The sequence below is a fragment of the Zootoca vivipara genome, chromosome 13 (genome assembly GCF_963506605.1).
Source record: "Zootoca vivipara chromosome 13, rZooViv1.1, whole genome shotgun sequence".
In the NCBI taxonomy this organism is placed as follows: domain Eukaryota; kingdom Metazoa; phylum Chordata; class Lepidosauria; order Squamata; family Lacertidae; genus Zootoca; species Zootoca vivipara.
Window position 1 is genome coordinate 10,488,966 of NC_083288.1, and position 121,699 is coordinate 10,610,664.

Here is a 121,699-nt window from a genome sequence, read left to right on the forward strand (position 1 = left end):
CTCACCTGCAAAATTAACAGTACACTATATGGGCAGGGCCAGGGGCGTCTTGCCCATAGAGGCAAGTGGCACAGGGCGCCAGGTTCTGGAGGGCGCCAGGGAAGAGGCGGAGGCTGGACGATGCGGCGCCTCCTGGCATCAGCTCGCTGCCCTAGCCCGCCTCCGCCATGCCGTGCTGAAGCAGTGCCGCGTCGGGAGCCTCTGCCTGCTGTGGCCACTGCAGCATGGGAGCCAGGGAATAGGTGGAGGCTGGGCGCGGCGCGACGCCTTCCAGCATCAGCTGATGCCGGGTGGCGCCATGCCCAGCCTCCGCCCTTGCCCGCCTCACTGAAGCAGTGCCGCACCCAGAGCCTCTGCCTCTTCCCTGTTGGAGGAGCCGCCCACCAGCCGCTGCCCGCCTCCTCCAGCCCTGCAAAGCTGCCGGCAGCGCCGCAAAAAAGGTCGACAACTCTGGGAAATGGGGGGGGAGGGTGCCGGAGGGATCTTTGCACCACTTCGCCGGATATACTTAAGACGGCCCTGGGCAGGGCTGCTGTAGACCAGGCATCCCCAAACTGCGGCCCTCCAAATGTTTTGGCCTACAACTCCCATAGGTAAAGGTAAAGGGACCCCTGACCATTAGGTCCAGTTGTGACCGACTCTGGGGTTGTGGCGCTCATCTCGCTTTATTGGCCGAGGGAGCCGGTGTACAGCTTCCGGGTCATGTGGCCAGCATGACTAAGCCGCTTCTGGCGAAACCAGAGCAGCACACGGAAACGTCGTTTACCTTCCTGCCAGAGTAGTACCTATTTATCTACTTGCACTTTAACGTGCTTTCAAACTGCTACACAGGGACCAAGCAACGGGAGCTCACCCTGTCGCATGGATTCAAACTGCCAAACTTCTGATTTAACCCACAGCGCCACCTGCGTCCCGACTCCCATGATCCCTAGCTAACAGGACCAGTGGTTGGGGAAGATGGGAATTGTAGTCCAAAACATCTGGAGGGCCAAAGTTTGGGGATGCCTGCTGTAGACTATTCTCAGTGAAGCCCTCCAACCTGCAATACATGTATAGCAATGAGCTATGCTGCAGAATTGCTGCGTACAGCTCAGCCTACAATATGGGAATAAAAAGAAGAGTTTTCTCCCCTCCCCCTGCCCCCAAACAGGCAGCATCCTGTGTCCACCTAGCACCCCAAAGATACTGCAGACTTGGCGTTCCCCCTCAGCCTGCCAATACCTCCCTCTTGTGCTCTTTTGATATCCTTCCCTGAAGACAGGATCTGTAAAGATTTTGAGAGATACCAAAAGCTCTGATCCCTGCAAAGCAGATACGCATCAAACTGGGGATGGTGGTGGAATCCCGGGGAATAATTCTTTCAGAAATCCTTTCAGAGTCAGCTGCCTTGGTTAAACTGACCAGGCAAGAGATGCCATTCCAAGAATCTATTTGGCAGCAGCTTGGGCAGGAGCAATGCCATCAGGGGAGGACCGGTGGGGGGGGGGGACAGAAGTCCAAGCCGAATAAGCAGCAAGGCCCACAAATGCAGCAGGGTTATCTTACCACATTTTGAAGTCCTTACTTACTGTCTAAATAGTGTGTGTGGGGGGGGGGGTTCCTTAGGACCATACAACTACGGTAAAACAACCAATTGCACCTTAGCTGTTGGGGGCAACTTAACACAGTTTAGCTACCTATTAATATCATTTCACCCTTCCCCTCATGCATAGTTGCAAAAATTCTGAAATATGATGCAGGAGATCCATGACAGGGTTTCTTTATATATGCGTTTCCCAATTAAAAGCAGCTATGGAGGCTTCAGATTTTGACTCCAGCAGTGGCACTGGGGCAGGATAGGTTTCACTCCCCCCCCTTTTTTAAAAAAAGCCCATCTGAGCCCCCTAGGCTGGGCAGGGGCATAGAAGGGGTACCAGATGCCCATCTCATGCCAGTCTTTTATCTGAAAAGTGGCACAGGGGGGAGATATAAAAACCCGGGTCCCTGCCGCTGTTTGAAAGCAAAACCGCAATTTGAAATCTTCCTAGATATTTTCGATCAGTCTGCAGCAGGCATAGGCAAACTCCGGCCCTCCAGATGTTTGGGACTACAATTCCCATCATCCCTAGCTAACAGGACCAGTGGTCAGGGATGATGGGAATTGTAGTCCCAAACATCTGGAGGGCCGGAGTTTGCCTATGCCTGGTCTGCAACAAGCTGCTAGAAAAATGTGCAACCAGTGTCAAAATTCCACGCTCTTCCACTTTCTTTTCCACACGAGTAACACGTGGTATAAGCAGAGCAAGAGGCACACTCAGAAGCACATTTTTAACATCGAATGTGAAAATGGTTGTTTTGAATATGGCAAAATAACAAAGACTTTGCACAGTGTTGTGTTGAAATTTGTCCTCGTTACTTGAGTTTTCATCCTCTGCAAAAAAGAAAAAAATGTTACATTATTTTTTGCATCATTCTCAGGGTTCTTTAGAAATTCAGTGGCTGCGAGGTTTTGAGCTTTCCTTACTGTTGAGAGGTGGGTAAGGGTGGTGTATGTTTTTCTTTCTGGTAAACATTTCTCAGGCACATGTACAGCCTCCTTGGTTGCCCACACTTCCTTACCACTCTCACAAGACATAGATTGCCTCATAAAGGTTTCCCCTCAGCTCCAGCTGAAACTTGGGCACCTGGGGAGGCTGCAAAGTGCAGACTGCTGGTGAGATGATTTGTAGACTGAAGGAACTGTCATACACGAATATCCTTGGCCACCTCAAAAGTAAGGTAAGTGCAACAAAAACAACGGAATTAACTTAAAAAAAAAACCTCAAGTGCAACTTGTTTTCTCATTAATTGATGGGGAAAGCTGATGGGTGAAGGAAGAGGCCAGTTGTAGACCTGCAGTGCCACCTCCTTTGAAATGCAAATGTAGTAATGAGACAAGCTTGAGAGGTGACAGCTCCCTTGACATTTGGAAGATTTAAGGAGAAAGAAAAGTTATGAACCTAAGAGCCTTGTGGGATCAGGCCAAGGAAACCATCTAATCCACATCCTGTTTCCCACAGCGGCTAACTAAACGCCTCCAGGGAAATTCAAGAGCAGGACATGAAGTCAACAGCCACCCTACCCTACAGTTGGCTAGCCTAGTATTTAACCACATAGCACCACCCAACACGGAGGCTAATTAATAGTTGGGTGATTGATAGCTGTTGATAGACTTGTCTTCAGTCGAATGTTTTGCAGCTTCTCTGGAGCTACTGAGAAGAACCTGATGTGCTTAAGAGCTCTTAATTTCTGTAATGCAGAAGGATTTTTAAAAATGAAAATGGCCAGGCCTTTGGGTGGCCCACACTCCCTGCCCTGGGAATAGAGAAAAGGCAAGTCTGCCCATTCTCAGAAAAAAACTCCTCTTTTATTATGTCCCACATCTTTCAGGGCTGGCCCAGACCCTCCAAGTGTCCCTATTTTCCAGGGACAGTTCCAGATGTATAGATGCCGTCCTGGTTTCTGATTTGATCCTGGAATGTCCCGCTTTTCCTTAGGATGTCCCTATTTTCATGGGAGAAATGTAGGAGGGTATGGAGTTAGGAGACCCCCAAGCCAAGGAGGTAAGTAACAATACAACCTTTAGGTGATATCTCAAGGCAGCCCTACATAAGGAAGTTTTTATGTTTAACGTTTCATTATGTTTCTATATTCGGCCTCCGAAGCCTGCCTTCCGAGTTCGCCAGGAAATCAGACATTTCCCTCCATTACAACTCCAGGTGTGTACTTAAGAAGGCGGACGGGCGGGGAGCCGGTTAACGCCACTGCGGCCGAGGAACGAAAACCACTGCATATGCTCAGGAGAACTGCGTCTCTTGCTTCTCGCGCAGAAGCCTCCCTGCCGCCATACCAGAGGCTCCGGCTCCCTCGGATCGACACCCAACTCACTCCTGCGCTTTTCCTTCTCCGGCCGAAGTCGGGAAAAGGCGCAGCCCTTTCCCGGCGCTCCACCCGGCTCCGATCCTTGAGTTTTGGCACCGGACCGGAGCCCGCCCACCTTGCCTTCGGGGCAGCGGGAAGCCGAGCACGCCCCGGGCCTGTCTCCCTCGCCCAGCCGGCCCGCGTGACGCATCCGGCTGCCGGCCCCCCGGAAAGGGCGGCTCCTCCCGGGGCAACCGGCGGGGCTGGGCCGGGACGCGCTCCTCCTCCTCCTCGCCCGCTCGGGCGCGGGGGCGGGGAGAGCCGGGGCGGGGCGAGAGCCGGGCTGAGCTAGCGCGCCAGACAGCCGGGGAGCTGCGTGCCGGGAGGGTCCCCCTCTGGCATCTCCAAACGCGCCCTGGGCGCACCGTCCTTTCCTTGGCTCGCCTTGCGTGCGCGGATCGAGGCTCCCGCGGCGAGCTCAGGCGCCGGATGCCGTTCCCCGGCGGCTTGTGGTGGTTGCTGTGCTGCAGGCAAGGCTTCACTTTGCTCCGGCGCGACTATGGCGAGGCAGGCAAAGGGGGGGCGGACGACGACGAAGCCGAGGAGTCCTTCGAATTGCGCAGCAAAGGCGACGAGGTGAGTTTGGCAGCTCCTGGAGTTACTTGCTGCGCCCTATTCCCAGCGGGGGGGGGGGGGCTGCAGCTTCTGCAGAGCTTGCCGGCAGATCTCACTTTAAAAACAAAACAAAAAAAATCTTGCGCTTTTGCGACCCTAGAGGAGTCCGCGTGCCTTAACTCGTCCCCGCGCCTCCGATACCGGGGGGACGGAAAGACCAGGAGGACAAAGTCTTCTGAACGCGCGTGGGACGAAAGTTCGCGCAGGTTAACTGCGGGTTCGCCTTTGGAAGCTCTGTCCTGTGCGTCGGGATTGCTCGCTTTACTCAGTGTAAAGGAATTCGCTTGAAACGTGTTCGGAGGCTTTACAGAGCCTTGGCTCATACAGCCCTGGACCTGCGTTCTTTATTTGCAAAGGAGCAAATGAAGGTGGATCCAAGGAGGGCTGGCGCGGGAGAAATCAGTGCATAAACTTCTCCAGGCGCTTTTGCACCTAGGATACCGTATATGCTCTTTGGGGACGATCTAACCTGCAGGATAGCACTCCCGGCCCCATCAGCATGATTGTCTCCATCCTGTGTAAGCAGTTTGGGAGCCACCCCCAAGGCAGCACACCTCACCCTCCCAATTTCGGGGGAGGGTGAGCTTTCTCCGGATAGGTAGCATCAACTAAGTCGCAGGAGTGATTTGCTGGCAACGTGCGTTGGGGAGCGGGTGTCGTCTCCTCATATTCATAATCCTTATGTAATTCTACGGCCATGAATTATGCAGAATGAGCTGTTGTCTTGGCTGCCCGGGCACCTCTTGCTCGCAGCCCATTTCCTTTTCACTGTGGGCAAAAAAGGATGTCATGGAGAGCTGAAGCCTGGCCAGCTTCAAGACTGACAGAGAGCAGGGCTGCCTTTTGGCTGGCTGGGACACAGGGCCCTTCACAACATGACCAGAGTTCAGAAAGAAGCCATTCATCTTCTGTTTCCCTGGGAAGCAAAAGGGAGACAGCTAATTCCTCCCTCTATTGCCCTATTGCCCACCCAATCACCTCTTCCAGAATAGGACCCAGGCCAGCTGCGAAGGATGAATTTCTTGACATCAGCTGTAGATTTGTGCCAGTTGGTTTTTACAGGAATGGTGATGTTTGCTCTAGGGTAGAACGAGCCTGTTCCCTCTAATAAAAGATTTACCTTTCTCTGACCTAGTACTTTGGATACCTGTCCTAGGCATACCTTTGCCCTTGTGTGCTTTCTCTGCAAGAGGATCTGGAGAGCAGCAACATGAGAGCGGGGTCTTTTCTGTGATGGCTTCCCACTTGTGGAATGCTCTCCCCAGGGAGGCTCGTCTGGTGCCTTCGTTACCTATCATTAGGCACCGGGCCAAAATCCTTCCTCTTCTCCCAGGCCTTTGGCAAATTAAGCAACCTATGGCCTATTAAACAGTGTGTGGGGGTTATTGTTTGTTACGATGGTATGCATTTATGTATTTTTACATCGTAAACCACCCTTTGATCCTTGGACGAAGTGTGGTACAGGGCAGGCAAAAGGTTGTAGAGAAGCGGATTGTGGTCTGGCTGGCCAAGGGACTTGAAAAGGTTTAGCTTAACCCGAAGCTGGGTCTGCTGGGAAAATTGGGAGTCTCTTTCTCTCTCACACACACTCGCACGCCTTTCTGCTCTGAAACTTCTCCAGTCAGAAAGGCAGGTCCTATCAAGAGGAACGGGATGTGGCACGTTGGAGGCGATGCCTCACTGCAGCCTGGAAGGAAACAGGTTTTGGGGGTTCTCCAGATCTCCGCAGCGGTGTTATTAGACGTCCGCGGAAGAGGAAGCGCTAGCCCTGGGTTTGGAGGAGGGGGAAGGGATCTCCAAGCTGGACTGCGCAGCGAGTTGTAGCCTTGGTTTGCCAACACATTGCTGCCTCTGGCTGCATTTGTAGGCCCTTTTGCCCTCCCAAGAGGAAACAAAATTTGGGGCGGCAGAGGATTTGGCTGAAGGCATGAAAAGGTTGCTTCACAAATCCCAGAGACAAGTTATTGAGCGCTAAGTATACGCATGCTGCTTTGAGCAGATTCCCTCCCCTTCCTTTGCTCTGCCATGGCTGCGGAGCACCTCCTTTTTAATCCTGCTTAGCAGTAAAATTGGAAGCATTTATGTCCAGCTAAAGCAGAATGTAGACACTGTGGCCCTCTAGATGCTGTTGGACTACAGTTCCCATCTTCCATCACCAGGAGCTGATGGGAGACAGAGTCCATCAACAGCTCCACGGCGCTCCCCCCCCCCCAGGCTCAATGAATTAGATCAGGCATCCCCAAACTGCGGCCCTCCTGATGTTTTGGCCTACAACTCCCATGATCCCTGGCTAACAGGACCAATGGTCAGGGATGATGGGAATTGTAGTCCAAAACATCTGGAGGGCCGAAGTTTGGGGATGCCTGAATTAGATGGTTCTGAGAAGCCCACAGCCCTCTCCTTGCACCCTGCCCATGTTGAGAAGAAAAGTACCTCCATACCTGGAGCTTCTGTTTAATTACCATGGCTAATACCTATCAATAGGCCCATTTATAGAGGATAGGTCCCAATCCCATTTTAGAGCCATTTAAGCCCATGGCCATTGTCTCTTGTGTTCAATACATTGTGTCATGGCTGTGGAACTCCAGCTCCCATCAGCACTAGCCAACGTGGCCAATGTTTAGGGATGATGGGAATTGTGGTCTAGCAATGCATTGTGTAACTTTCTTTGGTCTGTCCCCAGTCTGCTGGCCAACCAATTTAATAGGGTGACCCTCAGTTTTAGCATTGAAGCGAGTAGGGAAATCCCCCCCCCCCCAATACCATGCCTGATTTTGCGCACCTCTGTCTTAACCATCCTTCTCTGTCAGCCTGGATAGCTCAATTGGTTAGAGCGTGGTGCTGATAACGCCAAGGCTACAGGTTTGATCCCCGTATAGGTTAGCTGCATATTCTTGCATTGCAGGGACTTGGACTAAATAATAATAATGATAATAATTTATTTGTACCCCGCCCATCTGGCTGGGTTTCCCCAACCACTCTGGGCGGCTTCCAACAGAGATTCAAAATACATTAAAATACATTTAATAAAGAGATTAAAATTACATTAAACCATGGCAAAGCTAACCTGGTTCCATTTGTTTATCCTCAGGGTCCCTTCCAACCCTACAATTCTATGATTATCTGATTCATTTATTCCAGCCCCCCCCCCCCAAAGTAATTTCCAAGTGCTCTAGCTTCTTCTTTTTTTTGGACAGGGGAAATGCTAAAGCTATTCCATCATGTCTTTTAACTATAGCCTTTGTGAGATGCTGCTGCCGGAACCTGTTTTCCCCAACAGGTCTGCCAAAGCAGAGATGGGGTGGGCGTGAGCTCACCTCACCACTACAAAAGCAGCTTGACTAGCTGGAGAGACCAGATCCTGAACCCGGTCATTTGATAGGTGTTAACTGGGCGTGCCGTAGTGTCACACACGCCTGGCACTGCTTGCCCTCACCCCTCAGGGAAATTAAGGATTTGGAGCAGGCATCCCCAAACTCGGCCCTCCAGATGTTTTGGGACTACATTTCCCATCATCCCTGACCACTGGTCCTGCTAGCTGCTAGGGATGATGAGAGTTGTAGTCCCCAACTGCATCTGGATGGCCGAGTTTGGGGATGCCTGATTTGGAGGATGCTATCCAGCTTAGGCTGGCTGGGGTTAGGATGGTCCCTGGGAATGTCGCCAAGGGTCAGGGAAGAAGGGAGTTGAAGTTTGCCAATATCTGGAAGGCCACAGCTTCCTCTCTCTCACACACACACACACCTAGCATTTGAAATTAGCCAGGTGGCCAGGCACGTTTTGTGACTGGCGTGAGTCCGATTGCGATCACTATTATTTTCCCCCTTGCCCATCTGGCCGGGTTCCCCCAGCCACTCTGGGCGGCTTCCAACAAAACATTAAAATACAGAATCCATCAAACATTAAAAGCTTCCCTAAACAGGGCTGCCTTAAGATGCCTTCTAAAGGTCTGGTAATTGTTGTTTTCTTTGACCTCTGGTGGGAGGGCATTCCACAGGGTGGGTGCCACTACCGAGAAGGCCCTCTGCCTGGTTCCCTGTAACCTAGCTTCTCGTAGCGAGGGAACCGCCAGAAGGCCCTCAGCGCTGGACCTCACTGTCCGGGCAGAACGATGGGGGAGGAGACGCTCCTTCAGGTATACTGGACCGAGGCCGTTTAGGGCTTTAAAGGTCAGCACCAACCCCCAACTTTTCCAGTTAAAATACATACAGAGTTTGGGATATACTGTTGAGAAGATTTTCCTGGGTTAAAAAGTAGTCATATACGCAGGAATATACAGTATATCCTGGCTGTTTCTCCAAGGAGTACATGGTTCGCCCCCTCCTCAGTTAATCCCTACAACGATCCTGTGAGGTAGGCTGTGACTGGCCCAAGGTCACCCAGTCAGCTTCATGACCGAGTGCAGATTTGAACCGTGATCTGCCAGGTCCTAGTCTTACACTCCAACCCAGGGGTCAGCAAACTTTTGCAGCAGGGGGCCGGTCTACTGTCCCTCAGACCTTGTGGGGGGCTGGACTATATTTTGAAAAAAAATATGAACAAATTCCTATGCCCCACAAATAACCCAGAGATGCATTTTAAATAAAAGGACACATTCTACTCATGTAAAAACACCAGGCAGGCCCCACAAATAACCCAGAGATGCATTTTAAATTTAAAAAAAATTCTACTCATGAAAAACATGTTGATTCCCGGACCGTCCGAGGGCCAGATTTAGAAGGCGATTGGGCCGCATCCGGCCCCCGGGCCTTAGTTTGGGAATCCCTGCTCTAACCACTACATCTCCCTGGCTTCCTAGAGCACTTCTGCTGTGCTATGAGCTGAATTAAGTAGGCAAACAAATATGGGGGAAAGCAAAATGTCACTTGGAGAAGGATCTGAAATATTTTCGTTGAAGCGTGAATTTGTTTTATTCTGGATTTCTTAATTTGATGTTTTAATGTGTTGTAAAGCGCTTTGAGATTTCTTCTTCTTCTTTGAGATATAAAGCAGTCTAGAAATGAACTGAAGAAAAAGAAAAAGTAATCTCATTAGGGGGGGGGCGGAATGGCGCCTAGACGTTCTGTTGTGGCGACCGTAACCTACATTTTAAGGTGTCATTTGCCAATGAGCTTATATGTCTGATTTCATGAACAGCAAGGCTCAGAAATGGACACCACATTTCCTCTTTCAGTAACTTGTCTCCAAGTCCAGTGCTTTTGCCATGCGGTTTTGATCCAAGGCTTTCTGAAAGGGGAATGCAGAATTTATTTTTCAGCCATGCAAGTTCCTTCATTTTGGGCCCTCAGAATGGTGAGGGAAAGTGTTCAGTTCTCTTCTCCATCAGATTGTAGTGAGAAGTGATCAGACACAACCACGTTTGCACCCACAGACCCCACTTTGCCCAAGTGAGAAAAATCCATGATTTGTCAACTTGCTCATTTATGTGGATTGTCGTCCGAAGAGTTCCATAAACTGAAACAGTTTTATTTTTAAGGGAGTAGAGTTCTCTCTTTCGAAGGAGGTGGGAGAGCTGCTGTAGTCAATGGGTAAACTCTTACATAGAGTTTACTACAGGCATCCCCAAACATCGGCCCTCCAGATGTTTTAGACTACAATTCCCATCTTCCCCGACCACTGGTCCCGTTAGCTAGGGATCATGGGAGTTGTAGGCCAAAACATCTGGAGGGCCGCAGTTTAGGGATGCCTGGTTTACTATTTCAAAACACTTTATTTTTAAAGTATTACACTGTTCACCTGAACTAGAACTAGAACAGTATCTGGCTTCTTTTTGCTCCCCCCCACCCCCACCAGTCTCTCACAGTTCAGACTGCTAATCTGAAATATTTCAGGTAAAGGTGCTTTTTCGGTGAGGACAAGGGCTTGCAGACTCAAAGAGGGCCCTTCCTTTCCTTACCATGCAAATTTGAGATAATTGCTACAAACAACCATTAAACTTTTAAAAGCCCTTCTGAGCCTAGTCATTATAGTATGGCCTCATTCACTTCTCCTGGAGAAGAGGGAGGGGGACACCTGTCAGAGCGGGGAAGGGTGTTTAATTTTCATTTTTCATTTCACATTTAATTTGTATACCGTCTTTCTATCTTACAATACCCAAGGCGGTTTACAAGTTGAAGAAACAAAGAATGTACACCATATAACAATCCAATCCAATACAAAAATGTGATAATGAAACATAACCTTAAAATAAGCAACTTATATCAAATAAAGTAAGATTCAACGTTCTGTTAGAATAGTAAGGTAAAGGTAAAGGGACCCCTGACCATTAGGTCCAGTCGTGACCAACTCTGGGGTTGCGGCGCTCATCTCGCTTTATTGGCCGAGGGAGCCGGCGTACAGCTTCCAGGTCATGTGGCCAGCATGACTAAGCAAGCCACTTCTGGCGAACCAGAGCAGCACACGGAAATGCCATTTACCTTCCTGCTGTAGCGGTACCTATTTATCTACATGCACTTTGACGTGCTTTTGAACTGCTAGGTTGGCAGGAGCTGGGACCGAGCAACGGGAGCTCACCCTGTTGCAGGGATTCGAACCGCTGACCTTCTGATCAGCAAGACCTAGGCTCTGTGGTTTAGCCCACAGCGCCACCTGCATAGAATAGTATAGAATATTAAATATCAGCATATAAAAATTAAAACAGAAACCCACTTTTAACAATTACCATAAATAATTTCTAAACTATAATCAATAAAAACAGCGGCAGGTCACAGTGCATAAAATAATACAACACAAATTGAGAAGCAGAGATTGGAGGGTGGGGCAAGGCACGCGGAAAGGTCTTGCCTGATGGACGGCTGGAAGTCTCGCCCCTTGAGGAGACCTTGAGGAGTCCTGCCTAGGGTTCTCCTTGCCGGAAGCAAATTAGTGTCACGGTCCGGTTGGCGGGCGTCAGGACCAGAGGCAAGATGGTGGTGTAGAAGCAGGAACAGGTGCAGGGCTGAGGGTCCAGCAGCAGGCAGTCGCAGGGTCAAGGAGCAAGGCAGAGGCGAAGGTCTGGGAGTCAAGGAGCAAGGCGTCGGCAAGGCGAAGGTCCAAGGGTCAAGGAGCAAGGCGAAGGCTCAAGGAACAAGAAGCAAGGCGAAGGTCCAAGGGTCAAGGAGCAAGGCGAAGGCTCAAGGAACAAGAAGCAAGGCAAGGGTCCACGGAGCAAGGATCAAGACGTCGGCAAGGCAAGGGTCCACGGAGCAAGGATCAAGACGTCGGCAAGGCAAGGGTCCACGGAGCAAGGATCAAGACGTCGGCAAGGCAAGGGTCCACGGAGCAAGGATCAAGACGTCGGCAAGGCAAGGGTCCACGGAGCAAGGATCAAGACGTCGGCAAGGCAAGGGTCCACGGAGCAAGGATCAAGACGTCGGCAAGGCAAGGGTCCACGGAGCAAGGATCAAGACGTCGGCAAGGCAAGGGTCCACGGAGCAAGGATCAAGACGTAGGTAAGGTAAGGGTCCACGGAGCAAGGATCAAGACGTCGGCAAGGCAAGGGTCCACGGAGCAAGGATCAAGACGTCGGCAAGGCAAGGGTCCACGGAGCAAGGATCAAGACGTCGGCAAGGCAAGGGTCCACGGAGCAAGGATCAAGACGTCGGCAAGGCAAGGGTCCACGGAGCAAGGATCAAGACGTCGGCAAGGCAAGGGTCCACGGAGCAAGGATCAAGAGGCCAGATACAACCAGGCAGGGATAGCGTTGCTGTGGCCAAGAGCTGAAGGGAAATGCTGAGCTTTTATCCCTCCCAGCTCTTGCCACCAGGTGCAGTGAGTCATCAAGTGGCGACACCTGAGTGACCACTCCTTGCCTCTCCAGCACAAGCTGAGTTCTTCACCTGTGTGGCCACTCCTTGCTTCTCCAGCACAAGCTGAGGCAGGCCCCAGTCCTGCAAAGCACTACAGGCCCCAGAGCCTGACTCCTGCCCATACTCCTGACAATTAGGGCCTTCTCCCACAAAGATTCTGAACCTGCAGTTTCCAGCTCTGGTAGCTTAATCCTGCTCTGAAGTCATCAGAGAAGGGTTCTAGGAGAGCAGCCTCAACTCCTGGTGGGCTCATCATGCAATGGAGGAGTGTTGGACTAAGACCCTGGAGACCAGGGTCCATGTTTCCACTCAGCCATGAAGCTCACCACCACTTACCCCAACCTACCTCACAGGCTTGTTTTGGGGATAATATGGAAAGCAGAAGAGCCACGGATATCATCTTCCATGTTCGAAATTAGCTAAGTCATTGGCCAAGTCAAGATGCATGGGCTCTAGGATGGTGCCTGACATCTTCACCATCTGGGGAATCATTGGATCTGGACTGTTTTCACACAATAGTACCATGTCCTGTAGAATTCTACCGTGTATGTTTTATCTGCACAATCAGAATGAATTTCCGGAACCAAATTGGTTTCCTCCTCCTCCTCCTCTTCTTCTTCTTCTTCTTCTTCTTCTTCTTCTTCTTCTTCTTCTTCTTCTTCTTCTTCTTCTTCTTCTTCTTCTTCTTCTTCTTCTTCTTTGCAGTCTGAGTAGGAGCAGTCACCACTAAGAAAAAAAAGAGGTGCAAATAGGTCCCTGGATAAGTTCTCAAAGTTCTTAAGCTAGCTCACGGTTGTCATCTGAACTAGCCAGATGTTTAACTGAGAACCACAGTCAAGTCTATCAGTTGGAAAATAAGATTTTAGTGCTTGCTTCGGAAGCACACATACTAATATTGGAGCAAATCAAATCAAACTTTATTTGCGTAGCCGACAGGCCATAGCATCAAAAGGACAAACACTAACAAAAATACATTACATATATGGTTACCAATAAAACCTATTAAACCTATTAAAACCCAAAGTAAAAGCTGGGTTATCATTCATCGATATCCCTCTGTCCCATGGGCGGCGACCTTCTCTCTGGTAGACTGTTCCGGGCCGGTTAAGTGTAGAGCCCAGCCAAATTGAAAGATTGTGAATATAATATTGGAGCATGAAAAATAAGACTTTAGAGCCGTCTTGCCTCAAAATGGCAACTAGACATTCCGTTTTGGTGACTAACCTTGGTTTAAGGAGCAATTTGGGCCCTAGCTTACATATCTGAGTTTCTAACATTGGGTCGAGCTCTTTGGAGGGAAGTTGGGACATGACAGCTAATTAGTACCATATAATATAATAATATAATAAGCATTGTTCTGGAAGCACTCTGTGTGTGCCGTTTCTGGTGATCAGCCATGATAAAACTGCAGGCTCTGGGTTGCCCTCAACTTGGACACTCCGCAAAGGAGCTCAGTTTCTGGAACGGGACTGCGCCATTTATTTACCAGCCTTTCTTTGCATGGGCATCCACTGGAAAGATGCAAAAACAAGGGCTTTGAATAAACACTTTGAATAGTTGTGCAGAAGAAGGCATTTCAGCAATTGCATGGGGCAAAGATGCCCCCATTGGTGCTACAAAACTTGAGGTTTGGTGCTTTGGGGGAATCGTGGCTTCCAGAAGCTGGCATTCCCCCCCACCCCACCCAGGTAACATGAGGATAGTTGAGAGCAAAGGGAACCACAGCAGTCTTATAAGTGTTGGGGGATGTGGTGGGATGGCTGCCAGGCAGTGCCGCTTCTGCTGGTCCTCTCTTGTTGCAAGCCCCCTTCTTCCTCTCTGTGTGCCCAGCTCTTGCCCTCTGGGCAGATAAATATAGTACAGTTAAATATGTGCTGAGCAACAGTGCCAGAGTGCAGGCATACTGTGATTTTTTTAAATATACAATGCAGCCTGACATCTTGCAATGGCGCCCATAAAACCAAGACAGCTTTTGCTTTTTTGTCTTGGCCTACACATACTCGCTGTTTCTTTGCCGTCTTTCAGCCACGCTCCTCTTCCTCTGCAGGTTGGGACGACGTTGAAGCTAGGGGTAGTTTGGTGCATGGATTTTAATATGCTTGTAAATGGTAACATCTGAATTATGAAAGCTGCTCTCTTGCTGATTTTAAGATGAAGAGAGCAAGATGGTGCATGTTGCCGAACCAAAAGTAAACCCAGCAAAGTTTTGCATTTTCGAGCATCATCAGAACATCACGCTTGTTCTGCTTTGCTGATAATTTTCTGAATGATTAATCCATTTTAAACACAGCCTATGTGTTGGAAAGGCTGATTTTATGCATGCTGAGTGAGTCATAAATCAGGATTTGCTTCTTCTTTTCTATTGCTAGTTCCACCTTATGATGATAAAGGCATTTGCCCCTCTCCTAGTCTTTACCCTTCTCCATAGCCTTGGGTCAACATTTTGATCTCCCAGTTCTCCTATATTACCCACAATTATTAGCGTCTGCCACTTTCTCTACTTCAGATGAAATCACTAGCAATGGCAGCACATGATGTATGTAGTCATTGCATGGCATGGATGTAAAGCAAGGCACCACTAGCACCAATAGGAGCCTTTTGTAAGCATTATTTGGGCTCCACAACTTTCAGGGTGCCCTGGTTTTTACTTTCTGAAATATGGCAAACCCTAGGCTTTTGGCGCATACCTGAATTTGTACATTCCTCAGCTCGTCACTTTAAATCAGCGTTTTTGATCCTAAAACCCTGCAGCATTTATGATACGGGTGGTGGTAATTCACTGAGCTAGGAGGAAAAGGGTTCTATTTATTTTTATTTATTTATTTGGGTTGGTAAGCAGTTGAAGGTGTACGAGGGTCTCCCCGCCACTTCCAGCGTTGCTACTTCTCCAGAATAATCCTTGCACATTCTCTTGGCGCCTGCTGCCAGCCTGCCTGCCCCTGCAGGATTGTGGCAGCCCATGCCAACTTGATCTGATTTATAACAGGTGTTCTAATGCCAGAGGACAGTTGGTGCCCTGTCTATAACAGGCTACCTGTTGCAGCAGCTCCCTGGCTTTATATTTAGTCTTTCCGTTTTTTCCACCTGGCCTTTGCTCTGGCAGGGAGAGGGGGCCAGGAGGAGTGCAGGGCCTATGTCGAAACTGGACCTGGTTGTGTGTCCTACACTGCCCCCCTCTCCCCGGTCCCCCTTAACTGTGCCAAGGATCTCCTTGCAGATTTTGGTGCGTGCTAAGACCACCGAGCCCCTTTGAAGAAGGTGCACGAGGCCAGATTTTTCTCTTGCCCTCTCTGCTGGGGACTTTTCTGCTATCCTGGCTTTCCCGTCCCCCTTTGCAGAGGAAGGAAGCCTTGGCTACAATAGGACTTTGTTTGCCTGGATCTTACTCAGCAATGTGCTTGTGCAACTCTGCACAGCCCCGGAGCCCAACGCCAAGGTCGGCTGAGGATACAGGAACCCGTTCAGCTGCTGCAGCTTGCGGTGTGTGGGGGGTGGGGGTGGGGTGGCGGTGTGTGTGGGGGTGAGGTGGCTAGGCAGACAGACTGTGGCCTGGGAGGGGCAGCAGCCCAGACGAGGCAGCCTGGGAAAATTGCAGATTAATAATTCACTTCCATGTGCGGTTGGGGAAATGGGAGGGCCATCATTACTGGGCATTTTTTCCCCCAATCTCTCTTCGGACTGGCCTCTTGCTTTTGTGTGAGAACACACACACACAATATAATAATGTGCGGCAGAGGGTGGTGTTCCGGCTCGTGGGAACCCCCCCCCCGGTCTTAAAAGCCTTCTAACATGTCTCCGTATCCAAATCACCTGCAAAGCGTAGCTTTGTTTTCTGTGTCCTGATCAGTGTCTCCCTCCCCACCTTGCTTTTCAGGGAGCTCCCTTGCAGGTGAACACCACTCAGCCCAGTCGGATCAGCAGCGGTTCCGAAAGGTGAGCAGCGAAGGGTCGTGGGGTAGCTCAGCCGGTAGAGCACAAGGCTCTGAATCTCAGGGTCGCGGGTTTGATCTCCACGTGGGTCAAAAGATTCCTGCTTTGCACGGGGTTGTACCGGGTGACCCTCGTGGTCCCTACAGTTCTGATTCAGTTTGGCACTCGAATAGGCAAGTGTGTTATTGGGGGTGGTGTAGCTGTTCATGTCAGAATTCTGGGTCCTGTCAGCAGAAACCTGTAGGATCCTGCAACTCATGTGATTGGTTTAGGCCCTGACACTTATTCTTTTAGAAAAAGAAAGACCTATTTGGGCAACTAGATCTTTTCCCCACTCCCATGCCTCCAATCTTAAGCCAGAACCCCTGCCCATCAAAGGCCAATGACTGCCTGCCCCTTCTGTTTGTTGCCAACTTATTCCCTTATCCGTTGCTGTCATCAGGCTCCACCTTTGGCCAAAAGCAAAATACTGGAAAGGTATTAGTGAATACAGGTTTTTTAAAATCTCTACGGCTGAAGCCTGCCTACGTGACAAGCCACCTTGCTTCGAAGTCCTACCTTCTGATTTGGGATGTGCAGTGGTTGGCAGCAGTAGCTACGTGCTAAGGGCGGATCACGTACTGGATGTGCTTTTCTTGTTGCATGTTTTTAAAAAAACCAGTCCTGGGACTTGGTCCTGTCTCAAATTAGCATATGACTGGGGGTTCCTACTGACTTAGATTGCAGGCAATGGGAGTGGGGGAAAGATCATTCTAGTTGCCCAGATAGGTCTTTAATTTTTAAAAAAGAATACAGTAAGTCCCAGGGCTTAAGATTGCCTAGAAAACCTGTCCCCCTCTCCCCTGAAAGTATTCCCTCTGATCTCAGATATTTGGGGGCGGCTGTGTGGGGAGAATACTTTGTACATGTTCAGATGCACTCTGTTACCATTTTACATGAGAACTGGCCAGCTCAGTTGGGGGGTTGGACTAGATGATCCTCAGGGTGCCTTCCAACTCTGCAATTCTGTGATTCTCTGTTTTAGAGCAGAGAGGAGCCATAGCTCAGTAGCAGGGCACCTTCTTTGCAAATAAAAAATCCCAGATTCATATCTTCAAGTAGGACTAGGGAGAGAAACTCCATCTGAAACTCTGGAGACCCGCTGCAAGTCATTGTATATTATTATTATTATTATTATTATTATTATTCATTTATTTCATTTTTATACCGCTTTATATTTTTAAGAAAAATCTCAAAGCGGTTTGCAGCATATTAAACATCAATAAAACAATCCAGAACCAATCATTTCTGAAGAAAGTACACAGTCAAAGCAACACAATTACCAGGAAACCAAAATAAAATCTCAAAGATTTCAAAATAAAACATTACAAAGGAGGTCGACTACAGAATACATAATTAACACAAAGTTTACCAAAAAGCCAAAAATCTTAAACATTTCAGAAGAAAGCAGTGCTGAGTGAAGTCACATATACAATGCAGATTTAAAACAGCATAATTAACAAGAGAATAAAATATTATCATGACACGGCTGCTTGGCAGGCTCAAAAAGATAGGGCAAAAGAACCCAATAATTAGGATTTATTGTCAGGCATTGCTGCATAGATGACGCTGAGCTACAGAGACCAATTTCCTGACAGATAAAACCTAAGAGTTCACCCCCGATTTGGGGGGCATTCCTCCTGGGCCTCAGATTAATGCGTCCCAAGAGCGCCTTGTTTTGTTCTTTCTTGGAAGGTTTCTCACTTCTTTCTCAACTAGAGAGCAACTGAGAGAGAGAGAGGAGAAGCGATTGTGGGAAGAATTCCGTCTGGTGACCCGCACTCCTCCCGCCCCGCTTGCAAGCTAATGGTTCCCAGCTGGGGTCAGGCTTAGCGACGGCGCCTGGAGGAAAGGGACTCCAGCATCTTCCTCTGTTGCAAGACAGGGCCTGGGAAAAGGCCGAGGGGGACAGAGGGCCGTGTGCGAAGCTGAGAGCTCTGGGGTTCGTCCTCCGCAGAGCGAGCGTCTGAACATAGGTGTGGCTGAGCGCCTGGGGAAAGCAGAAAGGAAAAGGGGCGAGTGATGTCTTGGGGTGGGGGTGGGGCTTTAAAACATCTAGGTGGCAGTGGACTTATACACACACACACACACACAATTGTAGAGTCGGGACCCCCTGCAGTGCAGGAATCTTTTTGCCTGATGTGGGGCTCGAACCCACAACCCTGAAATTCCCGAGTCTCAAGCTAGGCGTTTGGACGAAGGACAGCAGGAGGTGCTGCACTCGAGCCCCAGGACCTATTCTCATTACCAGGGTGAGCAAAGTGGTCAACAAAGGAGTTGATTTCTCTTATCATGGTATCACATACTTCCGTGTCAGAGTCTGTGGGCTTGGCTGGCAGCACCTCTTGTCTTTTTCTTTTTCTTTCAATAATCTTTATTTAGTTTACATATCCAATAACCCAATATCAAAATTACATTTCACACACACACCACATTTTCTTCAGCTTTGTCCTGCTAGGGGAGCTTTTCTTTCTACCTGAGCTCACCTGGCAGGCTATCAGGGTGCCACGTTCTGATCTTGGATGGGGCCAAAGCCAACGGTGGATATGGCTAAGACCAAAACATAGATGGGACCACCCTTGGCTCCCTCCCTCCCTGCCCCACCTCCACCCCCCTCTCTCTTTCCCACTCTGCAATCTGCTATGGGAGGGGCGGGTCGCTCTTGCCAGAAGCCTAAAACTGGCCTTCAAAGTTAGTCCAACGCCTGCTATTTGCCTGCCCTTGTCTTGGCGTAACTGGGAGTCTTGGTTTGCCTGTTTCCATCTCCCTTGTGGGGTGTGGGGGGGGGACCCCAGTCTAACTCCCTCTGGTTATGGAGGGCCCTCCCCCTAAGCCCCAAGTGGATTATAAGTGCTCATTCCGTAGTAACTAAGGATAGTACCCCTCTGAGCAGCTGAAATGGAGTTTAGCGTCATCACCCCCAAGAAGGGGAATATTGTATATCTCGGACCCATGGTACAAATGGGAAGTAGCACTTGCAATTGGGGTGGGCGGAGCCAAAATTCAGAGATGGCGGTGGCTGGATGAAGCTGGAAATCGCTTACTATTTCACACATTTTGGAGCAGTCCTAACGTCACTGTGGAGGGGGGAGTCCAATGCAAAAATGAAAGTCAGAAGCAAAAATAAAATAAATAAATAAAACGTGGGGCTGGACTCCCTTCACAGAGAGGGTTGCAGAATTTAGGGGTAGGGGGGAGGCAAGCCCTTCCCTTCCTCTTTTGCTGCCGCACACACACACACACACACACACACACACACACACACACACACACCCATGCCCAAATGCACACGCTGTTCCCTCGGACAACCCAGCCGGCATCCTCTCCTCTCCTGAGCTCCTTCGTTTCCCAAATTCTTGGCAGCCTTTCTATATAAACAGCTTATTTTTAGCCAGAGGTTAACAGTGCAAGAGCTCGCAGCCCACTTTCCCACAGCCGTGGAGGGAAGTGGGTGTGGGGCTGCGTCCGAGGAGGAGAAAAAGCAGTGGGGACGGGTGCTAGAATATGCGTAGGCCGCAGTTTGGGGTTCTGTGGGGAGGGAGGCGAGGAAACTTGGGAGCACGCAGTTTTCAAACCCCGAGCCCCACCTTTAGCTGGACAGTAGCAATTTTGGGGCTGTGTCTTAATTTTTGACCATATAGGTTGCGAACCCATTTTGGTTCCAGCTAAAATGCATTTTTGACTCCCAACCCATCAGTTGGAGACCAGGCCTCCGGGATTGGGTCACACTCAGGGTGGATTCGATTTAAATCAAATTGATTTAAATCATGATTTAAATCACTAGTCATTAAGACGATTCAAATCATATTTTTTAACAGAAAGACTCATTCTTGCTGGTATAATCTTAATATTTACAACCAGGTGAAGGTTTCATTTTTGGAAGAATAGATTTTCAGAGTAGTTTTTGCAGTTACATCAAAAATTACTGATTTGGTTATGCTAATTAGAAATACATAGACAGATGATTATGAAATTATTGTGAGGTTTAATAAGTTAACTGTTTATATTCGGACAACTTTTCTGCTGTACTTTATTGGAAGGAGATAAATAATCATTTCCTGAATAACAAGTTAAACAATTTATTTAACTAAAACAATGACATCATAGCGTATGTATCCATGTTTGTTAACTGATGTGGTTAAACAATTAAAAAAACCAGACTGAGTTTTAGCACACATGAAAAACTTAAAACAAATCCTTATTTCCTGATGGGAAATAATAGAGCCTTTGGACTATAATGTAACTTAAATAGAAAACTAGAAAGATTTTTCCTCCAAAAGCATTTTATTTAAAAAATCAAATTGAAATTTAAAAAAATCCAGTTCAAATTTTAAAAATCATTCATATACAGTGTGTGTGTGTGTGTGTGTGTGTGTGTGTGTGTATTTTTATCCACCCTGGTCACACTAGGGCCTCAGCTTGATGCTTCTATCTCTTTACCTCAGAGCATAGCTGTCAAGTTCTCCCTTTTTAAAAGGGAAATTCCCTTATGCTGAATAGGCTTCCTCGCGAGAAAAGGGAAAGCTTGACAGCTATGCCTCAGAGGTGCATAAAGCCCTGAGGTAAAGCAAATGTGGCCCTTCAAGGCTCTCTGTTTGGCCCTCAGCGCCTTCCCCCTTGCAGCCACACCCTGTCTCTCCAGACCGCAGACCTCACCAGCCCCAGAATATTGCCTGACTAGAATATTTCCTTGCACTCAGAGGGGCATAGAAACTAGCCTACGTGGGAAGGTTTGAGCATTTGCATTTGTTGCTCCACCCACTTCTGCCTGTGGCCCCCAGAAGCTTGCTGAGAGGGGAATGCGGCCCTCGGGCTGCTCAGCGAGGTTCCCCGGCCCTGCTTGACCCGCTCTGTCGTCCCGCAGGTCTTTGCCAGTGTCCGAAGAAACGCACAGCCTTATCACGGAGAAGAAGGGCGGGAGACTGCAAGGAGAACCCGATGCTATCGTGAAAGGTGGGGTCTTAATTTGGAAGAGTGGCAACGTGCGTGTTGAAGGGATGAAAAGCGTGGCACTTGGATTGCAAGTTGCGCTCAATTAAAGAGCAGCCACAAAGTGTTTAACTTCAATGGTTGTGCAAGATACTGGGTGAGCTGGCCAGCTCTTTTTGCCTTCTCCATTCTGGTGCTCTCCAGATCCCATAGTTCCTGACCGTTGGGCCATGCTGGCTTGGGCTGGTCGAAGTTGCCCTTGACACCATGTTAAGCATATCGGGCGCCCTGGCGGCGTGGTGCGACGATCGCTCTGGTGCCCCCCCCCCGCCCCGTTTCCCACCGCACCCCCCTGGCGGCCCTGCGCCACCCAGCCTTGCCTTAGAGCCAGCCCTGGAGCCAGACCTCAGCCTCTTTGCACATTCTGAAATGGTAGTTTTCAGAGTTTTCTTAACATTCACGTTTCTAGTCTCTCGTTGTTGGCATCCACCTGTCTTGAGAGATAATGGAGTGCACCTCCAGGGGTGAAGTCAAAATTGCTGCGTTGGCCACCCCGGGGTGCAAGCCTGGGGTGTATAGAGGTCCTCGGCTGCCTGGACAACAAGGCCTCACTGATGTGGTCCAAAGGAAAGCAGAGCAATACGTTGCGCGCCAGCTTGGCTGCAGGAGTTGCCGGAAGGAGGTATACAAGGTGCCATCTTAACCACCTTACGGACTCCGCTCCGGATTTTTGTAGGGTTTACTTCTGAGCCTTCTCTTCTTCTGCAGATATCCCTCAAGGCAGCAGAGGTTTTGGATCAGAGTATTCCTTCTCCCAGATGGGCTACCTTCCCAGGTTGAACACCCCTATCTGCCCCACCTGTAGACACAGAAAGAGAGCCAAAGTGTCCTTGGGGTGGGGTGGGGTGGGGGTCAACCTGAGCACAGGCTCCACCTCACCGTCTTTCTATTGCCTCTTCCAGGCTGGCTGCAGCGGGAGGTCCGGGGAGGTATAAAGACCCCTTGGCTGCGTCCTCGCAAGTACTGGTTTGTGCTGACGGAAGATTCCCTCGACTACTATAGCGGGTGTGAGGTGACGGCCCGGTGCCTTGGTTCGCTCGTCCTCACCAGTCTCTGTTCTGTGCTGTGGCCTGACAAGCAGACCTACAAGGAGACAGGTAAAGAATGTGGGCCTGTGCCTGGCTGTGGAGTGGGAGCCCGGGAGCCAGAGCTCCCTTGGTTGGGTGGGTATCAAATCTTTTAGCACAGGGGTGGAGAACCTCAGATCCAAATGCGGCCCTCTGAACCCTTTCCTCTGGCCCTTGGGATTCTCCTCAGACCATGGCCTCTTCTAGTTCAACAACTTGGGGGGGGATGGGACGACAACCACAACTTTTGTCCGGATTTTCACTTTTTAAAATATGGCACCCCGACTGAAATGTGATCCTGATCTGTGGCAATGCCTCCAACTTGCCTGGGTGGAGGTGTGCGTGTTGTGTGTAGAAACTGGCTTTTCGTGTGCATTTTGTGTGGCTGGAGTGCAGCCTTCTATACAAAGGGAATAATCGTGCCTATTGCTCTGCCTGGGTTTCTGTCTGCCCTGCTCATTGCTGGCACCCCCAGTCCATGAGGAAATGTGGCCTTTGGGCTGAAGCAGGTCCCCCACTCCTGTTTCAGCTGTCTTTGATTGATTGATTGATTATATGCCGCCCATCAGACTGGGTTGCCTCAGCCACTCTGGGCGGCTTCCAGCAAATGAAAACCTCAAACACAGTAAAATGTCAAACATTAAAAACTTCCTTGCATGGTTCCTAAAATTCGGATAGTCGTTCATTTCCTTGACATTTGAGGGCAGCGCGTTCCACAGAGTGGGCACAACGACCGACAAGGCCCCTCTGCTTTTCACAACCTCGGTCTCAAAGCTGCTTCTCTGCAATAGAAATATATCGCATGCAAAATATAAAAGCATAAATTAAACCACAGAACCTTGGGGATTTTTAAAATATGGAAAAACTTAAAGGGAAAGCATCAGGAAATTTTAAACTTTGGAGAAGTGTTCATGAGACAAAGGCCTCCTAAGTTCAAAAGGGTAGATATAGATATAAAAGCATAGCCTCTCTATGACCTGTGTGTGACTGTCATGCGGAATCCAAAGCCTTTTCTCTTCTTATTTCCCTCATTTCTGTGTTCCTTTCAGGGCTATATCTGCTACTAATGCTAATAGATATAGATCTATATGGTGTGTAAGTTGTTGTGACGTGGGGTTTGTGATTTCAGCTCTCTTGACAAAACATGCTGGAGACAGTTCTCTAGTAACAGCTCTTTATTAAAGTGAACAAGACTGAAGACTGAGGAGAGGAAAGCTACATTTATAGGGACAGGGGACTAGCTAGGAAGGGATACATTTTGGAGGGAACAATATCACGCAATCACAGTGCTGCCTTTTGGAGGAAACCAATAAGACAGAGGATCCAAATACAGCAGCTTAAATGAACCAATAGTAGCTGTACCCTCTGGGACCAAAAGGCAGTTACTTTATCCTAATGCAAATACAGACAATAATAATACAGATATAAAATCCTTTGACTCAATACACAACACCCCTCCCCCCCTAGTGAGCACAGCAGACGTAATCCCTCAGGTACTGTGGGGTCCTACAACTTCTACCTGATCTCCTGACAACAGGTGTTGCAGGTTCTGGATTGGGTGTTACCTGTGGTGGAGGGGCTGCTATAGGGGTTTCATCAGGAACAAATGGAGTCCCAGAAATCTCAGGGTCCCCGACCTGTACCTCGTCATCATGAGGACTAGCAGACCCTGGTTCATTTGCTGAAGCCCCTGGTGACTGCACCTCTGGACCATTTTCACTCTGGTCTCGCAGCTGTGCGTCATTAGCCAGGGATGAATTATCTGACTCCTCCCTGCTGAGCGCCCGGCGCCTCAGCTGATCTATATGTCTCTTCCAAACTTGCCCATTTTCCAAGGTCACATAATAGGACACAGGTCCACTAGCCCGGGTGATCACACCAGCCACCCACCGCGGACCTCGTGAATAGTTCCTCACCCAGACCAGATCTTCAGGGGCGAGATACCTTGTTGTGTCAGTCTCAGCCTGGGGGGTTGCTCTTGAATTACGGTTTGGCATTTTATCTGGGTGGACATAATCCAGCACCGTTACCAGTCTTCTACCTAAGAGCAGCTCGGCTGGCGACTTGCCCGTCGCAGTACACGGCGTCGCATGCTGCAAAAATAACATTCGCGCAATGCGAGCCGACCAGTTACCCTCCATTAAGCGTGCAATGGATTCTTTGGCTGTTCTTACCATGCGCTCAGCCTGCCCATTGGAGGATGGGTGAAAGGGCGCGGATGTGACCCCTCTTATGAAGTTATCAGCCAAGAATGCCCTGAATTCTTGGGATACAAAAGCTGCCCCATTATCTGATACAATGGTCTCAGGTAACCCGTGGGTAGCAAACAGCTGCCTCAACACCTTGATTACGGCAGCTGATGCCATGCTAGGGACCATCGCCACTTCTAACCATTTGGAATATGCATCAACGATAACCAAAAAGACCTTCCCTTGGAATGGCCCTGCAAAATCTATGTGCAGCCGGCTCCAGGGAGTCCTGGACTGCTCCCACCAGTGGACTGGTGCTCTGGCCACTTCTGGCCGCACCTCTTGGCATGCCTTGCATGTTCGTACCCATTGTTCTATGTTCTGGTCCATTCCAGGCCACCACACATAACATCGGGCTAGCGACTTCATCCTGACCATTCCCGGGTGTCCCATGTGAAGCGTCTCAAGAACCCTGTTTCTCAGTGGTGCTGGGATGATCACCCTATCTCCCCATAGGAGACAACCCTTATGCATGGACAATTCGTGCTGCCTTGTCGCATAAGGCCTGAATTTTTCTTCATGCGGACCACCTGGCCACCCCCTCCCCACCCAAGTGAGCACACGGGAGAGAACAGCATCTTTCCTCGTTTTCTCAGCTATATCCGTAGCTGTTACAGGAGCCCCCGGAAGTGTTTCTAGCATCATAATGTGCTCCGCCGGAGCAGGATCCTCAATGCTCCTGCCAGGAAGGGGCAAGCGACTCAGCGCATCAGCATGGCACAACTGTTTCCCCGGCACATGGGTCAAGGTGTACTGGAACCCATTCAGGAATATTGACCAACGCAACATTCTGGGGGAGAGAATTTGTGGCGTTTGTTTGTTTGGGTTGAACAACCCTAACAGTGGTTTGTGGTCCGTTTCAATGGAGAATTGGCGACCGTACAAATAATCATAGAACCTTTTGATTCCGGACACAATAGCCAGTGCCTCTTTATCAATTTGAGCATAGTTGCGCTCCGTGGGCGACAACGTACGGGAATAGAAAGAGATGGGCTTTTCCGACCCATCCGGTTCCCTATGACTCAGCACAGCCCCCAGACCGTATTGAGAGGCATCACATGCCAGGACCAGTGGCTTTGACTCATCATAATGAGCAAGGACGCTCCTGCTACTCAGCATTCCTCGCAAGGAGTCAAAAGCCTTCTGCTGCTCCCGCCCCCATCGCCACACATTCTTTTTCTGCAATAGTCTATGTAATGGTTCAGCTACCGAAGCTTTCTGGGGTAAGAACGAATGATAAAAGTTAATAAGTCCCAGGAATGACTGCAACTCCGTCTTGTTCTGTGGTCGTGGTGCCTCGATGATGGCCTTAATCTTAGCATCTGTGGGGTGGATGCCTGATGCATCAATTTTAAACCCCAAGAAATCCACCGTTGGCACCCCAAAACTGCATTTTTCCTTTTTCAGTTGCAACCCCACCTCCTTGAACTTGAGCAACACTGCACGGACACGCGCAACCAGTTCCTGTGGGTCTTTTCCAGCAATCAAAACGTCATCAAAAAATGGCAAGACCCCCGGCAGACCCCTTAACAGGCGTTCCATGAGCCCTTGAAAAATCCCTGGGGCCACACAAACTCCGAACTGTAATCTGTTAACTCTGAACGCCCCTTTATGTGTGACAATAGTCTGTGCTTCCGCTGATTGTGGGGTTACTGGCAGCTGTTGGTAAGCTTGTGCCAGGTCAATTTTGGCGAACACCTTGCCCCCAGCCAGTTTAGCCAACAGATGTGATACAACTGGAATGGGGTATGAGTTTCCCCTGAGTGCCTTATTGATAGTACATTTGTAATCTGCACATATCCTGACTTCCCCATTTGCTTTAAGGGGCGTGACGATTGGAGTCTCCCACTTAGCAGAGTCCACGGGTGAGAGAACTCCCTGCTTGACCAATTTATCCAGCTCTGCCTCGATCTTGGGTTGCAGTGCAAATGGCACTCGCCTTGGTTTGAGTCGGATTGGGGCCACCCCGGGGTCCAACTCGAAGTCAACTGGGGGCCCTTTATAACAACCCAGTTTTCCATTAAAGAGACCAGCAAATTCCTTGCATAATGCCTCGCTCATCTCAGGGCAGGTTTGGATTGAATTAAGCCCTGAGATACTCAGTCCCAGGGCGGGGAACCAGTCAGTGCCCAGGAGACTGGGGCGACTGCCCTTCGCAATCACCAGTTTGAGTACAGCCTGTTTGTCCCGGAACTGTACTCTCACGGCACACATTCCCATAACATGGATGCGGCCTGCTGAGTACGACTGCAAGGTTGCCGGAAAGGGCTCCAGAGGGGGCAACTTACCCCTGGGGAAGAATGTCTTCGCGGTCTGGTCTGACACGATGGTGAATGCAGATCCGGAGTCCACCTCCATGTCGCACTGCTGACCCTCAATCTTCACCTTGACGTGTGCCTTGCCTTGCGCTGGAAACTGCACGGCCCTCCCATTGATCTCCGTTACGTAGTGGCAGTCCTTTAGAAAACAAGTTGCTGTGGGCGGTCTGCGATGCTCCAGTCTAGGTGCTCCTGTCGCTCCCGACGCCGCCGATCTACAGACCCTGGCGATGTGACCCGTCTTTCCGCACGTCCGGCAGATAGCATCCCTGAAACGACAATTCTTCCTTTCATGGTTTCCGCCACAACCTGGGCAACTGCCTCGGCGATCTCTGTGCACTGTGCAGGCCTGACGCACCGACTCAACCCCACGGACTGGGCTCTGGCTTGGAGTAGCCTCTAGCTCGTCCATGGCATGCGCAACTTCTATCTGTGGCTTAGTGGCCTTGCGACTGGCATCAAGCTCCTCTCTTTCATAATTCTCCGTGGCGGTGGCCTCCTTCAAGGCTGAAGCAAGGGTAACCTCTTCTTTAGCCACGATGCGTCTTCTGGCTTTCTTGCTGCTCAGACCCCCAATAAACCGATCCAAGAGAGTCTCTTCCAGATTTTGGAAGCCGCAGTGCTGAGCGAGCTTCCGGAGTTCAGCCAGAAATGTGGATACAGACTCCCCAGCACGCTGCTGCCTCTTATGGAACTCCATCCGCCGGGCCATCTTGGTCTCAGTAGGCGCCAAGTGGCTTGTTAGGCAGGCAAGAATATCTTGGAGAGATGTCTCACTCAGCTTAGCTGGAGCAAGTAATGCCTTGGCTAGCTTGAAGGTCTCGGGCCCACAGTAGCTCAGGAATGTGGCCCTTCTTTTGCTGGCATCGGTGATCCCTTGAGCCACTGCGAAGAACTCAAAGCGTTCGACGTAGTCTTCCCAGGTGTGGGGCTCTGATGGCTGGAAGGGCTCCAATACCCTTGGACTCTCCATTGTCCTAGCGGGCAGGGTCGTCTTCTCAGCTGGCCAGTGAGTCTTGTTCTCAGCTGCAATCCGGACTCTGAGGCAGGGTTGTGTTTAACCGCTCCTCAGCATTCCGGATCCCATCCTCGTCGCCAGTTGTTGTGACGTGGGGTTTGTGATTTCAGCTCTCTTGACAAAACATGCTGGAGACAGTTCTCTAGTAACAGCTCTTTATTAAAGTGAACAAGACTGAAGACTGAGGAGAGGAAAGCTACATTTATAGGGACAGGGGACTAGCTAGGAAGGGATACATTTTGGAGGGAACAATATCACGCAATCACAGTGCTGCCTTTTGGAGGAAACCAATAAGACAGAGGATCCAAATACAGCAGCTTAAATGAACCAATAGTAGCTGTACCCTCTGGGACCAAAAGGCAGTTACTTTATCCTAATGCAAATACAGACAATAATAATACAGATATAAAATCCTTTGACTCAATACACAACATAAGTTAAGGCCTGTAAACTTCCTCTTCATCCTAAGGTGTGTGTATGTTGGGGTTGCCATATGTCCGGAATTTCTCAGACATTGCCAGAATTCAGCCGTTGGAAACAGTGTCCGGGTGGAAATTGCTTAAATGTCCGGGAAAATCCGGGCGTATGGCAACCAGTGTTGGAAGTGTAGATCCAGGGGTTGGCAAGGCTTACTGGGCATGGGACGGATAACTCCTGTGGAGATCCTCCATGGGCCGGACCAGCACAGCACGATGCCAGAAATCACGTCTGCGCATGTCCGCAGCACTGGAAATCACTTCTGTGCATGCCCAGACGCCAACAATCGTGCTTGCACAAAAGCTATCTCCGGCATCTGGGGCTGGGCATGCACAGATGCGATTTCCGAAGCCATGGAAGAGAGTCCCCGTGTCACGCTGGGCTGGTTTAGCACAGCGGGCAGGGACTCGCTGAGCGGGCAGCTCGGTTCGGGGGCGGCTCATGGGCCAGTTAAACGACCCTCGTGGGCTGCTTCTGGCCCATGAGCCTTAGGTTGCCGACCTCTGGTGTAGATTCTGACCAGTTTCCTTAAAAATAGCTCAAAAGCATCTTTTTCTGTTGTTTTTTTTTTAAGGTCTTACACAAAAAAAGAAGCTGAGCAACCTTTGTGTCCAGATTTTCACTTTGTGAAATATGGCAACCCTAGTATATTTATACCCGTGTATACGTGTGTGGGGGGATGCGGGTAGCGCTGTGGTCTAAACCACAGAGCCTAGGGCTTGCTGATCAGAAGGTCGGTGGTTTGAATCCCCGCAACGGGGTGAGCTCCCGTTGCTCGGTCCCAGCTCCTGCCCACCTTAGCAGTTCTAAAGCACATCAAAGTGCAAGTAGATAAATAGGTACCGCTCCGGCAGGAAGGTAAACAGCTTTTCCGTGCACTGCTCTGGTCTGCCAGAAGTGGCTTAGTCATGCTGGCCACATGACCCGGAAGCTGTCTGCGGACAAACGCCGGCTCCCTCGGCCAATAAAGTGAGATGAGCGCCGGAACCCCAGAGTCGTCCGCGACTGGACCTAACGGTCATGGGTCCCTTTACCTTTTTATATGTGTGTGTGTGTGTGTGTGTGTGTGTGTGTGTGTTTCTGTTAATCACATGCTGGTACCCCTCTCTCCCTCCCCCCTCCGCAGGATACTGGGCAGTGACTGTTTTTGGCAGAAAGCACTGCTACCGCCTCTACACAGAGCACTTAAACGAAGCTGTGCATTGGGTTTGCGCCCTGCAGAAGGTCATCATCAGCAAACCCCCCGTGCAGACCCCCACGCAGCTCCTCATGTGTGACATTGAGGTGAGTGGGGGGTGGGGCCAGGACACACCCACCAAGGCTGTGAATGGGCCAAGCCACACTTATGTCAGGCAGCAAAGGAGCTGGGAAGCCCTCGGAGGGCAGTTGCAGAAATGCATAATGAGCGCACCCGGCGGTTTACTCCCTTAAAGAAAGGGAGCGGCAACTGCACACACAGCATTTCTTACTGCTTTAAGGTCCTGCTGCTGGTTTGGACTGCCATTTTTGCACGTTTTAATTCTTATTCATAACTGCTTTAAGAACGCCTGCAACGCTACGGGTTTGACGGGTTGTTTAAACATCTTTTTATAATCCTTTTTTTCCTGCCGGCTCACGTCTATTGTAAAATAAATTTTATTTGATTTTAGAAAATATATCAAAGTCAATTAAAAATTCATATGAAGAAATTGCTCTGAATCTCAAGACTCCCCCCCCTCCCGCCCATCCCCTCCATGGGTCCTAATGTCAGTATTTACAACTGCGTATCAATCCATTATCCACATTTTTTATCCATCTAAATCAGGCACCCCCAACCTCCGGCCCCCCAGATGTTTTGCACTACAATTCCCATCATCCCTGACCACTGGTCCTGTTAGTTAGGGATTATGGGAGTTGTAGTCCCAAAACATCTGGAGGGCTGCAGGTTGGGTGTGCCTGATCTAAATTGTCCATAGTTTTTGTTGCCTTACATGTGTGATTAAAATCCTGCTAATGTTTTCATCTGCTTATAATGGTCTCCTAAATAAATTATAAATTTCCCCCGTTCTTTTTTAAAGTTCTTGTCCTCTTGGTTCCTGAGCTTTCCACTTGATTTTGACATTTCAGCATAGTCCCATCAACTTGGTTTGCCATTCTTCCCTGGTCAGAGTTGTTTCTTCCTTCCATCTCTAGGCTAATAACATAAACATATTTTTATAATTTTAACGATCTAAGCCTCGAAGCAGGGGGCTGGTTTCTGTCGGAGAGGCGAGGCCTATGCTAATTAAACAAACGACCAATTAATATTGTTGTGGGTAGGAGTGGAGAGCTAGGGCCCGTTCCTTGTTGCTGATGTGCCCAAAAGTGTTAAGTTGCGCCATCTGCCCCGAGGATTTGCAAGGTGATATGCAAACGGGGGGTTTGTGCCCAGAGCCCCCCCCCCCAACCTGGTTAGCCACCTTTGGCGAGGGCAGCTCCTTCGTGATGGCAGCAGGTATTTGCACGCAGGTTTCCTTAAGCAGCTCTTCTGGGAAGGTGCTCTTGTTGACACCGCAGCAGTTCCCAGACTAGAATCAGTAGCTCTAGAAATTCTGCAGGCAGAGAAATGGCTCAATTGACAAATAGGTTAAGGGGGGAATACAAAGCAATCATTTACTCAAAAATGGGATATGTTCAGGAAATACTTACAAAAATAATAATAACAATATAACATCTATGGCAGCGTTTGAACGACCCTTGTGTAAATTAAATATTAATAAATAAGGAAAAATGGTACGATATGTTATAAGAAAGTATTAGAAAATATATTAAGAGTAAGGTAATAAGTACATTCAATATTGTAAATGTAAAGTACATCGGGAAATGACGGGAAGTCTATCTTAACATAGTTTAGTTTATTTGATTCTACTTTGGTTTATTTTTGTTTAGTTAGAAAATATAAGAAAAGAGCACGTATAAGTATAATTTTTTATTTAATGGTAAAATCATTTAAGATCATTATTATTATCACTATTACCTTTGTATGTGAATATAAGATCATGTATGATATCCATGGATTTCAGTAAAGAAGATAAAAAAGAAAGAAAGAAATGAAATTCTTCAGGCAGGGTGGACCTGTAAGTCAGCAAAAGCCTTCTAGGAAATGATTTATAGTGAGCTAAAATTTTTTTAAAAAATAACTTTCATTAAAAAACCAGAGGCTTTTTTATTAGGTTTAATAGGAGAAGAGATAGCGAAAGAGGAAAAAGGTCCTATTTATGTACGCGATGACAGCGGCAAGAATGTTACATGCTCAGGGATGGAAGGAAGGAAGAACCCCGTCGAAAGAAGAATGGATATTGAAACCGATGGACTATGCCGAAATGGCGAAATTGACCGGGAAGATTAGACACCAAGAGGACAAAAAAATTAGAAATGAATGGATTAACTTTATAATAATATATGAAGGAGCATTGCAAACATTTAAAGACCTTAGCAGGATTGGATTAGCACTTGTAATATAATTTGATAAAGGGTATTATTGAAAAAGGAGACTTCATAGATTGGATAAAAGTATTTAGTCGCAGAAAAGAGAAGAGATAATTACTGGAGACCGGGGAGAGGAGTGGGGGCAAGTCCGGGGATTGGAAGAACCCCTATAAAGATGCTGAATTTGTTATTGATTAATGCAATTAATATTGTATGCAAAGAAAAAACTAAGATATATGTGTATATGTATATGTAAATCTGCAGGTGGCACACATGCCCAACTCTGAAAGGGGTGGTCTCGAGGCCCTTCCATCTCTGAACAGCATTTGAATAGGAATGCTTCTCACCTGCTTTTTTTCTTTCTCCTCCCCATCCCAGGAGAACCGTAACAGCCCAGAAATCCTGGATCAGATTTATCAAAATAATCCCATCCTGTGCTACACGGCTGGCCCAATCTATGCGCCTCTGCTGCCCTTTCCGTATGCAGGTGGGTGACCGCTTCCTTGCACATGGGTCAGCATCGTCCTAAAATTCCTTGGCTTCAGTCCTTGGGCACCACGTGCCGTTGGCTGTACAATCCCAAGCAGTTCAGCAACTTGGTGGAACGTGTCTCAGCGCCGCAATATCTCAAGGACGGCCTCTTCCCATATGAACCTACCCGGTCCCTGAGTTCATCTTCTGAGGCCCTCCTTTGTGTGTCTCCTCCCCGAGAGGTCCAGAGGGTGGACCTCTGGTCCTTCTCTGCAGTGGCTCCCTGTCTGTGGAATGCTCTCCCCAGGAAAGTTCGCCTGGCACCTTCATTACACACCTTTAGGCACCTGACAAAAACTTTCCTTTTTAACCAGGCCTTTGGTTGATCTTGTTGACATCCAATACCCTTTTAGAATGTGGCTCTTTTGGGTTTTTTTTAATTGGGCTATTGTTTTTAATTTGATTTTATATACAGTGGTACCTTGGTTCCCAAACTTAATCGGTTCCAGAAGTCCATTCTGAAACCAACGCGTTCCAAAACCAAGGGGCGTCTTCCCATAGAAAGTAAGGCAAAATGGATTAATCCGTTCCAGACTTTTAAAAACAACACCTGAAACAGCAATTTAATATGAATTTTACCATCTAATGAGACCCTTGATCCATGAATTGAAAGCAGTAAACAATGTGCTGCACACAGTCACAGTCACACAGTCAATCCATCAGTAGCTGAACTGGGTTCCACACAGTCACAAAAACAAAACAAAAAGAGCCGCAAAAACAAAAACGCAAAATGAATAGCAAAAACAGACAGCCCTCAGCGTAACACTCAAAACGGAAGTGCGGCAGTCAAATTGGAAGCGTAACACTCAAAACGGAGCACGTTCGGCTTCCAAAAAAAGTTCGCAAACCTGAACACTTCCTTCCGGGTTTGCAGTGTTTGGGTTCCAAGTTGTTTGAGTACCAAGGCGTTTGAGAACCAAGGTACCACTGCATTACCATTTTGTTTGTGAACCGCCCTGAGACCTCCGGGTAAAGGGTGGTGTATAAATCCAATAAATAATAATGGAGCCTGAGTGCACCGCTTATTTCTCCCTGTGTCTCTGCAGCTCCCGGTGGCCAGGGCTACGCGGGGATCCGTGACGAAGCTGTCAAGCTGTTCCACTCGCTGCAGCAGCTGGAAGGGCTGCGGGAGCCAGCCCTTCTCATGCAGGGGGTGCTGCAGACTTGCCATGACCTCCCCGCCCTGGTGGACGAGATCTACTGCCAGCTGGTGAAGCAGACCACAGAGCCTCCAGCACCGGGTGCAGCCGCAGACCTGCGCTACTGGCAGCTGCTTGCTTGCATGAGCTGCACTTTCAGGCCGTCACTTCCTGTGCTGTGCTACTTGCAGCTGCATCTCCAACGGTGAGCCCTGGGGTGAAGGGAAGTTTGGGGGGGGGGTATTGCTGTGCTCACAGTCATCAGGCAGAGAGGCCAGAGATGATGGAATCGTAGAGTTGGAAAAGACCCCAGGCATGGGCGTAGGCAGGGGGGGCAGGAGGAGGCAGTTCCCCCCCTAGAAGCAGGGCCGCTGGCCAGCCTGCCCTGCTGCCCGCCGCCGCCCGGTGCCATCTCCCTTCACCCTGGCTGGCTGTGGGGCGGGTGGAGGGAAAGCCAGCTTTCCCTCCACCCGCCCCGGCGATCGCTGAGGGGGAGGAGGGGATCAGAGCAGCCCATTTCGGGCTGATCCTGGCGCCCCTTCGCCCCTGCCGATCGCGGAGGGGGGGGTCGGAGCAGCCCATTTTCGGGCTGATCCTGGTGCCCCCTCGCCCCTGCCAATCGCGGAGGAGGAGGGGCCGCCAGGATCAGCCCGAAATCAGGCTGCTTCGACCCCCTCCTCCCCCTCCGCGATCGGCAGGGGAGAGGGGGCACCAGGACCATGGCTTTCCTTGCCCCACTGTGGCCCCTCCCCCATGCCTTGGCCCCGCCCCTTGCCCCCCTAATTTTGATCCTGGCTACGCCCCTGGCCCCAGGGGTCATCTAGTTCAACCCCCTGCGATGCAGGAAACTTTTGCCCAACGTGAGGCGCGAACCCACAACCCTGAGATGAAGAGTCGCATGCCCTGCTAGCTGAGCTATCGCTTGGCAGAAGCTTCTCTGCTACCCTAAGCAAAGCCAGTCCTGTTCTCGCTCTGCAACGACTCTTGTTGATATGGATGGTCAGGAAAGGGGCCCCTGTTCTTGCTATCTCTGTGCTTGGAGGTGGAATGCAAAAAATTGGAAAGAAAAGATTGTCCCAACTAAGGATCAGTGGTTGGACAAATTGATAGAGTTTGCGGAGTTAGCATGTCTGACGGCCAAAAGAAGGAATACCGATGGAGAGAGAAAAAGAAGCGAATGGGAATGCCTTGAAGAATATTTAAAGAAAGATGGCATTAAGGTAAACTGGCAAGTAGGATGAGCCTATGATCAGCAGTGGAGAATGGAAAAGGATTCTAAAATAAAGGTGTAGCAAAATAACGTGAATTGGACGTCAGTGAAGGATAGGTTGGGAAGTCCATATAGGATGACGACAAAATGACGAATGTATGTAAAATAGAATCTGAAAAAAAATGTATAAATAAATCTCCGTGCTTGGAGGTAGGATTAAACCTGCCAAGAGGAAATAGACATTCTTCATGCCTTCCTGTCCCTGCCACTGCCAGAGTAGAAAGATCATGTGTTTCATGCATGATGACAATTTGCAGGTCCTTTCCTAGGAATCTTGTTTGTGGGTGGGGGTGTGGAGTGCTGAGCAACGTTCTCAGGCCTGGGTTCCCTAATGCCGGTGTTTCCTTGGTCCCGGCAGGACAGAGAACCAGTTCCCAGGCTCGGAGGCGACTTGGTACGGACGCTTCATCGCAGAGGCCCTGCACAAGACCAAGGGGCGAGAGTGCGTGCCTTCGCTGGAGGAGATTGCGGGCCTGATGGGGCGCCAGGAGACCGAGTGCGGTGTGCACTGCCCTAGCATCGCCTCCTGCAATGTGGCCGTCACCTCCCAGACCACAGTCCAGGAGGTGAGCAGAAGCCCTGGGCTGAATGGTGAGGGTGGGTGGTGGGTAGGGGTGACGCCAATTGGGGAGAATTTCCTACCTGTGGGGCTTGCAGGCTGCCAACAGGAAGCTGTGGCTGAACTTGCGGATGATATTGGTGGCGTTTACTTGGGGGAGAGGGGAAAGAAGGATTGCCTCTTTCTTCTCCAAAAGGCCCAAGCAGCCAGGATTCCGTCTTGCATCGCGGCGCTGGCTGCTTCCATTCCACGGTGTGGTTGGCAAGAGATGAGGCAAGCTTCTTTTCCCTTCTCGCACCACAATGCACCAGTTGGGTCTCTGCGCCCCTACCCTGCCCCCCCTCTCCGCCCCTCCGCATGCTTGACGCTGTCTGTCTGTCTGTCTGTGTGTGTCCCCTTTGCAGCACTGAGTGCCCTCCTGCTGGACATGCCCAGGCCTCCTGTCACCCCCTTTGTCTCCTCGTCCCAGGTGGCCCTGGAGCTGATGTTGCGCCTGGGCCTGGCGCATAGCCCCAACTCATTTGCCCTCTACCAGGAGAGCTGGCAGCACGTGCGCCCCCTGCCGGAGGATGCCCTGGTGGCAGATGTTCTCACGAGGTTCAAAAGGTAAATGACCCCCCCCCCAAAAAAACCTGTACAATTTAACTTGTGTCTCGGCCACAGCTGGACACACAGGAGCAAGGGGGAGTTTAAAAGAGTTAGCAGCACGTTGAAAATCCCAACTAAATAAAAAAGCAACATCCTAGCCTTTTGCGGCTCCAGAGAGGATCTTGCAAATATACGGGGGAAGTGGCTTGGGAAATGTTGGGTTGCTGGAGGAGGAATGTGCATGTGATTGCAGGGGTGGGGTCTATTTCAGCTAGCGGGAGCAGAACTCTGCAAAAATAAAAAATAAAACCCTAGTTTTGCAGGGCACACTTCTGAGTTGAGTACAGGATGTATCTGACTTTGTGGAGAAGAGGGATACAGTAAAACCTCGGTCGTTGAACGTAATTCGTTCCGGAAGCCCGTTCGGCTTCCGAAATGTTCGGCGACCGAGGCACGGCTTCCGATTGGTTGCAAGAGCTTCCTGCACTCAAGCGGTAGCTGCGCCAGATGTTCGGCTTCCGGAAAACGTTTGAAAACCGGAGCATTTACTTCCAGGTTTTCGGCGTTAGGGAGCCGAAACGGAGGTGTCCGGGAACCGAGGTTTCACTATATTGAGCTAGCTAGCAGGAAAGTTTCAGTCTTTTTCATCTGCCCCAGTATATGTGGCCTATGCGGTCAGAACGTTTGATCAGGTATGGGTGTTTTTGCAAATCCCGGAACTGATGGAATGTCTTTGCTTGCCTTGTTCTAGCTCAGCTGGGGAAGAGCCACCCGGGAAGCCCCCTGGGAGACTCTGGTTCAGGCATTATGGGTGTCTGAACCTGGACTGCGTCCCCTGCAACAGCCAGGAGTTTGCAGTGCTATTTGAACAGGTAAGAGGTCACGCCGAACAAGAGAACAAGCTTGCAGGAGTGGGGAGTGCTGTTGTTCCAAGCGACACGCCCTCTCCCTACAAGACCCATTAGCCGTATTGCCCATTTGAGACGTTTAAAGTCCATACCTACCAAATTCGTGTGGGAGAAATAAGGGACCGGACTGGAAGTAGCAGACCAGAAGTAGCGCTGCCGCCATTTTGGAACTGGGCGGAGCATGCTCAGAAGCGACTTTTGATGCTGCTTTGCCCAGTTCCAAAATGGCCACCGCGCCAGAAGTCGCACTGCAGCCATTTTGGAACTGGGCAGAGCTGCATCAAAAGTCACTTCTGAGCATGCTCCGCCCAGTTCCAAAATGGCTGCCACGCCAGAATAAACCGGGGGAAAACAAAAAAATCCGTTTTTTCAGCTGAGAACAGCTAGAAAAACGGGGGTTTCCCGGGGAATAAGGGAGACTTGGCAGCTATGCTCCAGTCTTGGGCTGTGTCACACTTGCAGAACCTGAATGGAGGCTTCTCCACCCACGCCCACATCCCTTGCTTGGACCAGCTTTTCCTTATTGATCTGCTGCCCACCTGCCTTAGTTGCTGCTCTCTAATTCCAAGATCTTCCTTACCACCAGGGGATCTCTCGCTGGAGCATCGTCTGCTGGGCTGTGGGCTCTCCCGCCCGCGGTCAAGCTGCAAGCGGAGTGGAAGCAGCTCCCGTGCAGCCATTTCCTGGAGACAGCCTCTCTGATGGGAGTTGCCATGTACGAACGGAAACGGATACAGGGGACGAGGCAGCCAGAGAACAGCCTGGCGGGCACGTGGTCGGCCTTTGGGTCTGTCCTCTGTGATGCAGAGGTTTATTTATCAGGTAAGTCGTCCCACCTGCACTTCCGTATTTCCTGGCACGGCTTGAGAAGGCACACGATGGAGACAGGTGGCACACACTTGAGGCCAATTGTGAGGAGCAGTGGGCAGGCACTGCTATTTGGCAAAGCAGGATCTGACCATTATTGTGGAGGGAGGATTTTCCAAGACAATGTAGCACACACCAGTATCAAAACAGATTTGGGTGTGTTTATCTTTCTCTAGGGACCCAGGTGGCGCTGTGGTTTAAACCACAGAGTCTATGGCTTGCTGATCAGAAGGTCGGCGGTTCAAATCCCTGCAATGGGGTGAGCTTCCCGTTGCTCGGTCTCAGCTCCTGCCCACCTAGCAGTTCGAAAGCACATCAAAGTGCAAGTAGATAAATAGGGAACGCTCCGGCGGGAAGGTAAACAGTGTTTCCGTGCGCTGCTCTGGTTCGCCAGAAGCGGCTTTGTCATGCTGGCCACATGACCCGGAAGCTGTCTGCGGACAAAACGCCGGCTCCCTCGGTCTATAGAGCGAGATGAGCGCCGCAACCCCAGAGTCGGACACGACTGGACCTGATGGTCATGGGCCCCTTTACTTTTACCTATCTTTCTCTAACGCTGCTTTCATGCAGCAGCTTGCATTATCTTCTGGAAAGGGTGTATTTTCAACACTTAGGGATTTGCATCGTGCTGGGGCAACTCTTAAAACCTGTGCTATTTTCCTAGAGGTGCCAGAACTCACCACAAACTCCTCCCTTGTTCTCTCATAATGGCAATGGCGCCCACCTGAGAGATGCTGGAACTGTGTTCAGGCTGGAAAAAAGTCCTGCGTCTTTAACTGATATTGTGGGACCTAGTCAGGACAGGGCAGTGACACAAGGTGGTAAACAAGTTTTGCTGAAACGACACGTTGGTACTATTGTGGGCAGCAACTGTTGGCTTTAGAAAAGGGACTCCCTACCCTGTGGCTTGTCCTCAGTCCCAAGGTGGCTGCGGTTGGGGATTAAGTACATTATGGAAACCTGATTCATCTCAATAAATCTACTTTGAAATGTGCATTTTTCACCCACCCCTCTTCCTGAATTATCAAAACCCCCCCCCCCCGTTTTTGTACAATCTGAAAATTTTATTTTGGTAATCAAACTAGTGAGAAATGGCACCTCTGACTATATTGTCTCTCCACTTACTAATGGTTTCAGATTTTTCGAAAAGAACAGTGTAGCCTATATAAACACAAATCAAGCCTTTCTCCGTAACCTAGCCCTAGGGAGGGTCAGAGTTGAAACCCTAGCAAGCGAGCAGACTATCCTCTCTAGGCCACTTAAAAATAAATAAATAAATCATCTTGTGTTTAGTGTTTCACCAAATAGATAACCATCTCACTGGTTGTCTTTAGCGCTTCAAAACAGTTTCTCCTTCCCTTCATCAAAGGGAAGCGGAGCTCCTTGCTTGCAGAATATATACAGCTCTCTGGCCAGTCTGGCTAAAGGATATAGACCAGGCATAGGCAAACTTCGGCCCTCCAGATGTTTTTGACTACAATTCCCATCATCCCTAGCTTACAGGACCAGTGGTCATGGATGATGGGAATTGTAGTCCAAAACATCTGGAGGGCCGAAGTTTGCCTATGCCCTGATATAGACTACCCCTTTCTGCCCACTCCCCTATTGTCCTTTAAGGTCCTCCGCTCGGGAGGCGGAGACTTAACCTGCAAGCAGTGGGGCAGGAAACGGCATAGGAGGGGTGGGCCGAGCTCTGACCTTGCCCTATTTTCTTCTCAGGCAAAGGAGGCGGTGCAGCAGGCCCAGCATATTCCGCACGGAGCTGCAGGAGGAGACTCCCGCGGTGACCGCCACCAACAAACAAAAGGACTGCACTTAACCAAGCGGCCAGCAGTGGGACCCTGCCTGCGCCGACTTTTCGCCCTGGCAGCAGCCTTGGAAGGCCAGGGATACCTAGTGCCTCCCCCAGCCCAGACACTTGTACTGACGATACCAGTGGTACTTTATGCTCCTAAGGAGCTGGAAACGTATGTCCTCTCCTGTGTAGAGGGATTCCCTTCCCTTCCCCAACGTGTGTAAAAATTTATTTATATCGATAGATCTCCTTTCCTCCATTCGGTCTCTTGGAACAAGATAGTTGGCACGCTTCTCTCCTCTGCCGGGAAAGCTGCGGGCAGCTTGACACTGTGCCTATCACCTGGTCTGTGCACACTGCAGTGTTTCCACTCGCACATAAAGAGATGGCGAAGAACAGCAGGGGACTTGGGAGCACTGGGTAGCATCTCCTCCTGGGATTCCCTCTTGTAAAGCTGTTTTTTTTATAAAAAAAAACCCAAAAACAAAATAAATGTAGAAAAAACAAGCCAGTGGCTGCTTAACTTTGAGCTGGATAAAGCGTGTCTTGTGAGAGGGATTACCAGTTTTCCCCCAGGGTTTCTTGTCTCTTTTCCCACCACAAGCTGTTCTGAGCCCAGCTGATAGCACAGTGATTATCGGTGAGAATCATTTTTTTTAAAGGCAGGGTGTAAATCTAGAAATACTGTACGGCAACAGGGTGCCTCTAAAACAGCTGATGCTCATGTTGCATCTCGTGGCCTCTTGCCTTTTTGTGCTGAATCTCTAATATTGTCGCTCGTTTTTCCGATCTCTCTCACTGCAAATGGCAAATGGCTTGCAATCTGCACCGTCCGTAAGAGCAGAGGTCAGCAACCTTTTTCAGCCGTGGGCCAATCCCACCGTCCCTCAGACCATGTGGTGGGCCGGACTATATTTTGGGGGGGGGGGGGAAATGAACAAATTTCTATGCCCCACAAATAACTCAGAGATGCATTTTAAATAAAAGGACACATTCTACTCATGTAAAAACATGCTGATTCCCGGACCGTCCGTGGGCCGGATTGAGAAGGCGATTGGGCCGCATCCGGCCCACAGGCCTTAGGTTGCCTACCCCTGCGTAAGAGCGTTCCATGTGAACAGAGGCTTGCTCGGCTGCAGTTTTGTGCACATGGAGTTTCCACTCCTCCTACACAACGCCTAAAGAAAAGGATTTCACAAGAATTTTTAGTAAATGGAAGTGCAGGGTCCTGCTGGACCAGGGTGAGAGAGCCCACGTCACACTACAAGCATTTTGGCAAATAGTTACGTTTTCTTTGAAGTCCACAAATTGTGCCAAGATCTGATGGGCAGCAGGGAAATATGGAAAACTGCTTTGAAGCACACACAGAATGACTTTCAGTTATCTACTGAGCCAAGTGTATTGAGCCGGAACCCACAAGAATCTGAAGTGGCCTTCAGCCCTTGCTGAAATCAGACCGCAAAGAAGCAGGTTACTCTCGTCTCCCCAGCTGCAACCTCCAGGATGATCTTAACACACACCAGTTTCAGCCTGGAAAACATTTTTCAAGCCTAACCAATACGGGGTGGGTGGGGGGAGAAGAGAGGCAGTAAACATGGGCCCCCAAAGGCTGGCAACCCCTAACTCCCATCTCTACCACTTGTGTCCTACGTACCAAGAAAACAAGAGTCCCACCAAAAGCTTCTGAATCTATCCAGCAGCAATTAATGGTTAAATTCCACCTCTTGCCACCAAAAGTCCACTGTAATCGTTTTGGGGATTTCTTCTTTGCACCAATCTCCCCTTTCCCCCCCCCCCCAGAGCTGCCCATTCTGCATAAGCAAGATCAAATCTTTGTTGCTTAATCAAACGCTCCCATTTGTGGGATGGGCAAAACACTCCCCATTTCTGGGACACTTTTTCGGGGGGCGGGAGGGTCGCCTATGAGCCACTTGCTACGAAAACGGCAGAGGCTGGAGTGTAACAAGGCGGCAGGAAAGAATAGAGAGCTTGAAGTATCGCTCCCTCTCGCGTCAGGAAGTGACAGCAGCTGAAAAGGTTAATCTGGCAGTTTATAGTTTTTATTTAAAGAGGGCAAAGTACGAGGCACTCCTCGGTTCTGATCACCCAGCACCAATTCTTGCCCATCATGACAAACCCATTTGTAGGCTCCTGTTTCTCCTGCAGCGGTTGGGCTGTGCAGAGCAGAGGGAGGCAACCTGTAGCCTCATTTTGCGGCAGGGCAGGCAAACAGGTTGAGCCACGCTAATGCAGTTTTCTCAAGGTGTGAGAGCTTTTAGGAGAATTCATGGTAGGAAATAGGGGGAACCTCTTGTGTTGTTTGAAACAAAAGAAAACAAATGCCATTGCTACCCAAAAGAAAAGGGAATAAAGGGTTCTTTTGTCCAGCAGCTTTAGGAGCAAGGATTATGTCTGTTCCATCCCTACTACTGGTCTCCATAGTCCTGTCCCTTTATCAGCATGAACCTCCCTGTTAAAAAAAAGGTAGCCGGATGCTATGAAAGAAGGTTCTGCCCTCCACAGTCACTTATTCTGCCTCGCCTGTTAGTCTGGTATCTCCTCGCCCATGTCCTGTTTTTATGTGTAATTACGGCACAGTTGCTGTGGGACAGTAACACAAATAACTTAAGATCATACACAGAAACACAGGTGCCTAATTAACTTCAAAACGTTGCATCTCTTTATCCGCTTTGGTGCTTACCTCCGCCTGCAATCGAATACGTTTCAATAAAACACACGTGCGACATGAAAACCGCTTAGCAGAGGAAAAAAGCTTCTTAGGGACACGGAAAGGAACAAACAAGAAAAGGAGCTCTCCTAATGCTGCTAACCAGACTCGCTCTAGGCAGAAATGTCAAAGAGAAAGCCTGGTTCTTTAAGGCAACAGGGGGCAGAGTCAGGCACAGGAATGGGAGCATTAGGCTGCAGCTCAACAAGTGATGGAGAAAACAAGACAAGGAACCCCTTCCCCTGTTTGGGACCTGCAGGTACCCTCACAGCCCCAGCCCTGGGTCACTGAAGGTGAAGGACGGCATCTTTTGTCACTTCCGGAGGGATGCCATGCCTCACTGCTCTTGTGTGCCCCAGGAGATGTAGTCGGGCCGAGTGGCGGCATGGTATTCGTCTATCAGCTCCTGGACAACCTTCCGGGAGTCGTCAAGCTCGTCAAAGTTCTCCTTGAAGATGTCCTCCTTGCGGAACTGCTCCAGGAAGGCTTCGCGTTTGCGCAGCTTGTCGTACTGCTGGCAGGTGCGTTCAAAGAGCTGCGTAAAAAAAGGAGGAGTTTGGATTTGATATCCCGCTTTATCACTACCCTAAGGAGTCTCAAAGAGGCTCACAATCTCCTTTCCCTTCCTCCCCCACCACAAACACTCTGTGAGGTGAGTGAGGCTGAGAGACTTCAGAGAAGTGTGACTAGCCCAAGGTCGCCCAGCAGCTGCATGTGGAAGAGTGGGGAAGTGAACCCGGTTCACCAGATTATGAGTCCACCACTCTTAACCACTACACCACACAGCTCAGAAAGCCACAGGGGGGCAGGGCACTGTAGATTTTGCATCAAGGTGGAGCCAAGCTGAAATAAATTGGCGACTTAAAAAAACAACCCAAAACTACAGTATGTTTTGCACAGTAGGGTTGCTAATAGTTCCAATGGCACACATTGCACATACTTTTGTAAATCAAGAAATCTTTAATAAAAATACATAAAAATAAAATAGTTCCAAATGGCTCCTGCTGCTTAGAATGCAACTAGGCCTCTCAGCACTTGAAAGAGCTCTGCCCAATGTATAACAGGTGTAGTTGCAGCGGGGAAGGATTTTTTTCGCTGCCACCATCTCTGGCTGCATCTAGAGCAGGCACCCCCAAACTGCGGCCCTCCAGATGTTTTCACCCACAACTCCCATGATCCCTAGCTAACAGGACCAGTGGTCGGGGAAGATGGGAATTGTAGTCCAAAACATCTGGAGGGCCGAAGTTTGGGGATGCCTGGTCTAGAGTCTCTGAACCAGCTGTCAACAGGGGCTGGGGATCTCTTGGGATGGTCTACCTATGGAGGCTTTTAAATCCTAGTGGTTTCATCATTATACCCCACCCATCAATTCAAGTCAGATAGTTGTTTATTTCCTTGACATCTGGTGGGAGGACATTCCACAGGGAGGGCACCACTACCGAGAAGGCCCTCTGCCTGGTTCCCTGTAACCTCACTTCTCGCAGGGAGGGAACCGCCAGAAGGCCCTTGGAGCTGGACCTCAGTGTCTGGGCTGAACGATGCAAGGTGGAGATGCTCCTTCAGGTATACTGCGCCGAGGCCGTTTAGGGCTTCAAAGGTCAGCACCAACACTTTGAATTGTGCTCGGAAACGTACTGGGAGCCAATGCAGGTCTTTCAGGACCGGTGTAATGTGGTCTCGGCGGTCGCTCCCAGTCACCAGTCTAGCTGCCGCATTCTGGATTAGTTGGTAGTTTCTGGGTCACCTTCAAAAGTAGCCCCATGTAGAGCGCATTGCAGTAGTCCAAGCGGGAGATAACCAGAGCATGCACCATAGTTCTCCCGCCCGCCCTTTGCTCCATACAGAATTAGTCACGGCAACACCCTCTCCAAACAACCCATAACCACCCACCCTTTACTAGAAGCCTCTCCAGGAACATCTTACAGGATTTTCTTTTCTCTCCTAGATTTACTTTTGGAGAGCTATCATCTTTTGGTCCTTGATTTTCTTACATATATATCTCAACAAACATGAAACTTGAGCACGAAAAGCCTTAAGGGAAACTGAATCCAGTTTACAAGCGATTCCTGGACTGTGATCAGCGTTAGCTTAAAACTAATCCGGAGAGTAGATGGAAGTAACAGGCACGCTGCCAGGGCAATATTCCTTAGGTCTGACAACGCCAATCCCCTTAGTAAATCTCTGCTTGCATCCAAACTCACCGACGAAATGTTGGTATGGTTGGCCATCATCAGACCGCTGACCCGGTGTGCTGACGGCAAGTATGGAGACTTCCTAGAAAGTGCCACTTGGATGCTGGCTGGGCCCCAGGGAATGAAATTGGCCAGCTTCCTCTCTCGGATCCGTTGCAGGCTCTTGTGGACCTGGAAGGAAGGCAGATTATTTTCAAGGGTACAAACGCAGCTGTTCAAACCAAGGGACCTGTATAGAATTGTAGAGTTGGAAAGGACCACAAGGGTCATCTAGTCTGACCCCCTGCAATGCAGCAATCTTTCACCCAATGCGGGACTCGAATCCACAACCCTGAGATGAAGAGTGCCGTGCTCTATCAACTGAGCTATCCTGACTACTTCCTCGTTGGATCATAGAAAGGTGGGAGTCGGGCAGGACCCTGACAATCGCCCAGTCCAGGGTTTCCCAAACTTAGGTCTCCAGCTGTTTTTGGACTACAATTCCCACCATCCCTACCCACACTAGCAAGGGATGATGGGAGTTGTAGTCCAGAAACAGCTGGAGACCCACGTTCGGGAAACCCCGATCTAGTCCAACCCCCTGCAATGTGGGAATAAGCAACTGCCCCATACGGGGATCAAATCTGCAACCTTGGCATTATCAGCATCATGCTTGAACCAACTGAGCTATCCAGGCTAGGAAGAGACTGCGGACGCTTTATATTTTGAGTAGTGGTGGACCTCTGCAGCATTCCACAAGCACCGCAGAGGTGTCTGGAGGTGGTTGGAGGATGGATGGCGTCTAACAGATTGAGGCTGAATCCAGACATGACAGAAGTACTGTTTTGGGGGGACAGGGGGCAGGTGGGTGTGGGGGCCTCTTTGGTCCTGAATGGGGTAACTGTGTCTCTGAAGGACCAGGTGCGCAGCCTGGGAGTCATTTTGGACTCACAGCTGCCCATGGAGGCGCAGGTCAATTCTGTGTCCAGGGCAGCTGTCTATCAGCTCCATCTGGTACGCAGGCTGAGACCCTACCTGCCTGCAGACTGTCTAGCCAGAGTGGTACATGCTCTAGTTATCTCCCGCTTGGACTACTGCAATGCGCTCTACGTGAGGCTACCTTTGAAGGTGAGCCAGAAACTGCAGCTAATCCAGAATGCGGCAGCTAGACTGGTGACTGGGTGCGGCTGCCGAGACCACTTAACACCGGTCCTGAAAGACCTGCATTGGCTCCCAGTACGTTTCCGAGCACAATTCAAAGTGTTGGTGGTGACCTTTAAAGCCCTAAACGGCCTCAGCCCAGTATACCTGAAGGAGCATCTCCACCCCCATCATTCAGCCCGGACACCAAGGTCCAGCTCCGAGGGCCTTCCGGTGGTTCCCTTCCTGAGAGAAGTGAGGTCACAGGGAACCAGGCAGAGGGCCTTCTCGGTAGTGGCACCCTCCCTGTCAGATGTCAAGGAAATAAACAACCACCTGATTTTTAGAAGACACCTGAAGGCAGCCCTGTTTAGTGAAGCTTATAATGTTTCAAGTTCTATCGAGTTTTTAATACTTTGTTGGGAGCCGCCCAGAGTGGCTGGGGAAACCCAGCCAGATGGGCGGGGTATTTTATTTATTTATTAATGCAGTGTGGGTATGCGATTCTCAGATGGCTTTCCTTGGCAGTGCCCATCATGAGCAGTGACCCCATGGGGCGGGTTCTTCCACGCAGTCGCTCTCCTATGGCTGATCTCTCTCTCGTCACTGACCTGGGTGGGGTCCACTTCCCCCTGGATGATGTTAAGGATGGCGATATAGCAATGGTTCGTCTGCCGGTCACGCCCCATGGACACCATGACGTTCTTGGGCTGCAGCAGCCGCCGCATCACGTCAAGGACGGTGGTTTTGCGGACGCTGGCCACCTGCGGGGGGAGGAGGAGAGGTCAGTATAGGCATTCAAGTGATAGAATGGAATGCTCGTGCCTTACATCGAGAGAGTGGATCAGCACAGCTGGGAAGAATTCTCCATTTCTAGGGAAAGTCTTCCCTGGGGGGGCTATATCCTAAGACATAACAGAAGAATCACCCTTGGGTTCCAAGGCCATTCGGAAAGAAAATGTTGCAGCCTCCCAGCTTTAGTTAACATGCCTCATACAATATCTCTTTTCCGATATTTGGGGGGAGCAGATTCACCTTCTTGGGCCGCTCTGGCTTCCCTTAAGTGACAGGGAGGTAGAAACAGAAATACCAGCTGCCAGGTATATCCACAGATCAAGGTCAAGGAAAAAAATAAAGAAATAGGGAGCAAGAGAGCTCTCGCACACTGAAGTCGTCACACCCACACCATGCATTTGATACCCTCTTTTGAACTGTCAGCCTCTGCGATCGGCCCCTCTTCATCTTCTCTTGCTGCTTGCGAGGGAAGGGGTGAAAAAGGGGAGAGAACACCTGTATTTAGCAGGGTGGGAGTGCTGCCAAAGGGGTCAGCCTCAGGTATTACCCTTCCTTTTCGTTTCTGCACACCTGCAGGCAGTGTTTTTTTTCTGGGGGAGAGGGATGCATACCCCGAAACATTTTGTGATCTAACGGGAGAAGAAACTAAAAAAAAAATTAAAAATAAAAAAATTAGTTTCTTCTCTAGCATGGTGAATCTTCAGGTCCGTTGGCGACCTCATTCCCTGTCACGGTGTTCCCCGAGTCTCAGATGGAAGCGAGTGTTTAGTGTGTGAAGTAGGAGTTGGAATCCTGAGTCTCAGATGGAAGCGAGTGTTTAGTGTGTGAAGTAGGAGTTGGAATCCTGAGTCTCAGATGGAAGCGAGTGTTTAGTGTGTGAAGTAGGAGTTGGAATCTAGCACGGCGATGGGTCAGTTTCGGGAAGATGTTAGTGCACACAACCTCATGCCAATATGGAGGTTACTGGGAGCTGTCAGCTGTGTAATAAGAGGCAATGCATGTTCTTTGTGCTTTTGTCCATTTACTGTATTCATTTCCCCCGATTTGAACTAGAAAATGGTAATTTTCTCGAGTCAAAATGAGAGTACCCCTAAACATTATTTTAGGGAAAAAGCACGGCTTGCAGGCCTCTAACATCATTATAATCATTGCAACCGTTGCAACCGGGCACATTCTGACTGCACAGTTCCTAGGACGTGCGATGGCTGGCCATTAAAACAGGAGGGCAGAAGACTACAGGCGGTCTCTTCTCAGACCCCTTGAGGGTGCAGAGGGGGCCCAAGAGCAAGCATGAGAACTCCCAGAGCTTGACTTAGGAGCAGAGGCAGGAAAGCACTTACAGCCTGGTCTGTGGTGAGAGGGGTGTAGCCCGTGATCAGGAAGTGCAATCTGGGCGTGGGAATCAGGGAGGCGATCAGCCCGATCAAGTCATTGTTCATGTAACCCGGGTAGCGCAACGTGGTGGTGCTGGCAGACATGATGGTGGAGACCTAACCAAGGAAGCAAAACCAAAACTGTAAGTCAGGGCAACACCAAAAGGAGAATACACTCCTACCATGGATCCCGAACGCCTTGGTACTCGGATGTTTCGGCTCCTGAAAGCCGAAAACCTGGAAGCGAGTGTTGCGGTTTGTGAACGTTCTTTGGAACCCGAACTTCCGACGTGGGTTTCATGGCTTCTGATTGGCTGCAGGAGCTTCCTGCAGCCAATCGGAAGCTGCACCCTGGTTTCTGGAACGGATTCCGTTCGACTTCCAAGGTACCACTGTACTGTCCTGTTTTCAAGGGGCTCCAGGAAAAGGAACACATGTCTATTTTCCAGGACCACTTCTTTCAACCTCCTTTCAGAATCCTAAAATATAATAGAATCATAGAGTTAGGATGGGCGACGAGGATCATCTGGTCCAACCCCTTGCAATGCAGCAATCTTTTGCCCAATATGGGGCTTGAACTCACAACCCTGAGATGAAGAGTCTCCTGACTGGGCTATCCCAGGTCCAATGTGGGCCACAAAGCCAAGTCAGAGGGAGACGCATACCTGCCAAGTTCCGGCCTGAGAAATAAGGGAATGGACCGGAAGTAGCAGACCGGAAGTAGCGCTGCCGCCATTTTGGAACTGGGCGGAGCATGCTCAGAACCGACTTTTGATGCTGCTCTGCCCTGTTCCAAAATGGCCGCCGCACCAGAAGTCGCGCTGCAGCCATTTTGGAACTGGGCAAAGCAGCATCAAAAGTCGCTTCTGAGCATACCCCGGCCAGTTCCAAAATGGCCACCACGCCAGAATAAACCGGGGGGAAACAAAAAAATCCGTTTTTTCGGCTGGGGACAGCTGGAAAAACGGGGGTTTCCCGGGGAATACGGGAGACTTGGCAGCTATGGGGAGATGTGCCGGCGCTAAGAGTTTATTCCAAATACTTCCAAGTTTAGAATATAAATGCAGGCAACATGTGGTCGCTAGAATTTCCTGTGCAGCAAATGTTGCGCTTGGACGTATGAGAACCAGGTTCAGTCCTCTCTAGAATACAGCAAGATGTATGGCAAAGCAAAGTGAAAAGTGCTACGGGTAACAGCACTCTTAAATTAACTACACACAACCTAACACAAGCCAGTGTTGTTGTCGTTTAGTCGTGTCCGACTCTTCGTGACCCCATGGACCATAGCACAAGCCAGTAAAAACACCCAAATACTCAAACGTGCAGAGAACATGAAAAAAACCCAATAGCTAGCAAACTAGAAATGCCCAATGCAGAAATCTGAAAAAGAGGAGTTTGCTTATTTCTAGCAAGTGAATAGGGTGGGGCTAAAATGTCATTTGGGTCAAGTTCATTAGAAGCCCACACTTTTATTTGTCTGAAAACATTACGTGCCACTTTTCATAAGCACTTTTTTCTTTAAAGCGGCATGCAATTGCCATTTTAAAAGGCGCCTATAGAACCAAAGCTATAGTCAACAGCGGGTTTAAATTCCCAGGGAAGTCGAAGTATCTGAGTAATCCCAAAATGCGGATTTAATATTGTGTCAAAACGTTTTATTTTCTATCTTTTTATTTTATGCTATATTTAATTGTAATATTTAATTGTGAAAATTAATTTTAAAAAGATGTTAAAAATAAATAAATTCCCGGCCTTGTGTCTCTGAAATCACCTTAACCCCCAGCCTTCCTTCTTCAGGTGCTTGGGTTGTGGGGATAGCATCTTCTCCTCCCAACATCCCTGGTTACTCACCAGCTGGTTAATTTGAGAAAAGGTGGGATTCTGGATATGCAGTCTGTCAGTCGCAATGCGGTTCAGGGCTGTGTTGTCTAGAACCACCTATCAAAGGGGAACCAGGGGTTAAGAAGCAAAGGGTGAGTACGTGCGGGGAGGGAGGTAATCCCTTCACCCGCTTAATGGACACACAATGTTTCAATTCCACCCATCCCCATTTGTTTCTTGACTGCTCTCAGCTGAATGCTCAGCCACATTACAGGGTTAACTGACGTGGAGGTACTAGGGAACGGTGTTATCAAACAGCAATGGAACCTCAGGAAACACCCAGAAGCTCCCCGACTCTGACTGTGTTGCCAAACGACCAGCGAAACCTTAAAAAAACAACCCAGCCAACTCTACGGAAATTGTTCCCGTGGCCCATCTCTCCATATACTGTGGTACCCTGGTTGTTGAATGGCTTGGCTCCCTAACAAATCGGCTCCCGAACGCCGCAAACCTGCCAGTGAGTGTTTGCAAACGTTTTTTGGAAGACGAACGTCCGACGCAGCTTCCGATTGAGTACACGAAGCCAATCGGAAGTAGCGCCTTGGTTTTCGAACCGTTTCGGGAGACGAACCGATTCCCGAAACGGATTAAATTCGAGAACCAAGGTACCACTGTATTTAAGAATAGGGTGTTAAGCTTCTCAACTCTGCTACTGAGACCTGGGGGGGGGAGGGCAAGGGAAGGAAGGGAGTTTTGCCTTCCCCACCCCACTTGGGTGGCGCTGTGGATTAAACCACAGAGCCTAGAGGGCCTGCCAATTGGAAGGTCGGCGGTTCGAATTCCCGCGACAGGGTGAGCTCCCGACTTAGCAGTTCAAAAGCACGCAGTACAAGTAGATAAACAGGTACCACTCCGGCGGGAAGGTAAACAGCATTTTCGTGTGCTGCCCTGGTTCGCCAGAAGCGGCTTAGCCATGCTGGCCACATGACCCGGAAACTGTACGCCGGCTCCCTTGGCCAAAAAAGCGAGATGAGCGCCGCAACCCCAGTGTCGTCCGCGACTGGACCTAATGGTCAGGGGTCCCCTTTACCTTTACCCCCCTTGGCATCCCCAAATTTGCACCCCTTACCACACAGTCGGCATTCTGTGTCAGGCGCTTGAGGGTCAGGAGAGAGTTGTACGGCTGCACAACCACATCGCTCATCTCATCCTGGTTGGGAAAGACGGAGTATGTTTGCACCAGCTTCTTGGGGTACCTGCGAGGAGAGACAGCTGCTTCAGTAAAGACAAACATCCTGTATCTCTTTGTGCTTTTGGAGGACTTGTTTCTGTGGCCACAGTGCCAGGGTGTGCATGACGACCCAGTAACCATTTTAGGAGATTAGGTGTGCTACTGGGCTGAGGCCTAATCAGATGTTGGGGTGATGAGCATCGCGGGGTATCTTTCTGACTCCTGGCAGAGTCTTTTAACAATTTATACTTTATTCTTGGCTTCTTCCCCTGCCAGATAAATTTAGATATATATTTCTGCCATTCCTTGAAGTGTCCTGCGCCGCTGATTACAGGTATCGAATGGAACAAAGATAACATTCTTGGCAGTACATTCATTTTTTATTACAGACATCCTCCCCCACAGAGATAAATTCATCCTTCCCCATACCTCCAAATTTTTCTTTATTTCTTTCCAAGTATCTGTATAGTTATCCTTAAAGATATTTATATTCTTAGCTGTCAACCACACTCCTAAGTATTTGACCTTCTCCTCTATTATCAATTCCGTAATTTGTTGTAGGTCTTTTTTATATTGTTGTGTCACATTTTTCACCAACGTTTTCATTATACTTTTATTTAACTTGAAACCCGCTAACTGGCCAAACTCACAAATCTTATCCAAGACCAGTGGTACCGTATACTAACCATCAGGTATCCCACAGTAATCACGAGGTCATCTGTATGCTTTACTTCCCACCGAGAGGTAGAGGAAGACTTACTGGAGGGGGACAAACATGTCGTTTTTTCAAGTGTGGGGAAATCACAGCCCACCTATTCTGGCAAAAACCGAGAAGATGCTGCTTTCAAACATATTAAAAAATAACCACAACCAAGGAGTGTTTACTTGGGGCGTTATTTCCGAGGCCAAAGGGCAGGAGTCAAGTAAAGGCTGCAATGAATCTGCATTCGCCAATGGCTCCGTCCCCTTTCCTTGCAATTTCTGAAAATCTTGCAAGGATGCGGGCTCGCAAATCACTACGTGTCGACGCCAAAGAGATGTGGTTTGCTTTAGCAAAAGCTAAAGAACATTCCTTGCCTGAGGTGGCAGGCTGATCTCAGCCTCTTCCCGTTTCAAGTCACAACTTCACCAGCTCCAAGGCTTGCCCAAGCTGGTGTCTGGGCGGGGCAGGCCTGACTCTGAGTCAGCTGGGCGTCTTACTCATCCGCCGGGCTGCTGGCTCTCCAAAGTAGCCTGCCTGGCTGCATCGCCCACCGCTCCCCGAGTGGTGTGTGCATATGGGTCCATGCATAGGTGGGGGTTTTTTTGTGCCATTGCTCACCTGTCATTTAATCTCTCCAGGAGATAAGAGCCCAGACCGGAGCCTGTCCCACCGGCGATGGAATGGCACAGGACAAAACCCTGGAGGAAAGAACGACGTGCGACAGAAAATATGTCAATGCACATTAGAACCGTCAGGCTGTGGCTAAAGACAATCGAAGCCACTGTCTCTGTACTCAACAAAGGGATGCAGGTGGCGCTGTGGTCTAAACCACGGAGCCTCTTGGGCTTGCCGATCGGAAGGTCGGCAGTTTGAATCCCCGTGACGGGGCGACCTCCCATTGCTCTGTCCCAGCTCCTGCCAACCTAGCAGTTCGAAAGCACGCCAGTGCAAGTAGATAAATAAGTACGGCCTGTTTCAAGACACCTGATCACTCAAGTTTTGCATGAGAGGGGAAAGCAACAGTTTCTATCTGCCTAAGGCAGTGTTTCCCAACCAGTGTGCCTCCAGATGTTTTGGGACTACAACTCCCATCATCCCTAGCTAGCAAGACCAGTGGTCAGGAATGATGGGAGTTATAGTCCCAAAACATCTGGAGGCACACTGGTTGAGAAACACTGGCCTAAGGGATTCAAAGCAGTATACCTGGAAGAATTCCAAAAAGTCAAGTCCCAGGCAGAAGCTAACCAGACCACGGATTGGACCCTGATAGCTAAAGGAAGTAACAAGGTTGCTTTGAACAAAACTGCCATCCTTAACTGTGAAGCAGAAAAATTTATCTCTCATTTTACTAGTGTCAGTGGCACGCAAGTAGCCAGAGACAGACAAATCCCCAAGGTGTAACTCTGTACCCAGAAGCAGCAGCAGAGCAAAAGTCTGAGCTCCTCTGGAGGGAGGAGCCCAGAGGGGATGGCTGCTGCTGAGGTCTGCCAGGCTGACTGCCAAGATAGGTCATGCCTCGTTGCAGCTGCCAACGGAAAAGCAAGAGTAACCTAGTGGATTAAAACGAAAGGGATCTGGGGGAGGTAAAAAGAATTTTTTTTAAAAGTGTTTCTTCCTACAAGCAAGAGTGACACACAGCTGTTTGCGAGAGCCAGTGCAGCCTTGTATACAAGGCCAGAAACATTACCAACCGGAGTTTTACCAGTCTGCTGTTTTTAACCTTCTACCAAGCAGGCTCTGTCCCTCCTCAGCCAGCTCTACATGGGGCTACCTTTGAAGGTGACCCAGAAACTACAACTAATCCAGAAGGTGGCAGCTAGACTGGTGACTGGCCGCCAAGACCATATAACACTGGTCCTGAAAGAGCTACATTGGCTCCCAGTACGGTTCCGAGCACAATTCAAAGTGTTGGTGCTGACCTTTAAAGCTCAGTCCAAACGGTTTCAGCCCAGTGCACCCGCATCGTTCTGCCCGGAAACTGAGGTCCAGCTCCGTGGGCCTTCTGGTGGTTCCCTCACTGTGAGAAGTGAAGTCACAGGGAACCAGGCAGAGGGCCTTCTCGGTTGTGGCCCCTTCCCTGTGGAACGCCCTCCCGTCAGATGTTAAGGAAACAAACAACTATCTGACTTTTAGAAAGCATCTGAAGGCAGCCCTGTTTAGTAAAGATTTTAATGTTTGTTTTTTTTAATCGTGTTTTTTATATTCTATTGTGAGCTGCCCAAAGTGGCTGGGGAAACCCAGCCAGATAGGCAGCGTACAATTATTATTACTATTACTATTACTATTATTATTTCAGCGCTGGCTGTGGTTGTCAAAGGGGTGGGCTGAGGTCTAGCCACATGCTAGGAGCTCATCTCCTGCAGGTTTTTCTTAATAGTTCAGTTGTCGGTGAGAGGGGTTTTTTATGCTTTACTTTTCACCATTTCCCACATCTGAACAGCTTCCCCTACTCCTAAGCAGCTACTTGTCCCATGGGGTAAGGCACAGATGAACCTGAACAGTGTCTTTATGTCCTCCCCAAAAGTGCAAATTATCAGCTGGGGGTGAGCTGCAATTTAGATAAGGAAAAATCCGGGGGGGGGGCATATTTTCCTTGAGCCACTCCTTAAATTGGCCACCTACCTCTGTGGCTGCTTTGAGCTAAACAGGGGTGGGGGAAGCATGCGGGAGAGTCAGTCACAAATCTCTGCCACAGTTACCTCTACCACTCAGCCTAACCTGGTTCACATGGTTGTTGTGAGAATAATAATATAAAAAAGGGGATGGGGAGGAAGCCACAAGCACATACCCCAGTTTGTGCTCTTTGGAAGAAAGGCAGGATTTAAACAAACAACAAGAAGGCAATTATTTAGTGGTGTGGATTAAAAGATAGCCAAATTTAGCCTGCCTGTACACGAGTAGAAGTTTGTTTTTGTAGACCAAAACACAGGGGGTGGGAGTAGAGAACTATTGAGCTATTTTGGAACAAGCATGCAGGAAAAGGCCTCAAGGAGGGACAAAAGCAGTATATCCCTGCTAAAGATTTGGAACAAATCCATCTGGAAAGAAACAGAAAAGTCTAGGAAAACAGACTAAGACTAGGAAGGCCTCTCTGGACCAGCAAAATGCCAGCCCTAGCTGTGTTTTGGACAGTCCTGAAGTCAGGACCTCCCCTCCTTGCTTAAGGTTTCTCTTACCTCTAAGCTGTCACTGCCGTCAGCTTCTCTGTCTATAATGTCAAATATATCTTCATGGATCTTTTCTCCCTGGGGAGATAATCGCAAAAGAAACCCAAATATTTACCCTCCATTTGACTTTTTAAGCTGACAGAAAGTTAGAAAACTATGAAATTAAACCCTATTGTTGATTATATCTTCCATTCAAGCAGTTAAAAACTATGAGACATGTTGCTATTTTGAAGTGGGTATCTTTGCCCATAGGGACGCGGGTGGTGCTGTGGGTTAAACCACAGAGCCTAGGGCTTGCTGATCAGAAGGTCAGCGGTCTGAATCCCCGCGACGGGGTGAGCTCCCGTTGCTCGGTCCCAGCTCCTGCCAACCTAGCAGTTCGAAAGCACATCAAAGTGCAAGTAGATAAATAGGTACCACTCCAGCAGGAAGGTAAACAGCATTTCCGTGTGCTGCTCTGGTTCGCCAGAAGCGGCGTTGTCATGCTGGCCACATGACCTGGAACCTGTACGCCGGCTCCCTCGGCCAATAAAGCAAGATGAGTGCCGCAACCCCAGAGTTGGTCACGACTGGACCTAATGGTCAGCGGTCCCTTTACCTTTGCCCATGAGTAAGGAACCAAGGCAGCTCAGCTCCCAGTTTCGTGACCCTCTTACCTGTGAAAAGCCACTGGCCCAGTTATTCCCAGCCCCGCCGCCATGCTCAGACAGGTATATGTTTTCTGGGTTGTACAGGTTGGCATATGGAGAGTTCAGGATGGAATGGATCACTCGTGGCTCTAGGTCTAAGAGGACAGCACGCGGGATGTAGTGTTCATCGTCTGCCTGTTAACAGGAAAGGCAAGCACCTTGAACCAAAAGAACAGCACCAAAAAAACACTCTGCCCCTTCCAGCAATTTTCTGCCTGCAAACCTGTAATCTTAAAATGAGTGCCACACATGGATAGTGACAATTGCCGCAAGAGGGCACAGTGGATGCGTCTTACCAGTTGCTGTTATTTTCTTTTTTTTATAAAAATGGTTTCGTATTTCAATAAAATAAACATATTCAAACAGACCACCACTTAGTTTGCTTTATTTGCCCAGATACTATACGGCCTCGGCGCAGTATACCTGAAGGAGCATCTCTACCCCTATCTCTCAGCCCAGTCACTGAGGTTCAGCTCAGGGGCCTTCTGAAGGTTCCCTCCTTGCAAGAAAAGAGGCTACAGGGAACCAGGCAGAGGGCCTTCTCAGTAGTAGCGCCCGCCATAGCTGCCAAGTTATCCCTTTTTAAAAGGGATTTTCCCTTATGCTGAATAGGCTTCCTCGTGAGAAAAGGGAAAACTTGGCAGCTATGGCGCCCGCCCTATGGATGCCAAGGAAATAAACAACTGACTTTTAGAAGACATCTGAAGGCAGCCCTGTTTAGGGAAGTTTTAAATGTTTGATGTCTTACTGTGTTCTAATGGAAGCTGCCCAGAGTGGCTGGGGCAACCAAATAAGAGGGGAGGTATATAAATAAATTGGGACGTGGGTGGCGCTGTGGGTTAAACCACAGAGCCTAGGGCTTGCCGATCAGAAGGCCGGCGGTTCGAATCCCTGCAACGGGGTGAGCTCCCGTTGCTCGGTCCCAGCTCCTGCCAACCTAGCAGTTCGAAAGCACGTCAAAGTGCAAGTAGATAAATAGGTACCACTCTTGCGGGAAGGTAAATGGTGTTTCCGTGCGCTGCTCTGGTTCACCAGAAGCGGCTTTGTCATGCTGGCCACATGACCTGGAAGCTGTACGCCAGCTCCCTCGGCCAATAACGCGAGATGAGCGCCGCAACCGCAGAGTCAGTCACGACTGGAACTAATGGTCAGGGGTCCCTTTACCTTTATATAAATAAATTACTACTACTACTACTACTAGCTATTCTGCCTGCTTGCAATGACACTTATCCTTTCACTTTACTCTTGGCTGCTATGTCCAGTTCCCACTCATAGCAGCGCATTTTGCAGAATCAGAGGGAGGCTACCTCCCCTCAGAACCCACAAGGCAGAGGGAATAGAAGCCAATTGTACCTGGTAGAAGAAGACATCTTTTCGGTCAGTGCCCTCGGTGGCAAACTCCTCCACAATGCCCTCGGGGCTGATGCCATGCTCTGCGCAGAGCTGCTTCCAGAATTCAAAGCCAACTGCAACAGGAACGAAAGCATAAAGGTAGTACCTGCCTTGCCATCGAGTACAGAAGAAGGTAAAGACATCACCCTACTACTAAGGAGGAAATAATGTGTGTGCAGGGGCAGCTGCATCCCCTGTTCCACAGAATTTTGACGATACAATACTAGCCCATGAAAATAAACCCATGAAGTTACCAGCTTGCTTAAAAAACAACAACTAGCCTGCATTGGGGAGGGGGCTGCAGAGGAGGAACAGTGAGTTGCACACCTTTATAAATTTAATAAATAAAGAAATGAAATATGCATCATCTTTGGTGCAACAGTGGTCCTCAGGCAGGATCCAAGATGCCTGAGTATTCTACTTGCTGCACACCACAGTGCCAGTTTTGCCCCTCCCCTCCCAATTCCACAGGGACTAGCAGCCTTGGCAACACAAGAGAGTCGGAGGCTCAGCCCCAGCGCTGTTTTTTTTTACCAGCTCTCCTTTCCTCCACCTCCAGCCCCACTACATTCTGCCTTCTAACAAAATGGCTGATGCCATGCTGTTTATTTCCTTGTAATTATTGGTGGCGCTTTAATAAATTTATACATATAGGTTTAATTCAAGCAATGCTTTATTTTAATGATTTGTGTTTCCTCTTCCTCTTCCCCGTACCCCCACCCCTACGGCCGTTCTGTGTTCAGGCTGTTCTCGATTTTGTCTGTAAGCCGCCTCGAGTCCCTGTTCAGGGGCAAAGACGTGGTTATAAATAAATATACGGTAGAGCAGGAGACCCTTAATCTCAGGGGTCGTGAGTTCAAGCCCCATGTCAGGGAAATGGAGACCTTAAGGGGCGTCTCCACCCCCATCATTCAGCCCGGACACTGAGGTCCAGCTCTGAGGGCCTTCTGGCAGTTCCCTCCCTGAGAGAAGTGAGGTTGCAGGGAACCTGGCAGAGGGCCTTCTCAGCAGTGGCACCCGCCCTGTGAAATGCCCTCCCACCAGATGTCAAGGAAATAAGCAACTATCTGACTTTTAGAAGACATCTGAAGGCAGCCCAGTTTAGGGAAGTTTTTAATGTCTGATGTTTTATCATATTTTTAATATTTTGTTGGAAGATGCAGAGAGTGGCTGGGGAAACCCAGCCAGATGGGCGGGGAATGAATGAATAAATAAATAAATAAATAATCATTATTCCTGCATTGCAGAGGGGCTGGACTTGATGGCCCTTGGCGTACTTTCCAAATCTTCAACTCAAGTGTCTGGTCCTCAACTCTTTTCCGGCCCCGCCCCAATAGAACGCGGCCAACGCCAGGACCCGCCCCTTTAGAACCTTCGCTGTCTCCACGCCTGCCTCCCCCGCCCTGCGCGCTTTTCCCTAGGCCTCCCCCTCCCCCGCATCCCGGGCTTACTTTGGTTGCCGCATTGCCCCAGCTGCAGAGTGATGATCTCCCGCGGCATGGCGGCTCCGGCCCCTGCTCCTCCCGGGCCTGAGACGCGTCCCCTTCTTTAAAAAATGAAAATGAAAATAAATGCCGTTTGCAGGCCCGCTACGCTTCCTCCCGCCTTCACCTCCTGACACCCTATGAATCCGGTACATACATATGTAAATATATTTTCTTCCCTTGGCAACGCGCATGCGCCGAAACGGCAGGAAGCGCGCTTTCCGTACGACAAGATGGCTGCGCCCTACGTTGTCGCCGGCATGGGGGCGGCCATGCGAGTGTGCGAGAGGAGGAGGCGGCGGCGGCGGTAGTGCCGCTGCCGCTGCGGTGTCCGTTGGTGACGGAGAACGATGATCCTCCTCCGCCATCTGCGGGTCTCCCGGTGACGCGGGGCAGAGAGGAAGGATGGAGGCCGAGGCGGCGGCGGCCGGAGGAGGCGGCGGCCGGAGCGGCGAAGGCTCCCTCAGCAGTGGCGGCGGCGGCGGCGGCGCCCAGGCCCCGGCGGCGTCGGAGCGGGAGCGGAGGGTGCGCGCGCTGAGCGCCTACCTGAAGGGCCGCCTGGGGCCTTACGAGCCGGCGCTGAGCGCCCTGCAGGCCACGCTCGTCTGGGAGAGGCCGGCGAGGAGCGCGCTGGGCTGGGTCGGAGCTCACGCCGCCTTCGGGTGCGAGGGGCGAGGGGGGTCGGGAAAAGGGACCTCTAGGAGGGATGAAGGAGGCGAGGGGACGCGGGCGGGAAACGGGCTTGACGTTTAAATCCGTGTGGGGTGGTGCTTTTCCTTCTCCTGCGCTGCTTATTAGCAGTACCTGAAGTATCAAATCATGTGGGAATATCCTTTCAGGGGTTTGTTTTCGTTTTGGCGGGGGGTGTCGGGTACCTTTCCATAGCTGCCAAGTTTTTCCTTTTCTCGCGAGGAAGCCTATTCAGCATAAGGGAAAATCCCTGTAAAAAAGGGATAACTTGGCAGCTATGTACCTTTCCCCCTAAAGTCATGGAATTGCAGGGTTGGGAAGGATCCTGAGGGTCATCTAGGCCCACCCCCTACAATGCATGAGTCTTTTTTGCCCAACATGGGGCTGGAACCCACGACCCTGGCATTAACCCAGCCAGATGGCAAGGCATAAATAAAGCATCATTATAATCATCATCCAGAGGCTAGTGCTTCTCAGACTGAGCTATCCCAGGTTGCTGTTTAATTATTAGCACTAAGTTATCATTGAGTGGTGTGGAAGCAGGCTGCATACCTCTTTTGAAGTACTCTTTTAGCCTCGTTTCGCAGAACTGCAGAGTTGGAAGGGATCCCCAGGGGTCATCCAGTCCAGCCCCCTGCAATGCAGGAATATTTTGCCCAAGGTGGGGCTCGAACCCACAGCCGTGAGATTAAGAGGCTCATTCTCTACCAACTGAGCTGTCCTGGGTTGTTAGTTATTATAATTGCAATTATATGCTTATTTATACTGTACCCTCCACCTTTTCCCCCTGACTACAAGGGCCTTCGAGGTGGGCTATCCTGCCATACAATAGGTAGCTTAAACTCTCCCAACGAAACTAGTCTATGAAGAGGAATATCCATTACGTTTTTATGAAGCATGGTGATACTCTGGTTAAAAGTATGGCTTATGTGGCAGCCTTGGTGGGCTCTGATCTCAAGTGCATTGTCAAGGAGCCTGGCTAGTGGCTAGGAAGATAGGGACTTGGTGGAGGCTGATCCATTTGGGGAATGGGGCACTGCGCCACCAACCTCAGGCTGGTCTCAGTGAGCTGCCACTACCAGCCCATCACCCTTCTTACCACCAATCCAGGGGTTGGCAGCTTCGTGAAGAATTTGTAGAAAACATAGAATTGTAGGGTTGAAAGGGACCGGTCCAGCCTCCTGCAATGTAGGAATCTTTTGCCCAATGTGGGGCTTGAACCCAAGATCCTGATGCTATTGCCCCTGCTAATCTCTCCTGTTTGCACGCCTGTTGTCCATTTTGAATAAAAAAGCAAAAAGTAATGGACTGAGGGCGAGCTTCTCTCTCCACCCTCCATTGTGAAGACAACTCTGCTTGCTAGCTAGCTTGCATCTAGTGTTTTGACATCAAGGCAGTATATGGGATTTATGGCAATAAAAGCCTTCCTTGTGTCCAGAAGTGAGATTTGAACTGATCTTATTTTTGCTTTAGTATTTTTCCTAGCCAGAAAGTTCATTGCCAGCAGAAGTCATTGCCTCGTTCTGTTTTATAATGTGGGTTGTTAGGCAGGTTGGAACATGCTGAATTGACAGTTGAACAGTTGCTCTCTGTTATGAATCATGAGGGCTAGTGATGGGTGTGCTGGCCAATCCTGCACTTGGAAACTTGATGGAGATGCTTGGATACTGCATGGGAAAGTTAGGATCTTAGGCTTTCCTAGTCCTTCACCCAGCATCAATGGGCAAAGCTATGACCCCCCCCCCTCGGAGGTTCAGGTACCCTTTATAGAATCACCTTCAGTTTCTTAGACTGATTATCAACCCAGCAGAGCAAAGATTTGTCCATGACCAGCCAAAATCTGCCTCTTATGTGGCCACTGCCTGTGCTTCCAGAAAGTGGTTCTAGAGAGCCAGATTACAGACTTCTGATCCCCTGTTCTTGAGCAGGCATAGGCAACCTCGGCCCTCCAGATGTTTTGAGACTACAATTCCCATCATCCCTGACCACTGGTCCTGTTAGCTAGGAATGATGGAAGTTGTAGGGCCTTGATCTGGAGGGCCGAGTTTGCCTATGCCTGTTCTAGAGAGTAATAATAATACAATAATAATAATTTATACCCCACCCATCTGGCTGGGTTTCCCAGTAATTGTGTCTTATTGTGATAGGATGCTTCTCAGAGCACCAATCTGCTATGGCTGCAACAGTGTTTTTAAGGGAACAATAGGAAGTGTGTAGTCCCCTGAACTGCCTTCATGTGAGCATCAGCATCTACCTGCTGACCTGGTACTTCTGGAAATAAAATGTTCAGTTGCAATTAATAAAAAGAGAGGATGAACTGGGGAACCCTGGTCTACCCTGCTCTCAAAGGGAAATTTCCTGATGCTTGATAAAATCTATTGTTGATAATGTATTATTATTGGGTGAAGTCCTGGGAAGATTGCTTTAAATGCACACACATTTTCTTTGGTTGTATTTATCAGCCAAGTAATTTGTATTCTGGAAAACAGACCTGAAGTGTGTTAATTCCATAGGTAGGACACCAAAGAAAGATTGGCATTGTTCTTGATAGGAGCCTGAGGTCTTCTGTGTATCTTCTTGCTAAGTACTGGTGTCTAATTGGGTCTCATTGAAGAGCCCCTTATTACATGCCTCAGTTTGATCATTTATATCATTAGTGCTACAAATGGCTTGGTAGCCCACTTTCTCCCAAGGGCTGGTTCTCATTAAATGATTGAAAATAGCCATCTGTCTCTGATTCGGGTGGATGCAGCTCCTTCCCAACAATACTGATTATATTTGACTAATCATTGCAGAGAAAGCACACAGCTCTTATTCAGTGAGGGAACAAGCAAGTCTTCAAATCTTTCGAAAAAAACAGAACCTCTGAGCTCACATGTCATTTTGTGTGTCAGTGCTGAGTGGTTCTGCCTCTCACTGACTTAACAGGCTTCTTGGCATTCACTCTTGATAAATTTAACAGACTGCAGCCATTCAACAAGGCTCAGGCTTAGTTTACCAGAAATATTAAGACTGCAAAATCCATCGTAATGTATGTCTATCTTGAAACATAATGACAAGGATTTTGTGTTGGCTGCTTAGTGTTTCAATTTGAAAAAGTGTAATCATTCTTTGTATGCATGGATACAAGGTTATTTACATGTTTACATTTATGGTGAAAATAATTTTGACTATAGAAAGCTGTGTTAACTCTTACTCACATTTTACAGTTGTAGATTGATCTTAAATAAGCTTTGTAGCACTGCAGATTTTGCTTCTGGTTATAATTGAGTGACCATTGACGAATACTTTCTAAATGCCTGATATGCTGATAGATACTCATTTGTTTATAATGCCTATTAAGAGAATTTGTTTATAATGCCTATTAAGAGATAAATAAGAATAACATGAGGAGAATACACACACCTCTTGCTGTGGTCCATAGGCAATTTTAAGGTTTCTCCCGCTTCTCTGCAAACTCCTGACATTTGCTGGTGAACAATTTTTCTCCCCTTGATCTTTGTCTCTTTAAACATTGTCTTGCCAGAAGGTACAAGCCATTGTAAACTGGTTCCTGTCCATAGCAACCCATATGCTTAAGATTTCAATATAATGATAATAAAAAAGCTGCAGCTGCCATAAATGTCAGTTTCCTTCTTGATTGGCAGAGTGAATCAGTTTTCAGATCAGTGATCAGAAACAGAATGATATCTGGTGGATATCATAGAGGTCACACACACAAAATCCTCTCTCACACATTATTTAATAATATACTCCCAAGAGCTGTTGTGATACCTTCCATTCCTTACTTGTTGTTTTCTAACCACTTCCTGCCAATCATAAGGCAATAATTATTTATCTTGGGCTTCTCCTGCTCCATGGCCTAACATCAGCTCTTGCTTTTAAGGTAACATTTCTAGAGGATTATTGTGTACTGACTAGCTTTATTTTCCCTCAGGTTTTTTGCTCTGACGTCTCTTCATCTGATATTCTTGGTTGCTTTCACTCTGATACTAATTGTGTGTTTAGATCAGTGGAAGAATAAAATATGGCCTGAAATAAGAGGTATGTTTTCCCCCACTTGACCCTTGAATTCAGCTGTGGTCCCTTCCCCTACCCCCATTTCTGAACTCAAGAAACTGCAGATCTCATTAATCAAAACAGTCATTGGCAAGGATCTTGTAAACTGGATGTCTTCCTAGTTGAAATGAATGTTTAGGAGTTGATAGCGTTGAAAAGACACCCTGGCTGCTCAGATGGTGGGAGGAGGAAGAGCAATTCCACCATAATGAAACTGGTGGTTTAGAAAATTGGGATTTGTATTTCAGGTGGCTGCATTTTCACTACTTGTTCATGTGTAGGGGCTTTGCTTTCCAAGTTCACTTACCCAGATCTCAGATGTTCCAAAGATCTGCTTTTGTTCTCTAGCTCCAGAAAAAGCCTTCTTATTCTAAAGGCGTATTTTTTCTTATTGGTTATAGAGACATACAGTCCAGGCTTTAGTGCATCATTAAATTGAGTGTTGAACTAACATCTTGGTGTATATCTTAAATTATATTTTAGTCTGAATGCAGTCAAGTCAATTCAACAATACCATAGTATAATTTCTTAGGGAGGTAACCATGGTAAAAAAATGTCTTTGTTGACTATAGTTGTAGAAAGTTGTATTCATGAAGGATGGAAGAATAAATTAAAGCAGTAGTTTTAAAAGCTTAATTGAAGACTGAAACCTGATGGTTTTTCTCTCTAATATGCTGGAGCTGAGGAAATATTTGATTTTTAAAAAAAACTTGCTTGCATTGTGAGAACTATCATCTTAGATAAGAACTAAAAGAGTATTAGTTCAGGTTGCACATAATGCTAAGCAAAATCATGGTTTAATGCAAGGCCGCAGGTCATTGGAGAGGAGATTGTGGTTTCTTGTTCCTCCAGTCCTGCTGCTATGAGCTAAGCCATAGTTTGGCTTAGTACAGGCATCCCCAAACTTCGGCCCTCCAGATGTTTTGGACAACAATTCCCATCTTCCCCGACCAGTGGTCCTGTTAGCTAGGGATCATGGGAGTTGTAGGCCAAAACATCTGGAGGGCCGCAGTTTGGGGATGCCTGGCTTAGTATGTCATCCAAACCCAAGCTTGTGGTCTGTCTCCATCAGATAAACCATGAGCTGTAAAACAAGCGTAAACTTGAGTTACATTTTGTGTCAGACCACGAGCTTGATTTCAAATTACATGAATTACTGAAGGCAGAGCAAAGTGACCATAATATCTTCTCTGGCAACCCACACATTTGCACTAAGCTATGGTCAGGTTTAGCATTACATGCTAACCAGATCATTGGCTGCTAGCCACCTCCACCCCCCAAAATCAGGCTGCTATAATAACAAGTGCATTACAAGAAGCTATCTTAAGGGGCAGTGTTTTCATTTTTAAATACATCTTTAAATATATTTGCAGATTTGTAAACTGCTTCACAAACAACAACAAAATAGTGTGCAATAAAATACAAAATGTTTGCATTTGTAAACTAAAGGCAACGAAACTTTCTACAATTGTACAAATTGCATTTGTACAAAATTACAAACATAAGAAATAAAAAAGTTGAGTTTATAAAAGTGGGGGCACAGATTTGGATAAAATACTAAGCTCAGGATGTTTTTAGTTGCAGGCTGTCAGTGGGAAACCAATATGTATGCAATATTCTCAAGTCATCTGTGTATTTTAATTATGCAGCAAAGAGTTTTCCCAGGCATTTCCCTCACAACTAATCCTGATCTGTCTTTAATGTTTTAGTAGCAAGACCTGATGAATTAGACAATGAAAGGTATGAAAAATTAAATATCCTTTTCTTTGTAGCATGTCTCATGTTACATGTGCTTGTGTGGCCTAACTGTAATGCTTTTTGATAATTTAAACCTTATTGGCAGTGGCTGGATGGAAGGAAAAATCCCTTGCTCCTAAATACTTTTGCTTACCTACCTCTTCTCATTGTTTGTAACTAAGGCTGTAATCCTATGCTTGCTTGGGAGAAAGTCTACTGCTACAAAGTAGGTCCCAGAGTAAGGTTGCAATTCTGTGTCCTATTGCAGTGAATAGGACTTCATTCTGAGTTGACATGTAGAGCATTGTGAAACCATTACAGTAGTACCTTGGTTTGCATACGTCTTGATTTTTTTTGAATTACAAACACGTCAAACCCAGAAGTGTGTGTCCCTGTTTGCAACCTTTTTTTGGATTACAAACCCCCCCCCTTTTTTTTGGAGGCCCCATTGGCCAAAGCATGCTTTGGGTTACAACCTGTTTTGGTTTACAAACAGACCTCCGGAACGAATTATGGTGTAAACCAAGGTACCACTGTATTAGGATTAGGCTGCAAGCTACATAAATCTGAGACCTTGAACTCTACATGCACTAGGTTCTTAGTATCCCCAGTTTTCCTTGAAAAATGGGTTGAAAAGCTGGGGAAATCCAACCTGTTCACTGCTCCTTAATCTCTTTGAGTGCACATGGAGATTTAAGTACTTATTAACACCCTTTAAACAGCCTAATTGTGAATACATGTGAGTGGCTTGTCTGCCCTATAGAAGGTTGCCTCCAGTGACAAATTCTTCTGCACATATCCCATTGAAATGAATTGAGAAAATCTCATTTACTTCTGTGGGATATGTGGTTTGGGAGTGTCACTGGTTTACAAAGGGTTCAAATTAAGCAAGTGTGGGTGTGAAGTTCAAATGCAGGGTCCACTTATTGCGTGTGAAACGTGAACCATGAGCAGCTTCATTGAGGTGGAATGAGAAGAGGGCTATTTTAAAACTGCAGTAGGATCCATTTCTTGATACTTTATTATTATTATTATTATTATTATTATTATTATTAATACCCCGCCCATCTGGCCGGGTCTCCCCAGCCACTCTGGGCGGCTTCCAACAGAAGAATAAAACACAATAATCTATTAAACATCAAAAGCCTCCCTGAACAGGGCTGCCTTCAGATGTCTTCTAAAAGTCTGGTAGTTGTTTTCCTTTTTGACATCTGTTGGGAGGGCGTTCCACAGGGCAGGCGCCACCACCGAGAGGGCCCTCTGCCTAGTTCCCTGCAACTTGGCTTCTCGCAACGAGGGAACCGCCAGAAGGCCCTCGGTGCTGGACCGAAGCCATTTAGGGCTTTAAAGGTCAGCACCAACACTTTGAATTGTGCTCGGAAATGTACTGGGAGCCAATGTAGGACCGGTGTTATGTGGTCTCGGCGGCCGCTCCCAGTCACCAGTCTAGCTGCTGCATTCTGGATTAGTTGTAGTTTCCGAGTCACCTTCAAAGGTAGCCCCACGTAGAGCGCATTGCTGTAGTCCAAGCGGGAGATAACTAGAGCATGCACCACTCTGGCGAGACAGTCTGCAGGCAGGTAGGGTCTCAGCCTGCGTACCAGATGGAGCTGATAGACAGCTGCCCTGGACACAGAATTGACCTGCGCCTCCATGGACAGCTGTGAGTCCAAAATGACTCCCAGGCTGCACACCTGGTCCTTCAGGGGCACAGTTACCCCATTCAGGACCAGGGAGTCCTCCACACCTGCCCGCTTCCTGTCCCCCACAAACAGTACTTCTGTCTTGTCAGGATTCAACCTCAATCTGCCTCAATTAGCAAGGGTAAGATGTCGTTTTTGTTCTCCCTCCAGCTGGGGCTACGTCCACCCCCGACTGCTAAGTGTGCCTGAACTATGTCACTATTTGGCAGAAGGATGGGTCACAGGAGACAGCTTCATGAGGAACCTGTTGGGCTTCAAAAGGCAAAATCCGGGCAAGGTGAAAAGCAATCCTTATTGGTACTAGCCATCAGGGAATGGGTTGGAGGGTTTACCCAGAGCAAAGAATAGCAGCAGTTTGAATTTCCCTTTCATTTATGTGGAGGTATAATCCGCCTGTAACTGTGTACACAAAGTGCTCTGTACAGGTGTGCTTTCCTTACTGGGAAAGAAGGAGAATGGAGGATTGAGAGGCAGGTACAAAGGGGAAGAGGAATAGGATGCCAACATGGAAAATGCTGCAGCCATCCTATTAGATGGCGCTTTCATCAGACTGGTCTTGCTTCCACCTACATTCCAAAGTAGAAATGCTGCCCTGATTCTGTCAAAATCACTCCAGGGCTTGGTCCAAAGGCAGCTGTGGCTCATGAGATTCCTCCCTCCCCCTCTCCTAACGCTTATGCAAGGCTTCTCAAGCAGAATTCCTCTGTTTTGGTCTCTGTTCCCAAGCAGTGAGCTTGCTGGCAGCAGGCAAAGTGTGTCTGTATGCTCTTGAGCCGTAGGAGCCACTTTGCTCACTTTTCTTAATTCGGTAGAGACTAACTTTGGGTTTTGTTTTCTAGTTCTGCCTTCTGGCTTGTGGCGTCCTCACATTTTTGGCTGTGTTGGGCCAGTACATTCCAGGTGTCTGTCTTGCCTATCTAACAAGTGAGTATCTGTGTGCCAGGCGGGGATTGGGCAACAGAGTGCTCTTCACTTGAAAGTACAGAGCATTTGCAAACAATGTTATTCTGAGCTGTTCCAACTCAGTTGCATTGCAAACTCGTGGGTACATAATGTCTATTATGTGGTTTACAAAAAACAACAACTACAAAGTGAACAATAAAACCACAAGCATATTATCTATATGTTTAGATAAGATCTGTATGTATGATACAATACACGATATCTCTGTTCTGTTATATTGTATCCCAAAATGTCTTCTGAGAGTGTTTATTGAACACCAACCCTCTCATCATCCTCTTCCTGCAGTGGTTTCCATCCTTCTGTGGCCACTTGCTGTTTACCACCGGCTGGGTCACCGCCTGTACACCAAATTGGAGCCAGCTCTGCAGCGGCTGGACTTCAGTGTTCATGGCTACATGATGTCCAAACATAAGGAGAGGCAATGTAAGTCTTGTGCAGGGCTGGTACTAACTCACCCACTTCTTGTCTGCTACCTCTTTTTGTTGGTGATGTGAGGAACCTGACAAGATCGGATGGAAACACTGAATGAATCAGTAGTTACCTAAGAATGTTCCTCACATCCCTGACCACAGTTTGTGGGGGGAGGAAGGGAATGAGCATTTCCCACAATTGATGAGCAATTGAATGTCCGAAATGTTTCTAACATGGGACCAGAATTGTTGCAGTCCTAATTAGGGCACAGTGGTCAGTTAGCACCCCTCCTTGCCCTCTGCAGCCTCTGGTTTGCAATCCCAACGTCTCCTCTCTGGATCACACCTGTTTCTTCTGCTTGGCTTCTTTATGGGCATGCAGACTTGTTTCCTTCCCATTTATAACTGCTATTCTGTGCTCTGTTTTCTCTGCAGTACGACACCAGATGCTGAGCCGGCATGCTGCTAGTGCTGATGGGAGCGACAGTGAAGAAGAACTTGCTGCTTTCTGTCCCACGGTAAATAGGGCATGGATCTTGTTAAAGAATAGGGTGCTGCTAAGATTGGAGTGGGGGACGGTAAGCAACAAGGCGGCCTGTGAGTTTTTACTCATGGTCAAACTTGCCTGATTTCTGAGATATAGCATCTCCTGCTGGCTCTATTCTTAACTTGAATATGAAATTATTTTTTTATAGTGCCATTGGATTTCCCTCATTACATCTACATTTCATACTTTCAGAAGCAGATTTAGACGTTTTTAATTTTGTAAAACATTTTTTGGGCAACACTTGGGTGGCTGTAAAATGAAGTAAAGAGCTCTAGAAAGGAAATGAAGAACTGGAGGGCAGTGCCTGGCTTTCAAGTTCCTCATTTCCGTTGCTGAGAGGAATGTCTCTGGGTCCATGTGGGGTTGAATGGCATTCTGGAGGTTTGTGTGCTCTCCAGTAACCCAAAATTACCTTGCTTAGATCTTTGTTTTTATCACTTGCTTCTTTTCAAGTTGGATGATGCAATAGTTGCCAAAGAGCTGGCTTTCTCTGATTCGGAGCACTCTGATGCAGAAGTATCCTATACTGAGAATGGGACATTTAATCTCTCACGAGGTCAAACCCCCCTGACAGAGGGATCTGAAGGTGAGGGCAGCTATTATCAAAGTTATTAATAGTTAGTTGCTACCAAATAACATACTGTATTAATCATACTGTTGCAGCTGTTGGTTGTTGGGATAAAAAAGCAAGATATCAGAACCTCGATAAAGTGAGACCAGCCAGGTACTGTACAACACTGAAGGTTTCATAGAATCATAGAGTTGGAAGAGATCACAAGGGCCATCCAGTCCAACCCCCTGCCAAGCAGGAAACACCATCAAAGCATTCCTGACAGATGGCTGTCAAGCCTCCGCTTAAAGACCTCCAAAGAAGGAGACTCCACCACACTCCTTGGCAGCAAATTCCACTGCTGAACAGCTCTTACTGTCAGGAAGCTCTTCCTAATGTTTAGGTGGAATCTTCTTTCTTGTAGCTTGAGTCCATTGCTCCATGGTCCTAGTTTGCCTTGGTCCTGCTCTAAAAAGCTTGTAGTTTACGTTGAATGAAGCAGACAAAGATTGGTGCAGGGAGAAGTTGAGTACACTGGTCCACTGAGTGACAGAACTTGGAATTTTATTCTTTGAAATGGGAGCTTTCAGTCCTCAGCACCTTCAGTTGAGGGCTTTCTGGTGTTAAGAGTTAGAAAGGCTTCTGCCTGTCGGATTGTTTTAAGATCCATTTGCCAATTAAGAATGCCAGGACCTAGATAGAGTTAGTTCTTTGTTCCTAAAATTCAATTCTGAGGTCTGCTGCAGTACAGAAGCTTTGTAAGTTTTCTCTCTCATGCAGAAGAGGCAGCTCAGTCAAGTATTTGGGAATAGGTTTCATAACTCTAATTTTTTACTCAAACCCCCCCCCCCCCAACATTATAGATCCCTGTGGGAAGACAATACAGTTTTAAAGAAATTATTGCCTGTTTTCTAATAGGAAGTTAGACTGCTTAGTGGTAGGCAAAGAAACCGAGAAATGACTTTTCGCCAAACTAATTCTCTCTCAATAGACTTTGATGGCCACAGTGACCCTGAGGAATCCTTTGCCCGAGATCTTCCAGATTTCCCTTCCATCAACCCTGAGGTCACAGGTATCGATGATGAAGATGATACCAGCATAGGCATACCAAGCCTTCCCTGTCGTGTACAAGGCCAGGAAGAGCTGCGAGTTTCTCACGACCGGGAGGAAGTGACCTCAGATATCCTAGGTAACCTGCCATTAATGCACAACCTCACAGATGACTTGGCTGGCTTTGTAACCAGGGGAATGATCCAGCTGGCCTTGTCAGGAGCCTCCCAATCTGGCTCCATGCCTGGCAACAGACGGCAGCAAAGTGCCAAGGCCTTCCTCCGGACCTCCAGCTCGGAGCTCGATACAGATGCTGAAGGAGATGACTTTGAACTGCTGGATCAGTCAGAGCTGAATCAGATGGATCCATCCAGTTCCCGCGGCCAATAAACAGTTGTCGTCCCTTCCCTGCTGTGGCTCTTCTGTCTCATGGAGCACAGATGGAGAACCTTGTGCAGGAGTAGGATAATATCCCATTCTTTGATGTATAGCCTGATTGGGGCAAATTTGGAAGACAGTGTGAATTTTCGAACAAAACCCTTCTGGTGCAGAATCGGAAGATATTTGTTGCTGAACCTGCCATGCCCTTCACCTTTCTAGCTTGCTGTGTGTGGCACTCTTTGTTCAAAGCCAAAATGTCCCGCTGCTGTGGTTCACGTTCCAAAATGGGCCTTGGAAGACAGATCTCAGCTTGTGTTTAATGCAACAGAAGTCAGGTAACAGGAATTGGCTCTTATTTAAAAGCCAGATAAAGAACAAGTTCTAAAATCTCTCAAGTGATGGAAGTGACTTGTGCCCAGCTGCTGATTGTAAGGAAATCTTCAGATGCAATTGAGTGTACCTCGTGTTATGTTTGTTGTATGGGACCCTGACATCTGCGAGGTATTGAAAGCAGCCTCTATCCCCAGTAAGCATTTGCACGTAATGACCCCTAATCCATATATTTTGAACTTCTGGAGCTCTAATCTGGCTCTTCTCGCACATGATAATAGCAATAATATTTTGGTGGGTTGGACACTCACGCAAACAGTTACACAGTCACACACACACACACACTTTACTATTAACTATTTCAGAGAAGTTCCCAGCACTAAAAATGCCCTCCACCCTGCACCATAAAGGTTTGGGCAGAAGCAACAAAAGATTTGGCTCCTAGTTACCCTCTGTCAGTCACCAAAGCCAGCACCTATGCGGGAACCATGAACATGCTTCCTCACTAAACAGTCTGCAGTCTGTAGTGGCAAAGCTCTGTCAGTCTGACGTGTCCCTGCACTGGTCATTTGACACCCGTTTCAGAGTTCATGGATGTTTTATGCTCTCATATGGCCCCCTCTTTTTGAAGAAAACAATATTGCTACTATGAATTTTTTTTAGCCTAGGATCACAGATGAAAACTAGTAGCAAAGCCAGATTCCTAGGGCCTGCTCACCCACAATATGTGCAGTTTTGCAAGTAGAGCATAAAAGTGGGGTTCACGGCTTCAGAATATTTCATTAGAAAAAGCCTCTGATAATACAGAATGAGACTACAGTATATCATCATTTCTGTGGATCTCTGCAATCAGTATGGTGGCAGCATTGTTTTGGCTAAAAGTATTTGAAGACCAAATTTAGATTGGCTCTGTGACTGATTTATGGTACCAAATTCCTATATCTTGGTTGCCCTGTGTGGATTGCTGTGAAGATGGTGCTGTGTTCCTCTAGAATAAACCATTTACAAATGGCATCTGGATATTGCTAATGTTTTGGTGTGGATTTTCACAGGACCCCTGATACCTGTTTCTCCTTGTTAGCTATGCTGGTATGATTTTAACCAGGGTCTCAGACCTGCAAACAACCTTCCCAGAACATACTGTGTGGAGCTGGGTGCTGCAGCTAGTCAGTTGGTGATCCTGGTGCTCCATACCTTCCCTTATAGAACACCACATCCAGACTTTTTGGGTTTCTATACAAAAAGATTGGAAGAGTGTACCGTAGAAGTAATTATTCTTGGTGCAAAGCCATCCTGATAACCCTCTGTGGACTGAAGAGAGACTTGAATAAATGCTGTGCTTTTACTTTTAGTTTTATTTAAAAGGTTTCCAGCCTACGTTCACAACTTGTGAAACTGCTGAACTGAAAACCATCTTGAATACCTGCATATCCAATTAGCCTTCTAGGTTCTCATAGTTCCAGCTCAACCTGCATCCTCTTTCAGGCTCTGTAGTTAGGCGTTTACATATTTTTCTGACTTCGCATCTGAAGACCTCTGTGATACGCTGCCTATTGTTTTCTTGGCCAAGCAGTAACGTGATGTAGATGCTATATGCCTAAATAGCACGTTCTTGCAGAAAAGACTCAAGAGGGTGGTGCTTTGTATATTTGAAACAGCTTGGTTTTGGTAGCATTTGTGTGGCAATATCATGGTGTTTAACTGCCTTTTTTAGTGTTTACAAATCAGCCAATATTGTGGAAGTTTATTGAGTAATTTGTCATCTTGCAGAAGTTTTTAAAATAAGATGCTGATAACTTTTGAGGTGGGAAACTGACGTTATTTCATTAGGTTTTGTGTTACGTGGATTAGAACAAGATTTTAGTGCAATAAAACAACCATACCTTACCCACTGTATCAGTACTGGGATGATACTTTTTTTTGTTTTTATTGAGTGTTTCTTTCTGCCCTAACTGGTGCAAAATAAAGAATTTGAGACACGCCCGGTTTCTTGGTTTCTTCAGTACTACAATTATAATACAGAGATACTGTATAATGGGGCATGGGCACACATGCAAGCCCTATCTCTAATGTCCCTAATGGACTCATTTTTAGATGTGCAAAGCTCTGCAGAGGGCAACTCCCTGTGATTGAGAACCTGGCTTCAAAATGCTTAGAAACCCTTAGCAGAACTTGAAGCTACAAGTGCAAAGGCCAATGAGGAGCCCAGGGACATTGCATGCATCCCTGCCCCTATCTAGGGGTTTTAGACATGTATGTTCAGGCAAGTTGCCTGTTTGGTTTCCATACTATTCTATAAAATGATTCAATTACTTTCCCTGTAAGATTAGAGGAAGGAAATTCCAGATCATGGAATTTTCAAATCAGGTGTTAATGCATTTCTAGCACTCCATCTCTCATGCAGGCAGGGTTGGAATGCTTTTTAGTTGTCTCGATTATTATTTTTCTAAAACTGAGTTGAGACTTACTTGTTCTGATTTGTCCTGTTCTATCTTCACATAACTCACTTTCTACCAAAACTTCAAATCCCTACACTGAGTGCTAATGGCAGGCTTTCCTGGCTCAGATCAAGCAATAAGTAGTATTGGGCCACTGGCCTTGCCAGGACTGAAGATGCTTGGATTGGCTTCACTCAAGCCTCAGTTTGGAGTGAGGCCAGGTAAGTGAAAATTTGCACAGGTGCATAATATTCAACACAAAAAAGAACAGCAAGACCACCCCCCCTCCTATAGTACTTTTAAAATGTCCTGCATAGGTTTTGTTTGGTTCTGCCAACCCACACAAAACAGGTATATTTATTTATTTTAAAAGCCTTTCTAAACCACTTCATTTTTTTGAAATCTCCAAGCGGTACTTACACTATGACCAATATTAAAAACAATATTCATTATAACAGAAGTGCAGACGATGAATCAATAGAATGGTATGACAACATCAAAGGAAATAAAATAGATTCAGGGGGTTCATACGCATTAATCAGGGTCCAATCTTAAAGGTCAGGGAAAGGTTTAACAAAGTGCTGTCTGACAAGTAAGGTGGCAGGTTTTGGAATAAGTCTTGGCCGCACTTTCATTCCGACTACCGCAAAGTGTACGGGCTAATAAAGTTTTTTTAAAACAGAAAAAAAACAACCCTTCAAATTCCTTTCTCCTCGCCTTGCCATCGATCAAATGGTTACTTTCGTGCAAGTTAGAATAATTTCCCCATGCTGCCAGAATTTATTAAAGACTACAGGAATTACCGGTAGTGCAGTCCAGCCTTGTAAATCATTCTAAACGCCTTTTGAAATGGTAACATCAACTCCCTGAAATTAGACAAGAGCCTGAACTTCCTTGTCTCCGTGGCTGCCTTTTTGCGAGCAGGCGGGTCCCCCCCGGTCCCCCCCCCCGATTCCTGCTGAGGCCACCAGCCAGCTGCATTTACCCCGCGAAAACTGCATTTATCCTTGTTTACTCCCGCGAGCCCGGAAGCCAGGCTGTGCTTATCCATCTACAATTATAGCTCCGTGGTTTCCCAGTACGCCCTCCCTCTCCTGGCCCGAACGCGCTCCCGGAAGCCGGGCAGGGCCTATCCATCCACAGGTATGGTTTCCACTGCGCCCGCCTTCCCGCCCTCTTAGCGGCAAGCTTCCGCTTCCGGGTTTTTCCGGTAGGGGGGTCTCCGCCGTGGCCAGGATGAGCGGAGCAGGGAAAACCCGGGAGGGAGCTGCAGGTAAGGCAGTGCGGGTGGGGAGAAAGTGGGGAATCGAGGGGGAGGCAGAGGAGGTGGGGAGAGAATGAGCGCGAGCGTATCGCCGCTTCTAGGCCGCGGCTCGGGCCTTCCCTCCGGTCCTTTGCGTTGCTAGGCAACGTCCGGGCCTCTCGCCGCAGGCCTCCCTCGCCCGCGGAGTCCGGATCCAGGCCCCTTCTGGCGGTGTGTCCGGAGACCTGTTACCTGCTTTTTGCCTTTCTTCAGGCGCCAATTCTCCCGTTTTCTGGAAGGCCACAGAGGCTGCGTGGCGATTATTATCGTTATTATTATTATTATTATTATTATTATTATTCATTGCATTTGTATACCGTCCTTCATTTGAGGGCCGCAGGGGGCATTACCAACTAATAATAATGATAAGTAAATAAATAAAAGAACAACAAGAACAAAACAAAACAAAATACGTAACAAAGGAACAAAAGCAAACCCATAACACCCTCCTTTAATCAGCCAAAGGTCTGGTTATGAGGAGGAGGTTGCGAGAGCTCCAGGTATAGGGCGGTATATAAATTCAATAAATAAATACACGGAGGGACATTTTCACCCGGCGCCTAAAGATGTATGATGACGACATCAGGCAAGCCTCCCCAGGAAGAGTGTCCCGCAAAGGGGGAGCCGCCGCTGAAAAGGCCCCGTTCTTGTGTTGTGTATCTCTCAAGGAGGGGTGGGGGGGCGCCCAGAGAAGGGCCTCGGGTGCTGATCATCGCAGGATCTGGGTCTGTTCATGTGATGCTGGAGCAGGTCCTTGGGATGAGCTGAACCAAGAATGGAAGCCCTCGGTCCTCTCTGTGTGTGTTTATTATTAGTTGGGGGCAACCCAAAGCAACTTGCCAACAAAGAAATAAAAAAAACTCACATTGACACATTAAAACCAGAGTGGGCGGGGGAATGCATCAATACGTATTTGTTAACCACCACCTTTCCTTCCTATATAAACATGGCCATATACTGAGGATTCCTCCTATTCTTTCCCACTGCAGTTCTTCCCAAGTTGCTGTCATTGGCAATAGAAGGGCCTGCTTTCTGCACTCTTGATGGAATAGCCTTGAACGCCATTTTCCTTTCTCTCCCCATCCCCATGCTCCTCTTTCATTGATTCGCACCGCGTCTTTCTGTTTCCAAAGGAGCTGGAGAAGGTGCAGCTGCCATCCTGCTACGTTACCTCCAGGAGCAGAACCGGCCTCACAGTGCTCAGGATGCCTTTGGCAACTTGCAACGAGAGCATGGCCTGGGCAAGACGGTGAGAGAAGATCTTAGAGGTGAAGGTGTGGGGGCTGTATCATCCACCATTAGCACAAAAATAGACATGTGCATTATCTCTCAAAAGCTAAGCACATTCTGTATACCTTTCAAACGCCTCAGATTATGTTGGGTAGTCCCAGTTTGATACTGTCTTGATTTTACGCAAATCTGGCAGATATTTTGTACTTCACAATGCCGGACATTCAGTGGTGTGAACCATCCCTAAGGTAACTGACTGGCTGAGATATATACTTGTTTCTCTATAGAAGTTATAAATTCAGCTAAGTTTTGTCTGCTTACAGCAGCAGTTTCTTATCATGTTATACAGTGTAGTTGCAGCATGGGAGGTTGGCTGTAGAAAATCTCACACTGTGCTTCCTAGGATATTGGGCTCTACAGCTCTTCCCACTTCCACAGCTTACTGATTTTTCCCTGGCTACTACTAGATAGCAGTGTGAGTTGTCAAGTACAGTATCATGCTGGACTTTAGAATTCATGTTTAGTAAGTCTCCTTTGATGTGCAAGTATCTTGTGGGAAGGGGAGTCCTAAAAGTTGTAATTTTCAGTTTTTGTTGCTTGACAAAGATACTTGGATGCGCATACAGAAGATCAGTCTGTCCACTTCACAAATATCTTGTGAATATTTTTTTCTCAGTCCATTCTTGTTTCTTTAGGCTGTAGTGAAGGCACTAGAACAGTTGGCTCAACAAGGGAAGATCAAAGAGAAAGTGTACGGAAAGCAAAAAATTTATTTTCCAGATCAGGTAAGGGAAATGCCTTTCAAGTTCTATGGGAAGTAAATATTTGCTCACACCAGTAACTGAAGCAAACTATTAAAAAGATTTTCAACGACATCTGTGTAGGTTGAAATGTAATTGCTGGGCAGGGAAGTAGAGTTTGTGACATGGTAGCAATTTTATCCTCCGTCTCATTGGTCTTATTATGTTAATAACCCTCACGTCTTTGGTCATGCAGGATCGCTTTGGTAGTGTGAATGACTCGGAGCTCAAAGGCCTGGACAATGAGATTTCGGAACTGTCTTGCAAAGTACAGACCCTCCAACAGAACTGTCGTCATATGGAGTCAGGTGTGTTCAGGCAGGTTCAGTCCGTCTGCTGTGCTAGCCTTTGCTGAGTGAGTGCATGTGCGATTGAGCACTTGAACAGTATGGAGCCTTTGTGATATGTTTGTATCTGAGCCATAGTACACAGAATGCCTAGAGTCCTTCCCACTGACCGATGCCATCTCAGATGTTGTAACTAGCAATTCCATTCCAGAACTGAAAGAACTGAAGGGCTCTATGACAACCCCAGAGATGGTTAAGGAGATTGAAGAGTTAAAAAAAGATTGTGCCAATTATACAGAGAAACTGGAGCGAATTAAATCTGCTGCCAATCATGTGACTCCTGAGGAGAAAGAAAAGGTAATGGAGCTGCCAAGGGAGAGGCCATTAGTGGAGACTGGCACGGTCCAGACAGGTATAGTTCTTTCTGGGTGCCCTGCCAATCTCTGCCAGCCATACGCAGGGCCCCTAATGCTGCTGAATTTTCAGCTAGCCTCAAACACCAAAGGATGGGAGGACTCCAAAATGCATACTGTCATTCATTCATTCATTTACTTTCCTGGGATCTGGGCAGTCCCAGCACTCATCCTGTACCTAGAGCATTGAAATGGGGATAAATGTTGATTTGTCTGGAGTTGTCTGGCAATTAATCAAATCAAGGCAACCAGTGAGCACATGTTCTCAGGAGCCTTTTAGCTGTGGGGCTTGTTTGAAATTTCACCAAAGCAATTTTTGTACTATGGATGTCCTTACTCACAAGGTAAACAGTCCCCTCTGTAAAAGCACAGCTGCTTGCCATTTCTGGGATTCTTTCCCACCCAGAAAGCTTGTGCACACTCTGTCCAACACAATTGTTGTGGTTTTGGTTCTCACATCATAGCTGGCTGCGTTCCTGGCCATTCGGTTGGGGACTGAGTGTAAGAATTGTTTTCCATTTGCTTGTTGCAGGTGTACAATGAAAAGAAGCTGTATTGCAGGGAATGGCGTCGCCGGAAGAGAATGGTAAGGCAGCTTGTTTTTCATATAGGATGGAAAGAATTAATGGTGCGCACAGCCCCAAGGGCAATTTTTAAAATGCTATTGTTTAGATCAGAGGTACTACCCCTCCTCCTCCCTAACACCCCATACATGTTGTGTTGTAGTAGGTTGCCCACCTTTGGTCCCCACCCTTTACTCAGCTCTCACCTGTGACTCTTAGAAGATGTCAGCATGCAACAGTGGCCACATGCCAGGAATGGCTTCAACTGGCTGGCTAAAGCAGGCAAGAGTGGCCAATTGGTCTCAAACCCTCTGTGAGTTAGGGACTTCCCCTGCATGAAAAGACAGGTTCCGGCGGATTGAGCGGACAAAACCAATAGTGGGTTCAAGAAGGTGGTTTCTGCATGTGCTGCAGAGGGAAGTGAGGGGAAGATGGGGCTTGTCCACCTGTGAAGGTAGCCCACCTAGGAGAAGGAAAACTCTGATCCTAAACCTCTGCTGCCTTATGAGGTATCTTTGGAAGAAAAGGCTAAATAGCAAACCCCACACAAATCCAGAGTGGAGTCCCTAAGACGGTTGGACGGCACCTTGTACGTCTCCTTCCGGCAACTCCTGCAGCCAAGCTGGTGCTGAACGTGATGCTCTCTTTTCTTTTGGACCACATCAGCAAGGTCAAGAGGGGGATCTTATCACCTGGGCTGCCCATGAGCTCAGGTTACTTTGGTGCTGCTGATGCAGAAGTTTCATCCCCAGAGGTGCACTCCATTGTCCCTCTCTTGAGAGACGGATGCCAACAATTGTTTAGTTCTGTAACTTCATCCATCCAGATGTGCATAGAATATGCTATACACATGTGATAGGTGCTGCGCAAGTCTGGAAAAACAAAAAAGCAAGGCCCTACAATGTTCAAACTTCGTTGCCCAGTTTAATCTGGTTGCAACATCCTTGAAAATTCTCGCTCATTATGTTTATTGTCCCTGGGATTGTGCTTTCTGTTGAACACTTGCTAACCTGTGGTGGGAGCTATGAGGGGCTGTGGTTTGCATGTCGTTTTGCACCATGTCTTCCTTGCCGAGGATCTTGCCCACACACATGAATAGTTATTTGCTTATGAAATCTCTTTTCTTCAGTTTGTTTCCTTATAACTCCTTTTAGGTTTGTAGCTGAGCGCTATACCAGACAGTCCAGTCGGCTCTTTTTTGTACAGTATTTTGAGCTAAATCTTAATTCTAGGTTTAGTCGCTATAGTCTGCTGAACAAAACAACAGGTTCTGGTTTTTAAAAAGAGAATGCCCGGGAATTTCAAGTTTCAAGATGGCTATGAAGTTTAGACCTTTTGTATTTCTCATTGGCTCAGCATTATAATACTAAGCTAAACCTTTAGCATGATCCCGCAAGTGTGCTGATGTGATGCAAGTTTAGAAAATCACAGCTGATTTGATCCTTCCCTGCTCCTTCCACACTACCAGGAGCAAAACCATTGTTTGGATCCCCATTACTTCTGAATCTGGTCTCCAGAATGTTAAGTCAGGATCATACCTAGAAATGGAAAAACCTGGAAAAAACCCAGGGGAAACAATATTTTTTCCGTTTGTTTTTTTCTGGAAAAATGGGGGGGGCAGTTTGATATAGTTTGAATATTTCACACACTTTTCAACATTTTTAATGGGAAAAAATGGGGGGGGGACTGATTGTTGTTTTGTTTGTTTGTTTCATTTTTTCCGGGGGTTTTCCAGGCCTTCCCATCTCTAATCCTACCAGACTGTTGTATGCTGCACTATTAAGTACTCTGAGGAGGGTGTTCTTCAAGAGGTTGAGAAATACGGAATAGCTTGCTGCCATTGTTCCTCCCAGCTACAACTTATAAACTCAACCGTGGCTCCTGAAATATTTAGGCTCATCTTTTTTGGGTAATTTTTGTCTGTACCATCAAGAGGGTTTGTTTCTGTCTACCTACACTGTGGTATAATTCTGTCTTGGTTGAAGGGCCAAGTAGCCAAGTGTGTTTTGACTCTCTCCAACAGGCAACAGAGCTACTTGACGCAATCCTGGAAGGCTACCCCAAAAGCAAGAAGCAATTCTTTGTGAGTACAAACCCAACCCACCTGCCACTGAATGACATAGCCACATAACAGTGGGTTGAGCAGGCTTTTCTCGGCGAGCTCCCATAATGCATTAGTCCAACTACTGCGCAGAGGTGGGATATAGGATGCTTCTGTTTTCCTGCCCTGCATCTTAAGGAGTCTGTGTTGTCCTTTGTGCAGGAGGAAGTTGGCATTGAGACAGATGAAGATTTCAATGTTACTTTACCCACCGTCTGAACCCCAAGGCTTCCCTGTTTTATGAAACTGTCACCTACTTAGCACTCAAGTTTCAGTCTTACATATTCCACATCGCTGTATATTTTTGAAACTACGTTTGAGTTCATTGGAGATAAGCAGACCCTGCCTACTGCACTATTATTTCTTAGTTCCAGCACCTCTCCCCTGGCATGTCGGGCTAATTGCCATTTTGTTCTTAAAGCTGTTAGTCTCACTACACAGGACTGCTGATCAGCACTTGAGAAAATTGTCTGGGGGTGGGGTGCGGGACACAAAATAAAATACTTGAATTAACTCTGAAGGCTGTATCATTTTTCTCTGTTTGTAACCAGCCTGCATCCTGTATAGATGGTGTGTTGTGCATATTAAACCCTCCCAGCTCCTTTGCATTCTGTGTTTAATGCTTCTTCTGTCTGCTTTGGGGAACTTGTGCTTCGTCTAAACTATGCATTGGGAGGGGTGGCTGAATATATATATATAAATTGGCTTAGTTATAGACATATGTGGTTGAGATACCTCAGGAAGGTTCCTTTGAGATTTTAACTATAGAAATATTTTTTGCAGAGCAGCATTTGTTTGTTCGCTTAAAACGGGTCAGCAAGGCTTACCGGCCATGAGCCAGATTGTCCGTGGGCCGGACCAGCACAGCGCAACACCAGAAATCATATCTGCAGCACTGGAAATCACTTCTGTGCATGCCCAGACGCCAAAAATCACACCTGTGCAGAAGCGATTTCCGGCATCTGGGCATGCGCAGAAACAATTTCTGGCGCCGCTCACCAAGTCGCTGAGTTTAGCACAGTGCGTGGGGGGATTCACCGAGCAGGCATCTCGGTTCGGGGGTGGCTCGTGGGCCGGTGAAACGGTCTTCGTGGGCCGCATCCAGCCCATGGGCCGCACGTTGCCGACCCCTGACTTAAAAGGCTGGTGTGTTTTTAGCCTAAGATAGCCTGACTTGCGCAAGTAACACTTGGGGGTCTAGAGGATCGCTCCATCTCTCACTGAGAAGAGCAAAATGCTGGAATAACTTTAGTGCTGGAACTCTCAAGGTATTCTGGGCTGGAATGTTGTGTTGGAGAAACTCGTTTCTGAAATTTAGCTTTGTCTATGTGTGGCTGAAAACAAACAGGCAAGCACAGTCCAGTCATTCAAACACTTAGCAAAATTTATTAGAATTGCTTGTCATGATATAAAAAAATAGTTTTCATTTTCACAAGTGAGGTCTGTCTAAGCGAGGCCTTATCCACCAGCCAGCAGCAGATCTAGAAAGTGGTGCTTATAAAAGGACAGGGGACCCTCCTCCTTTGTAGCTACAGAACAGAAAGCAGAAGCTGCAGAGGAGGGTTGGCTTAGGCTCACTTTTGCTGCATTTTTAGAAACTGGGGGGCTCCGAGGGGCTGAAAAGGCTTCCCCTGCCATGTAAGCCTTGCCATCCTCTCTCATTCTGTGGTACTGAAGGCAAACGGTATTGTGATCCGGTCAAACAATTACAGAAGCTGGAACTGGAGAGCAAGGCTTCAGTGTTAGCATGGCTTATTGCCCTTCTGCACGGCAAGCAGAATACCTCATGTATGCAAAACACACCCATTTATTGCATAACTTGTTCAGGTCGCAGCCCTTAGTAGCCCAAACTAAATGTTGGGCAAAGGCATCTGGGTGTGTAAATAGGGTGTCTGAAAAAAACACAATAGAGAGGTGGCTTTGTTTTAAAGTGTCCACACCAAGTTAATGCCACTTAGACCAAAGCCTTATGTGTACTGAGAATTTAAGAGCCTCTGCTCCTGATTTGAGGTGAAGCGAAGGCTGGAAGAGAGCTTGAGTCCCGGTACTTGCGTACCTGTAGGAAAGGAACTTTGCTCACAATCAAACCCCAGGACTGTGCGTTGTAGATGGATTTTTATCAGACAAGCTAGGTCAACATGAAGAACACATCAGGGCCAAGGCTTGAAAGAGCGAGACCGCAGCGACTGATCCTCATGAACAGACAGCTAATTTCTTTCCTGCTCACATAAGGAGGCCGAGAGAAGGGTTTCAGAGGTCAATACAATCAATAGCCCTCCAAAAAAGCTTGAAGAGGAAGTACTGGCAGGAATAGCCTCTTGGCTACAGAGCGCCAGGCTACAACACACCCCTCCTGGGGTGCCCAAGTGTGGTCAGTAGAGCTGGCTCTTCAGTTGTTGCAGGACGCCGATCACAATGTCCCGTAGGGTCTAGGAGGGGAAAGTCCATAGGAATTTGTAAGAGGCTGGTTCAGGTTAAAGGGTATTTACTCTGGTAGGGCTGGGAAGACAGGGAAAACTAGCCTGGATGGGATTAAACCAGAACCTTTAGTTTTCAGACTCCTGACCCATGGGAATCCTCAACCTCTTAACAGGGGGACACCACAGTCTTGCTCCTTACCCTAAGGACCACCTGAGACATATTATTATTATTATTTATTTATTTATTGTTTATAACCCGCCCATCTTATGTCCCTGTTTAATCGCTGAGACCTACTGGAGGAATGCCGTTAACTGTCTCTCAAGTGAATGAGGACTGTCGGTATCTATGAAAAATTTAGCATGGCTGATCCAGCAATGTGGAATGCCCTCACGATGGAGATCAGCCAAGATACATCACATCTTATTTTTAGAAGAAGAGTTTGGATTTGATATCCCGCTTTATCACTACCCGAAGGAGTCTCAAAGCGGCTAACATTCTCCTTTCCCTTCCTCCCCCACAACAAACTCTGTGAGGTGAGTGAGGCTGAGAGACTTCAGAGAAGTGTGACTAGCCCAAGGTCACCCAGCAGCTGCATGTGGAGGAGCGGAGACGCGAACCCGGTTCCCCAGATTAGGAGCCTACCGCTCTTAACCACTACACCACACTGACTTCCTTGGGTTTACGTTGGGTGGATTTTATGTGATTGGCGACTTCCTTCTGATTTTATGTTTGCTGTATGTAGCTTAGACGTTTTCTATACGAGTTAGCAGTATACAAATCTTTTTGTAAACAAATACTACACAACAGTTGGAGGAGGAGCCAGTTGTCAAGTTCCTCAGGATCATCCTGTGTAAAGTGCTGGTAATCAAAGCCTGATGTGGCACTATCCTGAGGATCTGAGGTGGGGCGGGGGAACACTTGAAAAAGTTGAGCAGTTTATCAGCATTGAGCAACTATGGAAGAGATTTCTAGTAATGGAAGGGAAGATCTTCTATGAATACATATCTGCCTTCACATCTCGACTCCCTTCCCAAAAATTGTGCAAGTTAAAACACTCAGGTCTTACTGTTCAAACTAAATTGTGAGTTTACCTAGGTAAATGTTAATGTGGGTGCTGAATTGAGATGTTCTGGTCACAGAATTCTTCAGCAAGCAGCACAGCAGGCAGTAAAGCCAGGGCCAAAATCAGCAGGAGTGGGACATCTTAGGAGCCAAGAGGAAGTTGTGTCCATTGGGACACAACTGTACCACTTCCGCAGCACTTTGTCATCTCACTGCTGGGGACCAGGCTGGTATGAGCTACTCTGGCAGTCCTGAGTCTCAGAGCTGCATTTATTCAGTTTTCAAAATATGCAGCTGAAACCACTTGGGCACTAAATGAACCGATTATCAGACACTGGGAGAGGAAAGGCAGATGGACTGGGAGCTGCCATAGCTGGGAACACTGAGGTCCATGAGATCAGAGACCTGTTGTCTCCTGAGTCAGAATGGGGCAGAGCATGCTATAGGCTGGCCAGCCGCCCTCATCTTTTTGAGTCCAGTGATGGACAAGCAGCTCCCACGTAGGCTGAAAGCGTTATTCATACTTCTCCAAAAGGCCCATTTCCCCCCTGATTTTGCCCCTGCATTCTAGTGGAAGGGGTTAACCCTTTGCTACCTGCTCTAGTGCCCTGCTGACTTGGGAGTATTTGCATAATTAAGGTACTGTGGAAGATAAGGAAACCATTTCTCTCCTATCAGGAGTTCAATCTACCCAGTTCCAGCTGTACAAAGAGATGAACGCCATAGGCTGCTGAGTGGTACTTAGCAACAGCAGGAGGAGTTAAGGAAATCCATCTCATGACCCCTTGATCGATTCAATTTCCACCTGCTTGCCTCTGAGGCAGCACGGACTCCAAAGAGGTTAGCATGAGCAAAACAAGCACGTATTTGCTGCACGAAACTGCCAGCCGCATGCTCTCAAACTGCGGAGTTACCTGTGGCTTGCAGTGCTCTTCTATCCAGCTGAAGACACATGCCGAGAGCTCCTGAAAGCTTGTCACGGAGATGGAGGCGTTGAAGGACTGGAACAAGGAATCCATGATACCCTGGAAAACGTTGAACTTCACCTGGTCGGAGACCTGGTTCTTCCCTTCATTAGGATTGTCCTGGTGAGCTTTGACAATCTGTTCGTAGTTTCTGAAATGAATAAATGTGGCTGGTGAGCTTAGGAGAAGCGGGTTGGGCTGGAAAGACATGGAGGGCTTATTTGAACTCGGGGATGTTTTATAGCAGTTGTTGCAGCGGGGAAAGCTAAAAGCTCCAAAGAAACAGGATAGAATTGACTGCTCACAATTAAGGAGTTCACTTCCGTCCCTTATAAATATTGTAGGAACGGCTGCTACTGAAGCATGCTGTCTAATGGCATGTGTACATAACAGAGGGTCTTACATTTTCATGATTTTCAAGGCCATTACATCTTTCCGGAGCGTGGAGACCTCTTCCTCCTGCTTCTTCTTTTCCTTGTGCAAGAACTGGATATAGTCAATGGCTGAGGAGCAAAGACATCAGCGGGTTAGAAGGCAACCACAGTGGGGCTTCTCAAAACATAACCAGAACCTGTGGGCTATTCTGCTCTGTTAACTCAGGAAAGTTGCAGTCTCTCTCCCCCCTAGGAGGATGACAAGGAAGCTAGGCTCCCTTTAAGCACTAGTGCTAGTTAGACACATCTATTCAGAGTTTCATAATCTGAAAAGGAGAGCGAGCGGGCAGAGGATGAAACTGGTTTCAAGACTAGTGGGAGCTTGGCAGGAAATAAGACGGAAGATGTTAAGAAATAAGATGCACAATGCAAATGGAAGGAAGATTGAAAGCCAAACACAACCCAAGCAGTTCTTCAACTCACTTTTCTGCAACACAATTGCCTTGCTTAACTTCCCTGAGCCTATGGAGAAATCCTGCTGCTGGCATGTAGGTACAATCGACTGCAAATCGTCGTAGCCTTTCTGTAGGAGAGAGGGAGAGTGGTGTTAAAACTTACAAAGCAAGGCTCGCCCCCCCCCCCACGACAAAATGATTAGTTAAGTCAGCACACCTCCAGCCGCCATTTCTGGTTTCCCTTACTCTGCTGCTCCAGGGGAGGGGAAGTGCAAACTTGCTATGCCAGGGGGACAGAAAGGGGCATTGAGCATGGATGTGTAGGTCACCCCACTTTCTGACCTTGATGGCATCCCGCCGCTTCTGCTCAGCCTGCGTGTGGGCGCGGCGGCGGCGGTCTTTGTAGATTTCTTTATAGGCTTCCTGCTGGTAGTCGGAGTCTTCATCATCTGCAGCAGGAGAACAGGCCTTGTCAGCTAAGGGGCAAGGCAGCAGGAAGGGGCCTAAGGGAAGCGGGGGAGGGCGCCCAGCAGCTTCCTCACCGCAAGATTTCATCAGGCTCAAGTTGCTACGAGAAAACTGCACGGCGTATTGGAAGAATCGCCATTTGTAGGCTGTGAAAGTGCAAGCCAGCCTCGGATTCCTTTTCTGGAAATAAAAAGGGAATACACCCCTGCTAGGGGGCTTCCTTTTCTCTGCATTTTCACACTTCCATGGGCCACTGAGAAGGAGGGATGGGACGTTAACACCTTGCCAAAAAAGCCAGGGATTAACTGAGAATTTGGCTATGTCAAACTAGGAGTGCAGTTTCCAAAAGTCATTACCAACTAGCTGCAGGCAGGTTGGTGAACCTGACGTCCCATTTGGTAGTCCTTTAAAATATCTCTCCTTCCATGGCACCACCTTCAATTGGAATACTTAAGACACTGCCTCTCGGCTAGCCAGGAATAATGCAGGGGTACAGGTGAGAGGCTCTGTTCGCTTCACAGTTGGGAGACGAGTGACTATTCCATTGACAGAGAAGCCAGTGGGCTGTACCTGTGTTGGGTACTGAAGAGGCACTGGTGGAGCCGATGCTGTTTGCTCTTGAAACAATGCTCCCTTTCCTCCTGCTTTCCACAAAGAGTGCTGAAAGAGAAACACCACCAAAGTAGACCTGACAAGAGTGCATCCTCAACATAATTTTACTCCTTAATACCCTCTATCCACCCTACTGCATTTGCAGTTAGGGGGATAAAAGGGTTCGGTCCTCCCTCTTTGATGGCACACTTTTATGTGAAGCAGGGATTTACTGGTTGCAATTGGGCAACCGGGAGCTAAGCTACAGTACAGCGGTGTGATCTGTCTCTGGTAAGTGTATGCACGGCACAAAGGGCCCACAAAAACTAGGTCCCCATAACTGCCTGCCTCCCTCGCAATTGTCCCTTGTCATTTCATGCTTCCAGCTCAAAGATGAGGCGTCGTCCCTCTCCCATGCTAATAATATGGGTGCAATATACAGGGGCACACAGATTCACACAACCCTCCCGTTCCCAGCTGAACGCTTCCGAAGGGGCAACACGGGAGACCTTGTCCTTCCCAAATCCTGTGCGTGTCTGAGGAGGGGAGGGGAAGAGTCAGTGGCAACCACAAACTATGGCTAGCCAAGGTTTGTGGATCCAAAGCCCAGTTGAAATGCGTAGGGCCAAAACACAAATCCACCAAGGAAGGGAATACTCCTGTTAAAACACAAGGGCCCAGGGAGAAGCAGGGGAAGCAGCTACGGATATTTAGTAAGACGATAAGCAATACAAGAAGTCATGAGAATGGGGATACCAAACACTTACCAGGATCCAGCCCGTTGTCGCTAAACGTTGAGTCAACCTGGTTTGTTGTGCCACAAGAAGGGTTTGGGGGGGGAGAGGAAATAAGACAACTTTTTCTTTAGACACATGTCAATGTCTTACTTGAACTGTGGCTGGTTCTGAACAGGCATTCTTAAGCATCTCTAAAACTCATACCTCTGTGCCAAGTGCACAAAGAGGGGTGTTCAACAAATACGCTGTCATCTCATGTCAAGTAAAACTAAAACAAAATCAACCCATCGGCCCCCATTAATTTTTTTTAAACAAACCTAATTACTCTCTGTGTAGAAAGATCAAAGTGACAATGCAGGAAGCCAACCTCCTGAAAGTTTGCTTTTGCCCTCATATATTTTATAGCACTAAAGGAAGGAAAATGAAAGTTATATATTGCAGCCTCTGGATACGAGACAAGCAATATTCCTCCCTACCTCCTTCTTTTTTTTTTTAATATAATTTTTATTAGATTTTAACAAGAAATACAAAAAAAAAGAAAAAGGCACAAAAAATAAAAATAAAAAAAGACAGAAAAAACAACAACAAAACAAAACAAAAACAGATTCAGGCTTCCTCATTTCCCCTTCTTGAGTTCTTATTGTTAAAAATAGTTCTCGCATTTTCCCATTCTAACTTCACATTCTTTTTTCTAAGTTTCAACTTTTTCATTGCTATTATCCATTCTCCTTATACTTTGACCTCTTTTCTCTTAACATCCTCTCTCCAAAATTATTATTATCTAATCCCTAATCTCTTTCCCTTACCCAAAAATATATAAGATTCACATCCAAATTTATTACCCATTTACTTCCACCCACACAACAAAGTTCCCACCCCCCCTTCCCTGAAATCGAAGTCTCCAGATAAATCAGCCAGGTTCTTCATACAATCCTTAATACATTCCGAGATCAGACCATATTATTTCAGACAATACCAAATAATCCAGAACCTCTCAACCCACCCCTAGTCTGTCCCATACCAACTTTTGCCGAACTCTTGCCCCCCTCTTCTGTAATCCCATCACTTTATATCTTTGCACCTTTTCATCCTCTTTCTGCCCCCCATATTCCTCCCTACCTTCTGAGGGGGAGTGTTGGGGAGGGGGAGTGTAGCTTTGGGAAGTATCCCAGAATGTCCAACAGCAGTGCCTAAGAAAGGATCTTGGAGAACTGCTGCCAGTAAACAACACTAGGTGGGATGGCTCAGTGGTCTAAGGCAGCGTTCCTGAAACAGGAGCCTCTCAGTTTCAGGCCTTTTGGAGCAGAGGTCTCAGTGCCGAGCTTTCTCCACTCCTCTTTCATTCTGGCCCATTTGCAATGCAGCAGAAAAGGAGTAATGGGCACTATAATCTTTCCCAGCTATTTTCCTATGCACTTAGCAGCTCAAATAAACACAAACATTCAACAGGGTCTCTCTCCTTACTCTAGTAGTCTTTCCCAACTTTGGGTTTCCCCCCAGTGCCTGTTGGACTACAACACCCATCAGTCTTGACCGCTGGCCCTACTAGTTAGGGATGATGGGAGTTGTAGTCCAACATCTAGGAACCCACAGCTGAGAAAGGCTCAATCACCGTGATCGCAGAGGGAGGGTCAGTTCAGGCTGTCAAAGGGGCAGGAGGAGTCTTGAAAGCCCAGAATGCCAATCCCGGGGGAAGCAACTGCTGCTTTTTTTAAAGTCTCCTTGGCATCTTTTAATGCAATTAGGAGGCGTTGTTTATCAGCTCCATTAAGCCACGTTTAAAGTAAGCCCAGATTTCAGCTGGTTTCGTAACAAGAGAAATCCGCCCCCAAAGGCGATCAAAGCAAGCGCCTTTCTTCCCACTTCTCCCTGTTCACTGACCTGGGGGGTGGTGGTGGTTTACTTATATACACTGAAAATGCCCCAGGCCTGCTTCCCAGTGGGGAAGGGGCATTCTTCACATGCTCAGAGACACTGTCTTCAGCGCCTCGCGGGTTCTGAGCTGAGCAGGCTCCCGGGACGCACCCACCCACCCCGTCCCGTAGATCTGCCCCATGGCTTGAGCCTCAGTCCCCACCCGCTCGCCTTGCCCTTACTTCCCCCGGTCTCACTCACTCGGGCTGTCCAGGAGCTCTCCGGAGAAACGCTCGGCGGCTCCGCCATCTTTCCAGACCCTCCCCCCCCCGTCCGCCCCCGGGTCTGGCACAGCGTCACGCGTCATGCCGTGACGTCGCCCAATCAGGGCTGCGGGAGGGAAGATCTTGGAACGGAGTGCGCTCGGATGACCAGGGGAAATATTACTCCCCACCTCCCACTTAGAAGCCCTGCAGGGTCGGCCAGCCAGCCGCATTCCGTCCACCTGCACCGCAAGACTTCTCCTTCATCATCATCGTCGTCATCATCATCATCATCAATAAATTTATTGCACTAGCCAAAGGCCACGACAGGTCCCTGCAATCATTTTAAAATGTAAATCGAGCAGCTGCTAATAAAAAATAAGTGACCATGCACTGCGAGATCATCGATAGCAGGGATACCACTAGCTGAGTCGCAGTTGATGAACTTGCAATAACGTCGCCCGGTGCTATTGCTCCCACATCGGGACCAGATTGAGGGGAAGTGTGCAATAGCCTTTGCAGGGTACCCTAATGCTGGTTTGAAGCTGGGGTTGATTTGACATTCGAGTCAACACACACACACACAAACCATCAGGCTGTCTGGGCTCAAAATCGTCCCTCTTGGACACCCCTCCCTTTGCAGAAGACCCCCTTTGCAAACCGCATGCTTTAAGCCTCCATAGACTTCCAAGTCAGGCAGATGGCAATTGCAGACGTTGCAAAAGCGCAAAACAAATTTTAAACAGAAATCACAAGGAAGTAGGAGCAGAAACATCTCTCTTCGCCTGTCCGTTTTTGGGGTGGGGGGTGGGGAGGACACCAGCTGACTGGTCACAGCTAAATCATTAAAAAAAAAATACAATTCTCCCTTGATTCCTATGGACAGCCCGGGGGGAGGGAACATAAATAAAAATTATACTGAGAGCAGAACACCCATCTCTAAACTTCCGTCTAGAAAGCAACCTTTAATCAGCCTTGGTCTGATTGGACTACGACTCCCATCATCCCTAGCTAGCGGGACCAGTGTCCGGGGATGATGGGGTTTGCAGTTCAACAGCAGTTAACAATCTCGAGAAAGGCTTCCAGGTATCCCCAAACTCGGTCCTCCAGATGTTTTGGAAATAAAATTCCCATCATCCCTGACCACTGGTCCTGTTAACTAGGGATGATGGGAATTGTAGTCCCAAAACATCTGGAGGGCCAAATTTGGGGATGCCTGGCTCGTCTATATTTCCAAGTCTATGGGCAGCGCCGTAAGAAGAGGAAACCGGAAGTGACGGCTGTTGTTTTCTTTCTTCCCGATCCCCGCCCCGCCCACTTTCTCTATGATCCTTGCGCTGTAGAGGCGCCCCCGGAAGTGCCCGTCGTCGGACGCCTGGAGGCTGCGCTGGGGGCTCAGGGCGGCGGAGGCGCCATGGCGGAGCCGGTGGACGAGCTCGCTAAGCTCGAGTACCTGTCCCTGGTCTCCAAAGTCTGCACGGAGCTCGACAACCACTTGGGCATCAACGACAAGGATCTGGGTAGGCTCCGAGGGTGTAAAGGGGCCCATTTTGTCATATTGGCTGTTATTGTTTTTATCTGTAAGCCGCCTCGAGCCCACGTCGGGGGGAAAAGGCGGGGTACAAATAAATAAACAAATATATATCTATAACCATAACAGTAATAAATAATCTGTGACGTGTTAAACGTGGGGGGGGCTGTTATTATGGTTATATTTTTATGCTTCCCAACGCGGGGCACACACCTCACAGGATGGCAGTTTGATTTTTATGGGGGGGGGCAATTCGAGAATGTGTTATTAACAGTGAATTTTTTGCATTTCTTACGGTTCTAGAGGCCTCATTTGCAGTGTATAAATATATATTGTGACATACACATTTTAAAAATTAAAATCAGAATGTACACGGCAGTCACCTGGTGACAATGGAGAGGTTAATCACATTATTATTATTTAACAATTTCTTAGTGATTTCTTCCTCAGTACTTCAACTGTCCTTTTGTTCTTTCATTTTTCTCTTTCATGGATGCCATGTTCTTTGGAAGCTTATTTAGACCAAGTTAGTGACCTTTTAGGCTTCCTCCACATGAATAGGAGTTCACTTTTTGAATAATAACAATTATATGTCATAGGATTTTAGAGATGCTTAGGTGAGGCATGGCAAAAAAAAAAAAAGGTTAGTAGCCACTGGTTTAGGCTGTGCAAATGATGTTCTTAATGTTGTGCACAGCCCTGGGATCTTTGGATAAAGGGTGATATATAAATTGAATAAATAGTGAGTTTGCGAGAAGTGAGGTTACAGGGGACTAGGCCTTCTCGGTAGTGGCGCCCACCCTGTGGATGTCAAGGAAGTAAACAATTATCTGACTTTCAGAACACATATGAACAGTCAGCCCTGTTTAGGGAAGTTTTTAACGTTTGATGTTTTATTGTGTTTTTAATATTCTGTTGGAAGCCATCCAGAGTGGCTGGGGTATTATTAATAATAATAATTGTCTTGTCTGTCGGTAAAGGAAGGAGGTGAGGGAATTCTGGGATGAAAATCCTACATTTGCTGGACTGCCTTGTTCTCTCTGGAGGCTGCGTTTATGAAGCTGGGGTATTAATAAATTAATAAATAAGAATGCCAGAAGAGCCTTGCTAAATCAGGAGAATATCCCATCTAGCCCAGTACCCTGTCATCATAGTCACCAACCGGATGCCTGTGAAAAGCCTGCAAGCAGGACATGAGTCCAACAGCACTCCTTTCCCACCTGCAAATTGCAACAACTGGTATTTAGAGACTACAGTGGTACCTCGGTTTATGAACACAATTGGTTCCAGAAGTCTGTTCATAAACTGAAGCGTTCATAAACTGAAGCGAACTTTCCCATTGAAAGTAATGGAAAGTGGATTAATTTGTTGCAGACGGTCTGCGGAGTACTTAAACTGAAGCGTTCATAAACTGAAGCGAACTTTCCCATTGAAAGTAATGGAAAGTGGATTAATCCGTTCCAGATGGGTCTGCGGAGTACTCAACCTGAAGCGTACTTAACCCGAAGCATGGGTGTAATTCAGGCATCCCCAAACTGTGGCCCTCCAGATGTTTTGGCCTACAACTCCCATGATCCCTAGCTAACAGGACCAGTGGTCGGTGAAGATGGGAATTGTAGTCCAAAACATCTGGAGGGCTGAAGTTTGGGGGTGCCTGGTGTAATTGGTTCCGGAAGTCTGTTCATAAACTGAAGCGTTCATAAACTGAGGCGAACTTTCCCACTGAAAGTAATGGAAAGTGAATTAATCTGTTCCAGATGGGTCCGCGGCATTCGTAAACCGAAAATTCGTAAACCGAGGTGTTCATAAACCGAGGTTCCACTGTACTATACTTCTTATTTGGCAATCATTCGTAGCCAAGGAAGATTGTCTTCCATGAACATGGTCTTAACAGTGAGCCCGTAAGGGACCGTGAAGGCCAGTTCTGGATCCATACGTCCTTCCACAGTGGGGACATAGGTTTCCGGGCGGGAGTTGATCACAGTGAGGGTTTGCCAAACATGCCTTCCTCTTAGCATGTTTCTTCCTTTTGTTCTCCCATTGGAGCTCTTGCAGGCCATTGTTTTCCAGTTGTCGGTGTTCATACTATACTTTTTAAGATTTAGAGACACTGCCTCTGACGTTGGAGGTAGAGCATAGCCATCGTGGTTAGTAGCCATTGATATGAAGCGCTCTCATACAGAGGCAGAGGGTTAGCTCTTCCCCTCAGTCAAATTACCAATGGTGTGAATTTATGGGAAATTTTCCTGCAATGGAAAACTTCCCACTGCCCTAGATAGGTGGTTAATTGTAGCATGTTTGTATATGATGAAAGAGTGCAGTTCAGAAATAGTTGCAAAAAATAAAAATGTTCACCTATGGTCATATGACTGACAATAATGCCTTCAGTTATCATGTGACAAATGTATGCATTTTTATTTATTGTTTGTTTGATTTTTATTCTGCCTTTCCTTCAACTAGCAATGAAACAATTTTTAAAAAATCTTTGGTCCCATTTAATATCTTTTAAAAAGTTCTTTTAAATTCATTATAATCAATTCTGTTTCCCCCACCCCGAATACACCCCTACCTGTTGCCAAGCTTCTGTTGGAGATGTTCCTAAATCTGAGAGTGCCCTCCCAGGCAGGGTGGGATACGCTTCTTGACTGGCTTGCTAATGTAATCTGGACTGTTTTTATCTGTAGGCATCTATCCTTTGTTAATCTGCTATCTGCTTATAGCAGGCATCCCCAAACTTCGGCCCTCCAGATGTTTTGGACTACAATTCCCACCTTTCCTGACCACTGGTCCTGTTAGCTAGGAATCATGGGAGTTGTAGGCTAAAACATCTGGAGGGCCGCAGTTTGGGGATGCCTGGCTTATAGCATCCTGTGAATTGCTTAGAGAGTGCACTGGTTCTTCCAAGCAATATGTAGTTGGGAAATGTATATGCAGATATTTTAGGATTTGGGACCGTGCCTGCTCCAAAACAGTGTGTGCCATTTTCGCCTAACCCTTTTTCCCTTCACCCTCCAATTGTTTACAGCTGAATTTGTGATAAACCTCGCAGAGAGAAATACAACCTTTGATGCATTCAAGACAGCCTTGGTGAAGAATGGTGCTGAATTTACAGTGAGTGCCAAAATCTTTTGAAGGCAGCAGGTGCAGAGGGTGGTGTTGGTGGTTGAGCTGGTGGGGGCGGGGGGGGGGAGGAAGGATTGCAGGACCAATTAATTCTGTTTTTGCTTCTTCTTTTTTAAACCCAAATCCTATATTTCAGGATTCCCTCATTAGCAACCTGCTGCGTCTTATACAGACGATGCGACCGCCTGTAAAACCTTCCACCAGCAAAGGTAAGTGAAGCCTCACAGGCCCCTTGGCAGAATGGGGATGGAAGGGACCTAGCAGCTGCAAGTTGTGGCTAGAAATCAACCATTCATAGTTGCACAGTTCTGGAAGAGGTGTACAAATAAACAAAAATGTGGGTTAAAAACAGATACCAATATGGGATGGTACAAGCCAGATTCTGGATCAGCACAGTTGCAGTCTCTCTCACAGTTTCATAGTGTGAGCCTTTAGTAAGTGGTCTTGGGATTGCTGCCAAAATCCCACACCGTGAGTTACAGGGTTTCAGTGCACACCTTGCCATCCTCAGTGTTTGGCCTGTCAGAAGGGATCCCGTCACCTGCCTGTCACCAGGAGAAAGAGCTCCTCAAAATACAAATCAGCAATGGCCCTTCGCCTTTCCAGAGTGCAAGTAATACAGCCAAGTTAATAACATTTAGATGAAAATCTAATAGAGAAAGTAATAAAGAAAGGAGGTACATATACAGGTTAAAAATGAAATGAAATTTCAAGTCGTGTGTGTTTTCTTTTTGCTTATTATCGCTGTAGAGGCTGTAAAACCGAAAACCGAAAAAGAAAAGTACAAGGAGTTGTTTCCAGCCCTCTGTAGACCAGACAATCCCATTGTCAGGGTAGGTGGGTTTTTGTTTATTTCTGAGCTGCAGACGGGAAGAGCAGAGTGCAGAGGAATCTGGGGCAAGAGGGCACATTAGGAGCAGGGTGAGTGGGTGGGACTTGCACACAAGGGTGTGGGTTGCAGGCATAAAGGCTGGAGGGAGGACGTTTGTGAGATTAGGGAGGAGAGCCAGGCACCCCAAGTGCGGGAATGGAGTGGGGGGGGGTTGTGAATAATAGCAAAATAACAGCATTCCCAAGAAAGAACTTGCTTTCTGTTTGCTCTTGCTTCCCTGATCAGCAGCAGAATCCTAACCATGCCTACTTAAAAGCGAGTCCTACTGAATTCAACAGTGGGGTCCAAGTGTGGTAAGATTTGACTTTGGAGCCAAGAAGAACTCGGTTCTAGCTCAGCTGTCACCACATGGATCAGGGGGTTCTCTCCTTTCCTTCACAGACAATGCTGGATGAAGATGATGTGAAGGTAGCTGCCGATGCCCTCAAGGAACTGGAAGCTTTGATGCCAAATGCAGGCAAGCAGGAGAAGCACCGTAGCAGTGAGGACCAGTAAGTTTCCGGGGCTTCATCTCCTCAAAAAGGAAACTTTTTCAGTGTATTGTTTTTTTTTGGAAAAATCATAGGTGATCTAGCTCAGAGGTGGGCAGAAGGCAGGTTGGGATCTACTGGTAGGTCTTAAGAATAGCACACAGTAGATCGGCAAGAGTTTCTGATTCCCAGTTGTCGTAACAGTAGCCATGTCTAAAAGGTTCCTCTCCTCTAAATGAGCCAGGTAAAAAAGAATGGGACAGCGTGACAAAGGGTGTGTGTGGATGACGAGGTGAAAGGACGAGGTTCTGTTACTGATTGCAAATTTATTGATGGCGCATGTGCCTCTTTTTTTCTTAATTCTTAGTGCCCCTCCCAAAATAGCTATTGTTTTGCACCTACCTCTTATTGGTGGACCTCAAGATTTTACTTAAAAAATAAAGTAGATCCCAAAAGCCTGAAGTCTGCCCACCCCTGATCTAATTCAACCCTCTTATCTCAGGTAGGATAGTCCATCACAAATCCACAAATATCACCATCGTAATGGACAATATTGGAGTACAGGCCGCAGCCTGGAGAAGCTGCCAAATTTTGCCATTTTGTTTCTGTAAAAAAGGAAGAAAAGGCACCTGTCAATATTTTACTATTATCAGCCAAATTAGGTTGCCCAGCCAGACTCTGCTGCTGTCACTAATTCTTCCATGCCCAGTAGTCTTCCACTTGACTGACCAAGGAGGAGGTTGCAGTGGTGCTTTAAAAACAGTTCTCCTTGGTCTGCCAAAGTTTGTGCTTCCTTGCTTGCTTTCTCTGCTGCTCTGCAGAATCCTTTTCCAGCTCCTGTTCTTCTCCCCGGAACTGTCTTCTGCATCAGAATGCAATTCCAGCTGGCCCCTCTAACCATCATGTCCCATCCCAGAAAGGAAGAAAAGCAAAACTGCTAAAAAAATAAAAATAAATGAAGGATGCATGGATGGAGGCCAAACAAGCTACAATAAGGATGAAAATGGACAGATAACTGGAAACGTTTCCGAGCACAATTCAAAGTGTTGGTGCTGACCTTTAAAGCCCTAAATGGCCTCGGTCCAGTATACCTGAAGGAGCGTCTCCACCTCCATCATTCTGCCCGGACACTGAGGTCCCGCACCGAGGGCCTTCTGGCGGTTCCCTCGTTGCGAGAAGCCAAGTTGCAGGGAACTAGGCAGAGGGCCCTCTCGGTGGTGGCGCCTGCCCTGTGGAACGCCTTCCCAACAGATGTCAAAGAGGAAAACAACTACCAGACTTTTAGAAGACATCTGAAGGCAGCCCTGTTCAGGGAGGCTTTTAATGTTTAATAGATTACTGTGTTTTATTTTTCTGTTGGAAGCCGCCCAGAGTGGCTGGGGAAACCCAGCCAGATGGGCGGGGTAGAAATAATAAATTATTATTATTATAAAAGATATATTTTGGGGAGGGAAAACCTGTCCCACGAGAATTCTTAAAGGAAAATACTCAAATGGAGCGAGTGTTGGCAATGGAGATTGGCAGGAAAAAAAGTGGTGTGGTATTATCATTCTGGGAAGGATTGTGTTCACTAGCCCATGTGCTAGTAACCGCCTCCTACGGTAAGTAGGCCACCAGGCCTGCCCACCAGGCCTGCTTTGGTTTAACAACGGACTTCAGGAACGGGTTAAGTTCGTAAACCAAGGTACCACTGTATTGAAGTAGCGTCTGAATCAAGAGTGGATTTGAATACCCATACTTTCTGTTGTTGACAGCAAGAGAAGGCGGAGGAGCCGCAGCCGCAGCCGGGGCCGGGACCACAAGCGGAAGCGGAAGTCACCTTCTCGTTCCCGGACGAGGGAGCGGCATAAGGGGAAGTCCAGGTATCGCTCCAGGAGCAGAAGCCCCAGCTGGGACCGCAAGGAGCGGGAGAAGCCTGCAGAGAAGAACAGCGAGCGGTGGCGGGATAAGCACGTGGACCGGCCTCCACCAGAGGAGCCTTCCATCGGGGACATCTACAATGGCAAAGTCACCAGCATCATGCAGTTTGGCTGCTTTGTCCAGCTTGAAGGACTCAGGTATTTAATACAAGGTGGGCTTCGCCTTTTGCATCCATGGCTTCCACTGATCTGTGCAGTTCCAGAAAGTGAGAAAGTGACGCGACACTTTTTAAAAACCGTACCAAAGCCACGTCTATGGCATTTTAGGCACATACAAAGTAAGTTACGTTGAAGTCCGTGGATTTTTGTTTTGGGTAAGCTTGCTTGGGGTTATGTGCACCTCCCAGTCCAACAATTAAGTGTGTTATTACCATATCCGTCTTGATACCTTTACTGCGGGTGGAGCTTACAGTGTATAACTTTGAAAAGCTCCTGCCTGGGACGTAGCAGATACCCACTGGCTCTTTCCATGTCCGGTTCCCCTTTTTAGGAAGCGCTGGGAAGGACTTGTCCACATCTCAGAGCTGCGCCGCGAGGGGCGTGTTGCTAACGTGGCCGACGTGGTGAGCAAAGGGCAGAGGGTCAAAGTCAAAGTTCTGTCCTTCACTGGCTCTAAAACCAGCCTCAGCATGAAGGTAAGAGAGGGTCCATTCCATAAAAGCCCACCTCGCGTCTGCTTCTGTTTCTTTTCCCTTCCCTTTCTGCCCTTCCCCTCTGTCTTGCTCCTTGTTTCCATGGGACATTAGCATCCCCTCTTTCCTCTGTCTGCTTCATCTCGCCTTGTTGCTCCTCCAGTGCTCGTTTGTCAGTCCCTGGCCATTCTCATTCCACTCCTCCTTACTTTGGCCATATAATAAAACAATTCCATCTCTGATTTGGGCCAAGGGGTGGGTTCTCTCTTAGGATCATGTATTGTCATATAAAAACACTTGCTGTCTAGAAGGTGAGCTGTTGCTATCAGGGAATAGTGCCAAGTCACTGTTCGTATCATGGACTTCAACTATTCAGCCTTGCTCTGCAGTTATTTTGGCCTTGGGATATCTCATTTGCCCTAATTCACACCAGCAGTTTTAAGGAAGAGGGTAAAAGGGACAAGATCGTAAAGGGGGGGGTGGATCCTGCATGGACCACATTGATCTCAAGAGCCGCCTGCTACTGACCTCAGAGGCAGTGACAGATGCAAATGGGCCATTGTTTACCAGCCAGTGCTTCTCGCTTACTGGGAAACCCCAAGACAGGAACTGTTGTTGTCGATAATCAGTCATGCCTCTACATGGGCGACATGCTAGGATTGCACACTAATTGCAAAATGGAACTAATTTTCTTTTTTAAATTTTTGCATCGCTATGTTGAGGGGAGTGCCAATCTGTGATTTATGTGTGCTTTAGGATGTAGATCAAGACACAGGGGAGGATTTGAACCCGAACAGACGTCGGAACCTTGTCGGGGAGTCCGAGGAGGCGGCCATGAGAAACCCAGACAGGCCAACCCACCTGTCCTTGGTCAGCGCCCCGGAGGTAGAGGACGATACGTTGGAACGGAAACGCCTCACCCGCATTTCTGACCCTGAGAAATGGGAAATCAAGCAGGTAACGATTTCTGGCTTGGGGCTAATTCACTGACAGCAACCAAGCGGGAAATCAGTCCTGAGTCTTTTGGCCGAGCATGAAGAGGGTGTTGGCTGTCGTTTAAAGAAACCTTTGTTTGAAACAAGTCAGACCTCTTAACTTTTTGGCTGAAGGTTGTGTCCTTGTGCTTCCCCACCCCTTTCAGATGATTGCTGCCAACGTGCTTTCCAAGGAGGAGTTCCCTGACTTCGACGAGGAAACGGGGATCCTGCCGAAGGTTGACGATGAGGAAGGTAATGAAAGTTGCACTCTGTGATGGTCTAGACTTGATTCACCACTGTGCTTGTTCCTCATCTAGCAATTCATTTTGCTCGCGTCCCGCTCTGAACTGGAGAATGGTGGATTTGAGGTACAGTGGTACCTTGGTTCTCGAACTTAATCTGTTCCAGGAGTCCGTTCGACTCCCAAAACGGTTCAAAAACCAAGGCGCGGCTTCCGATTGGCTGCAGGAGCTTCCTGCACTCAGTTGGAAGCCACGGACGTTCGGCTTCTGAAAAACGATTGCAAACCAGAACACTTACTTCCGGGTTTGCGGCGTTTGGGAGCCAATTTGTTCAGGAGCCAAGCTGTTAGAGTACCAAGGTACCACTGTACTTCCACTATCAAGACTAATTAACTGCTTCCCTGTCTTCCACACTGCCTAGAAACATGACTGACATCCACACCCATCCAGATGTTGCTGGAGTACAGCTCTCATCATCTCTGACTTTTGGCCCTGCTGACTGGGACTGATGAGAGTTAGTCTTCCAACATCTGGAGGGCCACAGCTTACCTTCTCCTGGCTGAGAACATCTGCAAGGTAGTACTCAAGGGAGAGTCTCTTTCCATTGTATTTCTGTGTCCTCCAGAGGCCAGGATCGTGCTTTATTGGAGGACAAAGGTTTACCAGTACAGGGACCAGTCTGCTCTCTTAGCAGAGGCAAGATTAGCCTAGAGGCTGCTAGATAATCATAGAATTGTCAAGTTGGAAGGGGTCATGAGGGTCATCTAGTCAAACCCCTCCTGCCCTGCCAAAATCTTTTGCCCAATGCGGGGCTGTACCCACTGAGCTATCCCAGGTGCCACCCCCTAGCTTAGCTGGTAAAGAACAAGGTTGGGGCTTGTTGATGAGAGCAGGGAACCTTGTTAAAATGTGCCTGGGACTGAGCTTGGTTCTCTCTTCCAGACGAGGACCTGGAAATTGAACTGGTAGAGGAGGAGCCGCCGTTCCTGCGAGGGCACACGAAGCAGAGCATGGACATGAGCCCCATCAAAATTGTGAAGGTGACGAGATCCAGATCCCGGGCCCTTCCATAATTGCCAGCAGTGGGGAGGGATAGCTTGTGTGTGCTGATACTTGATTTGGGGGGTGTAATTTGTTGGGATGGCTACCGAGATGAGGGAAGCTCAGCAGGGACTCCTTGGACAAACTTAGCTCTGCAGCAAATAATGGAATGGGGCGTTTTCCTGTATTGCTCCAGAACCCTGATGGCTCCCTGTCTCAAGCTGCCATGATGCAGAGTGCGCTTGCGAAAGAGAGGCGAGAGCTGAAGCAAGCCCAGAGGGAGGCAGAGATGGACTCCATCCCCATGGGACTAAACAAGCACTGGGTGGATCCCCTTCCAGACGGTAACTGAATCTTCCTCCTGATGTCTTTTTGGTTGTAAAATGTACTTCTGTTTAGACATCACTGTGGGAACCCGCTGTAGCATGTACTGTAAATCGGGATGCAGCAGGCAATTTAGGAGACGCAGAGATCCAGAAATTCTGGCTGGCCTTGATTGCCAACTTCTTTCCCCCTCTAAGCAGCTGTGGAGTACAATGTTGCTGTAATGAGGTGGATGGTGATGAAAACATCAATATGGTCAGAAACAGTGGGTGTGGGTGGTTGTATTGGGGACATTCCATAGGAGGACTGGGAAGTTGCTCATATCCAAAAAAGGCCCAGTTTCTTCTCTCTCTCTCTCTCTCTCTCTCTCTCACACACACACACACACACACACACACACTCACACACACCCTTTCGGTCCAGAGACCAGACTGAGGATTGCAGCTCTGATGAGGAATTGGTGAGAACCTCCCCCTCTTCCTGCTCCTGATCAGGATTCTGAAGCTGCCCAGAAACAGTGGAGCAGTATAGATTTAGAGACTTGGTTTGCAGAGGGACATAGTTCAGAAAGCAGCAGCTGGGCAGAGCTGAGTGGTAAACAACTAGGAGAAGCAGAACAGGAAGAGAGAGAGATAACTGACTCCCCTGCACTGGAAAGTGTCCAGCCTCTCTCTCCAAGGGCAAGGAGAACTGATAAGGTTGGTATGCAGAAGGCTCAGTGGTTGCGAGATCAGGTTGCAAGAAGGGGAAGTGATGGGGTGACTTGGGGGGAAGTAGGAGGAAAACTTAATTGTGAGCACCTTCACACTCTGAGAATGGCTGCTTTGTTATTTTTCTGTGATCATTAAGCACTCTTAAACTGGTAAGGGACTCTAATTGCTTTGTTCTGCTGATACACGGCCACGGGGGGGGAAGCCGTTTTCCTGACGCCACACACACACACACACACACACACACACACACACACAATTCCAGGTACAATTCCATACATCAGGAAGAACTTTCTGACAGTAAGAGCTGTTTGACAGTGGAATGGACTCCCTTCCTTGGAGGTTTTTAAGTGGTGGATGGTCCTCTGTCATGGATGCTTTAGTTGAGATTCCTGCACTGCAGGGAGTTGGGTGTCAAGGTGGGGGTTGGGAACAGATCAGTAATAACTCACAAGGCATCAATGAAGTCACCTCTTTATTCAAAGAAACAAAACAGCCCAGGCTTATTGATCACTGTAGCTCTTGCCCCAATGAGGCAATTGCAAGGACTGAAGGTCACCACCTTCCCACCACACTCTAAGGCCTCCTCCCTAAGCAATCTGAGACTCCTTCATTTTGTCTCCCTTTGCTCCACCCTCTTCATTCCTTTGCAGGTCCTGGGAGACCAGCGGTGAGGGGTGCTGGTCACGGCAGGAGGGGGAGACACCCCAGCTTCTTCGGCAGCCTGCCTCATCTCTGCCTCTTGGACCCCTTCCTCTCCAGCCCCTGCTTCTGCCTTTGACTCCGAACTGCTTTCTGCCCCAGCCTCTTCCTTCTCACTAAACCCCGTTACTTCTTCAGCTTCCAATACCTCTCCCTCCCCCCAGTCTGTTCCCTCTTTTCCTTCTGACCACTCATCATTGTCCCACCAGCAGTCCCCTGACTCTGGGGCTTCTTCCCCTGGGGGTTCCCCAGATGATTGTGGTGCTGAGCAGAACGTGCAAGGAGTGGCTTATCTATGTACATCTTTGCGTGTATCTCTCCCTCAGCCAGTGTTCCACCGACTGGGCAGGCATAGGGCGCCTTCCACCAGGGTGGATAAAAATCAAAGATTTTCCTAAAAATAAAATCAGTTTTTTAAAACAAAATCAGTTTTTTTTTTAATTTAAATTGGATTTTTAAATAAAATGCTTTTGAAGGAAAAATCTTTCTAAACAGAGTTTTCTATTTAAGTTACATTATAGTCCAGAGGCTATTCATCAGGAAATAAGGGTTTGTTTTAAGTTTTTCATGTGTGCTAAAACTCAGTGCAAGTAGATAAATAGGTACCGCTACAGCGGGAAGGTAAACGGTGTTTCCATGTGCTGCTCTTGTTTGCCAGAAGCAGCTTAGTCATGCTGGCCACATGACCCGGAAGCTGTACGCCGGCTCCCTTGGCCAATAACGCGAGATGAGCGCGCAACCCCAGAGTCGGTCACGACTGGACCTAATGGTCAGGGGTCCCTTTAAAACTCAGTCTATGTTTTTTTTTAATTGTTTAACCACATCAGTTAATAAACATGGATACATCTGCTACAATGTTATTGTTTAAATTGTTAAGGAAATGATTATTTTTCTCCTTCCAATAAAGTACAGCAGAAAAGTTGTCCAAATATAAACAGTTAACATATTAAACTTCACAATAATTTCATAACTATCTCTCTATGTATTTCTAATAGTATAACCAAATCAGTGAATTTTTGATATAACTGTAAAAACAACGCTGAAAATTTATTATTCCAAAAATGAAACCTTCACCTGGTTGTAGATATTAAGATTAAAGCAGCAAGAATGAGTCTTTCAGTAAATGATTTAAATAAAGTCTTACTGACTAGCGATTTCAGTCGTGATTTCAATCAGTTCGATTTCAATCAAATCCACCCTGCCTGCCAAACATGGAAGGGAGACTCTTCTAAACAGCCTTCTATTGGTTTTTCTGTCCTGTTACTTGAACCCGTGTGCTCACACCCCTTTCTAGCCAGTCCTCTCTTATTCCTTCCATGTTGCCATACGGACCAGTACATTTCCCCCTCTCTTTCCAGTGGATGGGAGACAAATCGCTGCCAACATGCGAGGGATCGGCATGATGCCCAACGACATCCCAGAGTGGAAGAAACATGCTTTCGGAGGCAATAAAGCCTCTTACGGGAAAAAAACTCAGCTGTCAATCATTGAGCAGAGGGAAAGTCTCCCAATTTACCGGCTGAAGGATCAGCTCATCCAGGTAAGACTGAGAAGAAGAAGAATACAGCTGTCCGGAATTGAACGAAGGGCTATCAAGTCCAGCATCTCAACATGCCGATATCAGGCGGTTTGGCCTCCACAGGAGATTAGGTTTTCCAAAATCCTAAGGAGCTTCTATATTCCTGCCAATTCTTCTCCCATTAAATTCTGCAAGCGGAAAACACAGTAAACCTGTGATTGTTGGGAGGAGATGCAGCTTCATATATGAATGCCCTTCTCTAGCAAATGTTTCCTGTTTAATTCATTAAAGCTGCCTGCCCTGCCTTTCTATCAGAAATTCAGGGTGGCTTACAACCCAGAGAATAAAACAGTAAAAACAAATTGGTTAATATATCATGCAGTCGTACAGACCGAGAAGCCAATACAGTGGTACCTCGGTTTACAAACACAAAGTCTGTACTTAACCTGAAGCATACTTAACCTGAAGCGAACTTTCCCATTGAAAGTAATGGAAAGTGGATTAATCCATTCCAGACGGTCCGCAGAGTACTTAAACTGAAGCGTACTTAACCTGAAGCGAACTTTCCCATTGAAAGTAATGGAAAGTGGATTAATCCGTTCCAGGCAGGTCCGCGGAGTACTTAAACTGAAAATACTCAAACCGAGGCATACTAAAACCGAGGTATGACTGGATCCCGAATGCCTTGCAAGTCGAACATTTTGGCTCCTAAACGCCACAAACCCGGAAGTGAGTGTCCCAGTTTGCAAACGTTCTTTGGAACCCGAACGTCCAATAGAGCTTCCACGGCTTCCGATTGGCTGCAGGAGCTTCCTGTGGCCAATCAGAAGCCACGCTTTGGTTTCCGAATGTTTTGGAAGTCGAACGGACTTCCGGAATGGATTCTGTTTGTCTTCCGAGGTACAACTGTAGAAGCATAACATCAACTTTATAAAGAGAGGGCTGTGAATGTGCTATATGTACTTTGCATGTAGGTTTGCTCTTCTGGATGTCCAAAACCTGGGCAGGGTGTATGCCACCAGATGTTGCCCTGTAAGGAACTTCGAGAACACCAGATAGAATTAATTATATAGAGGCAGGATGCAAAGCAATTGTGTGTGGAGGGGGTGCCTGTTCAGTCACTTTTTAATTTTTTTAAAATAAATTATTTATACCCCGCCCATCTGGCTGGGTTTCCCCAGCCACTCTAGACGGCTTAAAACAGAAAAATGAGATAAAATAATCTATTAAACATTAAAAGCCTCCCTAAACAGGGCTAAACACTGGAAACTCCGCCCATGCGTTATTTTGTTTGAGCATCTTTTTCCATTTGGGTTCTTTCTTGAATAACACTAAGAACCGTACACTTCAGCAGAAAGCTCTGGAATTTGGATTTATCGGGTTCTGTGGTACCTGCAAGAATTTCTGTTCGAGGAAACCATTTTTCCACCTGCCGTGCTATTGCATCCATGCAGATTTTTAAGCCCCTTTCTGTAGCGTGAGAACTTGCAGCTTGTTTTAAAAAGAAAAACCAATTCATGCAGACAAAGAGCAGCACACTTCCCTATTGGATGTAATGTTAACGGAGGCCAACGGACAGGAATAGCAGGTGGAAGAGATTTGAGTACCTTTGAACACTGAAGGTACCTGAGCATCCAATGGCTTCTCTGTTCTAGGCTGTTCACGATAACCAGATTCTGATAGTCATCGGGGAGACTGGCTCCGGGAAAACCACGCAAATCACGCAGTACCTCGCTGAGGCTGGCTACACCACCCGCGGGAAGATTGGCTGCACCCAGCCTCGCCGAGTGGCTGCCATGTCCGTGGCCAAGCGGGTATCGGAGGAGTTTGGCTGCTGCCTGGGACAGGAGGTAAGATGGGCTGTGCTTTGCGGGTTGACCCTGCAATGTGCCAGAAGTGGCAGATCATACAATTCCATGGTGGCAGCTGCGCTGATTACTTTCCTCAAGCTGGCAGGAGTAGTGGAAAGGCCATGTGAGGTTGTGCTCAGGGCCAACACAATGGAATGGGCAAGAGACCATTTGGGAAATGCAGATCTATTCCACAGGCCAGAGGTTCCCAGCATTGCCGTACACCTTGAAATTTGCAGTTGTTTCTTGCAGCCGAGCAGTCAAGATGTAATCGTTTTGCTCCACTCTCCCTGGCAGGTTGGCTACACCATCCGGTTTGAGGACTGTACCAGTCCCGAGACGGTGATCAAGTATATGACGGACGGGATGTTGCTGCGAGAGTGCCTGATCGACCCGGATCTGACGCAGTATGCCATCATCATGTTGGATGAAGCCCACGAGCGCACCATACACACCGATGTGCTGTTTGGTCTCCTGAAAAAGGTGTCCACTCTTTCAAACCTCTCTCTCCTCCCCACCCCCCCAAAAACAATGAATTAGAAAAGAGCAATTGACGAAAGGATTTATTTTATTTTTATAATATTTTCAATTTGATTTTCAAAAATAAAAACATACAACGAAACACAATACGAAATCCAAATATCGAGATTACTCTGAATCTCCTGACTTCCCCCCATCTCTTCCATGGGTCCTTTTAGTTCTATTTTCAACTGCGTATCAATACTTCTCCAATTTTTCATCTTCCTAAGTTATCTATACATTCTGTTACATTACAAGTGTATTTAAAATCCTGGTAATGTGTTGACCTGTTTACAATGATTTTGTATTTCCCATTCTTTAAATTTCTTGTCTTCTTAATTCCCGAGCTTCCTAGTTAGTTTTGCCATTTCGGCATAGTCCATCAACTTGGTTTGCCATTCTTTTCTGGTCAGGGTTGTTTCTTCCTTCCATCTCTAGGCTAGTAACATCCTGGCAGCCGTTGTAGCATACATGAGCAATTTCCTCTGGTCCTTTGGAGTCTCGGTACCTATAATTCCTAATAAAAAATCTTCTGGTTTTTTAACAAAAGTTTTTCGAACTTTTTTCATTTAATTTTATATCACTAGCTGGCCCAGCACGCGTTGCTGTGCGTTAGTCTGTGAGACGGAGGGTAATAGCCCCCCCCTTCAGATCCCCCTGAGCCTTATAGTCCCCCTAAGCCGAGGCGACATACTGTGGAGAGGGCAGATTTCATCCCTGTGTCTCCCCCCACCCTGTTGTGACCCTTTATCTATCCCTGCCCTCTATTCGGGCCCCCATCCCCCCCCAGGCAGGCCCCTACCACCACTTGGCAATGTTGGGCCTTGTTGCTGCAAAAGGCCTGTTTTCAGTTCTGCTGCGGTCTTCAATACCTCTGCCGGATGGATGGATGTGAGTGGTGGATCTTGTGGTGGAGGCGGGGTTTGTGGGTGTGGTGTAGATTTCACAGGAAGGGAGGGGGTGTACTGTGGGAGGAAATGCACTTGAGGGCGCTGTTTTACTTTGTTGAAAAAGAGGTCTGTACCTGCGCAGGTGTGAGTTCTGAGGTTTTTTTTTCTTCCTAGGAACACTCGGGGAGTGGGCTGGATCATTGTGTGAAAATTTCAGGACGATCGGTCAAGCGGTTACGGAGAAAAGTGGAGCCCACACTTTCACGATTTTTACATTTATATATATATAGATTTCCCAATGATGAAAGGCTTTATTAACAAGGATAAGGATTCTCCACTGTGTAACCCTGTGCTCAGAAAATAAGACAAAAGCCTGTCTGTCCTGGGCCCTAGCTCTTGATTGGTCCTTGGATTAGTTTGGCTGCCAGCCAGGGCTGTTGCCCCCTCATGGCTTGTGTTGCTGTGTACCTTTTCCCCTCTACTGAACATGCTGTGCCAACTTCTCTCCTGCAGACGGTTCAGAAGAGGCAAGACATGAAGTTGATAGTGACGTCGGCCACCTTGGACGCGGTTAAGTTCTCCCAGTACTTCTACGAGGCCCCCATCTTTACCATCCCAGGCAGGACGTACCCGGTGGAGATTCTCTATACTAAGGAGCCAGAGACAGATTACCTGGATGCCAGCCTGATCACAGTCATGCAGATCCACTTGACAGAGCCACCAGGTAAGGCATGGAATGTTGGTGCTCACCTCGAAGGCTGCTTCATGTCGGAGGATGAAAGGCTTTCAGTCCCATGCAGTAATCATAGAGCACTCCTGCAGCTTCCAAGGTGGCCCTGTGGTCTAAAGCACCAAGCCTCTTAGGCTTGCCGATCAGAGGGTCAGCGGTTCTAATCCCCACAACAGGGTGAGCTCCCGTTGCTCTGTCCCAGCTCCTGCCAACCTAGCAGTTTGAAAGCATGCCAGTTCAAGTAGATAAATAGGTACTGCTGCAGCGGGAAGGTAAATGGTGTTTCCATGCGCTCTGATTTCCATCACGGTGTTCCTTTGTGCCGGAAGCGGCTTAGTCATGCTGGCCACATGACCTGGAAAGCTGTCTGTGCACAAACATTTTGATAAATCTGATCCAGGATTTCTGGGCTGTTACGGTCGCCTTTGGCTGGACTTAACCGTCCAGGGGTCCTTTGCCCTTTTTTTTACCTAGGGTGGCTGGCTTGGGCTAGCTGATGTTTAAGTTCTCTCTTTTCTGTTCATCAGTTTTGTTTTTGGAGTTCTTAAAAAAAAAGTTGACAGACACTTTAAAGGTGTATCTCATCTGAATAGACCTGCTATGAGAGTGGGGTAGTCTGCTACTCTTCACTGGGCAACAAGAAGAAACCTTTGATGCTGGGTATCCTAGAGTAATAGAATTGTAGAGTTCGAAGGGGCCACGAGGGTAATGCAAGAATCTTTTGCTCAATGTGGGACTCGAACCCACGACCCTGAGATTAAGAGCTTCATGCTCTACCAGCTGAGCTATCCCAGATCTGTAGCACACTACCCTCCTATGTGCACCCATCTTGCAAACGAGAATCTACATTTCCCCATACCGTACTACTCTACAAATTTTCAAGCTTGCTTTCACAGCCGTAAGGACCAGAAGTTTGCTCTCCCATCAATTTAAACGAAGCTGAGTTTGTGAAAACTGGCCAATTTCATACTTTTTATCTGTTCCTGAAGTTGCTAATGTTGTGCCCTGGCCTGCCTGCGGGTGGAGCTAATCGGAGGAACCGTTTTCCGTTTTGCTTTTCTGCAGGAGACATCCTGGTGTTTTTGACTGGCCAGGAGGAGATCGACACGGCCTGCGAGATCCTTTATGAGCGGATGAAATCCCTGGGTCCTGATGTCCCTGAGCTGATCATCTTGCCCGTCTACTCGGCGCTGCCTAGCGAGATGCAGACTCGCATCTTTGACCCAGCTCCCCCAGGGAGTCGAAAGGTAGCTGCCCTCCTCTTAATACGATTCCTGTGAAAGTTCCCTTCTGGGCTAGTCTGTGGAGGCTTTTGCCACCTCCTGCTTAGCATGCTGTCTGACCCAGGCTGCGTGCCTGTCCCTTTTGTCCTCTCTAGGTGGTCATTGCCACGAACATCGCTGAAACTTCGCTCACAATTGACGGCATCTATTACGTGGTGGACCCCGGGTTTGTGAAGCAGAAAGTATACAACTCAAAGACAGGAATTGACCAGCTGGTTGTGACACCTATTTCTCAGGTACGTGGCTGGGTGGCTGTTCTACACAAAGTCTGCAAATGGGCTCTGTAGGAGATAGAAGAATTTCTGTTGGCTGATGTGATGGATTTCTCTTGCTCAGCCCTATGAAGTATGGAGAAGAAAATTATTTGTCTGCTTGTGCTATTAGGTGAATAGGGACGTCCTATCCTAGTACGGCAGGAGCAGCCGCTCCCTGTCACCAAGACACCTTCCACAAATAAAAATAAACTTCAGGAGTTATTTGCTCCTTTTTATGGCACTCTAGATATGTTCCCTAATCAGTGAATGTCCCCTCTTGTCTTTTGTATTCCCTTTTCCATACTCTACTCCAGGGGTCAGCAAACTTTTTCAACAGGGAGCCGGCCCACTGTTCCTCAGACCTTGTGGGGGCCGGACTATATTTTTTTGGGGGGGGAATGAACAAATTCCTATGCTCCACAAATAACCCAGAGATGCATTTTAAATAAAAGGACACATTCTCAGATCTCAGAATGTTTATTCGGCTTTACGCCCATCATAAAACACAACACAACAAAATAAATCAAATAAAACAGTGGACTCGTTCAAGCCACAAATAATATAACACAATTCACAGCTCACAAGGACAAATATTAACAATTAAAAAAGAAAAGTTTAAGATTATGATTAAAAAATTTGGGCACTACGCTAAAATCAATATCTGATGTCATTATAGAAAATTCTTATAACTATAAATAACCTGCTAACATTCCATTCCATCTCTTGTACGAGAGGACGGCTGTTAGGAATTTAGCAACCTGTAGAGTAATATATATTCTGTTCATGTAAAAACACCAGGCAGGCTCCACAAATAACCCAGAGATGCATTTTAAATAAAAGGGCACATTCTACTCATGTAAAAATACGCTGATTTCTGGACCATCCACGGGCCGGATTTAGAAGGTGTTTGGGCCAGATGCGGCCCCCAGTCCTTAGTTTGCCTACCCATGCTCTACTACTCCAAGGGTAGCTGAATTTGGAGGCTGCATGAATTCTGAAATTTGAATGTTTTCTGCTTCCGAGTAACTCAGACTTGGCCACAATCCCCAACATGCAGGTGTGTGTGTGTGTGTTCCCCACTTCTGAGATTTTGTGGAATGACCACACACTTCCAAATCTAAGGCCTAGAAACATGCTTGCTTGCTCAAAAATGAATTTTTTTATTTTTAGGATGCTGAGTTCTGTGTTTGTGTGGAGCATCCTTGGATCCCCTAAGGAGCCTCCCTTAGTTCCACAGAGATGTTGTTGTACCTTTTGCCACATTTCCCTACTTACTTATTTTTATGTATTTTTTAAAATGGCATAGCACTTCACTGCAAAAAAAAACCCCAAAGTGGTTTGCAAAAAGAACAAAACCATAAAATGATCAGGGAAACCCAGTTAAAATGCAACCATTTCACACCTTAGAAAAATAATTGAAACCAACACTAAGCTAAAAACCAGATTTGCTCCTGGTTCATATTCCTCTGTCACAACTGGGCTGGCTGTGGTTGGCACCTGTCTGTCTTGAGAGACAGTGGAGTGCGCCTCCGGGGCTGAAGTCAAACTGCTGCATTAGCAACACCGAAGTGACCTTCCACAGTGCAGAAGCCTAGGCAGTGTGTATGGAGGTCCTGGGCTGCCCAGACGACAAGACACGCATACCCTTCGGCCTCGCTGATGGGGTCCAAAGGAAAGGAGAGCAATACGTTTGGCACCAGCTTGGCTGCAGGAGTTGCCAGAAGGAGGCGTACAAGGAGCCATCCAACCATCTTAGGGACTCCACTGTGGATTTGTATAGGATTCACTCCTTAGCCATTTCTCCTCCTGAAGATATTCCCACAAGGCAGGGGAGGTTTAGGATCAGAGTCTCTCTTCTCTAATATGGGCTGCCTTCCCAGGATGACGAGCCCCATCTGCCCCTCACTTCCCTCTGGGCTGCTCCACTGCTAACCATGTTTCATAGAATCATAGAGTTGGAAGAGACCACAAGGGCCATCCAGTCCAAACCCCTGCCAAGCAGGAAACACCATCAAAGCATAGAAGTTTTCTTCCTTCCTTCACGTTTTCTCCCACCTGCCTTGGGCCTGCAAGACCTGCGATGGTGTGGTTTCCATACTCTGTACTGCAGCTATATTTCCCTGGGGCTAAATAAGGGGGCAGTCGAAAGTAATTTGCTGGGAAATAATTCATAATGAAATGATAAAAATGTTTAAAAGTACTTTCCCCCCAAAAAACACAACCAGGGTCCTTCTTGTTGGGGATCATTCAGACAGACATTCCCAGGTGTCAAAAAAGGTTATTTATGCATGCCACTAACGCGGCCCGTGTTCTGTTAGCCCCAAAATGGATAACGAGCGAAATCCCAACTAAAGAAGAATGGCAACTTAAACTGATGGAATATGTGCAGCTTGCAGACCTAACATATAGAATAAGAGAACAAGAAGAACATACGTTTAGAGAAGATCGGAAAATGTTTATTGAATATATGGGGGGGGAATTGTGTATATTTGAAAACGTGAGCAGCATTAAGATAAATTCAACAGTGTAAATAGTTTTGATGGATGTAATAATGGAATACTGAATGGTTTAGTTTATATAAAATATGCAAGGATTTATGTTCTGCAAAATGAACCATGGAAAGAGAAGAAGGGAAGGCATTGACATTTTAAGGTTGCTTAAATGAATATTCTAAAATGTAGAACAGAAAATCTAATAAAAATTATAGGGAAGGGGAGGGGGGAGAAAGTAATTCGCTGACCTGGTTTCTCATCTATGATTCCCGCAGGCCCAAGCCAAGCAGCGAGCTGGGAGGGCTGGGAGAACAGGGCCAGGCAAGTGCTACCGGCTGTACACGGAGCGGGCCTACCGCGATGAGATGCTCACCACCAACGTGCCTGAGATCCAGAGGACCAACTTGGCTAGCACTGTGCTGTCCCTTAAGGTAGGCGCAGCAGCTGGTCTCTTATGACTGGTCTCTTATCTCGAGAAAAACCTTGCAGAGTATCTTTGTGGCTACCTTGTTAAATGAACCTTCCTTCCGCTCACAGCATTTGAGCTGCGTTCTTTTCGTTTGGGTCAGGGCGGTGGAAGATGTTGTAGAAACAAGGAGTGCTCTAAATCACTGAGCCTCTTGAGCTTGCCGATCAGAAGGTCGGCGGTTCGAATCCCCGCGACGGAGTGAGCTCCCATTGCCTTTTTTATCTACAGCACACCTCATGTTCTCTCCTCCCTCTCTCTCACGTGCGCACACACAGGCTATGGGAATCAACGACCTGCTCTCCTTTGATTTCATGGATGCCCCGCCAATGGAAACTCTGATCACCGCAATGGAGCAGCTGTATACTCTGGGCGCCCTGGATGACGAGGGGCTGCTCACCCGACTGGGACGCCGGGTAGGCCCTGCGCTGTTCAGGTCTCGTGGCTTTTGGGGGGGTGGGTTGATGGAAGGGATATCCAAGCTCAGGGAATCTTCGGGAAACGTCGCGTGTTTGCAGCTAGAATAAGCAACTCGAGTCTGCTTACATTTGCTGCTGCTCCTTGTTTGTTATTGCATTAAAATTCTGAGATTTTGATTGTGATTATTTATATGCCGCCCATCTGACTGGGTTGCTTCCAGCAAATTAAAACATCACACATAAAAAAAACAACTTCCAGATACACGGCTGTCTTCTAAAAGTTGTATAGTTATTTATCTCCTTGACATCTGATGGGAGGGCCTTCCACAGGGCGGGTGCCACTACCAAGAAGGCCTTCCGCCTGGTTCCCTGTAACCTCGCTTCTCGCAGTGAGGGAACCACCAGAAGGCCCTTGGAGCTGGACCTCAGGGTCCGGGCTGAACGATGGGGGTGGAGACACACCTTCAAGGTATACTGGGCCAAGGCCGTTTAGGGCTAAAGGTCAGCACCAACACTTTGAATTGTGCTCAGAAATGTACTGTGAGCCAATGTAGATCTGGAAATAGGCCAAGAAATAGATGTAGCAGCATGGGGGAGAAGGAGCCGCAGAGGGTGTTGGAAACACTTTTCTCCCTACCCCAGTGATCTGGAAAGCTCTGCTTGGCCTTTCTCCCTGAGATTGTACCAGATACAAAAGAGAGATGATACGTATTTCTAATTTCTCACCCATAAGAACTAGAAACTTGTTTTACAAAAGGAGAAAACAAGCTGGCTGAGCTTTCCAGATTCCTGAAATCCATTGCGGGTGTGCTAAACCCTCGTGACCAGATGCACAGAACGTGCCCTGCCCTGACTTTGGGCGGGTGGAGGAAAGCTCCCTGTGCAGATGGTTAGAGGTCCATAGCCCTGGATTTGCCTGGTATGCTCTAGGAAGCATCTCTGGGAAGGAAGAGCTTCAGTTATGATAGCTATGCCGGACAACCAGCTCCATAAGGTAGAAATGAAAATCAAAGAGGGAGTATCGAACTGTGTGTGCAAGTTCTCGGGGCATTCTGTTCCTGCCCCTCCCCCCCCTCAAAAAACTGCACAAAGTTCAGCGATTTGCTGCAATCAGGTTGACTGCCACTGCTTGGGGAGGCTGCACAGATTCGAAGAAATAACCAGATGTGAATGCCGTTCCCTTCCTTCCCGACAGATGGCCGAGTTCCCCCTGGAGCCCATGTTGTGCAAGATGCTCATCATGTCGGTGCATCTGGGGTGCAGCGAGGAAATGCTCACCATCGTCTCCATGCTGTCGGTGCAGAATGTCTTCTACAGACCCAAGGTAAATGGGCATGTTTGGGGGGGATTGGGCTCTCAAGGCAGCCTGGCCCTGGTTGCAGCTGGGCTAGCGCTAGGGAAGAGGAAAAGAACATGGGGTGCTGGTCTGGTGGGTAGTGAATCGGATCTAGATGTGGGAGACTGCAGTTCTTCCCTGTCACGGATCCACTTTGCGCAGCTAGAGTTACCCGGCATCAGCTCCTTGTTTTGGTAAAATGGGTTAATACCTTGACTTTACGTGCCGCTTTTCCACTACGAGCTGTGCTCAAAGTGTCTTGCAACAGCCCTTCAAAACGTTAAAAAAGGAGAGTATTGGAAATGCCAAATGTACAAAACAACAGAGCATGTCAGTAAATTCAAAATAACAAAAATCAACAAGAAGAAGAAGATGTAGATCGGGCACACTAGGAAGTGCGCGGGGTTGATGCGTCAGTTAGCTGTGATTGATTCCCTGCTCACTAATGTTGAATTATCATTGACTCCCTTGTGTTAACGTTTGTAATAAGCGGATGTTTTAAATACTTGACCATTATTTGATATAGTCCGTCCCATACTTAGCAGATAGTTCAGCAGGTCAGGTGCCTGACTCTAGAGCAGGTGGGGGGGGCCTTTGGCCCTCCAGGTATTGCTAAACTACATCTCCCATCTTCCCTGGCCATTGGCTATACTTGTTGGGGGCTGATGGGAGTTGTATTTCTGCAACATTTGGAGGGCCAGAGGCCCATTTTAGAGTCTAAAATGATGTCAAAAAGAAGGAGTATAGGCAGTGGCCCCTTGCAGCTGAGCTGATGTCCAATAAAATGTGCAGCTTTTGTTCAGTTTGTGTCATGAGCCAGCCAGCCTTGAATTGCTTCATAAACTAGAGATGAAAATCAAAACGTGGTGTTGAAATACACACACATATATAAACAGTTTGTGTGTTCAATTTGCACAAGTAATTGAACCAATGTAATAGAAGGCAAACCACTCCTCTTCTTCCCCCACCCCCCAGCCTGTCTGTTATCTGTCCAGAAACATTAACACAAATCCCTTGGTAACGCCAGCCCCTTCAAATAGTGGAATAACAAATAATGACCACAGAAGATCATGTGATGAGTTTAAATTATCTGCTCAAAGGCTATACAGTTGTACCTTGGATCCCGAACGCCTTGGTATTCAGACGTTTTGGCTTCTGAACACCGCAAACCTGGAAGTGAGTGTTCCAGTTTGCAAACGTTCTTTGGAACCCGAACGTCTGACAGGGCTTCCGATTGGCTGCAGGTGCTTCCTGCAGCCAATCGGAAGCCGTGCTTTGGTTTCCGAACGTTTTGGAAGTCAAACAGACTTCCGGAACGGATTCCGTTCGACTTCCAAGGTATGACTGTAAATGCTGTTAAAAATATTTGCGATTGTGCCTTATTTCTAGGTGACCTGCGTAGATACTACCATTTTGGGCATGCACTTGTTGCAATTTTGTAAATTTTAGGTAAAATATATTGGCTCCTCCAGAAACCGATTCCTTATAAGCCAGAGTTCTGTCCATGTTCGTCTGCTGTTCCCTTATGGCAGGGTGGCTGCTGGAGAAAACTGACTTCTTGTTTTGCTGGTGTGTGTGTGTATGTAGGACAAGCAAGCACTCGCTGACCAGAAGAAAGCCAAGTTTCACCAGACGGAAGGGGACCACCTCACGCTTCTGGCCGTGTACAACTCCTGGAAGAACAACAAGTTCTCCAATCCCTGGTGCTATGAAAACTTCATCCAAGCCCGCTCGCTGCGCCGTGCCCAGGATATTCGTAAACAGATGCTGGGCATCATGGACAGGTGAGGGTCTGGCCACAGACAAGAGAATTGTGCTAGAACAGGAGGTTCCCAAACTGTCATGGACCAGTGATCCATGAACTTCATTCAGGTGGTCTGCAGCTCGCCGGTGGATTTGTGGTTGAAGATGGGAGCCGGGACATCCATTACGTTCAGTGCTCATATGGATTTTTTAATTGTATTTTAATTTATTCTTCTATTGCTTCCTTGGGGCGGGGGAGACAACAGGGGAAGCATCCATTCTGTGTGTAAGTGCTCTCAAAGGCATATCAGCCAGAGTCTTAATTAGAGCTGGCCGGTTTTCAGTTCATCATCCAAAACCCTTATGACATTCAGATCACAATGCCTGTTTCAGACTTTTTGAGCTGGCAATACATCGCAGCTTCCCGGCCACCGCCAGCACACCTGCCTGCCTACCTGCGCTGTCCTGGCAGTGCCATGATGTATTGTCAGCTCAAATCGCCTGCTCTCCCGTCTGCCTGCCTGGCTGCGAGTTTGCCTCTGAGCTAGCAAGCGGGGTGGGCGGCCGGTCTCTTTCCTCCCCATCGGTCACTCAGGAGGATAGAGACTAGCCGCCTCGCTTGCTCGTGAGGAGGCAAACACGCAGCCAGACATTGCCCAGCCCTAGTCTTAATTAGTTAGGAATGTGCTTATGGTAGGAGGCAATACTTAACTTATTCCGCCGCCCCCCCCGACCGCTAAGCACTAGAGCGGCAGAAATAGTAGACCCAATAAAGATAATCTAATTTCAAAAAGTTTAACGTGAGTTTTTGAGCTGGGCAAAACTCTCTTTCGAGCAGAGCACGCTTTCCTGGGGTCACAGCAAAGTTTTAGCTGTGGAGTGTGTGTGTGTGTGGACTTGGGTGTGGGGCAGCCTGGGTTTGCATCAACCGAAGCTTCTGTTCTAAACTCTTCCACCACTCCTCTGGTTGGACAGGCATAAGTTGGACGTAGTGTCATGTGGAAAAGCAACTGTACGCGTCCAGAAAGCCATTTGCAGCGGTTTCTTCCGGAATGCCGCCAAGAAGGATCCCCAGGAGGGCTACCGGACCTTGATTGACCAACAGGTTGTCTACATCCACCCATCAAGCGCCCTCTTCAACCGCCAGCCTGAATGGTAAGGAGGCTGGGAATCATTGTTTCTACCAAGAAAAGGGATGTTTGTATGACACAGTTGAAAGTTAAGGGGGAGCTCATGAGCTTAGCCTGGTGGGTTTAACCTCATTTACTGTTGAACAGAATCACACAGGGAGGCTTACAAAGGACTCGATTTGACTACCCTCCTGGGAAGTGGCATGCACACCCAAAGCAAGCTCCCTCCCTGCAAAGCACTGGCAAGGGAAAACTTTGATACTTCCATTGCCCACATCCTAAATTATTGGAAGGGATATGCTAAGTAGGATTCACACACACACACACACACACACACACACACACACACACACACACACATCAACTGGTACGAAGGGAAATCAATCCAGCTTGATTCAGGTGTCCAAGGGAACTTCATCCCTTGCATATACCCACTTTGTTTTGCTAGGCTTTGAAGTCCTGAAGTCGAGACCTTCAAGCTCCTTGCAAAAGCGCTTTGAAGACCCAACTTTGAGGCTTCAAAGCATGACGCCAATTGCGATGTCACTTAATTGACAGGTGGGTGGTGACGCCCGACGGTCAAATTTGGTCTGCAAGGCAAACCCTGATAAGGCTCTGCCTTGGGGAGCCAAAAGGCTTTCCCCCCCCCCCTGGTCTAAGTGGTTCTTACAGGAGGAGGGAGTGGGAGGTTGGCAAGCAGAGTGAATACTTTTGCAAGCCACATCAGGTTTATTTTACAAAAAAAGGGTGGCATGCATTTTAAAATAAATATACAGTATCTTAGTCCTGTGGGAATTTGCTCCGGTCACACCTGGAGACCTTTTGAAATATACATGCTTTTGTCTTGTCATATTTCGATGCCAAATTTGTTTGGGGATGGATTCCAAACCAGCTGCCACGTTGCTGAAGACTGCAAGCTCTCTTTGTCCTTGTTCTTGTTGATCCTACAGCAGTGTTTCTCAGGCCTGGGTCCCCGGGTGTTGTTGGACTGCGACTCCCAACATCCCTAGCTAGCAGGACCAGTGGTCAGGGATGATGGGAGTTGTAGTCCAACAACAGTTGGGGTCCCAAGTTCGAGAAACACTGCCCTATAGTTACCATTAGTGTAGGGCAGGCATGGCCAAACTTGGCCCTCCAGCTGTTTTGGGACTACAACTCCCATCATCCCTAGCTAACAGGACCCAATGGTCAGGGATGATGGGAATTGTAGTCCCCAAACAGCTAGAGGCCCACATTTGGCCATGCCTGGTGTAGGGGATCTGCCTTCATATTGCCCACAGGGGAAAGGGTTTTTAGAGTGAGCCGCATTGTGAGGAGAGAGGGGTGGCCTAATTCACCTGTCCCCCTTTCTCGTCCTCTCCCTGCAGGGTGGTGTATCATGAGCTGGTGCTCACCACTAAGGAGTATATGCGGGAGGTCACCACCATCGATCCCCGCTGGCTGGTGGAGTTCGCCCCTGCCTTCTTCAAGGTCTCTGACCCCACAAAGCTGAGCAAGCAGAAGAAGCAGCAGCGTCTGGAGCCCCTTTATAACCGCTACGAAGAGCCCAACGCCTGGAGAATATCGCGAGCCTTCAGGCGTCGGTGAGCCTTCCTCGTGTGCCGAGAACGGTGGCTGGACATGGCACCATCGCAGAGTCCAGCCTTGGGCATAGCTGGACAACTTGCTATGTACGTTTCAAGACTAAAAGGTGTATTGGGGGGGGGGGCTGGTGGTGAAATGCCAGCTCTTAAAGGCACCGCCCCCATCATGGCTGGTCTCAGAGACACCTTTCTTCACGGGATAGAGATTTTCTTCTGTTACCGTTCCTGCGCTGTGCAAGGGTCAAAAGTTGCCATGCGGTTTTGAGTCTACTCTGTTACTGAAAGGCCTCCTTTCTCTGTTGTCCACTGGAAGCCCATTTGAAAAGACTGTTTCTGGAGGAAGCAAGACAAATACCCAGACCCCCTGCACGGGCGGCCTTGCTTTAATGTGGTCTTCATTTGTACTGCCATGTTGCTCACCCACTTCCTGTCAGAGCCCACAGTGTACAAAAAGCTGCTCTCTTTTTTTCTTCAAGGATTCACTGACATCTGAAGTAACATTCCTGTGTTTTGTCAGTAATATTGCCAAGCAGTTTTTAAAGAAAATATTTTTTAAAAGCTGGAGGCCGTGTTGTTTAGATCAGAGCTTTTGTCTGTCTTTTTCTGTACGATCTTACTTGCATTTGGTGAGAAATGCTCACTGTCCTCAAGGTTGGGTGTGCCTTTGCAGTACCAGGGAGGGGTGGCTAACCTGTAGTCCTTCAGGTGCTATTGAAATTCGAACTCCCTCCACCTCCCAGGCCAGTGGTTGGGGATTATGGGAGTTGTAGTCCCAGCAATATCTGCAAAGCCACCTGTTTTAGGAGGTGCAGTAATAGTAATAATAAATAATAGTAATTTTATTTTTACAACCGCCCTCCCCGGCCAAGACCAGGCTCAGGGTGGGTAACATCAGGTATAAAAACAATTGATTAAAATACAACTTAAAAACAGGATTAAAATACAACTTAAAATGCAGCCTCATTTCAGTGGAAGCCCAGAATCAAATTGGTTTTTTGGGGGGGAGGGGCGTCAAATCTTCACCAAGGCCAACTATCCAGACTGGTCCTACGTGGGCCAGGAAAAAAAAGCCAGGGAAGTCCCCAAATAGGGGTTCCATCACAGAAGGAAAAGGAAAGAGGGGGAGTGGATCAGGCCAATTCCAAGCCAAAGGCAAGGCGGAACAACTCTGTCTTACAGGACCTGCGGAAAGAAATCAGATCCCGCGGGGTCCTGGTCTCAAGAGACAGAGCATTCCACCAGGCCAGAGCCAGTGTTGAAAAGGCCCTGGCCCTGGTTGAGGCTCAGGTGTACTTGAGGGAGATTCAGATGTACTTGAAGTAGAGAAGAGAGCGCAATGCCTTCTTGATGGCTCTAGGACTCTTCACAGCACCCCTTCCTTGCAACTGCTGGCAACTTTCTGCTTGCCTGCTGAGGGGGCTAAGAGAGGTGGTGTGATCTTCTTTCATGTCCCAGGTGTCTGTGGTACAAGGAGGACTCTTTAAATGAAAAGCTGTCTTCATTCGGATTTTTTTCTCTGTCTGGAAGCTGGTTTTACACACACACACACACACACACACAAAAGTGCATACCGGTACATATTGTGGTTGTCACCTTTCCGTCTTGAGAGACGATGTAGTGCACCTGCAGGGGTGAAATAAAATCGCTGCATTAGCAGCACCAAAGTGAATCTCTTCTGGACGCAAGCCTGGGCAGTGTGTTTGGAGCTCTTGGGCTGACCAGATGACAAGACCCACTTCTCGGCCTTGCTGTGGTGGTGTGAACAGAAACGGGGGTTGGAAGGTTGCCAGGGTAGCTGGGTGTGAGGTGACAGGAAAAGAGAGTTTTTAAGCAGGGTATTCGGAGGAGGAGGAGGAGGAAAGAGAAGGAAGGAATCCATCTTGGGCAGGCTGGCTGAAGGCTGGCTCCACTGCTGTGGTGGTACAAGCCCCTCTTGACCATACTTTATGATCTGGACTCCCTCCATGCAGACTGAAGGTGTAAATAGGTGAATAAATCCATATTTCTTAAAGCTATGACCATCTCCGCTGTGTCTCAATTCTCTAAAGCAACGCAGACACTGGGTGAGTGCCTGAAACCCCCAGGAATCTTGCAGAGGCTGGGGGTGGCACACAACTTTTTTATCCATACACACACACGCTGTGATATTCTGCCTTCTCACTTCTAGGGGATAAACACTACTACGGTAATAATATTGTTAACAGAGACACATACATCTCGCACACTCTTCTATTCCTCCCCCTGCCGCCAACTCAATCCAGAGATGTCCAACGTGCATTGAGAGGGGAACAGCTTCCTCCACATATCCATCCTAATGTGGTTGGCGCAAGCATTGTTTATGGTTCAGTAGGGTTTGCAGTTGTTTTGATACAAGCAGTTGTAAAGAAGCTAGGGAGAAGAGAGGAGCGCAATGTCGCCTTGTATATCCACTCCTCGTTTCTGCAATCAAGCTGCTGGGGAAAAAATCCTTTAGTAAGTGAGAGAAATGGCTGTGTTCCGTTGGCTTCCCCCCGCTGCAATGCGGAGAGCGATTGAGGGAAAGTACTTTGCCTAACCATTCTTCATAATTGCAAAGAGCTCAGTATATGACGACCAGCAGCAGCTTGACATTCCTTGCTCCAGTTCCAAGCAGTGAACACATCTGGTTTAAATTAATTTAAAAGAATAAACTTGTATGACTTTTTGAGAGCTGGATGAGAAGGAATCTCCTGTTTGTAAGTAGAGCTTTCTTTCAAAACGACACCAAGGAGAGAAAAGTGACCTTGAAGGCCTTCAGTGGGCGAGAAATTGACATTCCCCGAGTTACTAAAGTGATCTGCATACCACCTTGAAGCAGAACAGAGGATTCTGTGGAAATGAACCACTGGGAACTGACAAGAGGCTAGGATAGGATTTGTTCTTGGAATACAAAGGCCTGTTCTTACTGTGTTACTGCCTCACGTTTTTTACACTTGTACAGTGGTACCTCGGTTTACAACCACAATTGGTTCTGGAAGTCTGTACTTAACCTGAAGCGTACTTAACCTGAAGCGAACTTTCCCATTGAAAGTAATGGAAAGTGGATTAATCCATTCCAGACGGTCCGTGGAGTACTGTACTTAAACTGAAGCGTACTTAACCCGAAGTAGGAGTGTAATCGGTTCTGGAAGTCTGTACTTAAACTGAAGCGTACTTAACCTGAAGCGAACTTTCCCATTGAAAGTAATGGAAAGTGAATTAATCCGTTCCAGATGGGTCCGCGGTGTTTGTAAACCGAGGCGGTTGTAAACCGAGGTATGACTAATGCTATTTCTAAATTAAGTTAATAAACCGGGGGGGGGGGGCGTGTTAAGCATTCTCTTAAATTTCTCCCAGATTTCCATGATTATCACAGAATCGTAGATTTGGGACCCCAAGCATCATCTAGTCCAGGCATGTCCAAAATCCATTTTGGGGACCCAATCTGGCCCGTCGGTCGGTTTAATCCAGCCCCTGTGGCAGTTTATTTCCTGGGGTAAAATCCCAAGAAAACTTCAACACCTTCAATCCTTAAAAAAAAAAAAAGTCAACAACTTTTGTCGGCCCTCACAGCCCTTCACTTCATCAAATCTGGCCCTCTTTGAAAAAAAGTTTGGACACCACTGATGTCCAATGCTGGAATCACAGCTAAAGCACCTGTGCTTAATTGCAGAAATATTTCTCTATGTCAGGCATCCCCAAACTTCGGCCCTCCAGATGTTTTGGACTACAATTCCCATCTTCCCCGACCACTGGTCCTGTTAGCTAGGGATCATGGGAGCCGCAGTTTGGGGGTGCCTGCTCTATGTTGAAGATTCCCATAGGATCTCAAGGGGAGGCATCTCAGCAACCATTTTTTATTTTGTAATGTTTATTTATGTAAACAACAAGGGTATGAATATAGAAAATAAACCAACCAACCAAAGCGGGCCTCCAGGACAGAGAAAACACAAC

At 47.8% G+C, this 121,699-nt stretch overlaps 6 protein-coding genes across 8 annotated transcripts; 4 read left to right on the top strand and 2 right to left on the bottom strand.

The window, feature by feature from the left end:
* Positions 1 to 4,198: 4,198 nt before the first annotated feature.
* PLEKHH3 (pleckstrin homology, MyTH4 and FERM domain containing H3) lies at positions 4,199 to 39,775 on the top strand. 3 transcript variants are annotated; one of them, XM_035134409.2, is made up of 12 exons: positions 4,200 to 4,515; positions 16,216 to 16,274; positions 21,175 to 21,263; positions 22,202 to 22,396; positions 29,555 to 29,712; positions 32,254 to 32,362; positions 33,453 to 33,750; positions 35,174 to 35,381; positions 35,844 to 35,980; positions 36,714 to 36,834; positions 37,457 to 37,692; positions 39,457 to 39,775. In XM_035134409.2, exons 1-11 carry the CDS (start codon positions 4,369 to 4,371, stop codon positions 37,670 to 37,672), a joined length of 1,737 nt encoding a protein of 578 aa, XP_034990300.1. In that variant the 5' UTR covers positions 4,200 to 4,368; the 3' UTR covers positions 37,673 to 37,692; positions 39,457 to 39,775. The 3 variants fall into 3 exon arrangements, with proteins under 3 accessions (XP_060138268.1, XP_034990300.1, XP_034990301.1); XM_060282285.1 differs by having other exon boundaries at positions 4,199 to 4,515; positions 37,457 to 39,775; XM_035134410.2 differs by lacking the exons at positions 36,714 to 36,834; positions 37,457 to 37,692; positions 39,457 to 39,775 and having other exon boundaries at positions 35,779 to 35,915.
* Positions 39,776 to 41,576: 1,801 nt separating this feature from the next.
* On the bottom strand, positions 41,577 to 58,395 carry TUBG1 (tubulin gamma 1). Its single transcript, XM_035134411.2, has 11 exons — positions 58,194 to 58,395; positions 56,704 to 56,816; positions 55,318 to 55,485; positions 54,671 to 54,739; positions 52,113 to 52,192; positions 50,690 to 50,816; positions 49,591 to 49,677; positions 47,707 to 47,856; positions 46,183 to 46,335; positions 44,462 to 44,623; positions 41,577 to 42,795 (listed from the first exon to the last, which is right to left on the bottom strand). The coding sequence occupies exons 1-11, from the start codon at positions 58,240 to 58,242 to the stop codon at positions 42,598 to 42,600; spliced, it is 1,356 nt and encodes a 451-aa protein (XP_034990302.1). The 5' UTR covers positions 58,243 to 58,395; the 3' UTR covers positions 41,577 to 42,597.
* A 236-nt stretch (positions 58,396 to 58,631) lies between these two features.
* On the top strand, positions 58,632 to 72,626 carry RETREG3 (reticulophagy regulator family member 3). The gene is made up of 9 exons (XM_035135094.2): positions 58,632 to 58,888; positions 62,854 to 62,960; positions 64,685 to 64,715; positions 66,566 to 66,692; positions 67,255 to 67,339; positions 67,664 to 67,801; positions 68,224 to 68,306; positions 68,789 to 68,921; positions 69,877 to 72,626. The coding sequence occupies exons 1-9, from the start codon at positions 58,632 to 58,634 to the stop codon at positions 70,323 to 70,325; spliced, it is 1,410 nt and encodes a 469-aa protein (XP_034990985.1). The 3' UTR covers positions 70,326 to 72,626.
* A 1,590-nt stretch (positions 72,627 to 74,216) lies between these two features.
* On the top strand, positions 74,217 to 80,389 carry PSMC3IP (PSMC3 interacting protein). Its single transcript, XM_035136403.2, has 8 exons — positions 74,217 to 74,357; positions 75,521 to 75,636; positions 76,313 to 76,402; positions 76,614 to 76,725; positions 76,916 to 77,061; positions 77,650 to 77,703; positions 79,704 to 79,763; positions 79,944 to 80,389. The coding sequence occupies exons 1-8, from the start codon at positions 74,321 to 74,323 to the stop codon at positions 79,998 to 80,000; spliced, it is 672 nt and encodes a 223-aa protein (XP_034992294.1). The 5' UTR covers positions 74,217 to 74,320; the 3' UTR covers positions 80,001 to 80,389.
* Positions 80,390 to 81,147: 758 nt separating this feature from the next.
* On the bottom strand, positions 81,148 to 89,041 carry MLX (MAX dimerization protein MLX). Its single transcript, XM_035136402.2, has 8 exons — positions 88,970 to 89,041; positions 86,885 to 86,921; positions 86,097 to 86,186; positions 85,401 to 85,507; positions 85,087 to 85,186; positions 84,633 to 84,732; positions 84,179 to 84,380; positions 81,148 to 82,210 (listed from the first exon to the last, which is right to left on the bottom strand). Exons 1-8 carry the CDS (start codon positions 89,015 to 89,017, stop codon positions 82,154 to 82,156), a joined length of 741 nt encoding a protein of 246 aa, XP_034992293.1. The 5' UTR covers positions 89,018 to 89,041; the 3' UTR covers positions 81,148 to 82,153.
* Positions 89,042 to 90,308: 1,267 nt separating this feature from the next.
* Positions 90,309 to 120,835, top strand: DHX8 (DEAH-box helicase 8). Its single transcript, XM_035136404.2, has 23 exons — positions 90,309 to 90,491; positions 93,528 to 93,613; positions 93,762 to 93,834; positions 94,376 to 94,458; positions 94,899 to 95,008; positions 96,742 to 97,044; positions 97,397 to 97,541; positions 98,295 to 98,495; positions 98,680 to 98,767; positions 99,700 to 99,797; positions 99,995 to 100,142; positions 102,893 to 103,074; positions 104,709 to 104,903; positions 105,201 to 105,386; positions 106,826 to 107,036; positions 108,108 to 108,289; positions 108,421 to 108,561; positions 111,347 to 111,502; positions 111,816 to 111,953; positions 113,152 to 113,280; positions 114,880 to 115,076; positions 116,011 to 116,190; positions 117,533 to 120,835. Exons 1-23 carry the CDS (start codon positions 90,386 to 90,388, stop codon positions 117,750 to 117,752), a joined length of 3,558 nt encoding a protein of 1,185 aa, XP_034992295.1. The 5' UTR covers positions 90,309 to 90,385; the 3' UTR covers positions 117,753 to 120,835.
* The last annotated feature ends 864 nt before the right edge of the window (positions 120,836 to 121,699 follow it).

Coding starts and splice junctions, on each gene's coding strand:
- PSMC3IP (XM_035136403.2), top strand. CDS start 74,321: ATGAGCGGAGCAGGGAAAACCCGGGAGGGAGCTGCAG. Junction 74,358..75,520: donor AACCCGGGAGGGAGCTGCAG/GTAAGGCAGTGC, acceptor CTGTTTCCAAAG/GAGCTGGAGAAGGTGCAGCT. Junction 79,764..79,943: donor AAAGCAAGAAGCAATTCTTT/GTGAGTACAAAC, acceptor TCCTTTGTGCAG/GAGGAAGTTGGCATTGAGAC.
- PLEKHH3 (XM_060282285.1), top strand. CDS start 4,369: ATGCCGTTCCCCGGCGGCTTGTGGTGGTTGCTGTGCTGCAGGCAAGGC. Junction 22,397..29,554: donor GCAGACCTACAAGGAGACAG/GTAAAGAATGTG, acceptor CCCCCTCCGCAG/GATACTGGGCAGTGACTGTT. Junction 35,981..36,713: donor GTTCTCACGAGGTTCAAAAG/GTAAATGACCCC, acceptor GCCTTGTTCTAG/CTCAGCTGGGGAAGAGCCAC.
- MLX (XM_035136402.2), bottom strand. CDS start 89,017: ATGGCGGAGCCGCCGAGCGTTTCTCCGGAGAGCTCCTGGACAGCCCGA. Junction 86,187..86,884: donor CGACAACGGGCTGGATCCTG/GTAAGTGTTTGG, acceptor TTTCTCTTTCAG/CACTCTTTGTGGAAAGCAGG. Junction 84,381..84,632: donor GCCTTGAAAATCATGAAAAT/GTAAGACCCTCT, acceptor TATTCATTTCAG/AAACTACGAACAGATTGTCA.
- DHX8 (XM_035136404.2), top strand. CDS start 90,386: ATGGCGGAGCCGGTGGACGAGCTCGCTAAGCTCGAGTACCTGTCCCTG. Junction 97,542..98,294: donor AAACCAGCCTCAGCATGAAG/GTAAGAGAGGGT, acceptor TGTGTGCTTTAG/GATGTAGATCAAGACACAGG. Junction 111,503..111,815: donor GCACTGTGCTGTCCCTTAAG/GTAGGCGCAGCA, acceptor GCGCACACACAG/GCTATGGGAATCAACGACCT.
- RETREG3 (XM_035135094.2), top strand. CDS start 58,632: ATGGAGGCCGAGGCGGCGGCGGCCGGAGGAGGCGGCGGCCGGAGCGGC. Junction 58,889..62,853: donor GGAGCTCACGCCGCCTTCGG/GTGCGAGGGGCG, acceptor ATTTTCCCTCAG/GTTTTTTGCTCTGACGTCTC. Junction 67,802..68,223: donor CAAACATAAGGAGAGGCAAT/GTAAGTCTTGTG, acceptor TTTTCTCTGCAG/TACGACACCAGATGCTGAGC.
- TUBG1 (XM_035134411.2), bottom strand. CDS start 58,242: ATGCCGCGGGAGATCATCACTCTGCAGCTGGGGCAATGCGGCAACCAA. Junction 55,486..56,703: donor AAGATGTCTTCTTCTACCAG/GTACAATTGGCT, acceptor TCCTGTTAACAG/GCAGACGATGAACACTACAT. Junction 44,624..46,182: donor GGGAAGTGGACCCCACCCAG/GTCAGTGACGAG, acceptor CCTTCCTTCCAG/GTCCACAAGAGCCTGCAACG.